General features: G+C 51.0%; 4 protein-coding genes and 1 long non-coding RNA gene across 13 annotated transcripts; 3 read left to right on the plus strand and 2 right to left on the minus strand.

The window, feature by feature from the left end:
• Window positions 1-57,367: 57,367 nt before the first annotated feature.
• Window positions 57,368-66,322, minus strand: RPUSD4 (RNA pseudouridine synthase D4). Of its 2 annotated transcripts, XM_059675795.1 has the most exons (8): window positions 66,100-66,322; window positions 65,587-65,752; window positions 63,900-64,101; window positions 61,093-61,186; window positions 60,872-61,016; window positions 59,129-59,226; window positions 58,152-58,366; window positions 57,368-58,062 (listed from the first exon to the last, which is right to left on the minus strand). In XM_059675795.1, exons 1-8 carry the CDS (start codon window positions 66,289-66,291, stop codon window positions 57,672-57,674), a joined length of 1,503 nt encoding a protein of 500 aa, XP_059531778.1. In that variant the 5' UTR covers window positions 66,292-66,322; the 3' UTR covers window positions 57,368-57,671. The 2 variants fall into 2 exon arrangements, with proteins under 2 accessions (XP_059531778.1, XP_059531779.1); XM_059675796.1 differs by having other exon boundaries at window positions 57,919-58,366; window positions 66,100-66,320.
• A 42-nt stretch (window positions 66,323-66,364) lies between these two features.
• Window positions 66,365-105,242, plus strand: FAM118B (family with sequence similarity 118 member B). Of its 7 annotated transcripts, none has more exons than XM_059675806.1 (8): window positions 66,365-66,475; window positions 83,885-83,977; window positions 86,805-87,057; window positions 93,895-94,122; window positions 97,241-97,369; window positions 99,000-99,285; window positions 104,330-104,389; window positions 104,714-105,242. In XM_059675806.1, exons 2-8 carry the CDS (start codon window positions 83,892-83,894, stop codon window positions 104,725-104,727), a joined length of 1,056 nt encoding a protein of 351 aa, XP_059531789.1. In that variant the 5' UTR covers window positions 66,365-66,475; window positions 83,885-83,891; the 3' UTR covers window positions 104,728-105,242. The 7 variants fall into 7 exon arrangements, with proteins under 7 accessions (XP_059531789.1, XP_059531783.1, XP_059531785.1 ...); XM_059675800.1 differs by lacking the exon at window positions 66,365-66,475 and adding an exon at window positions 83,672-83,695 and having other exon boundaries at window positions 99,000-99,276; XM_059675802.1 differs by lacking the exon at window positions 66,365-66,475 and adding an exon at window positions 83,672-83,695 and having other exon boundaries at window positions 99,000-99,276; window positions 104,333-104,389.
• On the plus strand, window positions 99,292-101,575 carry LOC132221608 (uncharacterized). The gene is made up of 2 exons (XR_009450045.1): window positions 99,292-100,566; window positions 100,855-101,575. It is a non-coding gene; the product is annotated as an uncharacterized LOC132221608 (long non-coding RNA).
• Window positions 105,243-105,494: 252 nt separating the features above from the next.
• Window positions 105,495-111,644, minus strand: SRPRA (SRP receptor subunit alpha). Its single transcript, XM_059675794.1, has 14 exons — window positions 111,409-111,644; window positions 110,705-110,788; window positions 110,261-110,424; window positions 109,918-110,078; window positions 109,522-109,672; window positions 109,243-109,396; window positions 108,714-108,805; window positions 108,491-108,609; window positions 108,271-108,357; window positions 107,797-107,969; window positions 107,502-107,715; window positions 106,933-107,096; window positions 106,753-106,851; window positions 105,495-106,597 (listed from the first exon to the last, which is right to left on the minus strand). Exons 1-14 carry the CDS (start codon window positions 111,523-111,525, stop codon window positions 106,469-106,471), a joined length of 1,908 nt encoding a protein of 635 aa, XP_059531777.1. The 5' UTR covers window positions 111,526-111,644; the 3' UTR covers window positions 105,495-106,468.
• Window positions 111,645-111,850: 206 nt separating this feature from the next.
• FOXRED1 (FAD dependent oxidoreductase domain containing 1) lies at window positions 111,851-120,266 on the plus strand. 2 transcript variants are annotated; one of them, XM_059675798.1, is made up of 12 exons: window positions 111,851-111,997; window positions 114,298-114,518; window positions 115,401-115,511; window positions 115,761-115,879; window positions 117,127-117,221; window positions 117,494-117,595; window positions 118,182-118,258; window positions 118,422-118,582; window positions 118,937-119,066; window positions 119,274-119,378; window positions 119,571-119,829; window positions 119,947-120,266. In XM_059675798.1, the coding sequence occupies exons 1-11, from the start codon at window positions 111,913-111,915 to the stop codon at window positions 119,823-119,825; spliced, it is 1,461 nt and encodes a 486-aa protein (XP_059531781.1). In that variant the 5' UTR covers window positions 111,851-111,912; the 3' UTR covers window positions 119,826-119,829; window positions 119,947-120,266. The 2 variants fall into 2 exon arrangements, with proteins under 2 accessions (XP_059531781.1, XP_059531780.1); XM_059675797.1 differs by having other exon boundaries at window positions 119,571-120,266.
• Window positions 120,267-121,896: the final 1,630 nt, after the last annotated feature.

Consider the following 121,896-nt stretch of genomic DNA (forward strand, 5'->3'; position numbering starts at 1 on the left):
GGGTGCGGGGGGGGGCGGACAGGGGGGGGAGTGCGGCTGAGACTGGAGGCACAGGCTCTGTGCTGACAGGTCCAGCGGGATAGGAAGGAGCTGGTGTGTGTCTCCAAGTCTGTTGTGTTTGTTTGTTTTGTTAATCCTCACCGGGGGGTATTTTTTCCATTGATTATAGAGAGAGTGGAAGGGAGAAAGGAAGGGGGAGAGAGAGAAACATCGATGTGAGAGAGCCACATCAATTGGTGGCCTCCCACACGAGCCCTGACCGGGGTGGGGGTACCTGCAACCCAACCCTTGACTGGGAATTGAACCGGAGACCCTGAGGTGTGTGGGCTGATGCCCAAACCACTGAGCCACACGGGCCAGGGCTCTCCACGTCTTCTTGGGAGAGATGTCTGTACAGCTGCGGGGGACTCTGGGTCCCCTCATTCTAGAGATGCAGAATCAGGTGAGACCCAGGGAGGCTCAGTGACCTGCCAAAGGCCTTGCAGTTACTGGTCAGTGGAGCCCAGACTCAAGTCCGTTGTTCTTTCATTTGACCACTGTCCCTTCTTTTTCTCCTCGACCTTCTCTCAAGGCCCCGCAGCCAGGAGACCCCCAGCATGACGGGAAGAAGGTCAGCAGCCCCGTGGGGAACAGCAATTCTATCGTGGCCGGGAGGGGAGGCAGAAATAGAGTCCCTGGTGAGGCAGGCAAACAGAGCCTGTGTTCCCGCGGGGCTCTCTAGATCCAGCAGAACCCGTAGAATGGGGCCATTCAAAGGGGCCCCGTGACTAACCAACGCTATGTAGTCTGCACTTGTCTAGCCCTTGTCCCTCCCTGCACTCTGCTAAGTAAACAAACACAGCACTCAGGCAGCTCTCTGCTGGCAAACACCCCCGACTTAGCAACTGCCCCTAGGATAAATAAACACTCACACACTGCACGCTTACACACACTCACTCACATGGGCGCCCGGTGCTCCCTGACGTCCACAGAGCCCCCGCCGGGCCCCAGCCGCAAACATTCAGGCTACAGTTAACAGTTAACACTGGGACTCAGACTGCCCCCTTCTGCCAGGGTGCCGGGGCGATCGGGGACCTCAGAAGCACATAGACCAGACCCCCGGGCTCCGGGCTTGTTCCTGCAAGGCCACAAGTCTGGGAGGTCTCTTCTAAGAACCGTGAGGTTGGCCCTGAGGCAACACGGGAACGTTCAGGAAATAAGGGGACCTTCAGGATGATCCAGTAACTAGTTCAGCAAACACAAGCCCTGGGAGAGGAGGTGACTTGCTTGAGATCTTGAGAGTGGGCCTTGTAGAGGCAGCATCAGAACTTTTTATATATAAATTTTATTGATTGCAGAGAGGAAGGAAGGGAGGAGATAGAAACATCGATGATGAGAGAGAATCATTGATCAGCTGCTTCCTGCATGCCCCACACTGGGGATCGAGCCTGGGTGTGTGTCCTGACCGGGAATGGAACTGTGACCTTCTGGTTCATAGGTCGACACTCAACCACTGAGACACACCGGCCCGGCAGCATTAGGACTCTTGGCATGAACTCTCTCCACTTCCCCACCAAAGGCCTTCCCCTGCCAGTCTTTGGGTTCTGGTCACTAGCTGTGGCCCTTATGGACAGGATAGTATAAAGGGGACGTGCACCGTCCAGATGGCAGAATCTCAAGAAATGACAGTTAGGTGGTCAATTCTCCTGCCGAGTCCTGGATGGCGTTCTGAACAAGGTCTAGGTGACAAGGAGGAGGAGACCTCTCACTTGGAGTTTCCCAGGAGTCACCTTTCTTCTTGGAAAGGATGTCTCCCTGTGACACCCAGCTCACCATGAAGGAAGGAAGGAATGGCCCACTTCTTGACCCCACAGCAAGGATGGAGAGGGGATAGAGACAGGCAGAGGCGATGAGGCTTTGTGTCGAATGGCAGTAGCTGGCAGGCCTCTGCTCCTTGATCTCCAAGGAATGTTGGTGGGAAGGGAGCTAGCAAGAGGACCTTGAGTCCAGTTTAACTGCCACGCATCCAGAACGGAAACCATCCCCATTTCTTCCACATGCACTGGAATATTTGTGAATTTAAGTTCCCATTAATTTTCTTTCCAAACCCAGAGATGTCACTAACAAATGTGATTTTAAAATTGGGCGACCAGCGTTGATGTTCGAGGTTTGTGGCTGTAGGCGCGCGTGGCATGTGGGAAAGGTCTGCCGCTTGTGTCTATAGACCAGTGGTTCTCAACCTTCCTAATGCCGCGACCCTTTAGTACAGTTCCTCATGTTGTGGTGACCCCCAATTTCATTGTTACAAATTGAACATAATTAAAGCATAGTGATGAATCACAAAAACAAGATGTAAGTATATATGTGTTTTCCGATGGTCTTAGGCAACCCCTGTGAAAGGGTCGTTCGGCCCCCAAAGGGGTCGTGACCCACAGGTTGAGAACCGTTGCTATAGACGCTTATGGCGTACAAAGGTTGGGATGAAATGCTGGGGCTTTGGGAATGAAGAAGGCATCACAACAGCTGTCCTACAAATGAAGATGGAAAGAGCATTTGAACCTTGAGTTTATATTTCTAGAAAACTCTCTTGTCTTCCCTTTTTTCTTTGTTCACTCCTTTGCTATTGTTGTGAGGTTTAGAACATGAGAATCTAACTATAACTGTCCAAATGTGCTAAATTACCAAGAAAGACATAACAGCTTAACAGTGCAAACTAAGCCCTGTTGGGAGATGGCCACACTCCAGGTACATGAGAGAGGTACTAGTTTACTGACAGATTTAGGGTAGAACCTGGATTTGAATTAGAGTTCTACAGCTCACCAGAGAGGGGACCATAAGCAGATGATCTAACCTTTCTGAGCTCAGCCTCCTCTGAACTGAAGGTGGTGAAATCCACATTCGAAGACTGTTATGCAAATCAAATCAGTACATTTGCTAGCTGCATGCCCGGCCCACAGGGAACCCAGTGAATGCTAGTTGCCTCCCTTTCTCCTGAGTTCTGGTCTTGTGTGACCATGTGTCACCCACAGCCCGCTGCCCACTGAACGGTTCAATGCTTGGTTGTTGAGAAATTGTTCCCCTGTTGATTCCCTTTGCACAAGAAGGGGGTTGACACCCCCACCTTCTCCCTTCTAACTGTGACTTCCCACCTCAGGTCTACCTAACTCAACCTTGGCTCCATGCCCCTCCCTTTGAGCTCTCCACTGCACAAGGATCTGGCCTGATCTGAGCTGCAACTCTGTTTTGAAGAAGAAAAATGGAGGAATGGGGGGAGATAGGTATTTCCAAAAGATAAAACTCTCCTCCTTGATGCTACATGAAAAATAGCAGGCCTTGAGGTTAGAAGACACCGGTTGGACGCCCAACTCTTCACTGGTCTTTGTGACCCTAGCCCTGTTGAGCCTCGGTCTCCTCATCTGTAGAAAGGGAATACAAAAGCTATTTTAATTAGTTGTTGTGAAGATGAGTCCTGAAGACACACACACACACACACACACACACACACACAAACTTTCATAGCAAAGAGGACAGCACTACATGAATATTACTAGTATTTTTCCCTCCTCCTGTTCCCCCAACACATCTCAAGTAAGGCCAGACCTGGGGAAAGGCAGTGTTATCCTGGCTGAGCAGAGAGGGCCACCTCACCCTCTGCAAGCAGACAGCACGAGTCCTCCTCTCTCCACCTGAGCTGGGGGAGGCAAGAGGTGAAGGGTGGATCCAAGAGCGCGGAGCCCCGGGCTGTCTCCTTGCCGATCTGTCTTTGGCGGGGAGTGCTCTTGGCATGGAGCAACCACTCCAAATGCCGAAGGTGAAATCCATCACCAGGGCCTGGGCCGAGATAAGACAGAGGAACGTAAATCACAGCTCCCCGAGATAAAAAGGCAGCCTGGGGCCTCAAAAATGCGGCGCTCCTGCCAGCTGCCCACTTCTGCAACGATGCAAAGGAGAGGGCTGTGCTCGCCTGGGAAGGATCCCAGACCCGGGGCCCTTCCTGGAAAAGGAGGAGGAACCTCAGCCTTGAGCTCCTCTCTCCCTCTTAGCACAAGTCCCAGCTGGAGAGGAGGAGCTGGTGTTTCTATTGAGTCCCTCTCAACAACAAGCTGTGATGTGAGGCCATCCACTGGCCGCCAAGGTCAAGAGCAATGGTTTTGGGGGTCGGGCAGCCTGGGCTCAGATCCTGGCCCTGGTACTTGCTGTGTAATCTTCAACGACCTACCTAATCTCTATGAGCCACGATTTCCAACAGGGAGAATCCTAATGCCTCTTCGTAGAACTGTTTTGAAGATTAACGATGATCGTTTTTGTAACGAGTCTGGCACATAAAGGGGTTTAAGTGAATAGCAGCTATAGTTGTATCTAAGATTGGTAGAGAATGGAATGCCAACACCTCTCTCACTTCCTGTTTATCTCATTTGCATAGTCATCTTTTTGTAATTCTCCAAATGATAATCCCCCAAATCGAATCTCAAGTCAGTCCCATTCATTGAGCACTTTGAAGTGTGGATCTTGTCCCTGCCAAGTGTTTGTTGTGAGCATGACGGTATATACAGAACGCCTGCACCCCTGACTCCTCCACCCCCAAATGTAAGGGACTGTTAGATTAAGGGACCATTATGTCAAATGCATGTCTGACTGGCAGAGCTTGCAACCATTACCAGGAGGAAATCTGACCACACTTAGGTCACAAAGGAAAGAAAATCGTTAACAGACACCTAGAGGCCTTAGGTAGGGCTCTGGGGAAGGAAGTGGCCAGGAGGGGACACAGGCAAGAGCCCCCCAGTCAGGTGGCTGGTTCTGCAATTGAGAGAGGACCTTCCTGTCCTTCGACGTCCTCTCAGCCTTAATCTGTGTCGTTCCCTCACTCATTCTCAATCAAGACATACATATCTGCTTTGTACCTGGGTTAGGAGCCTGGCAGGAGAAGTTGGTATCTCGGTGCCTGATCTCAAGGTGCCTACAGTCTGATTTGAGAGGGAACCAACAAACTTGGGGTGCTCCAGGGAGTTGGGGAACTTGGTGGCGTCACTGCCTGAACCTCTCCTGGAGTTGAGATGGGTTTGTGAGGGGCACGCAAGAACTGAAGGGCATAGATGGATGGAGTCAGCAAAGGGGAGCCTTTCCGAGAATGTGCTTTGTGAGTGGGTCAGACCGACGGACAGTGCAAGACAGTGCTGGACCTATGAGGCGACATGTGTAAGGCCAATTCCTGCAAATGTATGGGTTCCAACGACTGGAATGTGTGTGGAAGTAAGATGGGCACTTCTCCTGGAGGGTGGTTGAGGGACGTGATGGCAAGGAAGATGGGAAGTGATGAGGCTGGGGATGGGGTGGGCACTGTTGGAATCATTTTCCTCCTGGTTGCTCTCCTCCTGCTGTCCCCCCGGGCTGGGGGCCACATAGAAAGAGTCCCGTCCACTTAAACCCTGTCTGGGCCTGAAACCAACAGTAAGAGGCAGACAGCTGAAAAGATCCGGGAATGACAGAACATGAGTGGATACACAAATAGACAAGATTAATTATTCCCATTGTATACACAGCGGCTTTGCTAACACTCAGCCAATTAGAAAACTAATCTAAACAGCCACTGGCCTCCACATCTCTGCGGAGCGCTTTCAAACAGCTGTTCAGGGTGCACTTGCTGCCGTGTGAGCAAGTGCCCGGAGCCTGCTCCTGGGCCCGTTCCCGCTTGAGCCCTGAGGGCTCCTTAAGAGCAAAGGATTGTGTGTCTCTTTTGTTCCCCGGACTCCCTCTAGGGTCCTGCTGCTCTTGTGTGCAATGCTCCTTCCGGTCACCACCGCCGAGAAGCCCTCCCAGTGCCCCCAGAGGGACCATTATGTTCTAGCATGTTCCGTGGTATATGACCATTTATCTGGGAGGCGTTTATAACCAAGGGAGTAAGAGCAAAGCCTCTGCAGTCTGGCGAATTCGAATTCCAAACCTCATAGGTCGCCCAGCCAGAGTGTCAACCTATGAACCAGGAGGTCACGGTTCGATTCCCGGTCAGGGCACATGCCCGGGTTTCGGGCTCTATCCCCAGTGAGGGGAGCGAAGAAGGCAGCAAATCAATGGTTCTCTCTCATCATTGATGTTTCTCTCTCTCTCTCCCTCTCCCTTCCTCTCTGAAATCAATAAAAATACATTTTAAGGAACATTCATAGATCACTCACTACTATGATCTCTCTCCTCACACCTGAAAAAGAAGACAGCAATGGTACCTACTTAATAGAGATAAGCAAGTGTGTGGATTAAAAAAACCCTAGCACCATTCTTGCCGCACTGTAAGCCTTCGCTTTCTATCTATCGTTGCCCTTCTTTTCTACAGTTGTTGCTGCTGAGTCCCCTGAGGGCGGGAGACGATCTGACCCTGCCTCAGGCCTGCTCCTAGAGGGTCGCTGACCGTCCCTGTGTCCTGCTATTCACAGCCCCATGGGACGCCCTCCCCGTGGGCGGGACCTGTGCCTTGCTTCTACTCAATAGAACATGGCGAAGTGATGAGATGTCGCTCCTGCCACTACATTACATGGTGGTGACTTCCGGCCTGCCAGCTGACCTCTCTGTGGCCTCTCCGCTTGCACACTTGCATGAGAAAGCTGCCACGGAGGAGAGGCCAACGTGGCGGGGAGCTGAGAGCAGCCTCCGGCTCCCAGCCAGCAGGGAAGGGAGGCCTCGGTCCAGCGGCCCGAGAGGGCCTGCGTTCTGCTCAGTACCATGTGGGCTTGGAAGGAGATTGTTCCCAATGGAGCTTTAGATAAGGCCCAGCCTTGGTCAGACCCGGATTACAGCCTGGGAGACCGTGAGCAGGGGCCCTGGGAACAAGCTGCACCCAGACTCCTGGCCCCCAGAAACCATGAGATAATAAGCATGTGTTGTTTTAAGCCACTAAGTCTTATGGTAATTTGTTACCCAGAAATAGACGACTAATACAACTGCTTTGTCTTCCTAGCACAGCGCCTGGCCCAGAGCAGAGGTCAGCTGGGAGTCGAGGGGATGGATGGATGACAAGGTCTGAGAATGGCTGGGCTGGGCTGGACCCCCAGCTCAGCCCCCACTGCCTGTATCTTTTGTCCTTTTCTCTCCCTCGCTTAGAACCCCAAGCCCCTCCTCCCTTCTCCAGCCCTCAGGACCTTGCTCTGCTTCTGGTTCCTGCACTGAGTCGTTCTCACTGAATTTTATTTTCCTCCTTGACAAAAAGAAATCCAGCTCGCTCAGAGAGCTGACCCTGGTGCGTTGGAATAAATTCTGATGGAAAGCAGTCTTGTCCAGAAAGTCTCGTCCCCACCCCGCTCAGGAATGTGGTTGCTGCAGATATTAAAACAGACCTGCAGGCGTCTGCAGCGAGTGGGAGCCTGTGCCAGCAATGACCTCAGCCTGCACAGCAGGGCTTTTACCTATGAAAAGCCACGGCTCTGGGCTCCATCACAGCAGAGGCCTCCCTCCTCCAAACCCTTCCTTTTCTGTGCACCCTGTGCTGCTCCCCTAGTTTAATGCCTGGGCCCGAACCTCCCACCCAAGGCTGGTACCAAAAGTCAGGAGGGCAGTGCCATCGAGCCTCCTAGAGAGAAGGCGGTGGGTCCCTTTGTCCAAGTGGCCTTGGCCAAAGCACATGGGCCTTGTAGCTGGTAACCCCCTTTTTCTCGCCTCTTCTCCCGAGTCCACCCCTCACCCCCAGACAGCCGAGAGGAATCCATTCAGATTGAGCGGTACCAGCCTTCACCCCCTCTACAGGGGGCGCCCCCTCAGGGAAGGCCAGGACTCTGGGGGCAGAAACTGAGGCTGGGAAGGCTCCTCACCGCTTGGCCCAACTTCCAGCCTGGCCTTGGGTCTTGCCCCACGTGATTCAGCTCCTGTTGCTGACGCTGAATGTGTCTAAGAAGAAGCTGGTACTCTTGCCAATTATGGATTTCCCTCTTCTACAGAGAAGCTCCGAGACCTAGGAGAATCCCAGCCATCACCACTCCAGCCTCCACACCAACCGCCTAGGCCTGGATCAACCCCAGAAACATAGTCACACCTCGCAGGGGTCCGGCCCACTCCTGTGTGCAAAGGACTTTTTCTCCACGTGCGACTTCTCACAGGAATCCTCCAGGACTTGGAGCCCCATTGAACAGATAAATACCTTGTGGCTGAGAGAGCCACGTGTTTTCCCAGGGACTTGGTGAACAAGTGGTAGAATAGGAACCTAAACCAAGGTCTGCGACTCATGGCCCCATACTCTTCCCACCACTGCTCAACGCCCCCCCCGCCCCCCAAGACAGCAAAACTCATTCGCCTCTCACTTTACGTCTCAAGTGTATGGTGATCACTTGGTGCTGGAATGTGCACACCATACTGTCCTATTCCTGCCCCTTTCACCTTGGTCTTCACCCAGACCAGCCTCCGGAGAGCGAGATTGAGTGGCTCCATCCAGAGAAGCAAAAGACTGGCCACTGGCCCTCAAGACAAGAGATCCCGGGGTTTAGGTTCTGGTTCTGCCACCAATGAGTAGGTCACCTCACTTTTCTAGGCATTATAACGCGAACGTGATAAATTGGATGATATTTGAGCTCACGCCTACCGCTCCCTCTTGGTGGGTGGGAGGGGGGGGGAGCAGTTTCCATAACTATTGGGAAAATGACTTGACCTGTTGCACGTTAATGCCATCAGGAGCGTGGGCTGGGAGTGGGGAGCACTTAGCTAGCTCCTCCAAAGATGAGAACAGGACGTTGTACCCCAATTCCACCCCAACAGTTCCCCCATTCCTGGCTCCTTCCACACCAGGTTCCTTGTGATCTCTTTTGGGTAAGAATATAAGCTCCCACAGGCCTCTGTCCTTGATTCTCATTGACCAGCGATTACTGCCCAACCCTGATACCACACCAGACAGGCCGGCACTTCCCTGATCTCACCGGATGTCTGTGAGCCCGAGCTGGGGGGACCAGGGGCGCTGCAGCTGCTCCCAGCTGTCCACCGAACAATGCCGATCCTGTCAGGTTCTGGCGGAGCCTGCTTTCAGAGGGTATTCGGGTTGCAGCATTAGCTGGAGGCATCTCAGCTGCTTCCTGCTCCTTGGGTATCAGCACAGATTCCTAAGCAAAGACCATCCTTCCAGTTCTGCATCTGATCGCACCCCCAGATGCCGGGGACGGGGCGTGAAAGCATTTCACCACCGCCTCAGACTTCCTAGGCTGGAAGGCACCCTCAGATCGAGTGTGCCTGGGTCTCGAGGCAGGACTACAGCTCAGTCTCAGAAACCTTTGTGGCCTGAAAGTCACCTCTCTCGGTATGTAATGGCGCCAACAGGAGTCTCCTAACGGTCCTCCCCCGGTCAAGCCATTTGCATAGACGGCTTGTGCCACTTGCACTAATCTGAACCCTCCACTTCAGCAAGACACGTCCTACTGCCTGTGTCCTGAGCCCAGCTGTCCCCCAAGCTCAAATCCACCCCCCTGCCCCCCGCCAGCTCCATTTCCACAGCAACCCTAGGCCTTCTCTTGGCTTCTCTTCTCCCCTGAGCTGCTGGGAGTGATACCATGAGACTCTCCCCAGTCTACTCATTCCCATGTGTGCTTCTCTCCAGCTTCCTGAACATGAGGTGCTTACTTGCTCATTTTTGCCAACGCACTTACCTTTGCAAGTCGGGTCTGTCGGGTTGGTTCTCCTGCTCATGCCAGTACCTCTCCCACCTCCTCCTTAAACCCGAGTTCCTCCAGGCCACAGACCAGCTCTCCACCTTCCTTCTACACCGCTGTTGGCACATGCATTTCTGATTATTGATTCTCAGGAAGTTCCACCTGAGAGCTAACCATTCAAGCCCATTTCCTGTTTGTTTGGAGCCTGGGAATACGATAAGGCTTTGGCCAGCTGCCAACAGACTGGCTGGGCCCCGAGGCCAGTTTGGGGATCTGAAGGAGAAAATGACTTCTGTTGCATAAATATTGTTTTAGAACACACCAGATGGAAACAGTGGTCCTTGCTGCAGCAGGCCTACTCTGACCCCTGCCCTTGCACCAAGTATCCTGGCCTGTCAAGATTGCAGTACTAGCCTGGCCGGCGTGGCTCAGTGGTTGAGCGTTGACCTATGAACCAGGAGATCACGGTTCGATTCCCGTTCAGGGCACATGCCTAGGTTTGCGACCTTGATCCCGAGTGGGGGGCGTGCAGGAGGCAGCTGATCAATGATTCTCTCTCATCACTGATGTTTCTATCTCTCTCTTCCTCTCTGAAATCAATAAAAATATATTTTAAAAAAAGAAAGAAAGATTGAAGTACTTGTAAGACATTCCTGGGTGGAGCATCATTATTCAGGGCCAGTCGGGCCCAGAGGCACATGGGAGAGAAGTGGATGGGCAGGGCCACCCAGAGCACCGGCAAAGGAGAGACCTGAGCCAGGTGTTCGGCTCCACCCTCTGCTGCCGCCACAAACAGCCCGATTTCTTGAAGGCTTTTTCTGAGTTTAATGAAGGACGAGTTGGAGCCGTGACGGGGCGGCAGGGCAGCATTTGCTGAGCTGAGTTTATGGGGCACTTCCATTTTCTTAACGGCTCCCTCTTCACACATTCCTCTGCATTTTCCCGTTTTATTAATGTGGCATCTTTCCCAGGCCACTTTATGGAACCATGTGTGTTTCTACTTATGCCCCGATTGGGTCTGAGCGTGTCTCTCCTAACGCAGAACCTTCAGATCTCTCCAAGGCCGCCCACACCCCTGCGTGTTGGTCGCTGTGGGGCTGGCTCATCTCTCAGCCGAACCCCAAGGGCTCCACTGTGTTGTCCACAACACTGGGCACTTTTCTGCATGAGGGTCCCACCTTGCCTGGACCCCAAAGAATACAGCCCGGTTTGACTTCTCACCCAAATCTGAGATGACTTCTGGCTCTTGTCCCCCCCGAACTGAAATGCCCCAGGGGACGAAGAGGGAGACTTGCCACCACTGAAGACTGTCGGAGGAATGTGCCACCGCCCCAAGGCCTTGGCTGGGGAGGCGTCGACTATTGAGCAACAGTGGCCCCGAAAGCACACAGCTCCCCGGGGCTGCCCTCAGAGGCCTGGCGCGTGGTTTGGCTAGCCACTCCTTGGCGTGTTTATTAGAAAAGACACGTGTGCTACTCTCAGGAACTCTGCTTGTAGCCTTTTGTGTCAGTTCCAAGAGCCACGCCTGAGGTTTGGAGCTGACTTACTCTCTTTGAGCTCAGTATTTTTGTGCGTGTGTGTTTTTTTCTCTTTCTTTTTTTCTTTTATTGATTTCAGAGAGGAAGGGAGAGGGAGAGAGAGATAGAAACATCAATGATGAGAGGGAATCACTGATCGGCTGCCTCCTGCACACCCCACACTGGGGATCAAGCCTACAACTCGGGCATGTGCCCTGACCAGGAATCGAACCGTGACGTCCTGGTTCATGGGTCGATGCTCAACCACTGAGCCACACCGGCCGGGCTGAACTCAGTGTTGACATTGCTGCCCCAGAGTGGCCTCCCAGTATCTGGAAAGTGGCCCCGTTTCACGTGGACACGAAGCAGCAGGCAGGGTGGCGGGCCTGTGATCTTTGAAAACCTCCTCACCCTCTCCTCTTTCAGAGCTGCGGGTCCTCCTCTGTGCAAAGAGGGAAAGTACATACTCTACAGGGTGGTGAGATTAAGTGAAGTAATGTCTGGAAGGGGCCTGGAATGCTGAAGGCACCCGGGGAACGGGAGGGGTTTTTATTACAAGAGAGCGAGGGACCTCTTGTTGCGAATCTGCCTTTGTTCCCTCACCCTCGTCCGCCCTGGCCACCTCGGCAGCAACCAGCCCCTCCTGGGATGCCTACAGACATCAGACTCCCGCTCTCTTCTCCAGGGCAAGCATCTCGAAGTCCTTTGGGAAACAGAGTTCTGGGATCGTTTTTCCTGCTGTCAGCAGGCTCTGGAAGAGGCATTAGCCCCACGAGGCTTGATGGGGGGCGTTTTACAGGTACCGCTCATCTGGCTGGCAGATGGAGCTTCGCTGCGAGACACAGCTCTGTCTTCCAGATGGGCGGTGCCTGGGCGCCCTGAGGCGGACCGGCCTCTCGGCCTGGAGCCCGTGTGAGGTGAACTCAGGGGTCTGTTGCCTCCTTCCAAAACCCTGAGCCAAATTAGGTGGAGCCGATTGTATCTGTGTCCCCTCAAACCTACATTCCAGCAATTGGCTGACCATCCCTCCATCCTCCCATCCTCTCCCCTACTCCTCATCCCCTAGCGGACGCGCACACGCGCGCGTGCACACACACACATGCATACATGCACATGTATGTGCATACAGACGGACATGCATGCACACACACACTGATATTTCTAGGGGCGAGAGGAGAGGAACACTGCATAACAGCAGAGGACACACTGGGTGTTTCCCCACCAGGTAAGAGCTTCATTCATTCTATGACATACATTCTTGAGAAGGTGAAACAGGATAAAGAGGGCGTCTTGCCCAGCCAGTGTGGTTCAGTGGTTGAGCGTCGACCCATGAACCAAGAGGTTGCCGGTCAGGGCACATGCCTGGGTTGTGGGTTCAATCCCCAGTAGGGGGCGTGCAGGAGGCAGTCGACCAATGTTTCTCTCCCATGGAAGATTCTATCTCTCTAATCCTCTTCCTTCCTCTCTAAAATCAATGAAAGCATATTTTTTAAAAAGAGGGTGTCTTAACTTAGGACACCCCCTCAACATTTGGGCATTTCCCCCTAAAGGAGGGTGGAGGGAGGTAGTTTGGCCAGTGGCTGAGTTTTCCTCCCGGCTGACATCACGCTGGGGAGCAGCAGCCACAGTTCTGCACCCCAAAGCCCGTCTCCGCCTCCGTGGAATGGGATGTGCCTGGCCCACTAGCGGCTGCTGCCCAACCCTATTTGAGTTGGGCTTACTTGGGACTTTTATGCTAAAATGCTCCCTCCCTCATCGTTTCTGATCAAAATGCTTTCGGTTGGTTGCAAGAGGCAGAAATCCTCACATATAAAAAGTGAGTATAGAGACAGCTATGGAGGGACAAAGAGATCTATAATAATAAAAGCGTAATATGCTAATTAGACCGGACATCCTTCCGGCCGACCTTCCAGACAAAGCCTGGGCTGTGAGGGAAGCCCGGGTCCCCAGTGCCTGCCAGCTGCCAGAGGGAAGCCGGTGGCGGCAGCTGGTGGAAGCAAGGCCTACTCTTGCATGAATTTCTTGCATCGGGCCTCTAGTTTAATAAATGAAGTGCCAGGCCTCGTAGTTGTCTCTCTGAGGTGGAGCGAGTCGCTGCCTTGGCTTTGGTCTGTACCTCATTTGGGGTTGCCTATGGTTTCATCGTACGGCCCTAACTCAAGTTCTCCTCGAATATGAAGTTGGAGGCTAGCTCCCTGCAACTAAATGAGTAAAGAGTCTGTGCTTTTTCAAACTCTTAAGGGAGGAAAACGGAAAGGCTGTTGTCTAGCTGAGACACTGGCTGGCCTTGAACACCTACTCCGGGTTGAATTAGCTGTGGCCGAGGAGTGGAACACGTGGTAGGAAACACATTTAAGGCAGCAGGGGCTGCACGTGAAAAAACAGGTTCTCTGAGAAGCACACACATCCCTCCCGAGGGGTAGCCAATCCCCACACGTGGTTACAGGTTCATTGACAGGTAGGCAACGTTCACCCCAGGGACCCCCTCTATCTCCGCAGAAGCTGGGGTGGCAGGAGCTCCCCTGAGGCATTGCCACCCGCACAGCACTCTGGGACGCGGTGAGATTTCTTCAAAGAGCCCAGGTGATGTTGCCCTTGGGAATGGCGCTGACCTGTGAGTCAGGAGTTCGGTTTCTGATTCCAGCTCTGCTGCTACCCCACCGAAGGGCCTCGGGAAAATGGCTTTCACCCTGTGGGTCTCAGATTGTCCCTAAGTTACAAAAATTAATAAATAATCACAATCGATAAAGTGTTGAGTTAAAACATCTCTAAGGGCTTTTCCAACCTCTTAGAGTTCCCTAAGCTCATCCCCTTGCCCACCTGCCCAGAGAAGTTTCCCAGAAACGCATAGAACACAGCTCTTTGGCCCATGACTTTTGTGGGTTCTCTGCCAGCCACCTCGCTCCCAGGACAAACCACCCATCCCTGCAGATTCGGCCCTGCCCTGCCGGGCCCTGCGGCCATCAAGGAGTCCAGGCGGCACCTTCCTAGGGGAGGCAGCCAGGAATCCCACTTCAAGGAGCACATTTGTTTCTGAGCTTCATGGAGGCTGAGGACGGGGCCTGAGCAGGCAGCCTGAGCAACTGGGGGGTTTTCCTGCTGGGCCATCAGGGCCTGTGAGGCCGGGCGAAGCTAAAGAGAGGGGTCGGCGAGAGCCTCAGAGGGTCAAGAATAATCTGCCGAATGGAGCTGGAGAGGGAGAGCAGAGGATGTGGGTCCTCAGGGGAAGATGCAGGACCAGGGGACATTGCTCGGGTCTTTTGGCAGGAAATGAACGACATTCAGAGACGATGCAAAAGGCCACAGTAAGCAGCACCTGTTTGCTTTGGAGCCAGTGGCCCGGGCCCATGGCATCTGAGGCTGAGCCCAGCCCTGGGGCTCCCCAGGGGAGGAAAGCCAGTACATGGAGATCCACTCGAGTGTTGAAAGAAGCACTGGTCCTAAGTGGGGGGAGAGAAGGAAGGTGCCCTCAGCTTCCTTTGCTCTTTCTCAGTCCCCAATGGTCTGTTACACCTCCTCCTCCTCCCATCCTCCCCCAACCCGCCCCCCCCCCACCCCCATCAACTCAACCCCGGGCAGATGGCTGCAAATTCTGCAGGGGCCTCTGAGCATTCCCTTGGCGGAGAGCCACATTCCAGAGCAGCATATGTTTCATCTCAAGCCCCGCAAGGTTTGCCCTTCCAAGTGGAGCCAAAGAGAAAAGCTTGGCTCAGGCTGCACATTTCTTAGGAGAGGTGGGGGTGGGGAGGGGCCCCTGGGGAGGTCGAAGCTGTTTGTGCTGAGGATCCTCGAAGGGAAGGCAAAGCTGGGTCCGAGATCTGGGACACACCTTCATGCCCAACTCAAAACTCCTCCAGGCACCCACCCGGGAGGAGAGGGAGCAAGCAGAGCCGCTGCTTGCCGCCCTCCTCCCGCGGCCTCTCATGCCGCCCACCTGGTCCTCCAACCCCCAGGTCTCACGTCTACACCTTTGCCTGAACCCGCGCCCTCCTGAACTGATGCTGCACAGCCCAGGGCGGCGCAGAGTCGGGAGGAAACCAGGGCGACTCCTGATCTCTCTCTGCCCCTTAACAAAAGCCTGGACCTCATCTCCCCTTGCGTCCATCTCTCCTCCTTCCAAGCCTGGGAGAGGGAAAGAGACGGGAGGAGGCCAACAGGGAAGAATGAGGAGCAAGAGGTAGAGGTCAGGTGGGGCAGGAGCATAGGAAGGGGTTTCTGCCCCGACGGTGTGGCTCAGTGGTTGAGCGTTGACCTATGAACCAGAAGGTCACGGTTCAATTCCCGGTCAGGGCACGTGCCTGGGTTGTGGGCTCGATCCCCAGTGCGGGGCATGCAGGAGGCAGCCGATCAATGCTTCTCTCTCATCATTGATGTTTCTCTCTCTCTCTCTCCCCCTCTCCCGTCCTCTCTGAAATCAATAAAAATATTTTTTAATAAAAGGGGGACTTCAGAAGGGTCTAGGGCTGGAGATAGAGGGGCAGGTCTCCCCTCTGGTGGGCAGACCGGGGAGGGGAGGGATGGGGGTACATGGTCCTCTGGGTTCTGCGCTCTGGTAAGCTGGGGGGTTTCTGACAGCAACGTAAACTGTGGTGAGCTGAGTTTACCCAGCTCCAGTACGCAGAGCCTGCAGTGTTTAATGTTTCCTTCCCTCTGAATTAGCTGACAGGCACTGGACGCAGCCAGCCCCTGGCCGTCTTCTGGGGAGGCGGGGGTGGGGGGAGGTAAGAAGAGGGCCGTGGGCAGAGCTGGGTCCCTGACCGCAACCCGGAGACTTGGGTGGGCGCTGGGGAGTCCGGCCGACACAGACACAGAGTCCCCTGTCCAGGAGAAGGACCCTGAGCTACACGTCACCCTCCTCCCGCCTCCTCCGCGTGGGGCCCCGCCTGTCACGCACCCGCAGCATCCAGGCCTCCACGCAGCCCGTTAGGTTGCCCTGGGGGCCCTCTTTATGAAACGCCTGCCTGGGGCCCACGGTCTCTCACAGCCGTGCTCGTGCGAGTAGATGCCGAAGACGCACAAACCACAAAATAAATCAAGAAGACACCCGAGCTCAGCACCCAAGAACAAAATAAACTGGGCCTGGCCCGGTGCCCAGCACCACGTGCGGACGGACGGGCTTTGTGCTAAGTAAGGATGAATGGGTTGAAATATTGGGGGGAAATAGCTTTATTTCCCTTCAATCCAGGGAGGTTCCTGGGAAGAAATTGAATTCTGAAAGGCTGTTGAAATGACATGGAGGAGGGAAGTCTGGACGGAAGGCCAATTCGGGGAGAGGAATGGACAGAAACACAGAGTAGGGGTAAGAACCCCACACAGGGGGCGCATCCAGAAATGAGGACCCGGAAAATGGGTCCCGAGCCCGAGGAGGTGTGGAAGGACAGAGAGCCAGAAGCTTATCCCAGAATGCAGCCGGGCCTGGCTGGTGTGGCTCAGTGGATTGGGCGTCATCCCATGGGCCTAGAGGTCCCAGGTTTGATTCCTGGTCAGGGCACATGCCCAAGTTGCAGCTTGATTCCCAGTTTGGGGGTGTGCAGGAGGCAGCCGATCAATGATTCTCTCATCAGTGGTGTTTCTCTCTCTCCCTTCCTCTCTATCTAAAAACCAATAAACCAAATTTTAAAAAAAAGAATGCAGCTGGGTTTGGAGTCCTGGGCTGGCACTGCCCCTCCCCATCTCACATGCAGAGGATTTGAGGTCACCCTGGACCACGAGGGCAAGGGGAGGTGGACATATAGTGGGGAGGAGAAGGAGCCAACGATACCAAGAACCAGGCGCTCCAGCCAGGGAGAGGGAGGGGTGTTGTGGCCGCGTTGTAAGGATGTACCAGTACATGGCAAGGTGTGCGAGCAGCCACGGTGAGTAAGGTTAAAGGGAAGAAAGCAGGAGGCGTTCACTGCTTGGGAGCAAGGGAGGGGACGGGAGGAGTTTGCAGGTGCAGGTGAGGGCAATGGCGGTGGGTGGGGAGGCGTGTCAACATGACCACTGCCGGAGAGTCATGCGATAGTCTCATTTAGCTCAGACTCCTGGGTCTCAAGTCCTCCTAAAAGCAAGGAGAGGCCCGGCCAGCGTGGCTCAGTGGTTGAGTGTCAAACTATGAACCAGGAGGTCATGGTTCCATTCCAGGTCAGGGCATATGCCCGGGTTGTGGGCTCCATCCCCACTAGGAGGCATGCGGGAGGCAGCCAATCAGTGACTCTCTCATCATTGATGTTCCTCTCTCCCTCTCCCTTCCTCCCTGAAATCAATAAAAAAAAATATTTAAAAAATAAAATAAAAGCAAGGAGAGTATACTAGTAGCTTCAGATGGGCTTCAAGGAGCTCCTAGGAAGCCAGCCACGGGCAGGGAGAGGAGGGGGCTGGGGGGTAGGAGAAAGCTCGAAGCAGCAGGGCTCTCCCTTGTCAACCCGCGCAGCTCAGCATTATCTGTCGAATTTGTTTATGCTTTTGTGTAAAATTTCCTTGAAAGAAAGTCTCACCACTGTAAACCCGTGAAACAAGGGTTTGAAAACCACCAAGGCAGTGGTTCTCAACCTTCCTAATGCCGCAACCTTTTAATACAGTTCCTCATGTTGTGGTGACCCCCAACCATAAAATTATTTTCGTTGCTACCTCATCACTGTAATGTTGCTACTGTTGTGAATCGTCATGTAAATATCTGATATGCAGGATGTATTTAGGCGACCCCTGTGAAAGGGTTGTTCAACCCCCAAAGGGGTTGCGACCCACAGGTTGAGAACCGCTGCACTAAGGTATAATTTCTCTCGGCGGGAGTCCCCACCGGCGTTAAGGACTGTGATTCCGTGAAGGAACAGGCGAGGAAACACGTGGACCAACTCTCGGGCACCGTTCCCAAACCCCGATATTCTGGCCCACGGTCAGAGCATTTGTTCTCATGTTGTTGTTGTTCAGAAAAACCATGACCAGCATGAGTATTTGCAACTCTCCCCTCTTCTCGGGAATGTGAGAAACGGCCCCGATTCCCCCCATCCCTCCAGCCTGTGCCGTGGCAGGCGTCGCAAGTCAATAATAACGCGCAGGAGAGCGATAAGAGCAGCAGTAACAGCTCCGTCCCGGGAGCCGTCTGCACAGAGAGCACCAGGCAGCCAGCACCTAACAGCTGCACAGCTGGAGCCTCCCCGCTAGCCCAGATGTGTAGGTTGTCTGACTCCAGGAGCACGAGGCGAAAGGACCGAGGCCACCGCTGCCCATCCCCAAGTCCTTCCTGGCTCCGGGCTCTGTGGGACAAGGGGCTGGCCCATATTTCCAACAGGAGACCAGCGCTGGCCTTCACTGGAGAGTTTGAGAGCTTCAGACTCGCCTGCTAGCTGCCTGGGCCCCGGGGAGGTATGGCCATTTCTCACACCTGGCACTCCATGGTCAAGGTTCAGGGACAGTTACCATATATGACTTTGAACTCGAGCTTCACATCGTCAGGCTACCCCCATCTGTTTATTCTCTACAGTTACGGAGAATGAGGCTCGGGGAAAACGTGAAAAGGCTTTGAACTTGCTTAAAGGGGCAGCATAAAAAGGGGCAGAGGCAGAACCGGATCCCAAACCCATAGTGGCTTGCTGGGGTGGGGTGGGGGGGGGGGCAGACGGCTCTCCTCCTGCGGGAGGCGTCGGGCGTGGGGTGCAGGGAGGCGGAGGCGGGTAAGGAGTCTTGGAGCGATTTGGGAAGGGGACACAGTAAATGGAACGAGACAAAAAGGATTTCAATGGGAAGGTAGGTTGATGGTTTCCAACTTTTCAAATAAGCAGAACTGTCTTTTCAGAAGAAATCTGACTCGGATGCCCAAGGTATAAACCAGTCAAAGGAAGCGGCTCTGGCTGGACGTGGAGAACAGGCCTTGCTCGTGCCTGCCTGCCTTCCTCCCCAGACTCAGAGAAGCACAGTGACTGCTGGGCCACCTGGCTGGGGAGTGCTCGGCCAGGCTGAGCCGGCACAGGTGTGGCAGGAACGGCTGCTCCTGCCCTTCCCACCTGCACTGACCATGCCCGTCCACCGCTTTGCTCCCCGCGCGTGTCCAGCACCTAGAATGGCGTCGGGCTCGCAGAGGGCCCTGGGTGAGCGCCTGCAGAGTGAGCGAGTCCTCCATAACCATCCCGTGCCTCACCTCGGAGCATCGCGGTTTGCAAAGCGCTTTCGAGGGCGTTTTCTGTGTGAGTCCACTTTGGGGGACTGCCCTTGTGCCTCGTCTCACACACCTGTCCCTCGGGGGTGGGGGCTGGGAAGGGGTGGCCAGCTGAGCATGGGCAGGTGTGGTCTCTCCCCTCTCCACCTCTGAGCGGCTCCAGATTCCGGAACCCAGGCTTCCTCTCAGAAGCCTCACCCCTGCCCTTCCTTGGGCTCTGGGTACCATCCACCCTAGAGACCCTGCTTCCGGCGTCCCCCGCACAAGCATTCTGGAGAGGTCGAGAGCGGAGTTCCAGCCGGAAGTAGAGGGTCCTGCAGGGCCCAGGGGTGGGGGAAGGCCTGTGTCATTTGTGAGGGTGAAGGGGCTCCACCCTGGCCCAGGCCCCACCCGCACATGCCCCCCATTCTCTGGGAAAAGATGGGTGCATTCACTGCTGCTCCTCTAGGACCTGCTCCCCGCACCCACCTTCTGCTCCCCGGTCTTCCCGCCTCCCCACCTCCCCACCTCAGCTGCACAGGCCGGCCAAGTCTGGGACCTGAGACCAGGCCAGATTTCCTATGGGGAGCCCAGGGGGGCGGAGCCAGGCCTGGCTGGGCCTCCAGGTTGGCCTGCCCTGGCCCCGGGTTTAATAAACTCCGAGAGAGGTTTTCAAAGGCCACTTGATCTTCCCCATCAGGCAGCCCCTGTCTCCCTTTCAGAGCCGCGGGACTGGAAAAAAAAACCGCTCAGGGAACAAGGCGGCCAGAGAAAGCTGAGCTGCGGGGCACCTTCTATGAATTTCTGATGAGCACAGGCCCTGCCGCCTGGGTCCCAGCCTGGTGCAGTCAGGGATGTTAGTTTAAGTCATTTCGCACGGTTCACTGGCTCTCTGAGAGCAGCTTGTCTCCAGCCTGGCCCTCTCTAACAAGCTCTTTTTACTCGGCTCCTCTGAGCAGGGACCTCAAACAATAGCAGCTTTCAAGGGCTTGGCCTCTTCTGCCAGCTTCCCTCTCCCACCCCCCAGCCCCAGCTCCATCCTTCCCTCTGCCTCTCTCCAAATGTCCCCGCCTGGAGCCTGGCTGGCAGTGGCCTGCAGGGAGACTTCACTTCCTCCTCCCCTCCCCCCTCTCCCTCTTCCTTCCTTCCTCTCTCCATTCTTTCCTTCCTTCCTTCCTTCCATTCATTCTCCCTCCCTCTTTCCCTTCCTTCCTTCCTTCCTTCCTTCCATTCATTCTCCCTCCCTCTTTCCCTTCCTTCCTTCCTTCCTTCCTTCCTTCCTTCCTTCCTTCCTTCCTTCTTTCCTTCCTTCCTTCCTGCCATTCATCCTCCTTCCCTCCCTTCCTTCCTCTCTCCCTCCCTTCCTTCCATTCATTCTCCCTCCCTCTTTTCCCTCCTTCCTTCCTTCCTTCCTTCCTTCCTTCCTTCCTTCCTTCCTTCCTTCCTTCCTTCCATCCTCCCTTCCTCTCTCCCTTCCTTCCTTCCATTCATTCTCCCTCCCTCTTTCCCTTCCTTCCTTCCTTCCTTCCTTCCTCCCTCCTTCCCTCCCTTCCTCCCTCCCTCCTTTCCTTTTTCCCTCCCTCCCTCCCTCTCTTCCTTCCTTCCTTCCTTCCTTCCTTCCTTCCTTCCTTCCTTCCTTCCTTCCTTCTCCACTGTCCTTGCCGTTTTTCCCCATGAGCAAGCTGAGTGAGTAACCAGGCTCTCGAGGGCAAGGCCCCCTGTTGCTGGGCTCCTGAACACTGCCTACTGGTACCCCCCCTCCCCCCCTCCGGGGCTGTGCAGTGAAGAGGTCCCAGGGCAAGAGCAGCTGGTGTTGACACTCCAGGCCAGGGGTCCTCAAACTTTTTAAACAGGGGGCCAGTTCACTGTCCCTCAGACCATTGGAGGGCCAGACTACAGTTTTAAAAAAAACTATGAACAAATTCCTATGCACACAGCGGCGGGCAAAAACACCTGGCGGGCCGGATAAATGTTTTCGAGGGCCGCATGTGGCCTGCGGGCCGTCGTTTGAGGACCCCTGCTCCAGGCCCTCCTTAACCCTAGAGCCATTCCCTCCTCCCTTTAACCTGAGGAGGGCCCTGGCTTCCTCCACACGGAGCAGGCGGGGAGGAGAGATGGGGTTTGGAGTTGGGGGGGGGGGCCCTGTGGGCCTGCCCCAGGGGCCCAGGCCTGGCAGGGTTGATGGTGGGGCCTCAGGAGAGGGGAGTGCTCCACAGCCATAGACTGAAAGGGGGCAGATGAGGAGCAGGACCCCCTGAGGGCAACTCTGCCCACACACGGGAGGGGGGCCTTGCTTCCCACCAGTCGAAGGTGCTCTCTGTCCTCCACACCCCACTTCTGCTGTCCTCACCAGGATGGCAGTCTTCGGAAGCCACTCCTGGGGGCAGGAGAGCCATCAACAGCAGAGAGGCACTTTCATGTTTAGACTGAACTCCTGCCAGAACAAACTAACAAACAAGTTCCTATCCGGGCCAGTGTTTGGCTTAATGAGAGCTTCACCTTGACCGTTGGTCCTTTGGTGGGGACCTTTGACCTGGGACACCCCAAAGGCTTTGAGCCACCACTCCATTGACATTCCACACTGCGAGGGGAGCTGCCCACTCCCAGGGCACCTGTCAGCAATTAAAGGTCCCCTCCCCGGTGACCTGGGGCCCAGGGTCCCTCACCTCTTAAATCCCAAGTAGTTCAGCTCTGTGTGTCCCCACAACCTCCCGCCCTTCCCTTCCCTTCCCTTCCCTTCCCTTCCCTTCCCTTCCCTTCCCTTCCCTTCCCTTCCCTTCCCTTCCCTGCCTCTCTCTGCTTCCTCAGTCACATCCGTACCCCCTTGTTAATAACCCACTTCTTCAGGAAGTGGAGTTTGATCAGGAGCAGCAAGGCGAGCGGACAGAGTGTGCCTGGGAACGCAGGACCCAGGCGCCAGCTCGGCCTCGGCCCTGATTTCTCTATGACCCAGGCAGGCTCTCCCTTCCTCACCTCCTCGTGGCAGTGTGGACGGACCAGCGTTCCTCAGAGTTTGATCCCCAGGCGCCAGCACTAGAACCCCCTGGATCTCCCGTTAAAAATGCAGGCTCAGGTGCCCAGCCCGAATCCACTGTCGCAGAGTTTCAGGGGGTAAGGGCCATCCTGCACTTCAGCAGGTGCCCAGGGGGGAATAAGACCCAGCCTGCATGTCAGCAGGTGCCCAGGGGAGAGTAAGGCCCAGCCTGCATGTCAGCAGGTGCCCAGGGGCATCGGGCCCACTAGGGGCGAGGACCACTGACCTGGCCTGTCCCAAGCCTTTCTCTGAGCATCTGCCTATGTGCTGAGGTTGGACTTGCTCGAGCTCTGTTTTAGGTGGATTTTCCAGGAAGCAGTTGATCTTTGCACAGGCTCCTTGGGAAGCACGGGGAGCAGCCCTGGTGACTGTGTGTTGAGCTGTGAGAATTCTTTTACTTAAACAGAGCCTGGTCCCAGGTGAACCAGCTGACGGGTGACTTTTTGTAGCTCTTAAGCCTGGCTATTACTCATCAAGCCTCTGCCTCCAATGAAGTCCATTTTCTCCTCATTCCCCATCAACCGAGGGTCCGCGAGAGCTGACCTCACCTGCAGTGACCGCTCTGGGAACCCCAGAGGGCGAATTCCAATGACCCTTTGAGACCAGAGGTGGAAGGGATTCCAGAAGCAGAGAGGTGTGTCCCAGGCTGGCTGGTGTCTCCTAACTCAGACCCTATTTGCTGGAAGTTTCCTTCCCAGGTGTTGGAAGTGGGTCAGAGGGGCCCAGGTGGAGAGCCCAGACTTGGGCTCGAATCTGTGCCTGACCTTCACAAGCTGAGTGTTGCTGGACCCCGAGACCTCTCTATCCTTATTTGTTGATAACCCTGCATCCCACAGCTGCAGAGAGAGTGGCGAAGAGAGTGGACATAAAGGCCTTTTATGGCCATAGGGACTAACCAGTTGTCAGATATGGACAGTCGGGCAGTGTTTAGGCAGAGAGGCCTTGATACAACCCAGAGGAAAGAGCATTATGCTGAGCGAAATAAGCCAGTCAGATAAAGACAAGAATCACACGATCTCACGCATATGTGGAATCTAATGAACAAAATAAACTGATGAACCAAATAGATCCAGAGACATAGAAGCATGGAACAGATTGCGGAATCTCAGAGGGAAGATGGGGAGGGTGGGTGGATGGGAAGAGACCAACCAAACTCAGATGCATGTATGCATAACCCATGACACAGACAATAGGGTGGTGGAGGCCTGGGGTGGGGGACGGGGCCAGGCTAGAAGGGGTCAATGGGTGAAAAAAGGGGACATATGTCATACTTTCAACAATAAAGATTTAATTTTAGAAAAAAGAGTTTGGGGACACTGAATGTCATAGATTAGACCCAAACCTTCCCAGGGCAGCTCTGCGGCAGAGGGGACCAAGGTTCCTGCCCAGCATCACCCGCCACCCTCAGGGCTGGTACCAGGCAGCGTGCTGTGGTGCACTGCTCTCCTGCCCTTCTTTGGCAAGGGCCACAGAGCTGGGCAGGGAAGCAGAGTAGGGAGAGCAGGATTAGGTCTGCAGAGCCTCTCCGCCCAGCCTAACCCTGCAGCCCTTGGCAATTCAGGGGAAAGAGGAGGAAGAGGAGGAGGAGGAAGCCACATCTGGTCCGAGTGAGGTTCCCAGCAGGGGCAGCAGGGCCCTGGGATACCAGAGGCGAGGGCGCAGAGCTGGGGAGGGAGGGGAGCAGCAAGGGTTGGCATGGGCCCCGGCCAACCTGGGGGAAGAAAGGGAACGTGGTTGGGGCCAGGGAAGAGCAAATAAACAGAGTGGTCGAGACAATAACAATAAAGAGAAGACTCATCAAAGCGAAGAATGAAGATTGTGTTATGCCCAAGACAAACAGAAAATAAGCGTCCAGTAGATCCACTCTACAGATGTTTGGCACCGAGGGACGACAGACTAAAGATGCTGGAAGATGCTGCAGTGGCCAGGCAACAGCTGGAGAGCAGGTGGACAGGAGCCCAGCCAGAGAGGCCTTCGAGGCGGAGGGGAGCCAACCCCAGCGACCATCACCCGCCTCCAGCCTCAGGCAAGCCTGCCCGTGTCCTGATCCCGGCTCAGCGCCCGTGCGCAAAGGGGGGAAGTAGAGGAAGAATGCTGTCCTCCCCTGGGCCAGGCTGGGTCCCTCCTGCAGGCGGTCTCCCTCCCAGCCAGTATCCCCCCTGCAAGAGGGACCCTTCAGTGCCCCAGTGTTCACACGGGGTGGGTCCTTCAAGGGACCTCAAGGAAATTCTGTGTTTTCACGGGCTGGTCAACAGCTCACCACCACACTCATTTAAGTGGCTTTTTGTGGACTCAGTCTTTTCTTCCTGGCACCTGGGGCTTCTGAGCTGACCTTTGACCCATGCTAGTATGAGTGTTGTGGGAGTCAAGGTGTAGGGCATTCATGCCTCGTTGACTCAACAGTCCACTTGTGTGCCTGGCACTGCATTAGGCCCCTCAGGGGTTACAAAGATGAATAAGACCCCATCCTTCCCCAAAAGGTATTGATACTCCAGACACGAAGGAAATCAGTATATATTTTTGTTGTTGTTAATCCTCACTCAAGGATATTTTTTCCCATTGATTTTTAGAGCGAGAGGAACGGAGGATTAGAGCCAGAGAGAAACATCGATGTGAGAGAGACACATGTGCCCCGACCATGGCCTGCCACCAAGTTAAATGCCCTTGACCGGAATTGAACCCACGACCCTCCAGTCGGCAGGCTGACTCTCTAACCACTGACCCAAACCGGCCAGGGCGAGTCCATTCTGAGACAAGCACTGCGCTAGGCACTTCCTCTGTGGTTGCAAAGCCGGGAGAGGGACCGTCTGGTCTTCAGGCCCAGGTTCAACTGGTCCCACGGCCCCGTGCCCTTTCCCCGACACCGTAAACAGCCATCAGGTGAAGCCAAATTTGACAACTGCCAAAGAAAGCCGCCTGCTCTCCAAGGACACAAGAAAGGGGGCTCCCGCTTCACACCCGCCCCTGCTGCCCGCCCCCTTAATTGGAACCAAACTTCACCTTCCGGTTGGTTCCCTGTACCAGCAGGGAGGAGGCAGCACACCCCATCCCAGCCAGGGCCAAGCGCCTGCAGGTGTCTGAGGAATGCTGATGGCCGGGAGCTGGGGGAGGGTCCGCACCAGGCTCCTCCGTGGCATTTGCTTCCCATTAGGCCTCCTTCCCGTCCTTGCCAGGCCCCTTCCCCCTTCAGCAACGTGCAGCTTTCATGAGCCAATTACCACGGCCAGGTCGCTCGGCCTCTCTGAAGCCACCGGCACCGCTAACAAGACGCAGATGAGCTGGGCAGCCCCTGCTGTCCACCGCAGGGCAGGGCCTCTCTCTGCCCAAAGGACCCCAAGTAGATAGAAGGCCACTGGATTGTCCAGTTTCAATATGTCCCCCCAGGAGGGGAGGGCCTGGGAGGGCAAGGTGGTTCTGAGTGCTCCTGGGAAGATGGGCGGGTGGCCTGCTCCTTCCCACGGCTGCGGGGTCAGTGGGTCTCAGGGATGGAGCAGGGGACCGAAAAGGAAGAACAAAGACTGGGTTTGAGTGAAGGCACAAAACAGAGAGGGTCCCTGACAACTTCAGTTCACAGATAGGTATCCAGAGCCCAGGTAACTTAATTCAAAACAAACTGACTTAAAACCTGCTTACAAACTAGTAAGGCAGGCTGGGATAGCATATTTTTCGTCTATTTCTTACATCTCCCCACCAGCCTCACCAAATTCTTCGCCTCTTAAAATTCTACTCAGCCTGCAAGCCTCCAAGATACCTAAAATTTCCCGGAAATTCCTGGGCAAAAGTAACCCCTCCTTTCTTGTTAGTCCCTCATCACACTGCTTGTATTTCCTTTGAACCCAGTTTCGCTAACACAGCTGAGTGTGGGTTTATTTTTGTGTGTCCTCAAACTCCCAATATTTCTTCAATCTGAGGATGAATGTCTTCTGTCAGTTCTAGAAGATGGAACATTGCCGTTCTCCCATTCTCTCTGTTCTTCTCCTGCCACACCTTGTAAGAGTGGGTTTGGACCCTCTCATCCTACCTTCTATGCCTCTTAGCGTCTCTTTCGTATTTTCTCTCTCATCCTGTTTCTGTGCTGCATTAGGGGTAATTTCCTCTGATCCGTGTTTCAGTTCACTAGTTCTCTGTTCAGCTTTGTCTAATCCACTGCTTGGCACACCCAGGGAGCTTTTATTTCAACAGCGATCTTTTTAATTTCTACAAAGCTCTATTTGGTTCTTTTCCTAAATGTGCCTGCTCCCTTTCTAAACATCCTATTCTTTCTTTACGGGTTTTTCTTTTTCTTTTTCATATTTTTAATCACTTTAATAAGCATAGCTGTTTTGAAGTCTCTTTCAAAACAGGTGGTTACGTTACGTTATTAGGATGCTAAACTAGTTTGATATGTTTGCTGACTTTCCCCAACGGCATATCATTCCCTCATATGGTCTGTAATTTTTTTTTTATTGTTGGTACAACTTCAAAGAGGGGGTTCTATTGTGCTGCGAGAAGCTGTTGCTCTGGGGAACATGCCCCCAGAATAGCTTTGCACTTCCTTCTCTTGATACCCCAGGAGTTTAACTGGCCGGGGGTCTATTTTTACATTAATTTCTCAGCGCGGGAATTCCGAACAGTGGAAATTCAGACACTCTAGTCACATGCGACTTAGACCCGGAGCTTCTATTTCTCACGGGAGACCTTTTTCTGGGCCGAGCCACAGTGAGGACAAGCGTACTTGTCAGGACCCTAAGGCTGAGGGTGATGTTTTTTAGTCCTGGTTTCTCCGAGGACGCATTCCTCACAGAGTTCCAGATGTGGCAGAGGTCGCGGTTTCGGCTGTCTGCCTCTTACAGAATAGAGCTCGTGTCCCCCGTCCCCATGGCGGCGGCAGGACCACCATCCCCGGCACCAAGCGCTGTCTCCCATCTGACAGCCCCGCGGGGCCATCGGCATGGCTTCCGCTTGTGGGATTTACCACTGAGACTTTAAGAGCTGGGTGACCTCCTGGTAACCTTTTCACAGGGCTTTGCAGTCTGGTTCCTGAGTTTCTGCAACTAGACCAAGGACTTCTTGGAAAGCAGGTCCGATCGTCTTTGTTTCCCCTGACGTGCCTAGCGCAGTGCTCTGTCCCAAGGCCCCTCCTGACGTATCCACTCAAACCTACAAAAACCTTCGACACCCACCCATGACCCTTTCAACTGTGCAGAATCCCACCAACCAGGGGCATGCAGGGCGACCGAAGGCAGAGGATGGCAGAGGTCAGCCATGGCCCTGGAGGAGGACACGTCCTGCTTCTTCTCAGTCACTGCTTCTGTCTTAGGAGGTAGTGAGGGTCAGACCTAAGTAGACATTGGGACCAGAGTTAGGCCTGGCTCTCACCTGATCTCAGGCACTTAGGAGCTGGGGGAACTTGTAAAAGGCACTTCATCTATCTGGGCTGTCAGATTGTGCACATGTAACATGGAGTGGGGAGTGGGGGGTTGGCCTGGGTGATCTCCAAGATTTTTTCCAGGCCCAACAGCCTTTGGCCGTGCAAAGTAAAACAGCCAGGCTTTGACTCAGGTGTCCCTAGGTCTTCCCCACCCCAAATCACCCCTGGAGTTTCTATTCCCTCCGGCCCCGCCTCTCCCTTCTTCAGCACCGAAGCCTCGTCTTTCCACTCAGCCCCCTTTCACCATGACCTGCTGCTCCTCCAAGTCCCCTCCCTGCTGAGGACTTCGCCTTATGTCATGTCTTAGGCTGTGGTGGCGTGAGCGTCCCCTCCCGTGGTAGGCGATGAGCCTGCGGGGGATCACCGGGAAAAGCAGGTGACAGTGACCCGGCGCCCCATCTGCCCCCAGCTTGAGGGGTTTCCTGAGCCTTAGACTGGGGGCCCTGCAGCTTAATGAGCCTCATGCGCCGGTTCAGAAACAATGAATCAAAACCAGCTGGAAGCTGCCCTCCGACCCAGCTAATGACTTGTTTATTGTCAGAGCAGCAGTGCGTCATATAAGGGAATTTCAAAGTGTCACTAATTGGCAGCGGGCCAGTAAATAGCACCATATAAATCTGAAGGCTCTTCCACGCGGGCTGAGGGCTGTGGACCAGACACAGCAGAGGGGAAGGGGGGAAGGTGCCTCCAGCACAGGGCAGGGGTGCAGCTGAGCATCTACCTTCTCATTCAGCAGAGGCAGAGGGGGAGGGTCTGCTAGCAGCCCCTCCTCAGCTGTTGCTGCTGCTGCCCTGGTCTCCACTACCCTGTGGAGATTGGGGTGTTTGTTCTGTGATTGGGGGAAGGAAGGAAGGAGTCCTATGAGGTCCTAGTCCCACCCCTGGTGACATAGTACTGCATGTCCCAAACCCCAAGATGCCCGACTTCTGACTGTGCTAGGGGAGAAAGTGCCCTCCTTCAGAGGAAAAACCTAAGGGTCTCATCTGAGGCAGGATCATTGGATTCCACACACAGAATTGAAAGCCTTGTTCTCCGTTACACAGACACGTTCTGCTTCCAGGATCTTGGCGAGACCCTAGCTCCGTGGGCCTCCTAGGGACCAAGCTAGGAGGGCCAGGAGGGAATAACGTAGGATCAAAAGGAGTCTCTTCTCGTTCCGCATAACCCATGAGCCCCTACTGGGAACAGAACCAGAAGATGGGCCAGAGACGGGTGATCAATGCTAGGAGGGGATGGTCCTTCCGTGCCCGCCCCAACTCCTCTCACGCACACATCCCTGCTGCCTGACCCTCACCCACCTGCAGATTCAACCCGGTGGTTTATTTGGAGAACGGAGAGCAAGAATGAAGGAGAAAGGAGGAAGCATAAAGCGGGAAGTGAAAGGTGGGTAGGAAGAGAAGACGTGAGGTCGGTGCGACAGTCACCTGCTCACAAGTGGGTGCTCCAGGCGGCGTCCTCTTGCCAGACCTCCAAGCCCTGCCCCTGGTGCCCTCAGCAGGCGGGGAAGCGCCAGGAAGCCTTGCCTCCGAGAGAGCGAAGGGGGAGAAGGGCCAAGGGCTGATTCTTGGGGTAACCACTCCATGTCTGGGTCTAGGTGCTAAGCTCAGGCCCCTGTGACATCAAGCAGCCAGCGGGGAGCCCAGCCAATGTGGCTCAGTGGTGGAGCGCCGACCTATGAACCAGGAGGTCAGGGTTCCATTCCCGGTCAGGGCACACGCCCAAGTTGCAGGCTCGATCCCCAGTGGGGGGTGTGCAGGAGGCAGCCGATGAATGATTCTATCTCAGCATTGATGTTTCTAGCTCTCTCTCCCTCTCCCTTCCTCGCTGAAATCAATAAAAATATATATTTTTTTAAATTTTTATTAAAATAAAAAGAAGCCAGTGGGGAATAGTAGGAAGGCAAAATGTCTACACAGTAGAGCTGACAGGAAGTGCCAGGACACCTGTGGTCTAAATGAGAGCTGGCACTGCCCAAATTAATTGGGCATCCACCATGGCCAACGGAGTACCTGAGTCTCTTAGCACACCCAGCTGATCTCCCACTCTGGGCTCCACTATTGCAATCCCCATTTTACAGATGGGAAACTGAGGCTCAAAGGATCAGAGCCCATCTAGGAGGTCCTAAGGCCTTAAAGCAGCTCTCTCTCTCTCTCTCTCTCTCTCTCTCTCTCTCTCTCATGCATTCACGAACGTGGATGGAGAGCTTACCATGGGCACCGGGCTAGAGAGTGAGCTGTCCTCCAGGGGCTTTAAAAGACTGGCCTGCAAATGCCTGAGGATGACGTCAACACGTGGAGGACAGATGTAGAGAGAGTAAACACGGTGCGAGAGGACGGTGGGGGGAATTCTGATTTGTAGAAACAAGGCTCGATGCGCGCAGACAGGCTCTGGGGAGGAGCCGGGCCATCACGCCAGACAGAAATGACTGTGCTAATAAGGAGAGAGGTGGCCTGCCAGAGCCTCGCCTCGGCCCCAAGCCTCCAGTTAATGAGGCTTCGCAGGGAGGGGCCCGGCTGGGGAGTGGGAGTGGGCCGGAGGGGCCAGAGCAGCTGGACGCCAGCAACCCCAGGCTGTTTATTAGGAGACAAAGAAAGGACTTTGCTCCCGGCACCACCGAGGTCACACTCAAGGTATCCCAGGGAAGGGGCAGGGGAATTTATGATGTGAGGAGGCGGCCGTTTGACAGCTGTCTGCTGGCCCTGCTCCAACACAGGGTGGCCTCCACCCCAGCCGTCCTGAGAGCATCCACCTGGAGAAGCAAGATGCTGTCCAGCAAGTGAGGCCGGACTCAACTCCAGATTCCAGCTCTCTCCTCTATGTCTGTCCGTGACCATGACGTTTAGGTGTAAGTCCCCCAGGGCTTCTGGGAGAGGGTGCTCATGCAACAGCTCAGGTCACAGGGTGGGTTGGAAAGAGAGATGACCGTGACCTACTTCCTGGGTCTCCACAAAAGTCTCAAAGCACCTGCCTCGCTTCCCAACTCCCTCAACTCAGGTACAAGCAGATTTTGCTCAGACCTAGACGCGCAACCCCTCCCCCCCACCCCCCACCCCCCCCAGTCCCTGAGGAAACAGTGGAGTGGTAGATATCTCCGGCCTCTGAGGACAGGCAGCTGGGCCCCAGTTTTGTGACCACGAGGCAGGAACAGGCAGGACTGCCCCCCCCCCATTCCATCCTGCAACTCTCAGACATATAAGGAAGCGGGGAGCCTCTGTGGAGAGGGTGGGCTCCCCGGGATCGAGCAGGAGGGAGTGCGAGCATTGCATCTTAGGATCAAGGAGAATCAGGAGGGAGGAGAGACCTTACACACCCAAGAATGTAAATTTGGACACTTTGGTTATATAAGTGGCCAGGTTTCCATGGAAATCGGATTCCTTTTTTTTTTTTTTTTTTTAAGAAGGGGCGGTATTTGCGTGTGCATGTATGTCTGGGGTGGGGCGAGGATGCTGACAAGATGGACGGCTGCCTTCCGGGCACACTGCGCTTGGACCCCATTCCTCCCAACACAGCACCCACGCAACTCCAGCCACTTTGCAAGGCTAAAACCCAGCTCCAGGCTGTCCTCTCCGGCCGTGGTCCCCCAAGGGTGACTTAGTCCCCTCCCCGCATGGGACCTGCTCTTTCTCCCTCCGTCCCAGATTCTCAGCTGGGAAAACCTGGAACACCGGCCTCCCACCGCCAGCCTCTTATAACCGCCTCCCCCCCACCCCCACCTTTCAGCTACCAGAAGCCCCCTTCGCCCTCAGCCTGACCTGGCCTTGCAGAGCCAGGGCCCCAAACCCCCAGCAGGGCGGCTAGAGCGGCTGCCAAGACCCATCCATCAGCCCCCCACCCCCGCCCCAGCCTGTAAATGACAGCGCCGCCGTCCGCGGGCCGCGGGAAGCGACTCCCGGGGTCTATCTGCCGCCAGTGCCCCCGGCAGCCCCTGCCGCTTGACAGCTACTGGGCAGGGGAGAGTGAGGAGCCCTCCCCTCTCACCCCATCCCAGCGCTTCTGAGGCCGACAGCCCCCCTCCCACCTGGTGACCTGCTGGGACCTACGGAGACCAAAGTCTCCAGTTGGAGATAAAAAATGCCCGGCTATTGACGAAAACACAATAAAGGGCCAATTTGCATGCTATTTGCATAACCAGTTCATGCCAAAATGGTCTGGGTGCGCCCATCCCCGCCGCCCTCTTCCTCAGGGGCCTGGTCCCCAGCCTTTCCTCCCCAGGGCTGCCCCCACCTTCCCCGCCTGCAGCGTGGGCTCCGGCCCCCGCCCGGGGCAGGGCTCTGTGTTCGGCGTCCCGCCGGCCGCAGGCCGCCATCCCGGGCCTGCCCGCGACCATGCCCTTCCTTCCTCCCGGGCGTTTTCACAGCGCCCCAGGAAAAGCCAAATTCGCGCCTCCAACCTCTCACCCCTGCAGACCCGCAGTTTGTGCAGGAGCCCAGAGAACCGGGAGAGGCTGATGTCCTGCCGCTGGGCTGGGCTTGGCTGCAGCTGGGCTGGGGGTGCGGGGAGCGGGGCAGCAGGGCAGGCCCAGAGAGTGGAGGGGGCGAGGAGGACAGCAGTCACAGCTCACAGATGATTTTTCTCCCCACAGGGCTCTCTGCTCCAAGCCTGCGGCCCCGGAGTCAGAAGCCAGGACTGTAACAAGCCTTAGTTTACACACAAACAGCTGCGTTTTCCTACTACTGTTTACTGCAAAGGGAGCGGTCCAGCCTCCTCCCACTCCACGTGGCCTCAGTCGTGGGTTTAAGCTCGCTTTGCTGGCCTGGGAGAGCAAGAGCAGCAGAGCCCATGGATGGGGAGCATCCAGGGGGCGCCCCAAACCCCTGGGTCTGTATTCAGTTTCCTCCTCCATCTCCCCATCCTTCCAGACCTCTGGGCTCTCTCCAATGTCCCTCCGTCTCATGCACTTCCAAACGCACAAATGAGGGATAAAGAGAAAGAGCTTAGGGGTGGGGACCGGTCATTTCAGACCCGGTGATGTCATCTGTCAGGCGAAGAGACCACATGGATGGACTCTATGCCTCAGTGTGTTGTCACCTCCACTCTGTACCCCTCCACACCCGCTATCACCAGGGCCTCACAAATGCCTGAGCCCTGGGGCAGCTGGAATGCCCTGGGGCAGCTGTAAGCCGGTGGGAGTCAGTGCCTGTAGCGATGAGCTAAGGAGGCTCATGGCCCAGGAATCCTGGCCACTCAGTCCCCCTGCTGCCATGAGGCCCAGAGGGCCGCCAGGAGGGAGGCGCCTCCCTGACCAAAGCTGGGCTCACCTTGCCTCTGATCTCAGTGATGCTGCCCCCGGGGAAGAGAGAATGATGACCCTCTCACTCCCTCCCCCTCCATCCATAGCATAGATGCCTTTGGAGAGAGACAGCGAGGCGACCAGGGAGGTGGCAGGAAGCGTGCCCCTCTGGGTTGTGTTGCTCAGTGGTTAGTGCGAGGCCCCTAGAGGCAGAGTGAGTGAACAAGTTTCGCAGTGGTGCCAGCTCCAGCCTCCCTCTTAAAATCGGGTGAAGACCCCCCCTCCTGTGGTTGTGGGCAGACTGAATGCGTTACCCATGTGAGGCCCTGAGAATGGGCCTGGCACGTAGTAGGTGCTCAGCGATGGTAGCTGCTGATACCCGCACACAGGCCAGGCATCGGGGGTGCCCGGGAGGAGGGGACTCGGAGGTTCAGGATGGCACTGCTGCTTCTGGCTTCACACTGCTGGTGACCAAGCGTCACTTTCAGGAACTTCTTGTCTCTCTTTACAACCTCATTCAGAAAAAAGGTGGAAGGGCCGCATGGCCTCATCTCTCACCTGGTCCCAAAGCCCCCCCCCCCCTTAATCCAGTGATCCTTCCGCCTGCGGCGTAAGGGGAAGTGCGGCCTAGGAGCAGACCACCTGGGCTGAAGCCCCAGTTCAGCCTGGCTGTGTGGCCCTAAGGAAAGGGACTTTCGTGACCTCACTGTCCTTGGCAATGACGTCATGGCCCGTGGTACCTGTCTCACCGGGTGAGACCCGGCACCTGAGGGGGGCACCTGAAGTCAGCAGGCTCTGTGATGGCCCTTGGCCTCTTGGACCTGGAACCCCACTCAGGTAATAAGCACTAATGTTCTCAGGACCTCACACGGGAACAGGGACCACACCGGGCCTCAGATTCACACAGCTTTCACCCTGGAGAAGTTCAGAGCCATCCATCCATCCCCGGCTCCAGGCCCACTCTTCCAAGGGTGACCTGGGCCGAAACGGCAGGTGCCCATGGCGCACAGGAATGGCATCTGTGCCTCCCAGGGAGAGCGAGATCAGCCGCATTTCTCAGGCCTCAGTAAATCACACTCCCACCTGCCCGCTCAGCCACCTGGCAGTGGGGTCCCACATCCCAACGTCCTGACCATAGCATCTCTCACTTGCCCAGAGGCGTTTGCGACCAAGCACGGGGGCTGCACACTCCAAACCAGCTCCTAAGGCCCAGGCTGGGGCCCCAGAGCGCAGCGCGCCCAGCGGACTGCCACTGGGACACTCCCCGAGCCAGTCCCCCTCCCGCCTCCCCACAGGCAGGGTGGAAAGAGGGAGGGGCAGCTCGGGGAGAAAACAAACTTCAGACTCATTATCCCACGGGCCCCTCTCTGCTCTCGGCACAATTAAAGATCTCTAATGCAGAATGAAAAGCAAAGCCAGCTCCCGCTTCCTCTAATCAGGGCCCTGGGCCCTGGCTCCTGTTTTCAATACAAATATTCCATTAAACTTTCCTGGAGGTTCAAGTAATTGGGTCGCAAAGGGGGAGGTTCCCACAGAGAGAGCGAGACCCAGAGCCAGCGAGAGGCAGGAGGTGCAGACAGCCTGAGGCAGCGGAGATGGGGTGGGAAAGGGGCCTCCCGGGGCCTCAGGTCTGCCCTAATGGGCAAATCCCACTTTTCTAGAATTCCGTGCCCACAGACTCCAGTTTCCTCCAAATTGACCTGACAGGGGAACTGATCTTCAAGAGCTGGCTGAAGGCCTGCCTGGACCCGCCTTGGACCTGCCTGGACCCTCCTTGGACCTGCCATAGACTCCTGACTTCCTGCTGGTCCCTGTCTGTCACAGCACCTTCTCCAGTCAGCAGCTCTTGCCCCCAAGGACCAACATCCTCCCGTGTTTAAATAAAAACACGATGGTCCAGCTCCACCACTAAGACCCCCTCACCTTTGACACAAATTGCTGCAAGTGACAATCACTCCTTTTTCCCGTAGGCACTTGTTGGAGACCCTCCAAAAGCTGAGTGTTCTCCTATTCCTGTGAAGAAAATGAGACCCAGCCCGGCCAGCTGGCCAGCATGGCTCAGTGATTTAGCATCGACCTATGAACCAGGAGGTCACGGTTCGATTCCCAGTCAGGGCACATGCCTGCGTTGTGGGCTTGATCCCCAGTAGGGGGCGGGCAGGAGGGAGCCGATCAATGATTCTCTGTCATCATTAATGTTTCTAGCTCTCTCTCCCTCCCACCTCCTCTCTGAAATCAATCAATATATATATAAATCAATATATATAAATCAATATATATATATATATACTTTTTTTTTTTTTAAATGAGATCCAGAGAGGAGAACAGTCTGGTCCAAGGTCACCCTGCAAAATTGAGCCTAAGCCTGACCGGCACCCAGTGTGGGGATGCGTGGGCTCCAGCCCCAGCCCCACAGCCGACCCGCTGTAACACCAAGGGAAGTAACGTCCACCTCTGACGACTCCCAGGACTCAGTCTCCCCCTTGGAAACTTTCTCCGCAAATCCTAAGGATACCTAAAGGGCCAAGAAGCCAGGATCCAAGAAGTAAGAAGTAAGGCCTGGCTCCTGGCGATTTTGAGAACACGGGGGAGGAGGTGGGGTTAGTAGCTCTGCTCCCTTTTCATTTCTGGTTCCATCTAAGAAGTCAAGTTACCAGACAGGCTGGGGGTGGGGAGGGGAGACTAAAGGAGCCCAGCTGGTTCTCCTAATTATAAACCCCAAAGCTCTCTTGACAGATCTGCCTGACGGTGTGGGACTGACTCCTCTTATCCCACACAGGCTGCACCTGGAGGTCTCTGCGCGTGACCTCCAGACGAAGGACAAGGTTGACTGGAAAAGGAAGAGGCAAGGGCGGGGGGCCGAGGCCCCCACATCAGAATGGGAGACAGACAGACTCCAATACAGCTGGTGGGAGAGGGGGTTGGGGGAGTGGTTAGCACCCTGAGATGGGCCGCAGGAAGAATGGACGAACCTGGGTGCTGGGGCCTCCACTTATGGAAAGGTAACTGTAGGTAGGTTTCACCTTCACTTTTCCTGGTTTTCCTTCTTTCTTATACCCCATTGGTTGGGCCGATGCCTGGCTGGCTCCTCTCCAAAACCCAGTCTGTCGGACTTGAGGCCTACAGGTCAGCCCAGAGGTGTTCTGCCATCACACCCGGAGCAGGCCGGAGGCTTCGGCCAGGCGGCCAGGCGGCCAGGCGGCCAGGCGGGTGGAGGCTGCCCGGCCAGAGCCAGAAGTCAGTGTGTGAAGTCCCTGGGGAGCGAGGGGGAGCAGCCTGGGAGGTGTTCCCCGTGGCAGGGAGCCCAGGAGGCGAGCGCCGCGCCAGGACCTTCCGAGGGCGTCTGGCTTGGGATTTATGAGCCTCTTGTTCCTATTTAAAATGACTCTAGGCCTCAAGTGCTCTGGAGAGGATCGTCCCAAGGAGCCAAGACGCGGGCGGAGGAAAGCTGGCTTTCTTGAGTCCCCACGAAGGCCACAGCTAGGGCTCCCTGATTCGCTTGTCCCGGGCTGGGGCTAGGAACTTCTCTGTCTACGACTTAGGACTAAGGACACGCTGGAGAGTGGGACAGGGTCTTGGACCCAGGGAGGAGCTTCAAGTTCTGGAAGAGGAAGAGGTAAGGAGAGGGTTGGCACCTCCCCATCAGAGTGGGAGAGGTCAGATTCGCGAGATTCTCAGGCTCAAGCTTGGAAAAAGTCACCATTTGTCACCTCGCTGTCTGTCCAGGGTCACTGTTCTCAGGCGTTCCAGAAGTATCTCCTCTGTGACCCAACTGTGCTGGCCAGTCCCCTCCCTCCACAACTCCTTCTGTCACTTGCACACTGAGATTCTGGTGCCATGGAAGTGCTTTGGCTCAGACTCCCCATGAATCCTAATTGGGGGATCTCATTGTCAGAAGGCACTGGCCTCTCTGGTGTCCAGCACGGGCCATGCGCAGATGGACGCTGATTGGTTCATCTTGTATTTGTGGGAGTCTTTTGGCTATTGATCCTGCTTAGAGACCATCTCAGGACGACTGGGACTGGAGAGAAGAGACGACTGAGGCCCTAATGACCGGTTCCATCAGGAAATAAGCAATGTCAGTGGAGGAAAAAGAGCAATCCTAGGAGGCTATCCGCCAAAAGTGAGAAGAACACTTCTGGGTCCCGTTCATGGGAGTAAGGGGAGGAGCAAAAACGAGGGAAATGAAGACAGTGGGGGCTCCCAGCCATGGCCTGTTGGGTAAAGTGAAAATCCAAGCGAGAGACCACAGCTATGGCAGGAGGTGGTTTCCCATGAGATAAAAATGCCTGGAGGTGCTTGAAATTCGTCTTATAATCAACAGGTATTACTGACTCCAAGATAGTTGCAGGAATCTTTTTGTCTGTGACAGAGAAAAAGAACTGCAGGTTTGGCTCAGTGAATAAAGCATCAGCCTGCAGACCGAGGGGTTCCGCGTTCAGTTCAGGTCCGGGGCACGTACCTCGGTTATGGGCTCCTCCCCGGCCCAGGCCTTGGTCAGGGCTCGAGCAGGAGGCAACCAATCGATGTGTTTCTCTCACACCGATGTTTCTCTCTGTCTTTCCCTCTCTTGCACTGTCTCTAAAATAATCAATGGCCGAAACCGGTTTGGCTCAGTGGATAGAGCGTCGGCCTGCGGACTGAAGGGTCCCGGGTTCGATTCCGGTCAAGGGCATGTACCTTGGTTGCGGGCACATCCCCAGTGGGGAGTGTGCAGGGGGCAGCTGGTCGATGTTTCTCTCTCATCGATGTTTCTAACTATCTCTCTCCTTTCCTCTCTGTGAAAACTCAATAAAATATATATAAAAAAAAATAAAAAAAAAATAAAATAATCAATGGAAGAATATCCTCGGATGAGGAGTAACGACAAAAATAATAAATAAGAATAATAATGAAAGAACTGCAGGAAGAGGTATATAGATGTCCAAAACTCAACTTGGGCGCTGTGCTTCCTCACCTTTGCACATGCCATTCCACCTGCCTGGAGTGCCCTCACTTCCCTTATGTACCTGTTCCTCCTTCCCACTCCCACTAAGTTAGGTGGTCTTTCTCTATGCGCATGAGCTGATGGTGAGAATTAAGTGAGTTGATTGATATAAAGTCCTTAGACGGAATCTGCAACATAACACTCAAAGATTCATTGTTATTGTTACTATTATTCTATCTCAGTGCCCTTGAGAGACCCCTGCATGGACCACGTGGGTGGATGGTCATGTGCTTGTCTGAGCGCCCACCTGTCTGAGCTCTCGGCCAGCGGGAACCATTCATTAAATGCTTTCGTGGTCTGAGAACCTGGGATATGGGAGAGTGTAGAGCCTGGTATATGCTAAGTGATCATTAAATGTGGAATGAATATGTAAATGAGAAAATGCTTATGCACTTTGCAACGTATGATGAGCCAAACATGTGTCTGCCTCCAGAAGTGGTCAGATTCCCCCAACCGTGCGCTCCTTCACCCCTCACCCACTGGTTCAGGCCCTCGGCCAACAGCCTGCCTTCCATTCTCTCAGGAGAGAGTTCGCTTTGGCCTTTTCCAAGGCACCCGACATCAACAACAACGAGGAGATGGGAAACAGACCAGGGCCAATGAAAGCCGTGCCTTCTCCAGCCGAGGTTCCGACTGTTTTGATTCTGCTGATGAGACTCGGCTAGGAGTAATCGGGAAGCGTCTAAAATTAGCTGTTTTAATTTGAGCAAAAGGGAAAGGGACTAACTTACAGCCTCTAGTGGAGAGAGTGGAACCCAGAAGACTCCATGAAAACCAGAGCAACATCTGGCACCAAGACGATGCCCAGGAGGGACTCAGGGCCCCTGTGACTGCACACTTGGTCACAGATTAGAACAATCCAGTTGTCCCTTGTCCCAGAATCCACTGCGTTTCCAGTGGGAGGCCGTGGCTACCACCTGGAAAATGTTAGCTGGAGTTGGTTGATGGGAGACCTTTCTCCTAACCCAACTTACCACTCTCTCACTTCATTATGTGGGTTCTCGTTTCTCACCACTGAGTTGAGCATATGGTAAGTACTTCGCCGCCTTTGTCAAATTTTTCCTGACCATTCTGGCCCACAGGGACCCCTACACCCTCTGAACTAAGAGAAACTTACAGTCTTTCCCATTCGTTTATGAATCCATCCAAGTATCCAAGCTAGATACTGAGGTAGGGAGGAGGGATTCACATGAAGAGGAAAGAGACACAGTTCTTGCCTCGAGGAGTTCAGTTGGCTGAGGAGACAGAATGGAAACAAATCTCGAGATAATTGCGGTGTGGAGTGACAGTGTGCCGGGAGCAATGGGGGCTCAGGCAGAGGACAATATGGGTACGCCTAAGGGGATCAAAGATTCTATTGGCACTGGGCATATATTGCCTTCTGTTACTAGTTTCCTTTTTTTATTTCCTTACTCCCCAGATATGAGCAACTTGCCGCCAAAGAATGTGTTCTAATTTTTTTGTCTCCTGATCTGCACAGAACTTTTCACATAGTAGGAGTCCAATCAATGTTTTCCATTGGTGATTGCCCAACTATGTGGAAATCTTTCACTGCAGTAAGTGGAGACTGTTTTCATTCCTAGGAGAAGCTACAAAAAAATAAGTTGAAACTGTGGAGGAAGAGAACTGGGAGGAGGGCCCCTGGACCAACCAATGGCTCAGGATCTCCTGTAAATGTTTCAAAAAACAGGGAGGTAACCTCCTGTGTCCAGGGTAATTAGGTGGGGTGCCCCCGAAGGACATGGGGGTGGATTAGATGAACTTCCACGGGCCTATTGGCTCCAAGGATTCTCTTGGGTACAGGGACCCACCCCAACAAAAGGCAAAAGACCAAGTCCTGTGAGGAGAATTTACGAGTTAGGGGGTGATTCCAAGAATCAGATTCAAGTCCTCCACTCGGCTTCCACAGCCCTTCCCTGCTGGTCCCTCCCGTCCCTCAAGCCTCACCCTCGTCATGGCTGCCACGCTGAACTTCCCACTGGTTCCTGTACTCAGTGGCCCTTCACATCCTGTGCCCGCTCATGCCCAGGGCACCCTCTTCCTTCACCTCCGAACACCTACTGGTCCTTTCAGCGTTCCCCGATGCTCCCCGGCATAATTAGTCACTCAGTTCTCTCAGCAACTCTAGCGTTTTCTTTACATCCCTGTTGAATAGGCCAACAAGCTGGACAATGTGGATGAAATGGACAAATTCCAAAAAAATGCAATCTCCCAAAACTGAATCAGGACGAATCGGAAAACCTGAATAGGCCAATAGCAACTGAGGAAATAGAAGCAGGAATCAAAAAACTCCCAGCAAACAAAAGCCCAGGTCCAAATGGCTTCCTAGGGGAGTTTTATCAAACATTCAGAGAACTAACACCAATACTCCTCAAACTATCCCCACCCCCACCCCCCAAAAATAAATCCAAGAGGAAGAAACACCTTCAAACTCTTTTTATGAGGCCAGCATTATCCCAATTCCAAAACCAGATACAGACACGGCAAAGAAAGAGAATTACAGGCCAATATCCCTGATGAGCATAGATGCTAAAATCTTCGACAAAATATTAGCAATATATTAGAAAGATCACACACCATGACCAAGTGGGATTTATTTATATCCCTGTTGTGACACTGGCCACATTGTGCTGTGAATGAACCTATTACTTGGGCTGCTTGGGTCATGGCAACAAAAGTGATCTGGACTTCGAAGCCTGGACAGTCTTCAGGGCGCAGCTGAGCTCACATGGTCAGACAGAAACTCTGACGCCCGCATCACAGTTTCTCCTAAAACTCACAAGTCCCTGGACCCCTTATCTGCGGACTCACCCGTAACATCACTGGCTACTCCCTCTTGATTCTCAGTGCCTCCCCTTTCCCTCCAGACCAGCTGGCTGTGTAGGGAACTTTGAGCACAGCAACCTCTCTGAGCCACAGTTTCTTCTCAGAAGGTGACTGAGCAGAGGGGCCCACTACTGGAGAGTGGCAAGGGCATTCACTTAGACTTCTGTCTTCCCACCTTTCACTAACGCTTACAGAAGAGGATCGTGACTTGTTTACCTGGTACCGACCACTATGCCTGACACTAAGTACTCCATGCACTTTTTTTAAAAAAAAAAAAGTTTCTTTTAATATGTCTTTGTTGATTTCAGAGACAGGAAGGAAGAGGGGTAGAGAGATAGAAACATCGTAGAGAGAAACTTTGATCGGCCGCCTTCTGCATGCCACCGACCGGGGATCGAGCCTGCAACCCAGGCAGGTGTCCTGAATGGGAATCGAACCAGTGACCTCTTGGTTCATGGGTTGACACTCAACCACTGAGCCGCACCAGCTGGGCTGAACTTTTTTTTAAAAAATGGGATTGGATGTCCTTTTCGGATTCCTACACAAACTCCCTGCCTGGAGCTCCATTCTTCCGGTATTTGGGGGACTGGATCACCTCCAGCTTTCCCCCAAACTGAGCAATTTACAGCTGAAGAATTGTGACTTTCTCTCTCTTCCCCTCATAAAAAAAAAAAAAAAAAAGGCAGAAAGCGAGTTGGACATCAAAAGCCTCTTTAAAACCAACATTTTGATGACTTAAGAGTAAATGAATGAGAAACAGACGGCTTAGATTTCCTTTATGATACACAAGGGCTCCTTCTGGACTCGCTTCCCGTGGCTGCCAAGCTAATGATGAGAGAAGTTGCCCAATTCTCACATCAACAGATGGCTCCCCAGATTTGGACATTTTTCACGAGGCCGAGGAAGAAAAATGCCAGCTCCTCGCACCAATGATATGCCTCGTGGTGCTTCTGCCTGCTTTACGTCCCATCCCAGTTAGAAAGAAACGCCTCGCCGGGCAGGCCCCGCCTGGCACATACTAGCAGGGAAACGCCCTCCTGCAGCGGCAGCGGGCGGGGCAGGCGGGGCCCTGGGCCCAGCACCGACTGGAGGCCTGGATGCTGGGACTGATGGCCGCTGGCAAAGCCGCATGTCTTCCTGAGCGTCGGTTTTCTCATTGGCAGGATGGAGATCGCGATCCCTGTTCTCTCTACGACAGAGCTGTGAGGGTCAGGGAGATGGCGTCATATAATGTCTGTCGTGCAGCAGGGTCAGCACGAATGGGCTCAGAAGGGATCCAGATGTCAGTCCCAGGAGTCCTAACACTCTGTGAGTGTGTAAACGGCTGGCGGGCCCAGGCCCATTTGGCTCAGTGGGTAGAACATTGGCCTGTGGACTGAAGGACCCCAGGTTCCATTCCGGTCAAGGGCGGGTACCTCGGTTGCAGGCTTGATCCCGGGCCCTGGTTGGGGCATGTGCAGGAGGCAACCCATCAATGTCTCTCTCTCACATCGATGTTTCTCTCTATGTCTCTCCCCCTCCCTTCCACTTTCTCTAAAAATCAATGGAAGAGGATTAACAAATAAATAAACCGCTTGTGGCCCGCACTCCCTCCCTTCTGCTGGAGGATTGAGACGGCCTCCGGGGGAGGGAAGGGGAACCAGGACACATGGCCCGGGTTTCCGTGTCAGGGCAGAACCGCTGTGCGGAGTTGGAGTTGGGGCAGTGACTCCCAGGACACCTAGTCTCAATGCAGTGACATCCCTCATGGCCCCGAGGCCCATCCCCACAATGTCACTTCACCTCACGTGCTCGTTGGTGTGTTAGAATTCTCACACTGAAACAGGGAGAGCCCTACTTATGCAAGCTTTTCCACGTTTGCTTTTCAACAATCTGTACTTCCCATCATGTCAGTGAGTCATTTGAATGAAAACATGGATATTATGTCACTGTCGCAGTTAAGAGCCTATGCGGGAATCAGGAAGACAGGTTCACATCTCTGCTCCACAATTCATTAACTCTTGTAACCTTGGGGGAATCCGTCTCTCTAATCCTCAGTTTCGTTATCTGTAAAATGGGGATGATAGAAGTGCCTGCCTCATAGGTTGCTGTGAGGGTTAAAGGAGGAAAACGTCCACGAGAAGGGGTTAATTCCGTCCTGGCACATGCTGAGTACACGGTACCCGGCGGCTGTGCTGGAGAAGGGGTCAGAGACAGGCATGAGGCTGGCAGCAGCTGAACACGCCTTGGACAGGAGAATCCGGGTCTCAGAGGGGTTCTATCATTGATGTTTCTCTCTCTCTTTCCCTCTCCCTTTCTCTCTGAAATCAATAAAAAAATGTTAAAAAAAATAAAAATAAATAGAAAGTCTTGTTTTCAGAGGAAAACTGTGGCGCTGGCCCAGGCTCCATCTTCAAGGCTGACAGACCCACCGCCCAGCTGCTGGGAACACGGGGGGTGGGAGGTGGGGGGGCTCTCACCCTGTCCCTCACTAGGGCCGCCTCACCCAAGGCCGCTCCTCTCGCCGGGATGACCTGATGTGGGGAAGAAAGGCCTGGCCTCCTGGCCACGTCTGGGATGACTCTGAGGAGTCTTATGGGATCAGATGAGGCCTCGGGTGCAGCCACAGCGGGCTCAGCGTCTCCCCACCGGGCCCATCGCTCTCATCTTCTCACAGGATGTCTCCCCATCGGAGTCTGGCCAGCGGGTGGATGCAGACCAGCACGTGGGCAGCTACTACAGTGGTTGTCAGGCTACGAATGGGGGCAGCACAGGTGCTGTGGGTGTACCTGGGACGGACACCTAATCCGGAGTTGGGGGGTCCAGGAGGCTTCCCAGACGAGCTGATCTGAAATGACATCGACACGGGACGTGCCTGGGGCGGGGAGAATGGTTTTTAACCTCCAACTTGTCCTCATCAAGGTCAGACAGATGGTTGCAGGGGGGCAGGGGGGAGGGGGCAGGGGACAGAGGGCAAGGGGCAGGGGGGTAGGGGGGGCCCTGCACAGCCTCTGCTCCTCCGGCCTCATGGATCTCCACCCACAGCCCATGTGAACAGGGCCCCTGGTTTCTAACTTCCGGACGCCACCCGCCCATCAGCGTGCCCCAGGGCAGGGAGAAGGGATCTACTCTCGGGATTCGGTTTTCCTGCTCTAAACCCTCACCCCACCCTACATGAGGGTGAGCTCAGAGATTAGAAACTCATTTCCTTATAGGAAATGAGGAGCTATTGCCAGGACCGCCCAGCCGGGAAAATACAAACAAGATGCCTGGTGCCGCGGCTGCTCTCCCAGCTCAGGGCCTCCGGGGAGGCAGAGAGATGGGCCGTGTCCCAGGCACTCCCATCATGGTTTCCAACTGGGCTTCCTCCGAGAGTGGGAAGTCCCTGGCCGTGGCCACATCCACAGCCATGAAATGGCCGGCTCCCGCGGCTGTAGTTGCCCCATTGGAAGGGGCAGAAGGACATGGCATCGACGTGGAGAGGGCACTGGTTTCCAGACCAGCCTTGCCACCACCCTCGGGTGAGTCTGTTGACCTCTTTGGGCCCCGGTTTCCTTCTCTGTGTAATGGTGGACACATAGCTGGGCTTCGGGACCTCTAAGAGTTCTCCCACCGAGTCCTGATCTCTGAGGAAGGAAACGGAAATGGGTACCAATGTGGCTGCATCTCACGGCCCAGAGGCTGAGCGCTCTCACCGTCCAGTCCCATTTCTACTCCTCTTTCTCTGAGGAGAGGGAGGACCCAAGGAAATCAGTGCGATGTCTCTTCAAAACCACGCGGAACTGAATAACAGCCCGCCAGGAACCGAATCCCGACAACAATCTTTCCTGGGAGCACATCCTTCCCCAGTCGAGTTTCAGATGAGACCCCGACCCTGGCCAACACTTTGATTGCATCTTTGTGAGAGCCCCTGAACCAGAGGACCCAACTAAGCTGTGCCTAAATTCCTGACCCACAGAAACCATGAGATAATAAATGTGTGTTGCTTTAAGCCACTAAGTTTATAGTAACTTGCTGTATAGCAAAGGTTAACCAATACACCTGTTGCGTTAGTCCTTCCGGGTGCTGTCTTGCTCTTTTGAACTGGACATTCTTCCTTGACAATGGAGCATGTCCCCAGTTGTTCATGGCGATAATGGCTGTCAGTTACCATCTGCAGAAGTATGTATCCTGGCTTGGGAGCACCTGTCTGAGGGACGCTTGTCCTGGCTGAGCTACCCAGCCATCCTGGAAAAGGCGGCCACCTGGATGGCCCCAGCAGAGGGAGGAACACCGAGGGATGGATAGCTGGCAGTGGGCATACAGTGAAGGGCAAGGGAAAACTCACCCTCAGAGTTCCCTGGGCCCCTACTCAGCGTAGGGACTGTTTCCTACTCTTTGCTAGTCCCACAGTCTCTGGTTCCTTGCCATGTGGATCCCACCAGCGTGGCCACTTGCTCCTGTGCGAGCCAAGAAGGCAACAGGGAGGCTGCCAGCAAGAGGAAAGCTACCATCCCGTGTAATATAAGCCAGGCAGTGACGTCCCATCGCCTCTGCTGTATTCTATATGTTAGAAGTTAGGTCGCAGGTCCTGACCACACTCAAGGGGAAGGGACTATACAAGGGTGTGGACACCAGGAGGTGGCAGTGATGGGGAGTCATCTTCAAGCCTGTCTCCCACAAGAAAGGAGGCAGAAAAAAAAAACCCCACCAGCACTGAGCTTTCGTCAGAAGCCACCCTGCAGACAGCCTTGGTTTAAGCCTGTTGTCCTGGGTGATTAGTGAGTGCCACCTTTTGTTCTCAAAAGTGTCCTGGTTTGGCAGTAAAAGAAAAATGCCACATGATCTCACTCATTTATGGACAATAAAGAGCATTATAACCTAATGAACAAAAAGATAGATACAGAGGCAGAGAAGCATCGAACAGACTGTCAAAGTACAGTGGGAAGACTGGGGAGTGTTGGGGCGGGGGTAAGAGATCAATCGAAGGACGTATATGCATGCATATAAGCATGACCAATGGACACAGGACACTGGGGGGGGGGGTAGGGTGAGGGCATGTGCGGGGGGGTGGGGGAGGCCGGGGGAAGATCAATGGGGAAGAAAGGGAGACATGTGTACTACTATTTGTAATACTTTAAACAAGAAAATAAAAATTTTTTTTAAAAAGTGTCCAGGTTTATAGGAGACATTTAGTCATCCCCGTACCTGAAGGGGGGATGGCCATGGTCCCTGGGGGTGAGGAGCACTTCAGTGGTCCCCAGGCCACCGTCTGCCTGAAGGAGGGATTCCCGGCAACCTTGCTCAGCAGTTAAACATGGATATTCGACTGTTCGGGGACCAGTACCCTAACCCCCGCATTGTGCAAGGCTCAATTGGCTGCCTATTTGAAAAGTGTTTTATTAAGCCCTTCCTGTGAACAGGCCTGTGCAAGGTGCCGGGGATGCAGTCATGAGCAGCACAGGTGTCTCTGCCTGTGGGGCCGTCTTGAATCGTAAGTCTACAGCCGGCCCGGACTACACATCACAGTGAGGCAATGATTTCTTGGCTCCTATGTATGGATGCTCGATGCTGATGGTGACCTTTACACGGTCAGTAAGGCGATGGACAGCATCTGCTTAACCACAGGCTTTTCCACAGCCAGGTCTGTGTCTCCCCGGGCAAATTATTCCATTTCCGCCCCACCTGTGAAATGTAGGCCATGCCCTCTGCCGGCAGGACCACGTGGAGGGCCCCGAAGGGACAATGGCTGTAAGCATTCAGTATGGGGGCTGACGCATGGGGACACATGGTCAGCGGGATCAATGACCGTCCCAAGGGTTGGAGTTTTCCTGTGCCCAGTGAGCTGATGATTCACTGCCAGTTGGCGTTGCCATATGTTGGCAGACAGTGGTTGTTAAATTTCTAAGTTTAAGAATCACTATGGAGCCCAGCCAGTGTGGCTCAGTGGTTGGGTGTCAACCTATGAACCAGGAGGTCACGGTTCAATTCCCAGTCAGGGCACATGCCCAGGTTGCAGGCTTGATCCCCAGTGTGGGGCGTGCAGGAGGCGGCCAATCGATGATTCTCTCTCATCATTGATGTTTCTCTCTCCCTCTCCCTCTCTCCCTCTCCCTTCCTCTCTGAAATCAATAAAAACATATTTTTAAAAAAAGAGTCACCATGGTCCTAACCGGTTTGCTCAGCGGATAGAACGTCATCCCACGGACTGAAGGGTCCCGGGTTCGATTCCAGTCAAGGGCATATACCTTGGTTGCAGGCTCGATCCCCAGTAGTGGGGGCGGGGGGGGGGAGTGCAGGAGGCAGCTGATTGATGTTTCTGTCTCATCCATGTTTCTATCTCTCTATCCCTCTCCCTTCCTCTCTCTAAAAAAGTCAATAAAAATATTTATTAAAAAAAAGAATCACCATCGAAACTTTTTAAAAACACAGATATCTGTGTCCCCCAAACCTACCTCCGCAGAAACCCCCAGGACCGAATGGGGCTGGGGAATTTGCATTTTTAGGTTTCAGGTTTGTAATCAATGCCTCTTAAATCCAACCTCCTGCTTCCGTTTTCCAAAGCTCGTGCTCGGGAGAGTGGAGGTGCAGGGCTCCGAGGAACCCCAGGACCAGCCATCCCTCTCCCCTCTCCGGGGCTGAGCGCGACCCGCCCCCCAACTCTGCCAGCCAGGCTGTGGGGGGTCTCTTCTGAGCCAGGCAGCTGCTGGAGCGCTCCCGATGAAAGGCCAGACAGACAGGAGGTCAGAGTTCACACAAGATGCTCCGCCTTCTGTTTCATCTACAAGTGGCAGTCACCTCATTGAACCAGTCCCCCACCTGCACCCCTCACCCACAGCCCACCCCACACAAGCCCACGCCGGCCCCTCCTCCCTGCAGCCTGGCCAGGCGTCCACCCAGACACTCGGCTGGAGAGCAAGGCAGATGGGCGACGTCCTGGAGATGCCCACCCGCACCCCCTTTGGCAAGTCCAGACCCCAAGCTAGCCCAGCGCCTGGTGGGACGGTGTGCTCCCCAGAGATGGTTAAGCGCAGGCATCATACATGCATCCACCTGCCGCTGCAGCCGCCAGAGCACAGCTGGGCGGGGAGATGGTGCTGATGCCTCCAGGCCGAGTCCTGAGAAGAGGGTGCGTGCAGAAGGCAATGCAGAGAGAGAGCTGCTGTGTGCCCTTGGCAGACCTGTTCCCTCTCTGATCTCCTCCATAAAAGGCAGGCTGCTGAGATGACCCAACGAGGTCGGCCATCTGAAAGATCCAAGCTTCAGGACCACACACGGTAGATTTTCAGCGAATGGTCCTTCCCTGAACCCACAGAGGGCAGAGTCTAATGGGGACATACACACCACACAGTTAACTTTTTTTAAAAAAAATTGATTTCAGAGAGAGGAAGGGAGAGGGAGAGAGAGAAACATCAATGATGAGAGAGAAGCATTGATCGGCTGCCTCCTGCATGCTCCCTACTGGGGATCCAGCCCATAACCCGGGCCTGTGCCCTGACCGGGAATCAAACCCTGACCTCCTGGTTCATAGGTCGATGCTCAACCCTGAGCCGCACCGGCCTGGCAGTCAACTTCATTTCTAATGACTGCATGACGGCGAGCCCAGGCCCCCAGACTATGTAGAAGGACCCAGAGTCATGCAAGGATGGGTGGGGTGTGGGGGGGGGCTCCCCGAGATAGGATGTTCAAACTGAGACCTGAAGGAGGGGTTTTAGCCAAGCGATGGGGGTGCAGAGGAACGCCAAACAGAGGGAAGGTGAGTGAGGCCTTGAGTAGGAACAGGGTCAGGCCACGGTCTGGGGAGAAAGAAAGTGGAGTGAGGAGTGAGTGAAGGGAGACGGTGCGGGCCTGAAGGAGGTGAGCTGGAGACCCCTCCGGGGGTAGAGCGAGGGGAAGGGTCTGGAGACATTTGCAGAGCTGGCCTTTGTACTTAGATTGTTTACTTGGTGGGGAGCGGGTGGGGATTATCACTAAAGGTCCTGCTCCCCGCCCCCCCGCCCCACCATCACAGAGCCCCAGGTTCGGTACCAGCGAAGAGAGCAGCATTCCCGCTGCCCCTCTGGGAAGGTGTCGGGCTGGGACCCCTGAGCCACCACGGGGCCTCTCCCAGGGAAAGGGGCCGCATGGAGGATGGGCAGAAGCTGCCACCCAGAGGAGAGCAGGGGCATGGACACAAGGGAAGGCAGGCTCAGGACTGAGAGGTTCCGGAGGGGAAAGGAGAGAGAGAGAGAGAGAGAGAGACAGACAGACAGACAGACAGACACGGGGTTCAGTGGGGGGTGGAGTTACAGTCTAAGCAGAAAGGAAAAGGCACCAGAAAACAGCAGAGGGCTGGACATATGAACCCAGAGAAAGGCGACAGACACACTGAGACAGGGACAGGGTGAGAGAGTGAGACAGAGAGGCCACGGCAGAAATGGCCGCAGAACACAGATGACCGGCCGCGGTCGCATTTGGGAGCTTGACTCAGGAGAACGCCTGACCCGGGTCCTGGGGGTCAGGTCAGGAGCGTGCCTGTAGCAAACGCCTCCCACTCCCATTTCCCACCGGAGCCCGAGGCAGCTCCGTGCCTCCCGTCCTCCCCGTGAGGCTCCAGCTGCCAGCCCACCCGCTGGGACAGGCTGGCTGCGCCCCTGGGTCTGTGAGCGGCCCGCCCCAGCCACCTTGGGGCACCAGAGAGTTCCTCCCGGGCCTCCTGGCCCTCCGGGGACACAGCAGGGCCGAGGGGGAACTTTGGCTCAAGAGAAGCCCACGATGGGAATTTCTGGATGTTGGACCCTGAGCGGTTGGGGGGGTTGCAGCCTTGCCTGCTGCTGCTGCTGCTGCTGCGACTGTGGCTATAAAACTCCCCGTTCAGGAAACACGCCCTTTCGTCTCCAGCCGACAGGCCGGTCCAGGGGCCTCGGGCTCCGGGTCCCCACCGTTCTGACCGCAGCAGCCTCAGCTCTAGGGCAGCGCTGGGCTGCGTGGCTTCCTCTCCCGCTCCCTGGCCTGCAGGTTGGAGCAAGCTCTCGCTCCCGCTTCAGGCTGCCCCTCCCGTCCCAAGCTCTGAGCTCCAGGTACACCAGGCCGCCTGCGGACCCACGGGTGGACCTGCCCCTCTTTCCTCGGGCAGGAGGTCCCTCCCTTCCTTCCACCTGGCGACACCCAGCTCAGCTCCTCGTGGCCTCACATCGCCTGTTCACGCTGAGACGTGGGCTCGAGGTGGGGTTGCAGCCTCGCCTGCAGCCACCACGCCCCGCGCGGAGCCTGGTTCTGGAGGCGTCGGTGCGTGGACGGTGGGCGAACGAGGAGACACAGCCCTTTAGACGCCGCAGCTCAGCAGCTGCTCGTGTCCTTCTCCCGAGATTGCACGCCCCTCGGTGCAGGGACTGTATCTCGGCTCCTGAGGCCTCTGTCGTGCCTCACACCCTGGTTGACATGATGACTGTGTCCCCGGGGACTTGCCTGAATTCTCGAGGCGCCCCCAGGGCCCCGGGCTCCTGGGGGCCAGGCAGGCGCCCGGTCCACCAGGGGCCTCATCCCTTTGCAGGATGGCAAGGTCAGAGATGCCCCCTCCTGGGCCTCAGGCCCTGGCCTGGCGCCCCCCCCTGGGTGATTTCAGGACGGGCCGGAGGAGGGTGGGATCGGAAACTGGTGATGGGGGCACTTCTCTTTGAAAATTCCTGCGGTGATTAGGGGAGGCAGAGAGCCATGCACATGCGTGTTTACCGCTGAGATGAACCCCACATGCCATCCAGTGAGGGGCTGTCGGCAGCTGTGGCCTGTCACCCACCCTGTCGCCTACCCACCCGCAGTGGCAGTGACCAGTCCTTATGGTTTAGAAATGAGCTGGCTGGGCCCCGGGCCTCGAACCTAGGTCCCCAGCGCTTCTCACTAGACTAGACAGAAACCCGAGCCCCGTGAGGCCGCTGCTTGGTGCGGTCGGCAGGCCAGGCCCCCCGAGGACTTGGCTGGGGACCCCGAGGTGTTTGCTGTCCTCTCTGGTTGGGCTCAGCTCCCACCGCTGCCAGGATCCCTCCCCAGACGGGCCGGGCAGGGCCCTGGGTGCCGCCTGGGCATCCTACCCATGAAAACTCCTCCCATCCGTTCACACCTGCCTGCCTCAGCCTTGGCACCTGGCAGATGGTTGGCACCTGCCCCACAGAGGCTGGGAGGGCGGGTAGGGCGGGACCAGTACTAAGACAGCTGGTGTCTCCTTGAAGCTCACCCCTGTCCCGTAACCCAGGGCAGCTCTCTGGAGAAGCTGTGCCTGGCCCTGAGGGAGGGAGACGGGGGAGGGGAGGGGTAGTGGTTGGGGGGGGGGTGTCATAATGTTCAAAGTCCAAGTGTGGGGGGACAGAACAGGGACAGAGCCCCTGCCAGGAAGCAGCTCGGGCCAGTGCGGGTCAGGGGCACACAAAGGCTGCTGTGTCCCACCTGTCCTCCCCCTCCCCCGGCAGGCCCTGCACCCCCCTGTTCAGTGCTGTCTTTCCCAGGTGTCCTGGCAGCCAGCGTGCCCGCGATGCTGGGACAGGACGCCAGCACTGACAGCTCTCGTCACAGCCCCCCCGGGCCTCGTTCCTGCGGGAGGCGAAGACAGCTTAATTCCCTGGCCCAGACACGGGGCGCTTGCCAGATCGGGTGGGGGCCACCGCCGACCCCTCCCTCCCTGAACGGTGGGCGAGGGGAACAAAGCTGCTGGTGTCCCCCAGGCCCAGGGCTCTCCCTCCGCTCTCCTTCCTGCTCGCCCCCCGCCCTCCCCCCCGCATTGAATAGCAGCCACACCGAGGCCGCTAAATTGCCCCGATGAGTGACGCGGGTGCTGAGTGAACTTGCTGGGGTTGACAGAGCCACCTCAGCCCTCCAATGTGGGGCCAGGGACAGGAATTGATGCCAGATCTTGGGGTGCCCTCAGCCCCGGTGTCCTGGGATTTTCAAACCAGGAACCAAAGAATCCCGGCTTCCTGGCCGCACCTTCAAACCGGCCCACGCCCCCAGGGAAGCAGGTCCCTCGGGGCTGCTCAATGCGGTCTCCATGGCTGCTCGCCTCCAGGCCGGGCCACGGCTGGGCTGGCCACGTCTCTCCCTCCCACGTCCTGGGCTCCAGCGCCATCCCCGGTGCACAAGCCAGTCTGGGGAATACCTGCCTTCCCACCCTGTTCTCAGGGCCATCTCCTGGGCGACCTTGGAGCTCCTCAAGGTCACTCCTGGGCCTCTAGCCACTCAGGCCTTGCCTGCAACTCCCCGTACGATGGCTGCCACACATCCAGCTGGGAGCTCCAGGCTGACACGCAGTGGGGAGGACCCGACCCTTCCCTTTCCCAATTCACCCTCAAATCCAGCGAGGATACCAGAGTCAGGGCCGTTCTTCATCCCTGGGGACTCTGGGAAAACGGCCTCACGGCCCAAAGAGCCCAACCTGAGACCCACCTCCTCTCTAGAGAAATCCGTGGGAATGTGAGACGGCACCTGACGTCGCAGCTCCCTAGCGTGAGGGATGAGGATGTGTGCTCAGACCTCAGCCCTGCCCGTCCGAGCTGCAGGCCACCGGGCACATTGCTTACCCTCCTTCCCTGGACTCCGAACACCTGCCCCGCGGAGCTGCCGTGAGGGCTGGACAGTACCACAGCGTGTGCCCAGCGTGTGAGTGCTCAGCACGCGGCATGGCTGTGCCCAGGGTCCTCCTCACCAGTGGCTGCTGTGGCCACTCACCCCACGGTGGGGCCCGGTCCAGTGCTGGGCAGACAGCAAGGCCCGATACTCAGGGCTCTTCGGGGAGGCTCTGCCTCCAACCACAGGCAAGACGCCTGCACTGGGTCCGAATATTGAGCCCCTACACCACCTTCTCTGAGAGGCCGATGGGGCTCTACGTAACGGCCCAGGGTGTCAGCCCTTCACCTCGGCACAGTCAGACTCAGGGCCTGCAGTGAGCGGGGGTCTCGGACACGGCCTTGGCATGTTGCCTCATCTCAACCTTGATTAGTTTTTAAAAATATACTGTTATTGACTTCAGAGAGGAAGGGAGAGGGAGAGAGAGAAACATCAATGATGAGAGAGAATCATTGATCGGCTGCCTCCTGCATGTCCCCAGTGGGGACCGAGCCCAAAACCCTGGCATGTGCCCTGACCAGGAATCAAGCCATGACCTCCTGGTTCATAGGTCAAGGCTCAACCACTGGGCCACGCCAGCCGGGCTCATCCCAAACAGTTACAGGTGAGGACTCCGAGGCCCAGAGACTGGGCACGGCCGGCTAGCCAGCAGCAGAATGGGCATGAAACCTTCCCTCTGTGAGAGGCTCCCCTCTGTGAGATGCTTCCCTCTGTGAGGTGGTCCCCTCTGTGAGAGGCTCCCCTCTGTGAGGTGCTCCCCTGTGTGAGAGGCTCCCCTGTGTGAGAGGCTCCCTCTGTGAGATGCTCCCCTCTGTGAGAGGCGCCCCTCTGTGAGATGCTCCCCTCTGTGAGGTGCTCCCCTCTGAGATGCTCCCCTGTGTGAGGTGCTCCCCTCTGTGAGATGCTCCCCTGTGTGAGATGCTCCCCTCTGTGAGAGGCGCCCCTCTGTGAGAGGCTCCCCTCTGTGAGAGGCGCCCCTCTGTGAGAGACTCCCCTGTGTGAGATCCTCCCCTGTGTGAGGTGCTCCCCTCTGTGAGAGGCTCCCCTGTGTGAGGTGCTCCCCTCTGTGAGAGGCTCCCCTGTGTGAGAGGCTCCCCTGTGTGAGAGGCTCCCCTCTGTGAGGTGCTCCCCTCTGTGAGAGACTCCCCTGTGTGAGGTGCTCCCCTCTGTGAGATCCTCCCCTGTGTGAGGTGCTCCCCTCTGTGAGAGGCTCCCCTCTGTGAGGTGCTCCCCTCTGTGAGAGACTCCCCTGTGTGAGGTGCTCCCCTCTGTGAGAGGCTCCCCTCTGAGATGCTCCCCTCTGTGAGATGCTCCCCTGTGTGAGATGCTCCCCTCTGTGCGAGGCTCCCTCTGTGAGAGGCTCCCGTTCCAGGCACACACCTCACTCTCCTTTCAGGACCACAGTGTGATCTAGGACGGCTGCACGAGGTCACCTGGGCCACTCGGGGGGCAGTGGAGGTAACAGGAAGGCTGCAAAGAGAGCCAGGCTTGGGTCACAACCTAGTTCTGCCGCGTCACCCGATGAAAGCTCGGGCTTCCTGGCCCCCGTCTGTAACTCAGAAATGACAATTAGGAAGAATGGTCGTCACAGGCTGGGATTGGGAGCTTAATGAGCTCATGCACCTAAGAGGCTCGGCATGGGCGACACATGTTGACTATTGAAGCTACTGTTACCATGAAGTTCCTGGAACCCCAGTGCAGGAGGGGGGAAGGGAAGGGTTAGCCTTGGGTGTGCTCAGAGGCCCTCTGTCTTTCCCTCTTTGGCTTTTCTTCCCTAGGTCAGAAAAGGGGGTGGGGGAGAAAGGGGAAATCTGGTTTATAACTCCAGAAAAAGAAAACCAAACAGGGAAACTTCTGGAAAATTCTGTAACTTTAGACAGGAAAGAGGCCAGACTCGCGGCTGGGCCAGGATGTGCTGGCAGCCTCTCAGGCCTGGCTCAAGGAGGCCCTGGTGTGTGTGTGTGTGTGTGTGTGTGTGTGTGTGTGTGTGTGTGTGTGTGTCCATCTGTCCTCGTCCTCCATCTCCTCTCCCTCCAGCAGCGAGGCTGGAACCCAGGAGATGCTGGGTTCCTTGCTGTGAGTCCTTGGCAGCTGCCTGTTAGCAACAAAGGCAGAGAGCGGCCCCTCCCCACACTGAGATTCCTGATTGCACAGGGCAATTCTCCTGGCTCTCAGATCTGGGAGTTCCCTGAATGAAGTAATTACCGTACACCCCTTAGAATGAAGTCAATGGTTTGGCCCCGCCCCAGGGGCTCTCTTGCCAGCACCCCTGGTCCCCAGCCACCCCTCCAACCATGTCCCTCTTTCCCCCTCCAAAGAGGTGTGTGAGCGGGTGATGGGGCCACAGTCAGCACACAGGCTGGAGTTTTGGGACAAGGGGCCCGGAGCAGCCTGGTTGGGTGGGGAGATCAGAGGGCTCAGGAAGGGGCAGTGACAGAGGGGAGAGGACAGGCTGGCGTCTTCGCTCCTGGAAGCCTGTGATGGGAGAGGAGATTATCTGGGCAACCCTCCCCCTGGCCCTCACCTCCTGCTCCCTCGCTGCCGATCTCACGGCTCACATCAAAGTGGGGGCCCGCTCCCCGTGCTCTGCTCCCTGAATGGGTCCAGGTCATCACTCCTGGCTCCTGGAGGCTGCTGATGGACGGATGGGAACAGCTCCCAAGTGCTGAAAGACAGGCTAGCAGAGCCCCCTCGCTCAGCGCTGGCCTCGCCTGGATCTCTGCCCCCCTGCTGCCCACCCCTTCCCTGCCCCCACTCTCACAGCTCCCCAGGGCAGGCTGGGTAGTTGTGTCAGGAGAGGGGGTGTGCAGTTAGCTCTGTCACTGGGGTCAGAGGCCCACACATGCAGTGGGGGGGCGGGGGGGCGGTGAGAGGTGCGGGCCGAGGACGCCTAAATCCTCATCAGAAAGGCTGTGGGAGCAGCGGGGTCGGGCGGGAGGCAGGACGAGCCTGCCCTGGGTGAGCACCATCCAGGAAGGACGGAGAAGGGCAGGGCGCCAGCAGGCACACGTTTACTGCAACTCTAATACATTGTGGCTTCCAAACTCGTCATCCTTATCTTCCCTCCATTATTTATTCTATAATATTTCGGCCTGTAAATTAGTCAAGACCACAACTATCGATCAGTGCTTCTGACCAACAGATGGAATGGAAATCATTACTACACTGAGCCCAAATAAAACCAGCCCAGCGCTAAGAACTCCTGGCATTTTAGCGAAGTTGTGGTAGTAAGTGCATCTGTCCATGAGGCTTTTTGATAGTTGAGAGCAGCTTGATTATGGTCCACATTCCTATCATGAACGTGTAGTACTTTTACAGCTGAGTGTTTGTGAGTCACATTCTATTTCAAATCCACTCGGGTGGCGAGTCCAAACCACCATGGGGAAGCCCTACTACCTCATTCCACCAGAGAACAGAAAGCTACAAGTTTTCTACTAAAAAAGTAGGGACCGAAATTGACTTCGTTGGGGTAGCCGAAGTCAGGGTCATGAGGTTAGAGAAAGACAGCCCAATCCTTTTGTGTAGGATACCCTATACTTGCTAAAACGTAGTCCCACTTAGAGTAGCTCCCCAAGAAAAGGGATCAAACCTAGGAGGCTGCTGCCATCTCGTGGCCAGACCAGGAACTACCGTTATTTCTTGTTTCGCTTCATTCACATTAATACTGTAATAAAACTAAAATGTGCCCTGTGAAATTATTTATATTCGACCCAGCACAACCCTAAAAATGTCAGCTTGCCCTAGCTGGTTTTGCTCAGTGGATAGAGCATCAGTCTGTGGACTGAAGGGTCCCAGGTTCGATTCCGATCAAGGGCACACGCCTGGGTTGTGGACTCGGTCCCTAGTGTGGGGCATGCAGGAGGCAGCTGATCAATTCTCTCTCATCATCGAGGTTTCTATCTTTCTCCCTTCCTCTCTGAAATCAAAAAGAATTAATTTTTAAAAAGTGTCAGCTTACCAAAAAATCTCATGGGGGGAAGAAATAACCTTTTCAACAACTGGTGCTGGAACAGCTAGACCCACATGCAAACTTGGACCCTTACATCATACACTGAAATGAACTTAAACTGGATGGTAGACCTAAATGTAAAGCGAAAACTACTAGAAAAAACATAGGAGGAAATCTCCAAGACTTTGGATTATGCAATGTTTTCTTAGGTCTGACACCAGAAGCACAACCCACAAAAAGGAAAAAATAAATTAAACTACATCAAAATTTAAAACCTTCATGTTGCAGATAATATAATCAGGAAAGTGAAAAGGCAGCCCACAGAAGAAGATATTCGCAAGTAATATATCTGGTTAAGGGACTGGTGCTCAGAATATATAAAGAAATCCTACTACTTAATAATAGGCAAATAATTTTAAAAATGGGCAAAAGACTTGGATCCATTTCTTCAAACAAAATAGGGCATTATGCTACGTGAAATAAGTCAGAGAGAGAAAGACAAATATATCTTAGGAACTCACTTATTATATGGAATCTAAAAACAAAACAAAAAGCCTGGCCTGCTGGCATGGCTCAGTGGTTGAGCGTCAACCCATGAACTAGGAGGTCACAGTTCAATTCCCGGTCAGGGCACATGCCCGGGTTGTGGGCTCAATCCCCAGGGTGGGACATGCAGGAGGCAGCTCATTAATGTTTCTCTCTCCCTCTGTGAAATCAATAAAAATATATTTTTTAATTGCTTTAGTTAGCAACATACGGGGAGATTTCACATAAACATCTGGATTTCCTGACTCTGAACTAATTATAACAGCTGTTGCCACACAGCCACACCCGGATGGAGCCATCAAATGCCCTCTTCAGACAGCGTGTGTGCCCTGGCCACGTGTACACCTGCCCACGCCCCTCCTTCCTGTTATCTGCCTGCGTTTCTATCCGCTTTCCTGCTGTCATGCACCCGTCCCGGGCCCCACGACCACTGGTGAAGCATGGCTCACAGGCTGGAGCTGGAGGGAATCTCTGAATTCTGTCTACAAAACCTGAGACGGAAAACGAGGCAGGACTTGCTCATGGTCCCGCAGCTCCGCGAAGAGTGACGGGCTGCTTCTGCATTTCTCCGTCCGTCAGTACCAGCCACGCGCTTTCCAACCACAGGAGCCTTCCTGGTGGACCAAGAGCTTTATTGTTGGGTGAAAAGTGCCTGCTCACAGGTTCTGTGCTGCAGGTCTCCGTTTCCAATCACTGACCCCACCTGCCTGGTCCTGGGCTCTCTTCCATTTTGGCAAGATGACCCTGAGGCAGGGAGACTTCCCACAGGCTTTCCCAGAAGGTGGCCCAGTATCAGAAAATACACTTCAGTTTCCAGTAAAAGCCCTGAGCAGCTGGGGTCCTTCAACTCCTCACTTGGCTCTTCTGGAGTCTGTCCCATGGGAGAAGTTAGCCACGTCCATTCAACAAAGGGAAGAAGTCAGGGCCAGTGCTCACTGTCCAGCCGTCTCCCCGGAGCTCCCAGGGGCCCAGGTGTCTCCCCGGAGCTCCCAGGGGCCCAGGTGTCTCCTCTGAGCTCCCAGGGGCCCGGGCATCTCCCAGGGGCCCAGGTGTCTCCCCGGAGCTCCCAGGGGCCCAGGTGTCTCCCCTGAGCTCCCAGGGGCCCAGGTGTCTCCCCTGAGCTCCCAGGGGCCCAGGTGTCTCCCCTGAGCTCCCAGGGGCCCAGGTGTCTCCCCGGAGCTCCCAGGGGCCCAGGTGTCTCCCCTGAGCTCCCAGGGGCCCAGGTGTCTCCCCGGAGCTCCCAGGGGCCCAGGTGTCTCCCCTGAGCTCCCAGGGGCCCAGGTGTCTCCCCTGAGCTCCCAGGGGCCCAGGTGTCTCCCCGGAGCTCCCAGGGGCCCAGGTGTCTCCCCGGGCATCTCCCAGGGGCCCAGGTGTCTCCCTGGAGCTCCCAGAAGCTCAGCTTTGTTGCTCGTCTGGATCCTGACTCGGCAGCTCCAAGCCCAGGCGGCTCAGAGAGCGTACGAAGTAGCGGGGGAGCCTGCAGACCAGGCTGAGCTCCTCGGTCCTGGACCCCAGGGCAGGCAGGACGAGCTGGCGGGCGTGCAGGTGCAGAGGGAGGTGGCGGGCCTTCGACTGTGGCAGCCCCAGCTTCCGCAGAGTGCCGGCAGACAGCTTCTGCACAGAGAACAGAGGCCTCGTGAGAGCGGCGCCAGCAACAGTGCACCCTTGACCCAACGCAGGTCAGCAGCCTAGCACTGGAGGCCGGGACAGGAGCACCCCCGGGAGAGGCAGCATGGCAGCCTGCCGCAGAAGCACCAACAGGAAGGGCTGGGGACCCAGTTAGGAGCACCCGCCACAGCAGGGAGACCCGAATGGCCAGTTCTCTGCCCTCCACGGAGTGGGCTGGGCACCAGGACAAGAAGCAGCATGGAAGGTGACTATGAGCCTTCAGAGAGCCTCCTCTCCCCACGGCCTCCTAACAAAACCGGAGACCTGCCCGGCCGGCGTGGCTCAGTGGTTGAGCGTCGACCTATGAACCAAGAGGTCACGGTTCGATTCCTGGTCGGGGCATATGACGGGGTTGCAAGCTTGATCTCCGGTGTGGGGCGTGGGGGAGACAGCCAATCAATGATTCTCTCTCATCGTTGATGTTTCTATCTCTCTCTCCCTCTTCCTTCCTCTCTGAAACCATTAAAAATATATATTGTTTTTAAAAAACCCCAAATCTGAGACAAATCACGCAGCAGCAAGGTTTGCTGAGGCCGTGAGGGGCATGAGGGCAGCAGCAGGCTGCTCCTGTTCTCCCTACGCCGGTAACTGGTGCTGCCGCGTCTGGCGCCCCTCGGTACGTCCTGCTGTGACTCACTAAGGGTTTCGCATGGGGAGGCCCAAGTTCTGCCCCACAGTCGGCGACATTTTGGGTCAAACCCATGTTACCTGGGGGGCCAACTTATTCCAGTCCGAGTACTTGTGATCGCCAAGGATGGGGCAATCCAATCCAAAAGACAGGTGAACGCGAAGCTGATGTTTTACTCCTTTAAGAAAAAGAGAGAGAAGACTCGTGAGTGGCGACAGAGACAGGGCCACTGGCAGCATCTGCTTCTAATCCATTAACTCAAAGCCCAGTAAGCTGGCCAAGCCCTAACTACATTCACGTATAAAGAACAATATAACAACCTATAAGCTATTAGGAGGTAAACATTATAAATACTGTTACACCCCCAATTTCCCCTCCCCGTCACAGTCCCCTTTCCGCCACAGACAGCCATTAGCATCAACCTGGTGCCTATCTCTGCCTTGCTGGGTTTTCGAAAAATAATTCTATTATATAACACAATAGTATTGTCTTACTTTTTTTTTATTGTGGCAAAATATATATAACATACAAGTTACCATTTGAACACTTTTAAGTGTACAGGGTAGTGGCCGTAAGTATATTCACACTGTTGTACAACCAGCACTACCATCCATCTCAGAAATTTTGCATCGTCCTGAACTGCAACTGTACCCATTAAACACTAGCTCCCCATCTCCTCCTCCCTCCAGCCCCTGGAACACCATGCCTCTATTAGGTTGACTACTCTAGGTATCTCATATCACTGGAATCTATATATATAAGAGCCTAAGCAATTGTTACGACTGGTCAACCGACTGCTATGACGCTCACTGACCACCACACCAGGGGACAGACACTCAATGCAGGAGCTGTCCCTGGTGATCAGTGCGCTCCGATAGCCAACTTCCTGCAGCCAGACAACCTCCCACGCCCCCACCCCCACCCCACCCTCCACCCCCGCCGGCTGCCCCAATCAGGACTGGGAGAGACAGCCTCAATCAGCCCCAATTGCCAGCCAGGCTGAGGGACCCCACCCGTGCACGAATTCATGCACCAGACCTCTAGTCATGCAATATTTGTCCTTTTGTGCCTGGCTTATTTCACTCAGCACATTGCCTTCAAAGTCCCTCCTTGTTGCAGCACCTATCAGCATTTCCTTCCTTTTTAGGGCTGTATAATATTCCACTGTGTGGATATACCACACTGTGCATCCATTCATCTGTCAGTGGACATCTGGGATGCTTTCATTTTGGCTACTGTGAATAGTGCTGCTAGGAACATTGGTGTTCAAGCATCTTTTTGAATCCCTGCTTTCAATTCTTTTGGCTGTATACCCAGGGGTAGAATTGCTGAATCACATGGTAATTCTATGCTTAATTTTTTTGAGGAACCACTTGGCACTATTTTAAATAAGTGTAAACAAACTTTTTATATCTCATTGCTACCTACTGTTGGTGCTTTTTGTTGTCTGTTTTTTAATATATATTTTTATTGATTTCTGAGAGGACGGGAGAGGGAGAGATAGAAACACCATTGATGAGAGAAAATCACTGATCGGCTGCCTCCTGCACTGGGGATCGAGCCCACAACCCAGGTATGTGCCCTGACTGGGAATCAAACCCTGATCTCCTGGTTCATAGGTCGATGCTCAACCACTGAGCCACGCCGGCTGGACAGCTACCTACTGTTTTTAACTATTATCTCTCCTGGAGCTCCCAGCCTCTCCAACAAGTCAGCTGCAATTCCACCCCCACAATACCAGCTGCTCAGAAGGGCAGAGCCCAGCAGCACTGGGAACCCTGCAGACAGCGGCGCCTCCCACCGTGGAGTGGCAGCACCCTCACCAGTGACAGGATGGAGCTCCAGCAGGGCGGAGGAGACGGAGCTGCTCAGCACCTGGTACTGCGTCACAGCCACGTGCGCGCTCCGGCTGGTCCGCAGTCTCACCATCTTCCCATTGTCCATGCGGTAGCTTGGGGACAGCGTCATCTGAAGCCACAGAAATCCAGATGTGATTTCAACGGACAAGCAGAAAACCTGTCCTCCCGGGAGGCGGCTCACCCACCTTGTGGTGCTGCTGCTGCCCTTGCACCTCCTTCTCCACGATGGGGATATCCACGACGCCTGCTGCGGGCACGGGGACGCGCACGGTGATGGCCCTGGGGGGACACAAGAGTGGGCGAGGCATTCCTTGGATTTGGCTGCTTGGAGGTCTGCACAGCGGGCCTGCTGTGGTCCGTGCCTAAGATCAGAGGGGCCCAAACCATCTCTTGGTAGAGGGCTTGGCCTGAGAGCTTGGTACTCTTCTTACAGCATAGCTCTTTTCCTCCTCAAGGGACGTATGTTCATCGTAGAATATATGGGGAGGGGAAACAGAAAAATATGATACCGATAACATGGTCTTTCATGCCAGCCTTTCAAAACGAGTATGTACAGTTTCAAGTAAAATTAGTGTGGTTTTCGTATCCTCTTTTTTGTAAATAAGAAAAGGTGGTAAGTTCTGATCGCATATGAAACAAATAAATGAGCTGAATGAAAAATTCGCAGGCCCATTCCTGCCCTCTTTGCCAGGCAGATAAGACCGGGAGGAACTGTGCGCAAAGAAGTCCCGGAAACCACAGCCACAACTCAGTAAGTCCTCCCGATCAGTCTGTCGGAGGCCTCTCCCTGCCACGTCACGGTCACGGTCACAGTCCGACAGAGGGCTATTTAATCTGTCCTGACGCTCAAGCCTCTTCCAGGGCAATCACAGGAGCCCCCTGGTTCTAGGTGGCCTACCCCAGAGTCACTGACCAAGGGGGCAAAGCCCACTCAGACACAACATTTCACATCCTGGACGCCCACTTCAGGCTGACAGCCGTCGGGGCGGCTGTGACACCTGGCATCCTACTTAAGCCTGAGTTGTAACTACCAGAGCATCCTTCCTGATGACCTAACATCACTGCTCAAAAACGCCATCGGTGAGTATTCCCCGAATGCGAACGGGCCCTGATTCAGGCAGGTACTAACTCTACGCAGAGGAACAAGACAGAAGTCCCCGCTCCCAAGGAATTCACAGTCTAGTAAGAAGAGTCAAACAAGTAGCTATAATATAACAAGCTGCTATCGGCAAAAGCTAGCCAATGGTTCCTCCTATGTTCTACTTGCGACTTCTACTTCCTGCACCTTCTGGCCTACCTTCCCAGCTCTATCTGCCACCACTCACCACCCGACTGGACTGTATGCCTCACTCCTTTGTGCCTGCCATTCCCACAATCTACAACACCTTTCTTCACCTTGTTGATCAAATCCTATTCATTCATCAAGGCCCAATTAATTGATTTTAACTCTTCTGTGAAGCCTATTACTGAGAATGGTTACCCATTCTGAAATTTCATGGACGATTTTCACAAATAATATAGCAATTTTTTATAGACTTTTATTTTGATTATTTGCATACATAATAATAGTCTTGGTTTTCCATCTTTCAGCTTTTCCTATGAGCTCGGTCGGCACTGTGTTAAACACTTCACATGCATTACCTCACCCAAAAGAATATTTACAAATCAAGTAGAAAATAATAAACAACCCAACAGAAAGTGAGCAAAAGAAATAAAGTCTGTTTACAGAAAGGGAAACTCAAAATAGACAATAAACACGAAAGAGAGTCAACAGACAATAGGGTGGTGAAGGCCTGGGGTGGGGTGGGGGCTGGGTGGACCGGGCCCAAGTAGGGGAAAATGGGGGGTTTCTATAATACTGCCAACAATAAAAAAAAGTACACAGGCAAACTGAAAATAAAACACCTTTTTAAAAAAAATATTTGTTTTTTACCCATCTGAGTGGTAATCCTTTTAAAAACGCTTTGGTCAGACATGAGAAGAAGTGAACACTCACCCCTGGGGGAGAGAGTGAAAGCTGACAAACCCATTTTGGAGAGCAATTTGGATAGTTAAGCATTCAAATTTAAACTGTATGTACCTCCCACTCAGCAATTCCATTTCTAGGAATTTGTCCTGAAGATATACTCACATATTCTCCGCAAAAGGTCTGAAAAGTGGGATATTACCTGAACATCTGCAATGAGGAAATGATGGTATGTCCACACCACGGAATACGAAAGAGCCATAGAGGAGCCAGGTCTAAAAGCACAAAACGCTCTCCGAGATACACTGTCCCCGTGAGAAGGGCGGGATGCGAGCAATGCGAAATGCGCTGCCGCGCAGTCACACGCTTCTCCATGCCCCGTGAACTCGGGAAGTCCGTTCAGGACTCTAGCGACAGAGACTGCCTCTGGAAAAGGAAACCGAGTAGATGGGGGATGGGAGTAGCTTTCATTTTTGCTCCTGTTGTATTTCTTCTATTAAAAACGAGGTAACCCTGTATGCACTAGCATGGAAGGATCCCCAAGACACAGAGTTAAGTGGGAAAAGAAAGTACAATGTACGTCGTACAATGTGATATACACATGCGCACATATGTGTGTGTGTGTGTGTGTGTGTGTGTGTGTAGATATACATACATACTGTATATACTACACACACATACATAAATATGTTGACACAGGACAGGAGGAGTAAAAAGCAAACTGCCCCAAGAGAAGGGACAGAAATGACAGAGTGGATGGATTCTCCAGGAGGTTTTTGCTTTATTTTTGTCATTTGACCGCAGAAATCGTGTATTACTTGTATAAATTAATTTTCAATGGTCTTCACGTATAGCCATTATTAGGAGCGACTACTCTATCAGAGCACTAAGTCTGCTTCCTACACCTTTCCAATGCCTACAGGTCCTAGCACACTGCCTCCCATTAGAGTGGCCGCTGTACGAATGCATGACTGGAAGGGATGCCTTCACATCCACCGCCTCTACCGCTATCAGCGGGCTCCATACCAGTACTTCTTCACCACCTGACGGGTTCTAAACAGCTCTTGGACCTGGTGTGCCACCTCCTTGTCCCGAGCCAACACCATGACGCCTGTAGTTTCCTTGTCCAGCCGGTGGCACAGATGCAGGGGCTCTGCCTTGTGGCCATGAAGCACCTTGGCCAGGATAGGGAGGACATCACTGATGCAGAGCTTGACCCCAGGGCCACCTACGATGGGAAAAGACAGAGGTCTGAGTGGCCAGGAAAAGACCCCACCGAAGAACTCTGCTTGGGAAAGAAAGCCCTTACTGGATTCACTGTCAACGCTTCCCAGGGCCTTATCCAGGGACTCCCAACATCCTTATGCCAAGCAGCTTGCTAGAAAGGAACCTCAGGCCCCCAGCCCAGTCTATCCATCAAAATCTGCATTTTAACAAGATGTCCAGCCCTGGCTGGTTTGGCTCAGTGGACAGCCTGTCGGCCTGCAGACTGAAGGGTCCCAGGTTTGATTCCGGTCAAGGGCACATGCCTGGGTTGCGACTTGGTCCCCAGTGGGAGGCCTGCAGGAGGCAGCCAATCGATGACTCTCTCATCATTGATGTTTCTATGTCTCTCTCTCTCTCCCTTCCTCTCTGAAATCAATACAAAATATATTCTTTTTTAAAAAATAAAAGATGTCCAAGTAACTCATATGGATATTAAACTTTGAGAAGTACTACCCTAGAGCATGGATAGGGCTTTCTCCGCAGATACAAATATTCTTTAATCCCCTTATGTACTATACATGCACTCACACTAAAATCAGCAACTAAAACGAGGAGGCCTGATTGTTTACTATATAAACAAAGGCTGCAGAATTTGCTAAGCTGAGTGAGAAATGTAAGACCCTGAGGAGAGCTGAGAGTTGCTGGGGTGGGACATGCTTAGGTTGCACTCTCTGTTCTCTCCTAACTACCATGAGCTTGGACAGGCTGCTTCATCTTTCTAACTTTCAGTCTTCTCACCTACAAAATGTAAATGTCCGTATTATAATTATCTCATGGGAGTTGAGAAGACAAGAAACTACCGTGAAAGTCAACAGAGAAAAATTTCCACACGAAGCACTTGGCAAGGTTTAATTCCCTCCCTTCGTGTACAACCTTCTCCATACCTTCCAGAAAGCATTCTTCTTCCAACTAAAAGATGCCGCCCCCCCTCCCCCGCAAGCGCATTCTTTTTCCATCTTTCCTGACTCACTCCAGCTGTCTGACACATTCGACATTTACTCAAAAGCATTTGCGTGTCCATGAAGTTCTAGGTCCCCTGGGGTTTTGTTTTGTTGGGTATTCTCTCTCTCTCTCTCTCTCTCTCTCTCTCTCTCTCTCTCTCTCTCTCTCTCCTAATAATTTTTTCTTATATGTTATTTCCTCTCACCCAATTTTGGTGGAAAATAACCTGAAGACAAGAATCATGCAGCCTTTATATTCTTCTACACAATCCCAGGCCTGCACAGGGATTCCACAAATCACTGCTGACTGCCAGATGTTTGGAAGCTGTCTTATTGATCTGTTTCCTCAATAGGGCCTTATATATGGTAGGACAGTACTCCACGAACATTTAAATTATTTTGAATGCAAGGGTGTTTCGAGCCCCCCGGAAGTGATGTCTGAGTGTTGCCCCTAATTGTAGCAGAGAGCAGCAGCGGCCTCCCTCCCTTTGCCACGCGGTCCTTACCATGCACAGGGAGACCATAGGGCTTATTGATGACCACGAGGTCCTTGTCCTGGTGGACAATCCCTCGGCTCAGGGCCTTAGCGAGCACGTTGGGGTGGACTCCTTGCAGCTGCTGCGTGAACCGCACTAGTTCGTGCACCCTCCGCTGGACAGGGTTTTTGAGCTCCTACGGGGAGAGAGAAAGCGACGGGAAATGCCTGATGGGGAAGACCTTCAAGAGGCCTGGGTGGGCATCTGGGCAGGGAGGGCATCCCTGAACCTTTGCAGTAAGACTCGCGCCTTCCGCCTTCCCCCAGTAAATTGAGAGCGGGGCTGCTTAGCGGCGAGCGCGCGGGAGCCAAAGACCAGCGCATAGGAAGGCACCGCACGCTGCAGACCGCTCCCTCCGCTTTCTCCCCATTCTCCCCCACCGACCAGGTCCTATCCTTGCATTCTCTCAGAGGACCCTCGCCCGCCGGGGGAAACCAGAGCGCACTGCCTCTTGGGAATTGTAGTCTTTCCCGCCGGACTCACCGGCTCCTTCTTCGCCTTTTGTTCCTGTTTCTGGGCTCGGAGCTTCTCCGCTAACCCTTGGGCGTCCAGGGGCTTAGAGGCAGCAGCAGCGGCGGTACAAAATGGCTTTGGGACGAGACAGAGGAGACTGCCCCCACCCCGCCCGGAACCCCGAACCCGGAGGCGCAGCACGCCCCAGCTGGGCGCCGCCATCTTGCCGAGGAGGGCGGGGCGAGTCGAGACCCCCGGACTAGGGAGGCGGGCTGCGCGGGTCACGTGGGGCGGAGGGGACGGGGAAACCTGGGCCGAGTCACGTGAGCGTGCACGCCGAGCGCTCCTGCGCCGCCCCGGCCGTTAACTGCAGTTAGAGCAGCCGGCGCCGAGAGAGGAGGACGCGGTGAGTACGCGGGGCAGCCCGGCCGGGTGTCTGGGCAATGCCGGCTCCCCGAGCGTTCACTTCGCGTCGCAGGATCTTTGTCTCGGAGAGCACTGCCCCGGGAGGCCGTTTCTCCCCGCGGGAGGCGATACCACGCCAAACCGTGTCCGCCTCCGCGGAGCGATGCTCCCAGACGCTCTCCCCGGAGCCTCCTGAGGCGCCGGCTCGTCCGTCCTGGCAACCGCGTCCGCGGGGCTTGGCGGGGCTTGGCGGGGCTCCGGGGGCGCGTCCTGGCCCCGACCGTCCATCTTCCTTAACCGCTCGACCCGCGGAGATGCCCGGCCGTGCCTGTCACCTCCCGGCTCGCAGCCTCTTTGTCATACGTAGTAGCCGGTTCTCTCCCTGGGATGATGGGGGGCTGTGGGGAGCCCTCGCGTTACCCCTGGGGCCCCAGACGGCTGAACCCCTGGCGTTTCTTCTGTCCTCCCTCCGGAATGCATTTCTCGCAGCCTCCTCTCCCCCTGCCCTTTCGCTGCTCCTTCCGAAGGAGAGGCTGAGACTGGCCCCTTTCCGTTCCCTTCCTTTTTTCTTTCTTCTTCCATATTTCGCAACCCCCCCAAACCCTCTTCTCTCCCCGTCTTCCCGAGATGTAATGTTGGGGTTCTCGTGCCCAAACTGGAAGCGACTCCCTCGGACTTGGCTGCGGGGGTGGCCGGGAAGATGGACGGAGGGCGGGGGCGGGGAGGGCGAAGTGAGAAATCACCCGGTGGGACCCACCTGCCGCTGGGGGGGGGGGGGTGAGGGGGGCGAAGGCCGGGGGGATGCGCCCCGGCGACCGAGGGAGGAGGGAGCGGTGTGTGGAGGTTGCTCAGGGTGGGTCGTGGAATGGGGTTCGCGCCCTACCTACCTCCCCCCCCCAAAAAAAGGGGGGATTGGCATAAACCTGAGCAGGTGAGTGGGGCCAGGCTGTGGGCGGCGTGAAGTTAGGGGTTTGAGCGGGATGTGGTGAGTGGGGAGGGGTCGGAGCTTCTGGAGCCGGCGAGGGGCTCGTGCACGGGGAATCCCAGGAACGAGGCTGGCCCGCGCCCCGGGACGGACGGGAAGGGAAAGGGAGATCGGGAAGGGAAAGGGAGATCGGCGGGGAGACCCTCGTGCTGCTCCTCTCGGCGGCCTTTTCTCCCTGCGCCGTCCTGTCCTCTGCGTTTGAGTGGGTGTTGAGCTGTCCAAGCCATCAGATGGCCCGTTGGGAGAGCCCTAGCCGGTTTGGCTCAGTGGATGGAGCGCCGGCCTGCGGACCGAAGGGTCCCAGGTTCGATTCCGGTCAGGGGCATGTGCCTTAGTTGCGGACACATCCCCAGGAGGGAGTGTGCAGGAGGCAGCTGATTGATGTTTCTCTCAACTCTATCCCTCTCCCTCCCTCTCTGTAAAAAAAAAAAAAAATCAATAAAATATATTAAAAAAAAAAAGATGTACCATTGGCCGCTGCTGCAGAACTGTGAGCCCCTTAAGGACTCTCGTTTTTTATTCCCACATCTGGCACAGGGCAACCTGGAAGGTTCATTAGATGAAGTGCATCAGAGACATGTGTGGGGTGTTTTCTGAGCATTTTGATTTGTCTTCGTTCTGTCATTTTTTTTTTTTTTACCTAAAGAATGGAGGTAGGAGTAATTATCTGTAAAGAGTAGGAAAGAAGATTGTGTGTGTGTGTTTCTGTAATAAATAAGACAGGGGTTTGGGATAGAAATGCAAAGAATTACCAGGGACTTTGGGAAGCAACTTCCCTCTTTCCTTCTGCCCACCCCATCCCCTCTGCAAATTCACAGGGAAGACATGACCTGTGAAAGTGGAGACGTTCCACCCTACAAGAATGATTATGTTTTACTGATACGCTCCAGACCCAAGTTCTAATTTCACTGAAAGGTTGCACATCACATGTTACTTAGGTACATGAAGACTACCCCCCCACCACACCCCCCAGGACTCTGAAATTTGAACATCAGGACTTTAATTCACATCACTATGTTAACTACAATGACCGTTTGGGATATAGGACTTTTATGGTTTTGTGGGGGCTGGGAAAAACTATTTCTACCGTAATTTGTCCTTGATGGCATTAAAGAAATGATACCTGTTGTTGCAGAATTGGCCTTCTGTGGCAGGAAACGAACCAACAACTCAGATGTCATTGCTGGTGACACAGAGCTTGTGTTCTTGGGTTTCAGTTTAACCCAAGACAGCACTGTAGCACCCAAGAATAAAACACTGGTCACTTTTTTCTGGAGAAGGAACTTCTAGATTTTTGTTGTTGAAACGTCATAAGAAAACTTTGAAGAATTCAAAGTCCTTGTTTTGCTTGTTATCAGTCTTAGCCAATACGGGTACAGAAGTTACAACTTACCTAATGTTTCTCCTATGAGTCTAGGCATTTGGTGATTTAAAGTAGAGTTGCTAAGTGCATAAGAATTTATGCAAATATGATGTCTATCTTTTGTTTTTTAAAGCTATTTTGCCTCCTTCCTCAATCAGCTGATCCTGCCTTAGGCAGTTTATTTGTTCCACTTCTGCAGCAATCTCACATTCTGTTTTTGGTTGACTCATCTGGACTGTTTTCTCAGTACAAGGAAGAAAATTCTATTTGTGGCGTTTTCATTCTTATAGAGTTCAAAGGTGGCATATTTACATTTTTAAATTTTATTTATTGGGGTAACATTGGTTAACAAGTTTCAGATGTACAACTTTTTTTTAAAAAAAAACAATGGCATTTATTGATTTTTCTTTTAAAAAAAATATATTTCTTTATTGATTTCAGAGAGGAAGGGAGGAGAGAGATAGAAACATCAATGAGGAGAGAGAATCATTGATTGGCTGCCTCCTGCACACCCCACACTGGGGATGGAGCCCGCAACCCAGGCATGTGCCCTTGGCTGGAATCGAACCTGGGACCCTTCAGTCCGCAGGCCGATGCTCCATCCACTGAGCCAAGCCAGCTAGGGCGATTTTTCTTTTTTTAAGAGAGAGGAAGGGGGAGAGAGAAAGACATTGATTTGTTGTTTCACTTATTGCTACATTCATTGGTTGCTTCTTGTATGTGCCCTGATCAGAAATCAAACCTGAAACCTGGGCGCATCCGGATGATGCTCCATCCAATTGAGCTACCTGGCTGTGGCAGGTGTACCACTTTTTAATATGACATCTGTGGACTCGTTTATGTGCTCATCACTCGAAGTCTAGTCTCCTTGCATCACCATATATTTGTCCTCCTTTATCCTCTTTCTCTCTGACAACCACTACTTACAGATTTTACTATATCATAATATATCAAGTGCCCCCAAAATAACAATATAAAGAACTTAATACATTTTTAAGGATGTTTCCTGATCTGCAAAAACAAAGCTACCTTTTTATTTCACAGCTATAAGGACTACTAATAAAGGAAGTTGTGTTTAAATATCACAAATTTAAGTTTAATTAGTGGCATAAGGTTAAATGCTGGCTTCTCAAACATAGATTTGCTAGTTGCATATTAACCAGCAATTCAGTTTCCCCTAAGGAGCAGGAAGTACTTGGACATTGTTTTATGGTTTTAGAGAGAGTCAAAGAAGCAATTAGCGGGAGCTCTGGAGGTGTCCTAGAAAGTGCATTTGTTGGGCCCAGCTGGTGTGGCTCAGTGTTGAGCGTTCACCTTTGAACCAGGAGGTCACCATCTGATTCCCAGTCAGGGCACATGCCCGGGTTGTGGGCTCAATCCCCAGGACTGGGAGTGCAGGAGGCAGCAGATCAGTGATTCTCTCTCATCATTGATTTTTCTATCTCCCTTTCTCTCTGAAATCAATAAAAATTCTATATAATAAAAGCATAGCATGCAGATTGTCCCCTCAACCGGAGTTCTCCCAGGAGTTCGACGAGGGGGCAGGCTGGCCGGAAGAAGGGAGGGAGGCCCCAGCCAGCAGCTGCTAGAGACCCTACCAGTGCACAGATTTCGTGCACTGGGCCTCTAGTATATCACTAAAAAAATAAAAATAAAAAGTACTGTTGGGAGCCAGAGATCTAGGAATTAGCACCAGTTCAGCTGCTTGTGAGCTTAAATAATTGGGGCTTCAGTTTTTTGTCTTTTAAAAGGAGATCCTTATAGCTCTAAGCTTCATTCTATAAAGTTTTTCCACTAACATTTAAGTAATTCTCTTTCTTAACAAGTGGAATTTATTTCAGACTTACCTTGAGTACATTTAGCATTGGCATAGAGAACCATGATTGCTCTTTACCCCAGAATTTAAACTTATGCCAGTGAGCTAACATTTATATTTGGAGGTTACTTTATTGAGGGTTGTTGGAATACACCTTAAGATTTCCTAAGTGGGGCATGACAGAGGGAGTGCAGACAGAAAAAAAAAAAATATGTTAGAGCCCTGGCCTGGTAACTGTTGGTTACAGCATCGTTCTGATATGCCAAGGTTGTGGGTTCGATCCCTAGTCAGGGCACATACAATGAATGCATAAATCAGTGGAACAACAAATCAATGTCTCTCTATCTTTCTCTCCCCCAAAATAATTAATTAAAAGAATATTAGAAATCAATAGTATAGACCTATACCATGGCTGTTAGTGCTTTTTTCTATACCAGCATTTTAAAGAAATTCTGTTGTACTGATTCTGTTACCCCTACATATTTTTAATCTTTTGAGTGATGATCAAAGCAGGTCTGGCTTAAACCAGTACTTCCTAAACTTTTTCATATCATGACACATGTGGAAATAATTGTTGCTTCAAAGAGGAAAACTGGAGGCAGCCCACAGAAGACAGCTGGCCTGGAAGCGGTGGCTGTGCCCAGTCCCCACATGACCAACCTCAGCCTGTTTCTTCATAGGAGCAATGGCATTAATAATCCGTATCTAGTAAGATTGCTTTGACGAGCCACGAGATAAATATACATGGTGTCCAGATACTCAAAGTATTAATAGCATTTCATGATTATAAGTTAAAATAAGATCATTACATTAGAGAATTTTCAAGACTGTAAAGAGCCGTGTATTTTATGGCATTTATATAAATGAAGATGACCAAAGTATCTTATGGAAAAAGGAATCTACACTGGAAGGGTGAATGTGGAGACCATGTTTCCAGAACATGAACAGTGGCTACTCACCAAGTATACAGTCAAAAGCCAGAGGATATCAGGATCCCTAGAGAAATTCAAGAAGGTATTGCAACATATAGTTGCCTAAGTTGAATAAACCTATTCTTTGATTACTTGAAAATTTAAACAGGAAATTATAGATGTGGATTGTTGTGTTTTCCTTGCTTATGATTGGAACATGCTCTGTTGGCTCTAAGGATCCTGTTAATTTAATGAAGATAATTTCCAGTAGCTGGTACAAGGAGAGCTGAGCTGTAAGCTGATTTAAAAAACCAGATCCAAAAAAAAAAAAAAAACCAGATCCACACTGAGTTTACTGGTCCCAGTGTTAGCTAAGACTGTGCTGTGGTACCAAGCAAACAGAAGCTCCTTCTCCAGAAAAATGTGACCAGGTTTTTTTTTAGGCACTGTAGTGTGTATTTTGGGTTAACCTTCTTGTCAGCATTTTCCCAGCTTGCTTGATGGTAAGACTCACCTGAGGTACTTTTACTAGTAAATGTACAGAGCATTCCTCTAGAAATGTTGAATCTGTAGATTCCGAGTTGGCCCAGGGATCAGTTTCCCCTGGTCTTTCCTGCCTAGCAAGCACTCTAGGGGCCTGGGCTAAAAGTTCTCTTGTTGGTGAATACACCACACAAAAGGTAAGGTTACTTGAAAACGTAGAGCGAAACATGGCAGATTTTAAATGTTGCTGTTTTTCCCCTTTTTTTTGGTTAGTCCTCACTCGAGGATATTTTTCCATTGACTCTTAGAGAGAGTGGAAGGGAGAGGGAAGGATACAGAGAGAAATGTCGATCTGAGAGACACCTTGATTGATTGAGTGCTTCCTGTACGCGCCAGGGATCAAGCCTGCAACCTAGGCATGTGCCCTTGACGGGAATCAAACCCAGGACCCTTCAGTCCCCAGGCCGATGTTCTGTCCACTGAGCCAAATTGGCTAGGGCTTTCCCTTTTTTAAAATTTTTTATCAAAGTAATTCAGTATATGGTTTAGAGTCAGATAGTATTAAAAGACTTACAGTGGGGGAAAAACAAAAACCATGCCCTCCATTTTCCTCACCTCATAGTCTCATTTCTTAGGAACAACCACTCAATTATTTCCTTCTTTCTGCAGGTGTTATCCTCATATTTCACAATCATCTGCTATGTTATTATTTCTCGTCTTTCCCTCCAATGTTTGGCTTTTTGATTTCTGGCTGTGGTAGATTAGGACTTCCTTCTTCCACTCGCCCATTTCCCTACCTTTCCACATCCTCCACCCCTGTCACAACTATGTTGTAATATTTGATTAAAACAAGCAGTTTTTCTGTGTTCACACAACTCTGCCAAATATCATTCAACCATTGAAGCAGGTGACCTATCTCAGCTCTGCTCTTCCTTGTGTTTAGGTTTACCTTTGCCTGCTTTTCTGCATCTCGACTGTTGCTGTTTTCCCAACACTGCACCTATTTGTCAACTTCTTATCAGTAACATTTCCTGTGAGCTGAGATGTATCACTTCCACTTTTATTTTATTGGAACAACAAATCAATGTCTCTGTATCTCCTCCTCCTCCTCCTCTACTCTTTTCTATCAGGAACTACTCTCCAGATACAGTTCGGGAACTGCCCTTCGCTCTCCTGGGCTGGCACCAGGCTGTTCCATTTCTTGGCATACACCCTTATTTACTAAGAAGTACGAGTATTTGAGTAACTTTATCTTGCCCACAGACTTGCTTGATTGTTTGGAAGTGTTATAGAATTCTAGGTGGGAAACGATTTTCCCTCCTAATTTTAAAGGCATTATGTACCGCCTGGTATCTGTAATTGCTCGAGAGGCTTAGGGATTCAGATCCTTTTTATGTGACCTTATTTTGTTGTTGTTTTCTCCCTCGCTGGAATTTGGGCGTATTCTCTCTATCCCTGGTGCTAGGGACTATCATGATGATGTACCAAGGGGTAGTCTTGCCTCATTTACTGTTCTGGGTACTCAGTGGATCCTGTCATTCTTAGAAATGTGTGTGCTTCAGTTCATTTTCTTCTCTTATTTCTCTGCTTTTTCATCCCACATTTTCATTTTCTTTGATTCTTTTTCATAATATCTATTTTTATTATATGGATATGATAGCTTCAAAGAAAGCCCATTACAGTGTTTTAGTTTTCTGCTCTGCATTGGAGCAGGTTTGAGTGTCAACCCTAAAGTAAAGGCAGAGCCTTATATGTGGTGAGAACTTAGTGCTTTGTCACAGTGTTATAGGCCACATTAAGTTACGTCTATGGGGACTGGGGAGGGCCTGGCCCTCTGCTCACTCCAGGTGCTCTTGCTCCTTCCCTGTCCTGGGTGTATTTCCTGCACTGCCTGCATTTCTTTTCCATTCTGGGAGGATAGGTCTGGTCCCTTGGGCCCAGGCTGCCAGCTCCTGTTGCTGCTCCTTGTGGTCTCACTCTTGGTCTTGCACTTGCCTCCTTCGTTCTTTTTTAAGAAAGTGTGTTAGTAGGTCTCCCTAACCTGTTTTGCTCTCACCTATTTTTTCCCCTCAATTATTTTTAAATGGTCACTTTTTAAGACTGGTGCTACCTTTTCAGCAAAGTAAGATTTATTTATTTATTTATTGAGCTTTCAGAGTCCTATGTCAGCTCTAAACAGTGCTTTCATCTCTCAGTTCATTTACCAATCAAAGAATATTTTTCAGTTTTTATTTTTTAAAATATCCTGAAAAGAATGTCAAACTTAAGTAAAGGTTTCCAACTTAAATTAACCACTTTCCTAAATTTCCTTTGGTCCAGCATTCTCCTGCTCTTCAAGGGACTGTTGGAATTGATACAGGGAATGTGCTTACAAGTACAAGTGCATTGCTAAAGTACCCGACAGTCTTTCAAAGTCAGGAAGTACTTGTGTTGGTGCTTGAAACAGAAAGAGGGAAATAACCACCTGTAATCCTCTCACCCAGAGATTATTTCTGCCCTGTGGAGGCCTATGAAATACCTGATAAGGAGCTGGTTGCTGAGCTGTTTTTTGACCTTTAAGTCTGAAGTGCTATCTTGAAGTCCCTTTGCATGTGAGGCGCTGTGTAACTGAAACGTTTGAGCAGGTGTCTCCTGGGTCTGAAACACAGCAGAGATCTGAGCTGAAGATACAGATTTGGGAGTCATTAACATTTAGTTGGTATTTGAATCATTTGGAGTAGATGGGGTGGGCAGGGGAGGGAATGTGTAAAGTGAAGAGATTGGAGCACCTAAAGTAGACTGGACTCTCAGCATGTAAGGGATGGGCAGAGGAAGAAGAGTTGTCACTAGAGGGATGGGAGGAAGACAGAATCCAGATGAGATGAGGATGAATTGAATGTCAGATGCTTCCAACAGGTAAAGGAAGATAAGTACTAAGGATTTCCATAAAGAAATTTTGCCATAAAGGTGTCTGTCTCCCATAATGCTTTCCTTGATCTTCCTCAAGCAAAACTATTATTCTCCTCTGTACCTCATACATACATGTTAAACTTAGCACAAATATGCAATAAGTATTTGGTTATAAATTCTATTTCCCCTAAAAGGTAGAGACTTTTTAAGAGTATGGGCCTTATGGGTATGGTCTTACAGTCTTAGTCATCTTTGGTGAGACAGTATTGCATTATGTCTTCACAACATGGACTCAAGTGAGCATCCTATGTCTACTGTGTAGTAGCTGTGTGATCTTTAGCAAGGCATTTAACATCTCCGTGCTTGGATTCTAATATCTGTGATATGAGATGGTAATAGTATCTACTTCAGAGAAGAATGAACATTTGTAAAGTACAGGAAACAGTGCCTGCCTCGTTAGAAATGTTAAATGGTGTTTGGTGGGTATGGTAATAGGAGTATTCTTAACATAGTGTCTGACATTTAACAGATACTTGAGCATGAAACTCAACAACTTGTTGGGACTAATACACTTCCCGTCATTTTACTCTACAAGCATATATGGAATATAATGGCCAGGCCATAGAGAAATTACAGAATAGAAATGGACTGAGTTAAATGCATGCAGCTGTTTTATAAAACAAATCTGTGGACTTTCCACAAAGTACTTTATGAAATTAGTTTCTTTTCATGTAGTTGGGAAGGAGAAAGCAAAAAGTTAAGACTGCTCCAAAGCAGATGAGAATTTTTATGTGTAGAGATAAAAAGCCTTAAGTAGGTTAAGTGGTGACTGGAAGTCACAGCATGTATTTGTTTGACTTAAAAAGAAACAATACTACAGCGTCATCCATTTATCCTGGTTCTTTTCATTGCTTAAAAAAATTTCTAGTACAGCCCTAGCTGGTTTGGTTCAGTGGATAGAGCATCAGCCTGCAGACTGAAGGGTCCCAGGTTCAATTCCGGTCAAGGGCATATGCCTGGGTTTCGGGCTCCATCCCCATTAGGGGGCGTGCAGGAGGCAGCCGATCAGTGATTCTCTCTCATCATTGATGTTTCTAGTTTCTATCTCTCTCTCCCTCTCCCTTCCTCTTTGAGGTCAATAAAAATATATTAACAAAAAATAAATAATATTTAAAAAAATTTTTCTAGTACAGTTAACAGACAATATTATATTAGTTTCAGGTGTACAACATAATGATGAAACATTTATGTAGTTTACAAAGTGATCACCCTGATCGGTCTAATACCCATTAGACACCACACACAGTTATCACAACAGTATCAGCTATATTCCCTATGCTGTACTTTGCATCTGTAGTGATTTTTGTAGCTGGCAATTTGTACTTTAATCCCTTCACCTTTTTCACCCGTCCCTCCAACCTTGCTCTCACCTGGCAACCATCAATTTATTCTCTGTATCAGTTTGTTCCTGTTTTGTTTATTATTTAGCCTCCACGTTTGTGTGTTTTTCAGTTTTTTTCCTTGTAATTTGTAGTTTATACTATTGTGCTTGGAGAAGATGTTTCATGTGACTTTAATCTTTTTAAATTTATTGAGACTTGTTTTGTGGTCTAATTTGTGGCCTATCCTGGAAAATGTTCTATGTGCACTTGACAAGGATGTATATTCTGCTGCTTTGAAAAATGTCAATTAGATCTGTCTTATGTGTCCTTCAAGCCCTCTGTTTCCTTATTGATTTTCTATCAGTTGATCCAGCCATCCATTGATTTTTGTTCAGCTGGGTAAGGGCTCCCAGGGTGTTTCTTGTGTGGGATGTGTGTGCCCTCCTGTTGTAGTTGATCCTTGATTGCTGTTGCCACATAAGAGGGAAAGTTGACCCTCAAGCTGACCGGCTGTCCGGTGGCCATGGCTATAGTGAAGCTGTTGTGTAGGGGCTGAACCTATAAAGAGGAGTCACGTTAGTGGGGCTCTGGTGCCAGTCATGTCTGCTCGGGTGTGGCAGTTGTGGAGCTGGTTGGGTGGTGGTCTGGTGTGGTCTGAAGCTGGCCACCATCTGTATTGGGTCTGGGGCCTCTTGGGAGAGGCTCTGGTGCAAGCCAAGGTTAGCCGCCACTTGTATCTGGCTTGGGGCTGCCTAGTAGGATCTGGAAAGTGATCTGCAGTTGGTTGCCCTTAGTCTGAGCTTGGAGAAGCTTGGCAGGGCCGTGCTGTGAAATGAGGCCAGCTGCCACAAGGTGCAGGCTTGGGACCATTTGGTGGGCCCCACGATATGAGCTAGGCCAACTGCCACTTGTATTAGGGTTGTGACTGCTTAGTTACTAGTAAAGCTACATTCCAAGCCAAGACTGGTCACTGTTTATGCCAGGATTGTGGCCACCTGATGTTAGTGCAAGTAGAGACCTATCACCGTTTGTGTTACTGAACTCAAGTTCCCCCGTTGGGGTGTTCTATTCAGGAACCAGCCGTGGTTGTCCTTAGGTAGTTTTATTTAGTAGCAGCAAGTAAAGAAGAAGGGATTCACACCCAAAGCTCTGTCTGCTGAAGGAAGGCTTAGCCATTGCTGGTATACACTAGCTGGTTAATTTCTTCTTTGCAGTTGGCTGTACCCAGCTTATAGTAGTTGAGTTCCACGTGGGATCCACATTGGACTAATGGACTTTAATGAACTGAATGCTGAACTGAACCAGCTACAGCATGGAAGGGAAGCTCTGGGCACTGGCCTTGCTTTTGGCTCTACTAGAACCCCAGCTGCCCCTCTTTCAGGACTGGCTTAAGGGAAATGGTACTTTACAACCCGAGGAATGTAATTCCATGCAAATGAAGCCGTTTTCCACATCTCGTTTTCCCATGGGAATCTTAGAAAATTCATTTTCTCAAAATATCTTTAAGAGCCAACTCACACCCACAAGTGATAGAGAAGTCTGGCCCACTAATTCTTCCGGCAACAATACTACTGGATACATAAAAAATATTTCTTTTCTTTTTTTTTAGTATTTTAAAAATCTCCTTTCTTAGCAACATGTGTTATTGTTTTGGGGATATGCCTTCTCAGAGGTTTCACGAGAGGGAAAGCAGTGGCAAGGAAGTTCTCATTCTTTACATGGTAAAATTGTCACCAAGTTCTAATTCAGATCAGATTTTAATTCAGTGTCCCATTATTTCTTCTTGAAACAGTTTTGTTTTCCTAAACACGATGTGTTACTTTGGTTTTATGATTAAAATCACTAATATAAGTACATCTGAGCCCTTGAGCCTGGAATAATGGGAAGTTTGTTTTATACACGGTTAGGAAGGCTGCAGTCTACATGATAGAACAGAATTGATGAGCTTCCTGAGTAAAGTAGCTTATTTGTTACTTGTCCATGCGCTTGTTGGATGCTCTTTTATAGACATTACTAGGGGCCCGGTGCACGAAATTCGTGCACTGGGTGTGTGTGGGGGGGGGGTGTCCCTCAGCCCAGCCTGCACCCTCTCACATACTGGGAGCCCTCAGGCGTTGACCCCCATCACCCTCCAAACGCAGGATCGGCCCCTTGCCCAGGCCTGACGCCTCTGGCCTAGGCGTCCCCGGGCAGCGGGGACCTGCAGTGGCAGTAGGAGGGGCCGCGATCATGCAGGCTCCGCCCCTGCGGGACGCCTCTGGCTGAGGAGTCTGTCCCGGGCAGCGGGGACCCGCAGCTGCAGCGGCCCCGCGATCGTGGGCTTCACTTTAGGCCCAGGCAAGGGACCCCTAGCTCCTGGGACTGCCAGCTTCGACCGTGCCCAGCTCCCATCGCTGGCTTCACCCCTACTTCCTGCTATCACTGGCCAGGGCGGAAAAGGAGCCTGATTCTCTGATCATGGCTGCCCCCCAGCTCTTAGTTCCCCCCTGGGTTTCCGATCACTGTCAGTGGCAGGGGGCTTCTTCCTGCTTTCCCTTTCGCCTCCCTGCATTGTGCCTACATATGCAAATTAACCGCCATCTTGTTGGCAGTTAACTGCCAATCTTAGTTGGCAGTTAACTGCCAATCTTAGTTGGCAGTTAATTTGCATATAGCCCTGATTAGCCAATGAAAAGGGTAGCTCGTACGCCAATTACCATTTTTCTCTTTTATTAGTGTAGATACTTTTCCTTCCTCCCTTCCTGTAAAAACCACATGTATTGGAATTAGTCCAAATGCCCCCATTTGATTTCTTCCAAGTCAGAGGATGACTATCTTTCCCCCTTAGAAAATGAAGTTAACCCTTTTCTATGTTTAGGCTAGAGAAATAGCCAGTCTTTTTCCTGTCACTGTTCTGTTTGTTAAAATAGATGTGGGGGGAGGAGGCTTCTAAAACAAGAAATGTACCGCCTTCTTAAGCTAATCATTTTTGTTCATTTGTTTGTTTTTAATCCTCACCTGAGGATATTTTTTCCATTGATTTCTAGAGAGAGAATGGAAGGAAGGGAAGAAGGGGAGAAAGAGAGAGAAACACCAAAATGAGAGCGAGACATCAGTTGGTCGCCTCCCACATTCATCCCCATTGGGGCTGGGGAACATGCAGCTGAGGTGCGTGCCCTTGACCAGGAATTGAATCCACAATTCTTCGGTCCACTGGTTGACATTCTAACCACTGAACAAACTGGCCAGGGCTAAGTAGTCATTTTTTGCCTTTTACTTCCAGGCAAAAATGCCATTATTAGCACTTTTTTCTCCCTGTCTATTTATTGCATCCACCCATATGCCAACGTGAATTTTTCTGAGTTCCTTCTGGCCTCCTGGTTGAGCTGAAGACTACATACTGGAAACAGCGGGAGAGATACTGTACATAGATCAGCCACAGGGAGAGATACATGGATCAGCACGAGGAACTCAGTCTGGGAGACCTCACTCTGATTCTTAAATGGAAAAAGGCATCAGGTTTTACCATCTTAGCTGGCACCAAGATACCACAAAAGCAAGAGCTACTGGCCACCTTTGATATGTCAAATCCCCAAGTCCTCTAGTTTGTACAACTGGCCTTTCATTCATAGGCCAGTCCCTTTTCTCTTGTCCTTTTTTCTTGTTTATTAATGGATTTTTCCCAGGACACTTGCCTTGATTTTCCCCTTTTCCATCTACCAGATACAAACATTGTATTTCCTGCCAATCTGACAGGTTTTAAAGTATGTGTCCTCTCTTACATGAAAACTTACATCTTAAAAAACATGTCAGTGAGGTTGCTGTCACTTTTCTCAGCATTTACCCAGAATCTGACTGTCATTTTGTTGAAATCTATTGGCCTTGAAGGATTTCTCAGTGATTAGCAGTAATTGGAGTAATGAAGACATTGCCAGAGGTAACTCTAATAGTGATCACATAGAGAAATTAATGTGTGAACTAGTTGATGCATATTAGGAATTCCCAATTAGCTTGGCAGCTCTTTTGCAGTAACTGCATATTTAGGGTAAAATGCTAAAACAGATTTTCCCCCCTGAAGAAGTACTCTAGGAGGAATAAGATATGCTTCATGCTTAGATGCCACTGGGGCGTACATGTGAGATTGTATCATGTGAGACACCCTTTAGGCTGAAGAAATGATGATAACCTGTTAGAAAACAGAATGACTATATGATCAGATACAATGTGGGCATATTACACTACTTCTCATTCAGTCCCTAAATAAGAGGACCCAAAACATTTTAGTAACAGCTTATCAGGAGCTGTTAGCCATATTTATTCCTTTAAATTAATGTGGGTGAAGTGGACCTTCAGAACAGTTGACTCTGTAAAAAGAAAAAAGCTTAGTGTTCAGGTGTAGATACCAAGAATTGACCACCAACAATCCAGCAAAGCCCGGCCGGCATGGCTCAGTGGTTGAGCATCGACCTGTGAACCAGGAGGCCATGGTTCAATTCCCAGTCGGGGCATATGCCCAGGTTGTGGGCTCAATCCCTAGTGTAAAGCGTGTGGGAGGTGGCCGATTAATGATTCTTTCTCATCATTGACATTTCTATCTCTCCCTCTTCCTTTCTCTCTGAAATCAGTAAAAATATATTTAAAAAGAATCCAGCAAAAATGATCTTGCATATTTTCCAGGAGAAAATGGTAGGACGGATCTAGGGTTCTAGTAGGTGAGTGGTGCTGGGAGGTAGTAGCAAATAGTGCTTGTCACCAGAAGAAGGTGTCTGGTCATGTAGCAGCTATTAAGCATTACACAGGATTATTTCAAATAAACCTGCTTCCCAGAATGTCAGAGCTTCCTTATTTGATAGTTTGGGCTGCAAATTAAAAATGAAAAGCTGAGAGGCTAATACTTGAAAGAATGCTTTTAGGTGGTAATAGTGTGGTTAAGAGTATGGCCTTGGGAGGTAGACAGACCACCTTGGTTTGAATTATGACTCCCAGCCTTTCTATGCCTTAGTTTTCTCATCTCTGAAATAGGATAATAAGAGTACTTCATAAGGTTATGGAGATTACATGAGTTAATATTTATAATTACTGCGTGGCATGTGGAAAGTACTATATTAGAAGAGTTTGTAAATAAAACTGGTTTAATAGCTAAATTGAGCATCTAATTCTGAAAATGTATGTCTTCAAAACTGAATAAACGTTAAATTACTTTCCTTTATACTTTATTTTCATCTTTCTCAATTCATGGTATTTTTGACATGGGTGTAATTTGTTCAGACAATGAGTTTACAGAATGATATTTAAGGAAGGAACATAAGCACATACACTTTTCATTGTGTGCTTTTAAAAATCTCTCTAATGGGTTGTCCTGTATCTGGTAGAAATAATCACTTTTCTTCCACTACTTCTCCAATCTAGAACATAGACTTTAGAGTAGGGATGGAAATATTTTAATGGCAGTCAATTCCTGACTGTTGGTGTTAGCAGACTGGGAGGCTGTGTAATAAATGATGTGTACACTTAAAAGGAGGGAAGATGACATAAATGTAGGGTGCTTAGTGTGTGCTCTACATTTAGCAAAAGTTGAATTGCAGAAAATTTGATGTCACTTAGGTGTTTCCTGTTTGCCTTATCATGAGAATCCCCTGAAGGCCCTGGCTGGTGTGGCTTATTTGGTCTGGTGTCCTGTGCACCGAAAGGTTGCTGGTTCCATTCCCAGTCTGGGCACATGCCTGGGTTTCATGCTTAATCCCCAGTAGGAGGTGTGTAGGAGGCAACCAATCTGTGTTTGCTCTCACAGCAATGTTTCTCTTTCTCTCTCCCTCTTCCTTCCTCTCTCTCTAAAAATCAGTAAAAAGAATCCCCCCAGAGATTCTGGTTCAGTAATTTGGGATTGGAGTCTGCGAACACACATAGTCTTTAAAATTAACAGACTATTTTTTAAAATTTTTTTTATTGATTTTGGAGAGAAATAGAAACATCGATGAGAGAGAAACATCAAACATCAATCGGCTGCCTCCTGCACACCCCGCACCAGGGATCGAGCCCAAAACCTGGGCATGTGCCCTGACCCGGAATCAGACCAGCGACCTCTTGGTGCATGGGTCAGTGCTTAACCACTGAGCCACACCGACCGGGATAACAGACTATTTTTAGGACCATGTATGTACTTTTAACAAGCATCTCAGATGATTATTAAGTTAAGGCAAGATTCATTGACTTAAGTAATTCAACTGTCTTCTCTGAGCCCCACCTTTCTCACTAACAGAATCAGAGATTTGACTAAGACAGTTTGCATCCTTAACTCACTTCTGTGATTTTGTATTTCCTATTTTCCTAATGATTTATGATATCAAAGGAGAATTCCATTATGTGTGATGAATATGGTGTGAGGAAATGAGCCTTGTACTTAACACAAAAATTAAATCAGTGAACTTTTAAAAATGTTTTCATGTAAAATCTTTCTAACAAGACATTAAACATAAACTTATTACTAGTAATTCCATTCTTTCTAAATATTGACAATGAAAGATAATAAAGCACCCAAAACTCTGGCAATACATATTGTCTTCTTATTACGTGTTTGTGTGTACACACATACTATTTAAAATATTGCTGTTTTAGAATTAATGGTCTTAGATTTAGCAAGTTTACTAAAACTTGTAGCAATTAAAACATCTCTATCTCGTTCTCACTGTAATCCACGTTAATTCTTTTACTTTGGCTAGTTATCTCATCACCTGAACATAAGTGGTCATTTGTCGTATATTTTTGCTGGCTAATGCCTTTCCCATCTGTCATGGCGTGTTTAGCTAGAGAGACATATCTCTCTGCCTGTGAGGACACAGTCGCCCAGCAACAAGGAATGTCTGACAATCAGCAAATGAGTACTGATTGCTCCGTTCTCAACCCAGTGATTTATTTTTATTTTTATTTTTTGTTAATCTTTATCCAAGGATATTTTTTTCCATTGACTTTTAGAGAGAGTAGAAGGGAGGGGGAGTGACAGAGAGAGAAACATCGATGTAAGAGAGAGACATAGATTGGTTGCCTCCCGCACTCACCCCACAACGGAGCCCTAAACCGGAATCAAACCTGGGACCCTTCAGTCCACAGGCAGACTGTCTATCCACTTAGCCAAACCAGCCAGCGTGACCCAGTGATGTCTTTTTTTCCCCCCCAGCTGTTAGGAAATGGATAATTGGGAGCTATAAGCACACTTATTTGTGGGTTGTTTTATCCCAAGTCTTCCACAAGCCTGTTTCATGGGAAAATAGAGGTATTTCTTAGACTCCACAAAATGATGGCCAGTAATTGACATGAGATGACATTGGTCTTGGGGTTTTTCTGGGCTAGGGTGGAAGGAGCCTTCAACAACAGAAGCCAGATGGCAGCATGGAATACAGAAGTCATAATTTCAAGGTTACTTTCATTTAGATGAATGTAATTCTTTAAGTTTTGGTTGCTCATTAATTAATGAATTTCTGTTAAGCAGGGATTGCCTTTAGAACACTTTTAGGATGTATAGCTTATTAAAACTGTTTAATATATATGCTATTTTGAATGGTATGCTTTCCAGATCTAATTGTGGTCCATGGTGTTTTATTTTAGAAACTCGATGGCTTCTACAGGGAGCCAGTCCTCTGATACAGATAATATTTTTGGATTCCTCAGTGATGGCGCACCCCCAACCAAGAAGCCCAGGTAAACGGGAAGGGAATCTGAGAAGCAAAGTCATTACTAGTAATGGTAGTGAACAAAAAAATAATGAACTTGCTCTATACCTGGTTTCCGCTAATTAATATTAACCTTTATGTAAAACTAGGGGCCCGGTGCACGAATTCGTGCACAGGTGAGGTCCTGCCGGCCTGCCTCAATCGGGCCGGGATGGCCAGGGGGGCAGGGCCGCAGGCAGTTGGCCAGCCAGCTCCATCCCTGTTCAGGGTGGGGATGGGGGGATGATCGGGAGAGGGGCCACAGGCGGTTGGCCAGCCCGCTCCGCCCCCTGGTCGAACTCCTGGTTGAACTCCCAGTTGAATTCCTGGTCAAGGGGACAATTTGCATATTAGCCTTCTATCATATAGGATTACATTTCTTTTTTTGGATCTCATTTTATTTTACACAAGGTCATAAATGTCCATACTTTTATAAGTCAGTACTTCGTGATGCCTCGCTCCTTCCCCCTCAGAGACAGTTGCTTTCAACTTTATGTTTTTCTATTATTTACATCCATATTTTTTAATACTGTGTGTACTGCTATGTTTTAGTGTTTTGGTTTTATCTCTTCTTATTATGGAAGATGAGGATTAGGTTTGCTCTCACGGATCTTCTCCCACATTGTATACTAGTACACACACACACACACCATACACATGCCCCACAACCTCCCAATATGGTTTATATCAAATTCTGGGGGTTAAATTACTTTTTAATATTTACTGTATAAATGGTACTCATAGTTGAGCCTACTAATGTGTTATGATTACATTTCTTTTCTTGTGCATCCATCCTTCAAAGTTATTAAAGATTCTCTCTCTCTTGCTTTGGTTCACTTTGTTTTCTGTGTACCTGTCAGTTTATCTTCAACTCTGTGACAGAAGAGTCAACCTCCTAGGCATACTTAGGTGTACTGACACATCACTACTGCACGAGTTATATTTGCTTCTGGATTCTTCCTCTGGACGGTCGGCTCTGACAGTTGCTCTCCATGCTGCCCCATTGCTGATTGTGCCATTTTCCTCTCCCATCGCCCTGGGAATTCCTCTACGCCTCTCTGTATTGGATCCTGTTTCCTGGATCGCAAGTCTTTTTCTTTGGTGTACTCCTTCATTTTGTTGAAGAATGTCCTCATTCACTTCCTCAGTAAGGGTGCAGAGGAGAAGTTTCTGGATGTTTGAAAATGTTTTTATATACACTTACATTTATTTGATGACTTGGCTGAGTGTAGAGTATTAGGTAGGAAATTGTTTTCCTTGAACTGAAAATCATTTTTCACCATTTGCTTCTAATATCTATTATCATCTTTTCCAGTAGACTAAACTTTTGAAGTTAGGACTATTCATTGGGGATAGGGAAGGTGATTCTAGAGGTTGTTTCTCTAAAGCCAGGTTTTCCAAAGCTTAAAGTATTGTTCTTTCTTGGATTATGCCCAAATGCTGATCCTATTTCTGTTTAGTTTATTATTTGGACAATTTCTTGGGGGGAAAAACATGCCATCAGCAAAAATTAAATTGCAAAATATATATCAAGCAGATTTTATTATAGTCTCCAGAATGAAATGGGGCGGAGAACAAAGGCAAAAACTTGTGCCCACCTTGTATCACATAGAAACTTCAGGACAGAACTCTGTCTCGGCTTATCCTGGTGAAAAAGCATTGGTTTTCACTGTCATACCCATTGAATAGTTATTTCTTTGTTTATTTTCATCCTTGATGCCCCTCCTGTGCTCTCAGAATTCTGTTGGCCACTTTTTCTTTCTTTTTGGCCTGAGGATATCTAGAACAAACTGGTTCCCATGTTTGACCATCTAGCTCCTGCTCCATTTTAGTCATGCTCAGTTTTATCTTAATAACATTCACAAAATTTGGGCCTAAATTTTTTATTGGCCGCCTTTCATCTCCTGGTTTTGTTTGTTTGTTTTAAATATATTTTTATTGATTTCAGAGTGGAAGGGAGAGGGAGAGAGAGAGAAACATCAGTGATGAGAGAGAATAATTGATTGACTGCCTCCTGCATGCCCCCTACTGGAGATCGAGCCCGCAACCCAGGCATGTGCCCTTGACCGGATCAACCCAGGACTCTTGAGTCTGAACTCCGATGTTCTGTCCACTGAGCCAAACCAGCTAAGGCTGTTAGTTTGTTTTAATATATTTTTATTGATTTCAGAGAGGAAGGGGAGAGAGAGAGAGAGAGAGAGAGAGAGAGAGAGAGAGAGAGAGAGAGAGACATCAATGATGAGAGAGAATCATTGATCGGCTGCCTCCTGCATGCCCCTCACCAAGGATTGAGTCCGAAACCCGAGCATGTGCCCTGACTGGGAATCGAACAGGCAACCTCTCAGTTCCTGGATCAGTGCTCAACCACTGAGCCACACCCGCTGGGCATCTCCTTCTCAACAACAGCAGTTTAATTTGTATGGGGTTCTGTCCCCTCAGGAATCTAAATCAAACATGTTCCTTGAAATTGCATGTTGGTTTAAAATATAACTTAGAACTCAGCTGAGCTGTAACATAATCGGAACTTTTCCCACTGTTAGTGGGTTTTCTTAGATTGAGAGGACTATGAAGGAGGATATTGATTTTAAGATTGCTCTTTAGAATTCCTGAAATAGGTCTATGACTTGGTTTTCCAACAAGCACTGGCACAATATTCTGGTCTTTTGCATAAGCTATTTGGAGAGGTGTCAGAAACTGGCACTTGTCATCTTTGCAGCTGTCAAAGTCATAGCTGAAGACCATGGTTTAAGACCGTCTCCAAGTGTCCCATATCTCTCAGATGTTCTCCATCCTCTCCTTTGTTGAACTTTTTTTAGGAAACTGCTTCCAAGCTTAAAAAGTAAGAAGCCTCGGGAACTTGTGCTGGTGATTGGAACGGGCATTAGTGCTGCGGTCGCACCTCAGGTTCCAGCTCTGAAATCCTGGAAGGGGTTAATCCAGGCTCTACTGGATGCTGCCAATGATTTTGATCTTCTAGAAGATGAGGAGAGCAAAAAATTTCAGAAATGTCTCCACGAAGATAAGAATCTTGTTCATGTTGCCCATGACCTTATTCAGAAACTCTCCCCTGTGAGTAACCGGCCATTTGAAATTTCCTAACACCGCCCTTCCATCCTCCCCACTCATGCTGAATGTAATCAGGATGTTCATTTCTAGCTTGTAGATACACATAGCAGTTGCGACTCCTGCAGAATGTCTGTTTATGGACCTTATTCAGGGTACTTATCTCTTGACCCCATTTCAGTGTGTGTGTTTGCTGTTGATGATATGATGACGATGACGACGATGAGGCCTTTATGTGCACAAAAATGAGACAACTGTTCCATTGTTGCTGTACTCACTGCTATAAAAGCTGTGTTCACTGGCATCCATGCCTTTTAGGGAAGCTCAAAGCTTAGAGATGATTTTATCTTTTTATGCATGGAGCAACACAAGTTTTTAAAAAATATATTTTTATTGATTTCAGAGAAGAAGGGAGAGAGAGGTAGAAACATCAGTGATAAGAGAGAATCATTGATTGCTGCCTCCTGCATGCCCCACACTGGGCACAGACCCCACAACCCGGGCATGTGCCCTGACCAGGAATTGAACCATGACCTCCTGGTTCATAGGTTGACACTCAACCACTGAGCAACACTGGCCAGGTTCTTTGCTTCTTTTTCTGATTCTTCCTCTGCACTTCTCAGTCTCTGCCCCCCTCTCCTCCTCGTCTCTCTCCCATGTAGATCTCTGCCTGCCCTCCCCTCTGTGAGCTCTCTGTGTGCCGTTCTGCGTCTGCTCCTGTCTCCCTGTCTCTCTCCCTCTCTCAGTTCCCCGTCTCCTCCACCTCCCCCCACTTTCAGAAACTTAGAGCCTTTTTCACTTCTTTTTATTTCCTAGTCTTTAATTGTGATTAATTACTAATGTAGAACAATGTAAAGAATTAACAGGATTTAAAGAGCTCATGGACCCTAGCTGGTTTGGCTCAGTGGATAGAGCGTCGGCCTGGGGACTGAGGGGTTCTGGGTTCGATTCCAGTCAAGGGCACATGCCCAGGTTATAGGCTCGATCCCTGATAGGGGACATGCAGGAGGCCGCCAATCAGTGATTCTCATCATTGATGTTTCTATCTCTCTTTCCCTCTCCCTTCTTCTCTGAAATCAATAAATATATATATATTATAAATAAATAAATAAATAGCTCATGGGACCTTCACCTTATACCATATATAAAAAATTATCTTAAAATGGATTAAAGACTTAAATATAAGAGATAAAACTCATAGAAGAAAACAGGTTTAACGCTTTGTGAGTTGGATGGATCTGGCAGATCATTGTATATGTGTGTTTTTTTTAAAAAAAATGTTTTTATTCATTTTAGAGAGAGGAAGGGAGAGAGCAAGTAAGAGATAGAAACATCAATGATGAGAGAGAATCATCGATCAGCTGCCTCCTGCACACCTCTTACTGGGGATCAAGCCCTAATCAGGAATTGAACTGGGGACCTCTTGGTGCATGGGTTGATGCTCAACTGCTATGCCACACCGGCTGGGCTGTGTGTGTTACTTTTGATCATTGAGCTTGTCAAGCCTGCCATGTAGTCCCCCTGAGCTTGTCAGGTTTATTGCACAGCCCCATTTCCCTTCTCATTAGCCACCATTGCCTTTGCATCATCAGTGCAAATACAAACAGTTTAGACAAAATATCACCTTAATATTATTATGAAAATATTCTTGACATTGCATACTCTTTAAGAATCTCAGGAATTCAAAAGGTCTGAGGGCTTTGTTTTGAGAAACATTCCAACAGAGGATATGTAAAAAAAAAATCCAGGCAACCAAAGGCTTGTAAGAAAGGGGGGAGCACTGGGGAAATTTGAACGCTGGCTGAGTATTTGGTATTAAGTGTCGATGAAAGAACATCCAGCCTAAGAATAAGTCTTACAAGAGTTTATTTGAGCCAAACTGATGATAGCTACCGGGAAACACAATCTCAACGGATTGAGAAAATGCTTTGGAGAATGATAGTTTTATAGCTTATTTTATATGTTAGAATCAAAGGAGGATATGGAAGGGTGGGTTACGTAAAATCCATTGATGGTAGATTAGGGAAGCAGGAGAAAGCAAAGCAGAGAAATCTCTGTGATTGGATAAAAAATACAACAGACACACTTCTTTTACTTTGATGGGTACAGGATAGTTAACATGTACAGCACAGGGATGGTATGGGGGCAACAAGATAACAATGAGGGGTTCTGTGGTCTCATACTCTGCTGGGAGGTTGTGCCCTGAGGGGAATAAAGGGGGGTTTCTTTGACCTTCCAAAAAGACAATAGACAGGCTCTGTGAAGGCAGTAAAGATGGACTTTTGTCAAGGAAGCTACAGGAATGACTACCCACCATGACTCGCTTTCAATTAGGAATCTTTATGTTCAGAGTTTGTAATGCCCATCATGAGCCTCCCTGAGCTGGTCAGATTTAGGATGTGGCCCCTTTTTTTCCACATAAGGAATTAATAGTAACTTTTTTTTTTTTAGGTATGATAGGGGTGTTGCAGTTGTTTTCTGTTTTATATGCAAAGGGCAGTCCTTATATTTTAGGGAACCTATCGAAGTATCTGAATGAAATGATACGATGTCTAGGAATCACTTCAAAAAGTTCAGTGAAGTGGAGAAGCAGTGTGGTGGGTGGGGAGTTTAGGTTAAACAAGATCAGCTTTGTGTGATCATTGTTCAACATTGTTCAAACTGGGTGATGGGTACATGGGGGTTTTTTAATGCTCTTCTTTTTGCTATTGTGTATGTTTGAAAATGTCCATATTAAAGAAGAATATGCCTGGCCGGTGTGGCTCTGGTTGAGCGTTAAAGTAAAAGGCCCCATCTACTGAGCCAGTTTCTTACACAGCAGGGAAGTGACATTGTCTTCAGTGCAGAGAGCATTCAGAATCAGAACCCAAGAAAAGCCATTGAAATGCACGGAGACCCTGGGCAAATCACTTAACGCCTCTGATCTCTGCACCTATAAAACTGGGATAATGTCCTTAGCTCGGGTTCTCTGAAGAGTAAGTGAGATAATAGAAAGTGTCTGGCACATAGTAGGCACTGCTCAGGCAGGCACCTCAGGGAAAGAGTCAGGGTTGTGTCTGTGTTCACTCTCTCTGGGATCAGAAAGATGAGAGCTGCAGGGTGGAAGGAAACGAAGTAGCCTTGGGATCAGTTCACAGTTTGAAATGAATGAAAAAATGTCCCTGGAAGTTGTGTGGGAGTTCGGCATTTCCTTCTGACCATGGAACTTCCTTTTGTTTGCATTCCTTTGTCCTGATTCAGAGGGACTGGTGGGAAATTTAGTTCCAGATCACCTGCTTCATATTTAAGTCTGAAGAAATCAGTGCAACAACGAAAGCTCCTTTCCTTCCTCTCTATGTTGATACACAAAATGTACTAACTCAGCGGTTCTCAACCTGTGGGTCGCGACCCCTTTGGGGGTCGAATGACCCTTTCACAGGGGTCGCCTAAGACCATCGGAAAACACATATATAATTACATATTGTTTTTGTGGTTAATCACTATGTTTTAATAATGTTCAATTTGTAACAATGAAATTGGGGGTCACCACAACATGAGGAACTGTCTTAAAGGGTCGCGGCATTAGAAAGGTTGAGATTCACTGTACTAACTGAAAGAAATAGGGCTAGCCCTGCTGGCGTGGCTCAGTGGTTGAGCATCGACCTATGAACCAGATGTCATGGTCTGATTCCCGATCAGGGCATATGCCCAGGTTGCGGGCTCAATCCGCAGTAAAGGGGTATGCAGGAGGCAGCTGATCAATGCTTTCTCTCATCATTGAGGTTTCTATCTTTCTCCCTCTCCCTTCCTCTCTGAAATATATATATATATATTTTTTTTTAAGAAATAGGGCTAAAAGATACCTAGCTAATATAAGTGGCTCCTAACATTTATTTACAGGCTTTAACATTTTTGTATTTCTTTTCTTAAAAGCAAGAAAATATATTCCACACCCCTGATTAGCTGATTGTATACCCAGGCATTTTTATCTGTGTGCGTAATGATTAAACTGGTATTTGAAGGTAGTGTTATATAACTGTGTGCATGAATCAGTACAAAATGAAGTTATAAAACACAGGGAAGTTCTTAAAATAACCATATTCTTCGCTTAATTTTAAACTTAATTTTGCTTTTCTGAAGAGGTGCTGTTAACACACATTGCAGAAGTAAATGAAAGTGATGTACAAAGGGTTATGTACATCCCAGCATCTCACTCCCACTCGTGCCTTTGTCTGCCTCCTCTCCCCACCATGGGTTACCACTCTTCCTAGCTTTTTTTTTTTTAAATATATTTTTATTTATTTTTAGAGAGGATGGGAGAGAGAGGTGGAAACATCAGTGTTGAGAGAGACTCACTGATCAGCTGCCTCCTGCACACCCCACACTGGGGATCGAGCCCGCAATCTGGGCATGTACCCTGACCAGGAATCGAACCGTGATTTCCTGGTTCTTAGGTTGACACTCAACCACTGAGCCATGCCCATGGCTGGGCTCTTCCTAGCTTTGTGAGCATCCTCCCAATGTACCTTTTTGCACACAGGACTATATTCTTATCTCACTACCCTCATCCCCCATGTCAACAGGTAGCACACTGTCCGCACCCCCTTTGTTTACCTAGCAGCATATCCTGGAGGCCTTTTCAGGCCCATCTCCTGTATGTGTATACGGGGCTTGTTTCCAGTGCTCCACTGTAACAGATGACAGAGAACTAATAACCTTGTGTATATCATTTGTTTGCAGTTATATCTGTGGGACATATTCCCAGAAATGGAAGTTTAAGATCGTAGGATAAATAATTGTATTTTGATAGATGTCAAAGGGGCACTGCATTTTTCATAACCAATCTAGAAAAGTGCCTGGCGTTCCTTAGTGGTTGACTCTTGTATGCAGTGAAATTCAGTAACTGAGGTTATAAATTCTTCACCGTGTTTCTGAGCAGATTGTTCATTCTTTTTAAGTGTTAGAACCCCCTGTGGGCTGCCTGTGGGTTGCTACAACATGTGATGGAATTATTTATGCCCTTACGCAATGAGAATGGACAAAAAAATACATTCTTAGCCACACAAATATGGGCCATCCCACCTATTTAGCACCAGAAAAGAACCTTGGAGCCCCACTCTCCCCACAGCAGGGGCAGCGAAGAGCCTATCTAATCATAGAGGTAACCTGGAGTAGGGACTGACTGACAAAAGCAGACAAACCTCTGAGCGGGTCACCACCAGGGAGAGGGACTATTCCACCTTCACTCGAATTTTTCTACTGTGAAAATATTTGATAGGAATACATAATTGATAATCTTATAAAATACTTTGAAAAATTAGGGCAAGAATTTGGCAAATTAAGTGTGTTCCATGAATCTGCGTCCTTGGTTCCATGGGAACAGATCTTTATCTGAGCATTGCGCTCTTAGAAAGATGTACAAAGGAAACCAGAAAGGTGGGGGCTTTTTTAAGGGAAAACAGCAGCTGTTATCTATGACCTAGCAGCTAAGTGCAGTTACATAGAGGTTGAATGGGAAATATTGGGGCCTTTAAAAACGAATTCTTGCTCTGACATTATCTACTGGAATAGAATAGCAGGAATGGAATAGGGATCAGATACATGTTACAGCATATTATGGTTACTTTCCCTTTCAAATTTCTTTTATCCCACGGGCCACTTTCCACTTGAGATTAGTATTGTATTTCCTTATTAGTTCTCCGAGATACTTGCATAATTAAAATAAATCTGGGAAAACAGTTATGTAAATAAGCCATATGTTAAAAGATAGGGAGTCTGTTTAGAACTGACTGATGTTTAGTATTTTTAACAGTTGCAAATTGATAGCCTTTATTAAATACTAAGTATTCTTCCTAATAAACACATAAACAAATTGCTGAACTATGCAAGGGAAAAAACAGGCAGGGAGAAGGCAAGCAGTTTTCCCATAGCATCAGCATCCAAATCCAGTGCATCTGTAAAAAGCACCTAGGATTAGAAAAAGAGATGCTAACCCACATTAGATGCCTTTTATTAGTTATTCCCTCGTTAAAGTTTACGAAAGCACTCATTGTCTCCTTGCCTGAGGCCAAATTGGAGGGTAGTTGGCAACGTGCTTTGCCCCCAGCATTCCTTTATCCTGGCAGTAACATCTCCTGGCCATGTCCATACTCTCCATTCTGTCAGAGTGTCGTTCACAGAGCTGTGATGTTTGCATGTGATGCTACTCGCCATCTTCTAAGCCAGTGATTCCAAACGTGAGGCACACACCCCACCGGGGGGTAATTTGATTTTTAAGGGGGGCAATTTGAGAATGAGTTATGAACAGTGAATTTTTTGCATTACTAATGGTTCTAGGAGACTCATATACAGTACATAAATATATAGTGACATATTTATGCATTTCAGTTCTCCATTATATGTTTTAAAACTTCACTTGCTGTTTTTTCATATCACTTCATATTATTTTTTTAACAATTTCTTAGTGATTTCTTCCTTAGTACTTCAACTGTCCTTTGATTCTTTTGTTTTTCTCTTTCAAGGATGCTATGTTCTTTGGAAGTTGTTTAGACCAAGTTAATGGCCTTTTAGACTTCCCCCACGTGAATAGGAGTTTACTTTTTGAATAATAAGAATTATATGTCACAGGGGGGCACCAGGATTTTAGATACTTAGGTGGGGTGTGGCCAAGAAAATGTTGGGAACCACTGTGCTAAGCACTTGGCGTGCATCTTCCTGTTTTCCTTAAAGCCCTGGGAGGTAGACAATGTTACCCTTATTTTAGGTATAAAGTATATTTTAAAAAATTGCTATTATTGTTATTAAGGCAAGTGATCTAAGAAAACACCTAGCATTAATTTTTTTCTCTTTCAAATCCCTCTCCAGCGTACTAGTAATGTTCGATCCACGTTTTTTAAGGACTGTTTATATGAAGTATTTGATGACTTGGAGTCAAAGATTGAAGACTCTGGAAAACAGCTACTTCAGTCAGTTCTCCACCTGATGGAGAACGGGGCCCTGGTATTGACGACAAATTTCGACAACCTCCTGGAACTGTACGCAGCAGACCAGGGCAAACAGCTTGAATCCCTTGACCTCACTGATGAAAAAAAGGTAAAAAGTAAAGCATGAGCCTGCTTCAGGCTAGTGGAGAGAACCTGTTTTCGTTGGGAGGTTGGGTAGTGCTGGTATTTGTGTAGAAAGGAAGCTGCTCCTTCATGCAGAGATTTTTTTTTTAAATATATTTTATTGATTTTTTACAGAGAGGAAGGGAAGAGGGATCGAGAGTTAGAAACATCGATCAGCTGCCTCCTGCACACCCCCTACTGGGAATGTGCCCGCGACCAAGGTACATGCCCTTGACTGGAATCGAACCTGGGACCCTTCAGTCCGCAGGCCAACGCTCTATCCACTGAGCCAAACCAGTCAGGGCCGGAGATTTTTTTTTTGAGATAAAAATCAATATACATAAAATGCACAGACCTTAAAAGTGCTCAGTTCTGTGAGTTTTGACAATTTCACCCAATTTTAAAGCTAGAACATAGGAAGTCATTTGAACTGTAAGATCTCTTTAATATCTGATAATGTCAGATGGTTGTAATATTTATTTAGAATTCTCTCTTTGTCCTAGCTGGTGTTGCTAAGTGGCCTGCATACAAAGCGTCCCGGGTTCGATTCCCAGTAGAGGGGATGTACCTCAGTTGTGGATTCGCTCCCCACTCCTTGTCGGGACACGTGGGAGGCAACCAGTCGATGTGTCTTTCTCACATTGATGTTTCCTTCTCTCTCTCTCTCTCTCTCTCTCTCTCTCTCTCTCTCTCTCCCCCTCCCTCTCCCTCTCCCTCTCCCTCTCCCTCTCCCTCTCCCTCTCCCTCTCCCTCTCCCTCTCCCTCTCCCTCCCGCCCTCACCCCCTTCCTCCCTCTCCCTCTTCCTTTCCCCTCTCTGCCCTCCCTCCCTCCCTTCTATTCACTCTGAAAAACAATGGGAAAAATATTCTCAGGTGAGGATTCACAAAAAAAGAATTCTCTCTTAGAATATATTGTGTGTGCCAACTCCATCTGAAAATGAATGAAAACTACTTTCAGACATCTGGCAGACCATCTTCCAGGCCAAGTGAATGCTGGGTTGAGGTTAATGTTCACTGGAAACTTCAGCAGACTTTTTTATTGTAGCCCATACTATACCTAAGCTATCAACACTAATAAAAGAGAAAAATGGTAATTGGCGTACGCGCTACCCTTTTCATTGGCTAATCAGGGCTATATGCAAATTAACTGCCAACTAAGATTGGCAGTTAACTGCCAACAAGATGGCGGTTAATTTGCATATGTAGGCACAATGCAGGGAGGCAAAAGGGAAAGCAGGAAGAAGCCCCCTGCCACTGACAGTGATCGGAAACCCAGGGGGAGCTAAGAGCTGGGGGGCAGGACAAAGGCGGCCCTGGGGCCGCCTTTGCCCTGCCCCCCAGCCATGATCAGAGAATCAGGTGCCTTTTCCACCCTGGCCAGTGATAGCAGGAAGTAGGGGTGGAGCCAGCGTTGGGAGCTGGGCACGGTCGAAGCTGGCAGTCCCGGGAGCTAGGGGCCCCTTGCCTGGGCCTAAAGCGAAGCCCACGATCGTGGGGCCGCTGCAGCTGCGGGTCCCCGCTGCCCGGGCCGGACGCCTCAGCCAGAGGCGTCAGGCCTGGGCAAGGGGCCGATCCTGCGATTGGAGGGTGATGGGGGTCAACGCCTGAGGGCTCCCAGTATGTGAGAGGGGGCAGGCTGGGCTGAGGGACACTCCCCCCACACACACCCAGTGCACGAATTTTGTGCACCGGGCCCCTAGTCTACTTAATAATAGTCAATTATAGATGTTGATCTGTGCCAACTAACGAGATGAGGCTATTAGAATGGTCACCTGAGTTTGTAATTTGAAATCTAGCATCAATAGGACATTCTATAGCTGTACCAACATGTACTTAATTGGTGAAATTCAATGAAGCCATAAAAGGCAAAAGGTTTTCATTGCCATAAAGATGTCAGAGACAAAATAAGTGAGAGAAAAAAAAAAAAACAAAACAGGTTGCAAACAGCCACCTGGTCTCATTTGTCCTGCTCTGTAATTTTTGTAATTATCTACACTAATAAAAGACAAAGATGCTAATTGACCATACCTTCGCTATGCTCATCAGCCAATCAGAAGAGTATGCAAATTAACCCAATAAAGATGGCCGTTAAATTTGCATACTGCAGGCAGATCCCCAGCTGCCACCCGCCCCAGCGCGGGATCCAGGCCTGCCATGTGTGGGACGGGGCAGGCAGCAGCACAATCCCAAGCCTTTGCGCGCCCTAGCACGGGATCTGGGCCTGCCTTGCGGCCCGGGGCGGGGGGAGGGGGTAGGCGGCAGCAAGATCCCCAGCTGCCGCCCGTCCTAGCGCGGGACCCAGGCCTGCCGTATGTGACCAGGGGAGACGGGGCAGGCACCGCGGGATCGGGTGTGCCATCTGCCACCAGGGGAACGGGCCTAAGCCAGCAGGTGGTTATCTCCCAAGCGTCCCAGACTGTGAGGGGGCACAGGTTGGGCTGAGAGACCCCCCTGCCCCCGCCAGTGCACAAATTTTTGTGCACCGGGCTTCTAGTCCTTCTATACTTTGTTTTCCCAGGAGCCTGCCTCTGTATCCAGCCTAGAACCCTGCTAAGTGGTTTGAATAGATAAGAGATTCACCCACTGGCTTCATTGCCTCAGTACTGCCTCTGTCAGAGGAGCAGCTGTAGTGCTACTCTGTAACTTTGCTGACCTTGAAGCCAGGTTTTAAAAGGAAATCACTTAGGGACATGGTGCCATGAAGACTCATTTCCTCTGGCTGGAGTGTTTCCACCCGCTACTCTTAGACTCTGTGTGGCCAGTTCCTTCTTCACCTATTAAGTCTCAAATAGCACCTCCTCTGAGAGGTCTTCTCTGACCGTCCTATTTAAGAAGGGACACACCCCAGCCCTGCCCAGTTAGCTCAATTGGTTAGAGCATCATCCCCGACACAAGAATCAACCAATGACTGCATAAATAAGCGGCACAACAAATTGATGTTTCTTCTCTCGCTCTCTCTTTCACCCTCCTTCCCTTCTTCGCTCTCTAAAAATCAATTTAAAAATTAACAAAAGAAAGTCAGAAGCCTAGTCGTCTTGCCTGCTGTGACCTTGAAGCGAGTGTTCAGCCTGCCCGCCTGGTTGAGCTTTCTTTGTGTTGTGCAGGTCCTAGAGTGGGCTCAGGAGAAGCGGAAGCTGAGCGTGCTACACATCCACGGGGTCTACACCAACCCTAGTGGCATTGTCCTTCATCCCGCTGGGTATCAGAACGTGCTCAGGAACACTGAAGTTATGGTGAGTGCTGCTGCTCTCGCTGGTCTTGGGAAAGCCTTCCTGAAAACCTCTAAGGGCACCATTGGTCTTCAAGCGCTAACATGTTCTTTTCATTCATTCAAAGTTGGAAGGTCAAACATTCTTTACCGTGCTTCTCAGCTTGTGGGTGTGCGTGCCATCTTGAAAAACGTACTCGAGGTATCGAGCTACAGGCTTCCCCTTTGTTGTTTTTTTTCCATTTTATGTTTTTCTTTTTGTTGATTTCAGAGAGGAAGGGGGAGAGAGAGAAAAATCAATGATGAGAAAGAATCATTGAACAGCTGCCTCCTACACACCCCACACTGGTTATTGAGCCCACAACCTGGCATGTGTCCCAACTGGGAATGGAACAATGACCTCCTGGTTCATAGGTCCATGTTCAACCTCTGAACCACGCTGGCTGGGCTCCCTTTGTTCTTGATGGACAGACAGCTGGTTGCCATCACCTTCACATATGAAGAATACATTATTATCTCTTTTTATTGTTCAGTTTATTATAGTATTAATAACCCTCTCTATGCCAATAATAACTGGTGTAGCTTTTTATTGACCAATCACTACTAGAATATATATCCTAAAGTAATTTTGTGTAAATGATGATGGGCTTGTATTAATTACCACACTTATTCAAACTTACTGCTCAGTGGAAATAATTGAAAAACTTTTGGTGATAAAGTAGAGGTTTTCTTCTTTGTGAAAAAATATCTTTGTTGATCTTTAAAGATGCAAGTGTTAGACTTGCTCACACATGCATGTTCAAATCAAAAAGTCTACCTCACCAATGACATGTGGGAGTGATTCACTGGCCCCCAATTCTGAAAACAGTGTATGATAGGACTGGGTCACTTAGAGTCATCGTATCTACATGATGCAGCAAAAGAAAGACGAAGAAAATGTGATGTTTTCTAAAGCATAAGAGCCTTTCCCCCCACATAGTCTTTCCCTGGCATCTGTTGGAACTCCATTCATTGCTGACATTGCGTGATCACTTAAGCAAAATCATTTCTAATGTTTCTATACTTACGTATGTGTATATAAAGATACATACACACATAGATATATATTGATCTAAGTATTGAGGAAATCTGGTGATGAAATTATCTTTTTGGTGGTCCATGGTTCCCTTTGTAAGGCAGGAAAAGGCAAGTACAGTCCAAAAAATGGAAAGAGTAAGATATATTAAAGATCTACTCATTGGTCTTATGGCTTTTGGGTACATAGATCTCAAAAATAAATTGCAAGGTCTGTAGAGCAGTGGTAACCCCGAGAAACCCTGAATAGAGAACCTATGGACAACACCTATGACAATAATATTGTAGACATAGGTCTGATATAGGTACAGATCAATATTAGACCAATAATCAAGTTATAGTGATAGCCCGGCTGGTGTGGCTCAGTGGTGGAGCATCAACCCATGAACCAAGAGGTCACTGGTTCAATTCCTGGTCCGGGCACAAACAAGAACAGCTTTAGGGGCTTATCCTCCCTCTTAACCCTGGTTCAGTGGCGGCCACAGTCTGTTAAGAGCAGTGATGATGAGCCTGTGGCTTTTGTGTCTCAGACACGCCTTGTGTGTGTCTTCACCGTGTCACTTTGTTTCTTTTCCTGCAAGAGAGAGATTCAGAAACTCTATGAAAACAAGTCATTTCTTTTCCTGGGTTGCGGCCAGACGGTGGATGACACCACTTTCCAAGCCCTTTTTCTGGAGGCTGTCAAGCATAAATCTGACTTAGAACATTTCATGCTGGTTCGGAAAGGAGATATAGACGAGTTCATGAAGCTTCGAGAAAACATGCTGGACAAAGGGATCAAGGTCATCTCCTATGGAAATGAATATGCTGATCTTCCAGAGTACTTCAAGCGGCTGACCTGTGAGATATCCACGCGGGGTAGGTCAGGTAAGATGCAGCTCTTCAGCCTTGTGTGTGTTGGTTATGGGCAAAGTCATTACCAAGATGAGGACTATCACCCTAACCAGATTAGGAGGGAGGGCATGTTTGGTCTTCAGGTTGGATGAAAATGGCATTTGGATAGGAGAAAAATGCACAAAGGCAAATCCATTGCAGAAGTGGGAAGAAGGAAGGAACTTAGCCTCATTAGTTATCAGTGAAGTGCAATTAGAATTTAGATTTCAAAATAGAAAAGAATGGTAACTCAATTTTGGCTAAGCTGTGAGGAAAGAAATATATTCATGTTGGAATATGTTAAAATTTTGAAAACCTTTGACCCAGAAATTTCACCTAAAGAGATAATTGGACAATTGCATAAAGATATACTTGTGGGAATGTTACCAGCTTTGTATAAATGAAAAAATTGGAAGCAACTTAAAATGTTTCACTTAATAGGGAATTATGTAAATACTCCAATATTTATTTCATTGATAAAATACAATGAAGCTATGAAAGGGAAAATGTTTTTATTGTCCAAAAATATGTCAGAGACATAATATTGTGAGTGAAGGGAGGAAAAACCACTGTGGTCAGTCCCATTCATACAGAATTATAGAGATTCTGTTTTTGTGTGTGTGTATGTATAGAGAAATATCTACAATGATAGTTACTAAATTAACTGTGGTTATGTTTATGCTATTGGACTTAAGGGTTTTTTAAAGATATTTTGTTTCTCTGTTAGCATTTTCTACAGTGATTATGCATTATCTTTATAAAAACAAAAAGCACACCTTAAAATGGTCTTTGGAAATTAACATGGTATTAAAGTCAGAGATTGGGGTACCACTCACTCATTTGACATTTTACCTCCAGTTTTAATGAGAAAGCCAAATGGGGATAAAAGGTTGTTTATTAATGGCTCAGGCAAGTTCCTAATAACACTACAAGATACAAAACTTTATGGTGTCAATTAAATGGAAGTTTGCTTTTTAAAACCTTACTTTGAATGAAGCCAAACCCCAGGGTATGGCCACTCTGACTCACTACCTAGTTCCAAACAAACTTTGCTGTTATATGTAGAATATGTTCTTAAAAAGTTTTATGTTAATGTGGATTTTCATTGTCAATCTCAGTGCTTCTGAGGGAACCTATTAAAGTACGGAAAATTTAATATAGAGGGAACTTTTCCTAAATCAAATCATCATTCCCAGCGTTTTCTCCTGAATCAGATTGCTTTGAGTGGAATTCTTTGTAATGAGAAATGATATTTATTGTGGCCTAAATTCTGAGGTCTTCTACCCAGGGAAGAGCTTGTGGGAAGCTCTTATCACCATCACTGAGCACAGAAAGCCATGTCTGCCCTTCTCCTGTAGACAAACCTTTCGGTTTCTCTCATGGGAAAACAGCTGCTGTTCTTTCTTGGGGATATGTTTCCTGCTGTCCTGCTGTGTTTGATTCTTTTGCTGTCCACCCACGCGGAGGCCTATCAGTTGCTTTTACTACTGGACACATTCTGTTTTCATTAGACAAGAGATACATACCCAAACTTTACATATTTATTGTGGCCTACATTCTGAGGTCTTCTACCCAGGGAAGATGCTAAAATTGAAAATAGCAAACCCCTCCTGGACAGCTGTTCCTATTACACTAAAATTTTTTAAATAAAAATCTCTGAAGTGGCATAAAAGTTTTTATTAGCTGCATAGGAGTCCTGTTATCATAGGTAGTTAACCAGTTATTAATAAGGAGGATGCAAAGGGAATTAGACCTTGTGAAGCATGGTCAGCTGGGGAGCATGCGCCTGTTTGTTTCACCAGAAAGCTAGTTTCACCCAATCCAGGGGATCACAGCATCGCCCCGCCAAGGATTAACACCCTCCCTTCCCCCTTCTGGTACCGGTAGGGATTTTGGGGTGTGAGGAGAGCAAGGGGAGATAAGTACATGTGCAACAGAAGTCAAAATGGTTCAGGGGGAGGTGCTTGGCCATAGAGCCATAGAGGCCTGTCAATCTAGCCTGGGAAAGGGATCAGTGGCTAGAGGGTGGACCCATCAGAGGCCTGTGGAAACTGGGAACTTGGTCAGTTATTTTGAAAAAGCACCTGGTCCTTCCCAAACCCCAGATGTTATAATCCCAGGGGAGCAGAGAGAGCGCGCGCTCTCTCTCTCTCTCTCTCTCTCTCTTTCTCTCTCTCTCTCTCTTTCTCTCTCTCTCTCTCTCTCTCTCTCTCTCTCTCTCTCTCTCTCTCTCTCTCTCTCTCTCTCTCTCTCTCTCTCTCTCTCTCTCTCTCTCTCTCTCTCTCTCTCTCTCTCGCCCTCTCGCCCTCTCGCCCACTGACCAGAGCTAGCCCCATTCGTTGGAGCGTTTTCTCTCTGTAGTAACCATGTGGCCTTAGCTCCAAATACTGGCTCCACAGGGAGCCTGGATACTGCAACACAGCAGCAATGGCAACCCTGAACACAAGCTAAGCTGGCGGTGGTGGGAAAGGCTCGGTGGACTAGCTTTGCCGTGGCACAGGATCTCTGGACATTGGCCCTACCTGTGGCCCTGATTTTCTATGGTGGGAGGGACAGAGATGGGAAATTAGGAACCCAGGCCTCTTCTATTTTCACCCAATAAATCTTCCCACCAGACCTCATCCTCTCTTGGGGGTCCCCAAAAATGCTTTCTCTCACGACACTGCAAAAACCGCACTTCCACCAGCAACACCACTAGAGTCGCTTTCCCCAGTTAGCACTGGTTATGTATTTGGAATTTTTAAAAATCAAGGCTTTCCTATATGGTGAGGGGGCTTTATTAGAATGGTCGGCTAAGTTAGTTTATGATTTGAAATCCAGCAGAGCAGTTTTGGGTTGAAAATATTATTTCATTTCGAGACAAGTGAAACTTACCTATCATCCTTGGTTATGTTTTAAGTTTCCGTAGATGAGTACTGATGTTGGTTTGTTTAACACTGAGCATTTGCTACATACCTGGCATTGTGCTGTGTACTCACTTTTACATAGTGAAAATTACTTGGGTTCAAAACAGTGTAAGATCTCGTACATTATTTCAGAAAAATCAAGTAAGGAGAAAAAGGAAAATAATGCTTTCATAATTCATTACCATCATACAAGCAGTTCTTTGGTATATTTCCAATTAACAATTTTTCATAGTTATAAAAAAAGTATACAGACAGTCTTGGTACTTTTTATTCAGTGGTATATCATATAAATTCCTACGAGGCTACAGGTTCAAGGTTTGTGTGCCTGATGCTTCAAAAGCCAATAAGCAAAAACATCATAGAGTTTGGAGTAAGGAAAGGTTTATTGATCAGGAAGGTGCCAGCTTGAGAAGATGGGGGATTAGGGTTAGACATAATCTTATAGCTTCCGCAAATCCATTTTAAGAGAGCCCAGAATTCAGACATTTTTTAGGTCAATGGAAGGGAGGAGGGGCAAGGCAAGAGGTAGCTGAGGAGCCTAGACAGCTAGTTGGTCAGGGATCCAAGGAAGAGCATGAACTCTCCGTATCTCTTTGTTCCTAGTTGGTCCATTGAACACCGCCCACCCCACCACCACTGCCACCCCACTCCTGCCATCTGAGTCCACTCTTTTTTTTTTTTTTAATATATTTTATTGATTTCTTAAAGAGAGGAAGGGAGAGGGACGGAGAGCCAGAAACATTGATGAGAGAGAAACATCGATCAGCTGCCTCCTGTACACCTCCCACTGGGGATGTGCCCGCAACCAAGGTACATGCCCTTGACCAGAATCGAAAGGGAGAGGGAAACATTGATGGTAGAGAAACATCAATTGCTGCCTCCTGCACGCCCCTCCCACTGGGGATCATGTATATGCACAGGATGATTCCCAACCAACAGAGCCACACTGGCCAGGGCCATAACCACTATCTTTAATGACTGTGTTATAACCCAGTGTAGCTGTTAATTTACCTAATTATTTTCCTATTAGGCAGCTTCTAATTTTTTTCTTTATTGTAAGAACTGCCATACAGTTTTTCCTTTTGCAAGTAATTTCCTTAGGATAATTATGTTCTCAGGGTAATTACTAGACCAAAAGGCATGAACATTTTAGAGATTGATAAATATTGCTCAAGTGTTTTCTAAGAGGGAAGTAGCATGTATGTTTTAGTGCTGTCTCTTATTTGTACTCTAATTGCCCATATTCTTTTCTTCCATGTGTTTACTTCTATACTTTTTCCGACACCATTTTCTATCCCAGTGCTGGCCAATAGGATCTTCTGCAATGTTAGAAATATTCTATACTTTTTGCTGTCCTGTACCATAACCACAAGTGACATGTGGCTGTTGAATATTTCAAATGTGGTTAGTGTGACAGAGGAACAGAATTTTTAATGTGAAATTCAGCCACGTGCGGCTAATGGCATCATATTAGACAGCGCAGATCAAACCCAGTTTATACTGTGGGAGTATCTGCTACTTTGCACTCTTCTACTTGGTTGAATTTGCTTATTTGCATGCTGCTCCCCACCCCTGGTCAGACTCCCCCTTCCCCCCCACCCCCAAACTTGGCCTTCTACACTAGTTAGGGACGGCAGGCACACTTTGCCCATGTAAACGTTTTGTTGACAAGCAATGTCAGTGCGCACACTCCGGCCTTACTGTTTCCATTATTTAACACCACCATTTGGAGACTAACCTAGTTTATTCTCCCCGCCTCCTCGTCTCCTGCTGTACTAGGTATGTGTTCATTACTAAATAATGCCATCCTTTAGATACAGCGGTTCTCAACCCTCTGGCCCTTTAAATACAGTTCCTCATGTTGTGACCCAACCATAAAATTATTTTCGTTGCTACTTCATAACTGTCATGTTGCTACTGTTATGAATCGTCATGTAAATATCTGATATGCAGGATGGTCTTAGGCGACCCCTGTGAAAGGGTCGTTCAACCGCCAAAGGGGTCGCGACCCACAGGTTGAGAACCGCTGCTTTAGAACATGCTTTCATCTCCCTCTGAATGGTTGGTTAGTTTTCGAGCCATTGTTTTGGCTTTTTAATCTAACAGCTGACATTGATGTTCACTCTGTTTAGCAGGTGTGATGAGAGAAGGTCACCTAAATGGTTCATCTGCAGCGCACAGTGAAATAAGAGGTATACTGTTTCCTGTTTACTATCTGCCTATTTGTCAACAGAAAATGTCCCTAAGACCTAGTTAAGACCTTGGGGAGTAATGATTTGCTGCTGCTACCTGAGAAAGATTATTTTTCTTTTTTTTTTAATTTTATTTTTTAAATTATTGTTTAAAGTATTACATATAGTATTACATAAGATTATTTTTCTACCAAGTCTGTTACAAGATGCCTGTGTCTTATGTCTTGTCTTCTGCAGGTTAAGCTGGACTTCAGCACCTGTAGCTTTAGATGTGTGAACCTGTTTATGAACCTCCCGTTTATTCTCTCCCTTTTCTCTCCACAGACCTCAGTACATGAGGGCTACAGAAGTCACTGACATTAGACCAAACTGTAAGGCCCTACCATGGACAGTTTAACAGTAAACTTACAAGAACCCAACACAACTCCGGAAAGAACCAAAACCCAGAAGTTGAAGGCTGGGGCTACGTAGAGTGGTGGCGAACTTCCCACCTTAATCCTTCGTGCCGACTGGTCTTTTGTTGTTTTCCAGTTCTTGGTCTTATATGGCCTGTTCCAGTTTGAGAATACCCAAGTGACAATGGGACCCAGTGCAGCTCCCCACCCACCACTGGGCTGGACATGCCTGTGTCTACACAGATCGGGGTGGTGCCCCCTGCGCAGGCTGCTGCCCTGCATGGACTCGGGCTGTGGATGCCGTGGATTCACCGTGGCCGCTGCAATTTTGTACTCTAGACTTGGTTTTTCACTTAAGCTTAATGGCTTTTTCTAAGACTTGAAGCTCTAGTTTTCTAGATCTCTTACAGTGTACAGTATTTTACATACCTGAGCTGTATTAAAAGCTTGTTCATTTACTTCCCAGGGCCCTGGTTCTACTTTCAGTCACTTTTGAAAATTAACCTGCAAAGGTCCTGACAAGCCTACTTTTTGTCACTCAATTTAATTTTCAAGACCTGTTCCTTTCTGGGGGAGGGATCTTCCTCAGGAGAGCCATTTCCCAGATTCCTCAGCGCATCCATTCCCACTGCTTCCCGTACACAAACACTAGTTAGCGTGACGTGGGATTGTAGCTTTGAATCCTATATAAAGTAACTCCGAGACGAAAAGGCGATTTACTTATGAAATTTATTTTCTTATATATAAATTATGCATTTCTCTGGGCAGACAGCCTTCACCTTATTGCACTAAGCACGTCTGTAATACAAGCTACAGGACAAGTCTCAACAAGAGGTTTGTATTTAATGTAGCACTTGTCTACCAGGCACTGTAGAGAGGAGGCGGAGGAGCTAGGGTCCCTCGGGGTGAAGAATGGGGAGGGGCACCGTGATACCTCCTGGCAGGCAGTTTCCTCCCAGGAAGGGGAACATGCAAAGCTTACACCTGGGTTCTGGGCCTGGGGAAGAGCTGGAAGGCTGAGAAGCCCAAAGCAATACTGCAGCTCGCCCCCTTTTCTGAGGGATGAGGGAAGGGGGACTCACCTTTTGCTCATTGTAACAAATCCCTCTGGCCTTAGCCGACACTTTGAGGAAACAACGGGGTGGGATCATCAGAATTAGCAGCAATTAAGGACAGGCTATACAATGCCACAGTGTGGTTGGTGGGTGTCACCCAGGCTCAGGGACCTGAAAGCTGTGTAGCCTAGGGAGAGGTGCCACTCAAGACCCAGAGCTGGTTCTAGAAGTCTCTTAATCTAATGGAGCTTCAAACTGCTTATGATGCTCAGATGTCCCCATGACCACACTAACCAGCCAAGTTCTGGTGTTGGATCTCCTGACCATTGGTCAAAGCTGTAATGAGACCGAGAACATAGGCAGAGTGATGGGCAGGAAGGGTAGAACCACAGTGGTGGTGGGCGGGGGTGGCACGGGCAGTGGGCAGTGACTGGAACATGATTAGGCCCTCCTTGTAGACGGAGGCTAGATTGAACAGGGAGTGGGCTAGAGGAGCTGCACGCCAGGACCTGCCCTCACTCTGCCTCTGCACTACACTGAAGACAAGTTGCTCACACTCTAATGCACATTCTTGATCCAGGAACAGGGACTTTGGGGGAAGCGGTGATTTGGTTTTGGGCAAGAGCATGTTAAGCCTTCATGAGGGCAGCCACCACAGCCTTGGCGTTGAGACTGCGTAGGTCGCAGTAGGTCTGGCCAGTGCCCACAAACACGATGGGTTTGCTTGTGATGTAGGTCATAGAAATAGCAGCTCCCACCTGAAGAGGAAAAAGGGGTACCCAGTCAACTCAAGGACCCTTCTTTGTACCCCGAGTAACGGGAAGCTTTGAGCTAATGCAGCCTCAGCTACCTTGTGAAAGAGCACCACCCCCTGCCCTCCCAGCCCCCTATGTCCTGTGTCATTCATATTCACCTTGTCATCAATGGTATCAAATTTGGTAAGGACAATGCCATCAATGAGCCGAGGGGTTTGAGCCATAGAATGGTCAGCCAAGGCTCTGTTGAACTTGACCTGGAAAGGAGAAATGGCACGTAAGTGTAAAATGCACCTCTCCACCTAAATCTGAGGCTGGAAAGAGAACCACGCCCTCACCAGCTGATCCACGGCCTCGTTGCCTACTAAGGCCTCGCCCACAAACAGCACCAAGTCAGGGGTGTTGACAGTAATGAGCTTGGCCAGGGCAGTCATCAGGGGGGCATTGTCTTGCATGCGACCAGCTGTGTCCACCAGCACGACATCAAAGCCCTGGTTCCGTGCTACAGAGAGAAAAGCGGTCAGCTCAGAACTCCTGGGTTGTCGCACTTATTTCCAGCGTCCTCTCAGGAAGTCCTAGCCTGGCTATGTGAAAGGTCTGTTTCCTTTCTCGGGCTCTGGATCTGGTTACAAGGTAGTGAGAAAAAAATCTATACTTGGCCCTCCACGCATAGTCAGGAAAAGGATGGCAGTGCCACAAAGGTGACCAATTAGAGGTTTCTTGGGTTGGGCCATACCAGCTTCGGTTGCAACTACACCCATTACCCAAAGCGGAGCATGGCAAGTCCCAAGCCCTGACTTGTTACTGAGCATAAGTTGGTAGTCGGGTGACCCTAATCCTCAGGGTATTTTAAAGGAGCCCAAGGAAAGGGGCCCAGACCAGCTCCCACACTTTCTGTGCACCGTACCAAAGGCAATAGCTTCCATGGCGATGCCAGCAGCATCTTTGCCGTAGCCCTTCTCAAACAACTGCACCATGGTGCGGCCACCGTGACTCTCCGGGGGGTGTAGGGCACTCAAGCGGCGTGTGTGTGTGCGCAGCTGCTCCACAGCCCCGGCACGAAATGTGTCACAGGCGGCAATGAGGACACTGAAGCCATTCTCTAGCAGCCAGAAGGAAATCTGCAAGAGGCAAAGCAGACTGTCACCCAGAACCACAGTTGCTGAGATAGTGAAGAAAGGTCAGATGGGAACTGCACTGACCTTGGCAAGATTGGTGGACTTCCCCACTCCATTAACCCCACAGAAAGTGACCACGTAAGGGCGCTGATGACGCTGGGCATCCATGATGTCCCGGAGCATGTCCACACGACGCTGTGGCTGCAGGATCTGTACCAGGGACTCTTGCAGAGCTTGCTTTACTGTGGAAGTCACCGCTGAAAGGGAGGAGGCAGCGCACCCGTGAATCCCGAGAATGAACTCCAAGATCGCCCAACACCTTTCTGCGCTAAGGGAACTAGGATCTGGATGCTACTAGGATCCTGCCCCAGGAATCCACACATCTGCTACTGTCCGAATAAACACTTTCCAAGTATTAACTCATTTAAACCTCTTAGTAACTCTTAAAGTCTAAGTCATGTAACAGAGGTTTAGAGCTTGAGATTTGCCAAAAGTCACAGAGGCCAACGCACTGGTATGCATAATGCCCTGCGCACACTGGTTGAGGCTGATACTTACTGCTGAATGTCCCCATCACCTTCCCTTCCAACTTGTTGGCCACGGATTCACAGAGTTGGACTGCAATGTCTGCTGCGACATTCTTAGCTGAGGAGAGGGGAACGGTGTGTGAGTGTCAAGTCAGGTCACCAACTCTTACGGTATAGCTAGGAAACTAGATGGTTCTACCCTCCACCATCCCTACCCCATAAACACAAGCCCGCCTGTTCCTAGAACTTACCAATGAGATGATCACGCATCTTGTCCAGCACAGACTCCATGTCTTCACGACTCAAGCTCTTGGAACCCACAAGGCCCTTCAGCATCCCAAACATGCCACCCAGAGTCCCCTTGGCAGCACTGCAGGCACAGGAGATTACGGGTACACACAAAGCCAGTGGGCAGGAGTCAAACCTCATCCGCTGTGGAGCCACACACACCCTGCACCCCCTGAAATTCCCTACCTAGGTTTGGTAGGGTTTTGAGCAGCCCCTTCATCATCGGAGCTGCTGCAGTCCAGATCCTGAAGCTGCCCCCCAGGCCCAGTCCCTCGAATCTGCAGGGTTTGGGGAAAGGAAGGAGAGAGGATTAGGAATTCTAAAGGTTCTGAGGGGGAAAAGCCCAGGATTCACCCTGTCTACACTGCTCAGTCTCTCGGATTTGGAGAGAGACTCACCTCCTCACTCAGAGAAATCCAAGGTACTGCCCCCTCCTCTCTACTTCCGGTTTACTTATTTTTCTAAACTTTTATTTTAGAGGAAGAGAGAGGGATAGGAAAATGGAAACATCAATGAGTGAGGAACATCATCGATCGGCTGTCTCCTGCACACCCCCTATGGGGATCGAGCCTACAACCAAGGCACATGCCCTGACTGGGAATCAAACCAGCCACCTCTAGGTACATGGGTCAACGCTCAACCACTGAGCCACACCGGCCGGGCCCTCCCATTCCGTTAAATGGTAACCCTCACTCAGGCCCCCGTTGGCTCTCACCAAGTTGATGTCCTCAGGCGGGGCAACCTCTGGGGCCCCATTGGTGGTAGGAGCGCTATAATCCAGGTCTTCCTTGTTAGCACAGCCACCCAGCGCCCACACCCGCGGCGCCTTTTTGCCCTTCTCCTTCGGAGCATCTGACTTCGTGGACTTGCTGAAAGGGTTATGGCACAGGGTTATGGTGGAGAAGCAGGAGAGGAAACATCCCTCCAAAATCCAGAGACAAAAACGCCCTTGCCCCCAACACGGCTAGATTATGGCAAAGGTTAGAATGCTCACCCGGACTTGTCTGCAGCCTTCCCATGTTTCTGAATGAACTCCTCTCGCTTCCTCCGGATCAGCTCCTCTTTGGAAAGTTCTACCCCATTGTCAGCCCCCACTGACTTTTCTGCAGGGGCCGTTTTGCTGGCAGTCAAGGGGACATCAAAACCTGTTAGGAGAAAACTCACTGGAGAAAAAGGACCAGATTCCAACAAAATAGACAATAGGGGGGAATTTCCTTAAACAAAAAACTGGGAGCAAACATTCTGGGGCTCACAAGGACAGGGAATGACAGCGAGGGCGGGGGGCATTAGAGTGAGGGGGACGAGCAATGACAGAGGACGGGGGACCACTTCAGTGCTTAGGGCCACGGGAACGTTTCATGCCCCGGGTGCCCGAGGAGCTCACACCAACCTTCCTTCTTGGCCCCCTTGTTTTTTTTATTCTTTGCTTTCTCCTTGGGCTTTTCACCCCGGGTCTCAATCATGGATCTCACCGGCTTCTTGGCCTTTTCAGAATCTTCAAACTTCTTCATGGTGGTTGGAGCCCGGACCTTACTGCTCTCCTCCGCCTCGCTGAAGCGAGAGAGAACGGCTCAGGTCCCGAGAAAGGGACCTCACACCGAGAGGCTCATTGAGGACGGGGCAGCACATCCGGAGCATCTTTCAATGAACACTCGGCTGCCCCCGATCGGCCTAGGGAAGGGAGGGAGCTCCGCAAGCCATGGAAATGGGGGGGCGGGGGGGGGGGCTCTCACCGGAGGAGCCGCAGAAAGTCATTCTGGAAATCGAAAGTGCCGTTCAACAGACTTAGAGCGCTTTGCTGTTGGATCTCCGTGCGGTACTTGTCGCGAAAGAGCCGGTGCACGTCATCTATCAACTTGTCGACATATGTCAGCGTTAGGATCTTCTGAAAACCAACCTGTTTCGGGGAAGAAACAGAGCCAGCAGATCCGCTTACAGGCCATCCAGGAGCGGAGGGACGCCAAGTCAGCCCGGGCCTCCAGATTGGCTGCGCCGCCTGGCAGGTGTCCCTGACCCGAGGGGCAGCCAAGCTCCCGGACTGAGCCCCAGAGTCTCTTCCCTTCCCCCCCTCCCTCTCTGTCTTCTCACATAACACCATCTGCTATGAACCGGGGTTCCCTTCTCTCAATAGGACTGTGTTGAGAATGCACCGGTCCCTCCGAGATGCCACCACTCACCACAAACACCAGCTCAAACTGGTTGTCCAGTTTATACTTGAGCGTGAGGGCTTCATGGGTGAAGGAGTTGTTGCCGCCCCTTTCCTGGAAAGAGAGGATGTCTCCGAGTTCAGACTATTCCCCAGAAAACCCAGTCTCGGGCCCCTCAACGACCACCTTTGGGAAAGAACCGAACGTTCCCCCCAGTGTCAGACCTGTCCCAGGACACGAGGATGCTGGGGCACCGCCTGTGACATCCCACCGGGGAGAAAAGGAGGTACCGTGGGGTGGGGGTGGGGGGGAGAGTGAGGCAGTGACACGACACCTGGGAGCCCGAGGGAAGTAGTCGTCATAGAAACACGTCTACTAGCAGGTGTACACTGTCTACAGATTTAAAGGTGTTTCTCCCATCCCTCATCTCACCCATCCTTCGGAACAAGAGAAAACCAAGCTGCCAGGAGCGAACGGAGGGAACGATGGTTAGTCTGAAGAGGCGCCTAATCCAGCTGGGATCCCGAAGCGCAGGGGGAGGGGGCGCCGCAAAGTTGCAGGACCGTCCGCCGCGGGCGGGAGAAAGAAGTGGAGCCCCGGCTACCGGCGAGCGGCCAGTCCCGGGGCGGACAGGGCGGGAGCGAGGCGCGGGGCCGGTCGAGGGAGACTATGGGTCGGATCGGGGGGTGTTGGGGGGGAACGAACCCGGAGTCCTGACCCCGCGGGGGCGGTACCTGCAGCAGCACGGAGCGAATCAACGCGTTGACGGGCCCGGTGCAGGAGTCGCTCACGCCCTGGAAGCACCAGAGCACGAGCCCGCCCTTCGAGAAAATGGTGAAGAAGTCGAGCATGGCGGCAGCGGGAAAGGAGCCCGGCCGGCGCCGGGAGCTGAGGCCACGATCGCCCCGACTTCCTGCTGCGCCAAGCGCGGGACACGTCACACCAGCGGCCCCGGAAACCAGCTCGGCCGCACTTCCGCTCAGAGCTCGGGGATCCCCACCCGCCCGCGCTGGAAGGCGCGTAGCGATGACGTAAGCAGGCTGGCCCGTGGCGGGGCTGGGCGGGGCTCTTGGGAGGTCACGAGGAGACGGAAGGCCTATAGCGCGGGGAGGCGGGGCCCAAGGGGGCCGCTGGCCAATGGGTGAGCTCGTCTGAATGGCCGGCGGCGCGGAGCAATGACGTCTTGGGGGCGGTGCCAGGTTTAAGGGTCGTGTTCAGTGGCCGCGCTCGCCAGGACCATGTTTCGAAGGGCGCTATGGCTCTTGGCAGGTCGAGGCTGTGTGGGCCGGGGGCTAAGCACACGCAGTGGAGGCTCGACTCCGGGTAAAGTTGAGGACACCGGAGGGTGTCGTGGTTCCGGGGTACCCCCAGTCTCCGGCTGTGTGACCTTCAGGACTTTGGACCCCGGCTCAGGCTGGGAAGACAGTGGGTCAGCTGTGAGAAGGGGCTCAGCTTGCCCCCTGGAGCTTGTGAGGCCAGGACAGGTGTACGGGTCCCCGGTGGCCCTTCTCGGGTGACAGATAGTAGACCTCAGCTCAACGCCGGCATAGACCAGGCTGAGCCACGGCTGCAGGACTGTGCACTAAGTCCTGCGCGCGCGCTGCATGCGGTGCTCAGTGCTGCGGCCCGTGCGAGAGGAAGAAGAAGAAGAGAGGATTTACTATGTGTCCTGGGGGTGCCTGAAGTGCAGCCGGAGAGGGGAGACTTTCTAGACCAGCGGTTCTCAACCTGTGGGTCGCGACCCCTTTGGTTGTCGAACGACCCTTTCACAGGGATCGCCTAAGACCATCGGAAAACACATCTATAATTACATATTGTTTTTGTGATTCATCACTATGCTTTAATTATGTTCAATTTGTAACCATGAAAATACATCCTGCCTAACAGATATTTACATGACGATTCATAACAGTAGCAGCATTACAGTTATGAAGTAGCAACGAAAATAATTTTATGGTTGGGGGTCACCACAACAGGAGGAACTGTATGAAAGAGTCGCGGCATTAGGAAGGTTGAGAACCACTGTTCTAGACCAAGACTGGGTCGTCTCCAGCTAGTGTCATGGTAGACCTACATGGAGCAGGTGGCTGCCGAGATCAGCCCTGAAGGATGGTTACTGGTTCTGGGAAGGTGTGTGTTCCAGGTGCTGGAAAACTGGGCACAGGTTAGGAGGAAAAAAATATTGTTCCCGTGCAAGGAACTAGCCAAAGCCATCTAAACAGTTTGAATAGTAATAGGGAATGTGTGGGAAGGGAAGCCCAGATCAAAGAAAGATTCTAATGCCGCTGAACGTTGTATTGGAAACAGTGAGAAGACTTGGAGATTTGTGGGTTAGGTGTTCATGACAAAGGATTCATTTACTCAAGATATTTATTGAGCACTTAGGATGTGCCAGGTACTCTGCTAGGCTGGAGATTGGGTGATGAAGAAGGTACACATAGCACAGTGTGAAGCTATCTCTAATAAACTCAAAGTTGCAAATGTGTTGCGTGCTGCATAAGAGGTTCACAGGGCTGTGAGATAATGTGGCAGGAGAATTCAGCATAGTCTAGGGCAATGGTCGCCAACCTTTCGGACCTCACGGACCATCGGTTGGCGACAGCTCGCTGGTCTAGGGGGTCAGAAAAGGCTTCCCTGAGAATATGTTAACTGAGCTGAGACCTAAGGGGAGCAGAGTTAACTCGGCAAAGTGGACCCAGAGTTTCAAAACAGAGAGAGCACTCGTGTAGGTTCCCTGTGATGGGAGGAAGTAAGGTGTCCTCAAGGAAGCGGGCTGGGAGTGCGGGGAGAGGAGAAGGACAAGGGGAGCAGGAGCCAGGTTGTGCGTTGTCTCCCTGGGGATGTTTCTGGATTCTGGACTTTTATCCTTAGAGCAATGGAAAGCCATTGGAGGGTTTTAAGCAAGAGGGGGTGTGATTCAATTAGTGTTCAGACAAGGTCAGTCAGGCTACGATGTAGAAAAGAACTGGAGGAGGGCGACAAGAGGGGAATTAGTGGGAACTGGAGGCCTTTGCATTAGTCTAGGTGAGAGATGGTGGTGGTTCAGTCTAGGGCAGTGGTGGCAGAGATAGAAAAAAAAGGGGACAGATTGGGGAGATGTTTAGGAGGCAAAGTCATCGGAACTTTGTAACATATAGGACATGAATTTAAGTCTGCTGGTGGTGATGGATATCCAGGGTAAGGTGCCACTCAGAGGTGCCATGCTTCAGTGGTTGCAGCTTGGAGTGTGTGGGGACCTCTGGGTCCGGAGCCTGGGACATCCAAGTGGCGATGATAACGCAGTTGAGTATATGAGCCTCAGGCTCACCAGAAAGATAGGTGTGCACAGGAGACATATACGTGTAAGTCACCTATCCTAGGGAGAGAGTAGACTGTTAATCTTAGGAGGTGGAATCTTGAGCAGGGCATGATGCATGAAAAGGAAGAGAGGCTGATGGCATGCAGAATCTTTAGCAAAGCTGTGGCATACTGCTGGCTGCACGTGGACCTTATGGGAGAGGCTGACAGTGGGGACTGCCAACTCAGTGTCAAGTTAGCCCACCTTTCCCTGTGCCCATCTCCCAACCCCCTACCACCTGCAAAGGAAATGAATGGCTCTCTGTGACCATGACTGCCTCCCACAGACTGGACTGAAAAGGTGTCTGAAATTAAGAAGAAGATCCAGTCAGCTCTTCCTGGAGGGGCCTGGGATCCGCTGTATGACACCAGCCACCTGCCCCCTGAACACTCGGATGTCGTGATTGTGGGGGGTGGGGTGCTTGGCCTGTCCGTGGCCTATTGGCTGAAGAGGTTGGAGAAGCCCCGAGGTGCCATCAAGGTGCTGGTGGTGGATCGGGACCACACGGTGAGGTCTGGGGTAGGGCAGAGTCATGAGTGGGGCTTGGACTCGGATTTTACTAAGGACTCTCGGGAGTCTGCAGGGCGGGGACCGAGCTTTGGACCTTGTGGAGAATTAGTCCCAGGTTCATCCTCCTTCCAACTAGGGGCCTTGGCAATAGGTTTTTGCCTTTGAAAGCACATTTCAGTGTTGCATCCTTTGAGATCTCACAGGTCTGGCCACGAGAGCCTGTGTTCAAGTTATAATTAATACAAACAGCTATCTCGGCCCCTTTTTAGGTTCCATCACGGCTTACACTTAGCTGTTCCTGTTACCACTGCCAGCCAGCCACGAATCTCTTTTTTTTTTTTTTTTTTAATATATTTTTATTGATTTCAGACAGGAAGGGAGAGAGAAACATCAATGAGAGAGAATCATTGATCGGCCTCCTGCTCGCCCCTCCCCCCCCCCCCACCAGGGATTGAGCCCACAACCTAGGCATGTGCCCTTGATTGGAATCAAACCTGGGACCTCTCAGTCTGCAGGCCAGCACTCTATCCACTGAGCCAACCCAGCCAGAACCCAACCACGAATCTTGCTGCTTTGGCCATATCCCTCTATTTTCCAATTAGAAGATCAAAAGTCCTGTCCTTGGACTTCTGGGCCATTAACATTTTGCCTGTCCCTTGGTTGATGACTGACTCTGTTTCCTGTGCACATCTGCTAATGAGGACTTGACCATTGTCCTCTCTGGGCTGCTGGGTTTATCCACGCAGTTCCCCCTAGATCCTAAACCTGCAAGAAGAACTCCCCTTTAACTCAGGGTTCACGGCTCACAGAACCCATGACAGTCTCTGCTCCTGTGTAGCAGGGCGCTGCTCCACCTCAGCCTTCCTTATCTTCCCACAGTATTCCCAGGCCTCTACCGGGCTTTCCGTGGGCGGGATCCGCCAGCAGTTCTCGCTGCCTGAGAACATCCAGCTCTCCCTCTTTTCAGTGGACTTTCTACGGAACATCAATGTACGTGCAGTGAGATTTGGGGGTTGGGGTGGTGTCCCCTCCTTTAGCCCAGAGAGAGGAGGGCAAACAAGAAGCAGGAGCAGTCGGGCAAGTAGGAACCGGAGCCCTGGTTTTCTTCCCAGTGTGGTGCCTACGGGAGGCTTATATCTGGGTGAGGGCCCTGAGCCCCGAGGTTGTAAGTGAGGAGCCAGGAGCGCTCGCCATCCCTTCTCTAAACCAGCTTCTCTGAGGAGCTTTCTTTGCACATAGGAGTACCTGGCGGTAGTCGATGACCCTCCCCTGGACGTCCAGTTCAACCCCTCAGGGTACCTTTTGCTGGCCTCCGAAAAGGGCGCTGCAATCATGGAGAACAACGTGAAAGTGCAGAGGTGGGTGCCGGGCACGGCCTCGGAGTCGCCTCCCAGCCACGTGCAGGCAGTAAGCCCTAAGCCAGTGGTTCTCAACCTTCTGGCCCTTTAAATACAGTTCCTCATATTGTGACCCAACCATAAAATTATTTTCGTTGCTACTTTATAACTGTAATTTTGCTACTGTTATGAATCGTAATGTAAATATCTGATATGCAGGATGGTCTTAGGCGACCCCTGTAAAAGGGTCGTTCGACCGCCAAAGGGGTCGCGACCCACAGGTTGAGAACCACTGCCCTAAGCCAAGTCCGAGCTGGGATGACGGAGCTGATGAGACAGGCCCGCCGCCCCTTGGGAATTCAGTCGGGGAAGGCAGGCACATGCAGAACTTCAAGGCCCTGTGCTAGGGCTGTGATACAGATGCGGACAAAGTGCTGCTGGTGGGCCCTGCATTGCCAGATAAGAACCATCTAGGACACCCCCCAGAACTGATAAATCAGAGCCTCTAGGGAGGGGCCCAGGAATCTACAGGCATTTCCTGTAAGAGCCAGATAGTAAGTATTTTAGGCTTTGCTGGCCATACAGTCTCTATTGCAATCACTCAACTTGCAATCGAAGCACAAAAGCAGCGCTAAAAAAAAAGCATGAGTATGGCTCATGTACAGAAATAGCCTGCAGGCCGGATATGACAGCCCTGCCCTCCGTGATAACCATGGTCAGTCAAGAGCAGGAATCGCCAACAGACAGGTCTCCAAGTCTCACACGTGACATCTGGTAATGTCCTAACTGCTTCACAGATAATACCTCAATTTGATCAGAACATCCCCATTTTACATGTGGGGAAATCGAAGTGGTGGCTGGGAGTGAGACCAGGCACTCTGGCTTAGGGGTGTGTTCTTTGGGCACCGTGTTGCAGCCTTTGGGTGCTCAAGGAACAGAATCCCAGAGGAGGTGGCTGTGCTAGCGGGTGCGATTGTCCCAGGAGGCGGGCAGGAGGCTGTCCCAGGTAGAGCGGAGGGAACAGCAACTCACCCTGTTGTGAAAGGACGGCAAGGGATTCAGGCTGTGCAGCCAACGGACCCTAGGGTGTGGGAAAGGAAGAAGGGGTCAGATGCTGGAGAGCCGAGGAGGCTTGTGCCCCACCCATTCAGCAAGGACAGAGAAGGGGCATGAATGAGGCCGAATCCCCGCTTGTGGAGCTGGGTCCGTCCTGCTCCCTCTGCACGCTCACCCTCACTCACACACACAGGCACACGTGTTTCTCTCAGGCAGGAAGGAGCCAAAGTGTGTCTGATGTCCCCGGAGCAGCTGCAGAACAAGTTTCCCTGGATTAACACGGACGGAGTGGCCTTGGCGTCTTACGGTGAGGCGTGCTCCCAGAGGGCATCGGGCTGCGGGCACCTCGGGTGGGAAGCCTCAGCACCCTGCAGCCACGTCACTGAGCAGCGCCTCCCTCTGGCCAGCAGCCCCCCACCCCAGGCCATGCCAGCTCTGTTCTTCCGCAGGATTTGACTCGGTGCAGTGGGTCAGCTTGACTTTCCCCAGCCTATGAGCCCAAAGAAGAGTTGGGGGTGCAGGAAACAAAAGGAGAGGAGGGCTCTCGTCCCTCTTCATCCTCCTCTTTTTCCCTCACAGGGTTGGAGGGTGAAGGTTGGTTTGACCCCTGGTGTCTGCTCCAGGGGCTTCGGCGAAAGATCCAGTCCCTGGGGGTCCTTTTCTGCCAGGGAGAGGTGACACGTGAGTCTGCCCCCCTTGCCCACTGCTCACATCCTTTGCCATCCAAAGCGCAGGCCTAGACCGTGCCTTATCTTCACTCACAAGGGTTGGTGGGGGAAGGGGCTTCTCCCCTGAGGGCTGGTCCTGGGCATCCTGACTCCAGCTGCTGGCTAGGCTGCTTCCGCCTTGTGATTGGCTAGGACAGTGATGGCGAATCTTTTGAGCTCGGCGTGTCAGCATTTTGAAAAACCCTAACTTAACTCTGGTGCCGTGTCACATATAGAAATTTTTTGATCTTTGCAACCACAGTAAAACAAAGACTTATATTTTTGATATTTATTTTATATATTTAAATGCCATTTAACAAAGAAAAATCAACCAAAAAAATGAGTTCGCGTGTCACCTCTGACACGTGTGTCATAGATTCACCATCACTGGGCTGGAAGGTTTCAGTGCTCTCCTGCCCTGAGTGCAGCCAGGTTCATCCCCGTTACCCTGTTGGCTGCAGGGTCTGGGAAAGCGTCCAGCCTTCCAGTTCCTTTCCCTAGGACACCGGGGGCCCCCCTCTCCTTCCTCTCCAAGGCCTTTCATTTTCTTTCTCTTGCAGGTTTCAGCACATCATCTAGCCGCATGCAGACCAGCAGTGGGAAAGAGGTGACTTTGAAAAGGATCCATGAAGTCCATGTAAGTTCCCAGCCTGCGTAACTTCCTCACCACCGCGGAGGGAGGGAGGAGAACGGTAATGGCTGTCACTTGGAACTTCTACCCACTTCCAGGAAGAAAATTTCCTCTCATGGTGGCCAGCGTATGGGCCAGGCCCTGCCTCCCTCCCCCTCTGTGCCTGCAGGTGAAGATGGACCACAGCCTGGAATACCAGCCTGTGGAATGTGCCCTCGTGATCAATGCCGCTGGGGCCTGGTCTGGGCAAGTAGCAGAGTTGGCTGGTATTGGGAAGGGGCCACCTGGCACCCTGGAGGGCACCAAGCTACCTGTGGAGCCGAGGAAAAGGTGACTTCCCCCAGGGCAGCTGAGGAGGTTGGTGAGAGGAGGAGAGAAACAATATAAAAGGTTATTAAACCCGGCTGGCATGGTTCAGTGGTTGAGTGTCAACCTATGAACCAGGTGGTCATGGTTCGATTCCTGGTCAGGGCACATGCCCGGGTTGCGGGTTCGATCCCCAGGGTGGGGTGTGCAGGAGGCAGCCCGTCAATGATTCTCTCATTGATGTTTCCATCTCTTTCCCTCCCCCTCCCTCTCTGAAGTCAATAAAAATAAATTTTAAAAAAAGAAAAAACGGTTGTTCAGTGGGAGGAGGGAAGAGTTGCTATTCCCGCCCCTTCCTAAGCCACCTGGTTATGGCAGGTACGTGTACTTCTGGCACTGCCCCGAGGGACCAGGCCTAGAAACTCCGTTCATGGCAGACACCAGTGGAGCCTATTTCCGCCGGGAAGGATTAGGCCACAACTACTTGGGTGGCTGCAGCCCCACCGAGGTGAGCTAAATGGGGTCGGTGCTTGGGAGGGGATAGCCCAGTGGTCATTAAAGCGTCAGGCTCTGGGGAGGGCCAGTGCTGTTACTGATGTGGCAGCGCTTTCAGGTTTCGATTGGGATCTTGTCCCCATCCCCCACCCACCTAGGGGGTTGACTAAAGAGGTCAGTGAGCTCTGGCTCTGTCCTTGTGTCCCCACCTCTCCCCCAGGAGGAGGAACCAGACCCGGGGAACCTGGAAGTGGACCATGATTTCTTCCAGGACAAGGTGTGGCCCCATTTGGCCCACAGAGTACCAGCTTTTCAGAGTCTGAAGGTAACTGGGAGACATGACATTGGAGCATCTCGGGCCCATCTATCTACCTCACAACTGCTAAGGGCTCTGCGGGTCTAAGGACCCATGCTGTCAACCCCTTCGGCAGTGGTGGAGGGTGCTGAGGCCTGACCAGGAGGCGGGTGGCTGCCCTGGCGGCCTTCCAGAGAACCCCAACATCCTGTGCACCTGCAGGTTCGGAGCGCTTGGGCCGGCTATTACGACTACAACACCTTTGACCAGAACGGCGTGGTGGGCCCCCACCCCCTGGTCGTCAACATGTACTTTGCCACAGGCTTCAGTGGCCATGGGCTCCAGCAGGCCCCCGCCGTGGGCCGAGCTGTGGCCGAGATGGTGCTGAAGGGCCAGTTCCAGACCATCGACCTGAGCTCCCTCCTCTTCAGCCGCTTTTACTTGGGAGAGAAGGTCGAAGAGCGCAACATCATCTGAGCCTGTCAGCTCTTCGCTGGCCCCACTTCCCCACCTGTCACCCCTGGCCAAATCCTGGCCCATGTTCACGTCCTCCTCCCCAGCATCATGCCAGGAGCTCCTCCACCCTCCTCTCACTCAGGTGATTCTGTCCCCATGTGGCTGGGCAGGTGGGCGGGCTGCAGGCTCTGAGGTTCTGCGCCTGAGGCCCAGGCTGACAGAATGAGGGAGCAGGACCCTGGGACTGATCCCTGGCCCAGGCTGATGCTGCCCACCAAGGCGGTCCAGCTGGACAGCACGCCTCAGTGGTCCTGAGCACCGGGCCCGGGGCTGGCTCCCTCCTGGCACCAACCAGAAAGATCACCGCCGCCCCTCTTCGCAGAGCCCAGGCAGGGAGCATTCCGGTGCAGCTGGCCCCAATTTATTATCAATCAATAAATGTGGCCCTAACCGGTTTGGCTCAGTGGATAGAGCGTCGGCCTGCGGACTGAAAGGTCCCGGGTTCGATTCTGGTCAAGGGCATATACCTTGGTTGTGGGCACATCCCCAGTGGGGGGTGTGCAGGAGGCAGCTGATGGATGTTTCTCTCTCATCGATGTTTCTAACTCTCCCTCTCCCTTTCTCTCTGTAAAAATTCAATAAAATATATTTTAAAAAAGAAATGTGATGAACTCCTTCCTGTCAGTTTTCTGTCCCTTCCTCTCTTCACCCCATGGCGGCTGCCTTTGAAGTGCCCGCTAGCCTTTGACCACAGGTTGGGAGAAGCACAGCCTCCCCGTCTTCCCAGGAGTGTTCTTTTTTTAAAATCCTCACCCGAGGATATATTCCCTTTGCTTTTTAGACATAGTGGAAGAGAGAGAAAGACAGACAGAAATATCAATGTGAGAGAAACACATCAATTGGTTGCCTCCTGCACACACCCGGACCAGGGCCCTGAGGGGGAGGAGCCTGCAATCGAGGCATGTGCCAGTGACCAGAATCAAACTGGAATGTTTCGATTCGCAGGCCGATGCTCTAGCCACTGAGCCAAACCAGCTAGGGCCCCAGGAGCATTCTTAAATCCTCCTTGGCAAGCTAGTGCCTCCTTTTCCCACCTTCCTGCAGGGGTGTGGTTGTAGAGGGAAGGGACGTGTTCATTCCTCTGCAGTATTTATTCAGCTCCAACTGTTGGCTGGGTCTAGGGCAGTGATGGCGAACCTATGACGCGTGAACTCATTTTTTTTTGGTTGATTTTTCTTTGTTAAATGGCATTTAAATATATCAAATAAATATCAAAAATATAAGTCTTTGTTTTACTATGGTTGCAAAGATCAAAAAATTTCTATATGTGACACGGCACCAAAGTTAGGGTTTTTCAAAATGCTGACACGCCGAGCTCAAAAGGTTCGCCATCACTGGTCTAGGGCTACCTATTCAAGATACACCAGCAGGCAAACCTAAAGGTTGAGCAGCTTCACAAAGTGAATGCAGGGGGAAGTGGGAAGGGCGGGGGGGTGGGGTTTCCAGGCTGATGGAAAACCATATACAGAGTCCTGGGCCCAAGAATGAGCAAGATTCCAGGGCTGGCTGGATCATGATTTGTCCTAACAGGATCACGGGGTAAAAGAAGGGGTGCGTCTGGGCCCGGGGCTGAGGGGCCGTGCTGCGGAGCTCTGTCCTCTGGGCAGGGGACACTGCAGGGTTTTCAAGAGGGAAACACATGATCCGATTTTCCTTTTAGAAAAACCATCCTGCCCACCCTGATGTCAAAGCAAGAGGCCAGGTGGAAGGCTGCTATTACAGCCCACACCCCAGGAGCAGCTGTGGTCCATCCACGAAGCTACAGTAGCAACAAGAAAGTGGGTCAAGTAAGGCTCCCTTCTCTGCACTGGACAGCTGGGTGGATGTCATGCCTTTCATGGAGGTAAGGAAGGCCAGGGAGGAGTTGCAAGGGGCAAAAAGTTAGGGGCCCGTAGGACACCTGTAGAGATGTCCGTCAGGGTTGAATGTATTGTGGCCTCAGATGGTCTGGGCTGAGGTAGAGATGTGGACCCCATGGGAGAGGATGGTATCCGCACAGGACGTGAGAAGAGTAGGGGACGAAGGGGTGAAC

This window comes from Myotis daubentonii, chromosome 19 (genome assembly GCF_963259705.1).
Source record: "Myotis daubentonii chromosome 19, mMyoDau2.1, whole genome shotgun sequence".
Classification (NCBI taxonomy): Eukaryota; Metazoa; Chordata; class Mammalia; order Chiroptera; family Vespertilionidae; genus Myotis; species Myotis daubentonii.

Excerpts from the sequence above, each read along its gene's own strand:
- SRPRA (XM_059675794.1), bottom strand. The coding sequence starts at position 111,525 with ATGCTCGACTTCTTCACCATTTTCTCGAAGGGCGGGCTCGTGCTCTGG. Across the intron at positions 106,852-106,932 it reads ACGAGGCCGTGGATCAGCTG|GTCAAGTTCAACAGAGCCTT; the intron begins GTGAGGGCGTGG and ends TCTCCTTTCCAG. Across the intron at positions 106,598-106,752 it reads TTGATACCATTGATGACAAG|GTGGGAGCTGCTATTTCTAT; the intron begins GTGAATATGAAT and ends TTTCCTCTTCAG.
- FOXRED1 (XM_059675797.1), top strand. The coding sequence starts at position 111,913 with ATGTTTCGAAGGGCGCTATGGCTCTTGGCAGGTCGAGGCTGTGTGGGC. Across the intron at positions 118,259-118,421 it reads AAAGGATCCATGAAGTCCAT|GTGAAGATGGACCACAGCCT; the intron begins GTAAGTTCCCAG and ends CTGTGCCTGCAG. Across the intron at positions 118,583-118,936 it reads CCTGTGGAGCCGAGGAAAAG|GTACGTGTACTTCTGGCACT; the intron begins GTGACTTCCCCC and ends TGGTTATGGCAG.
- FAM118B (XM_059675806.1), top strand. The coding sequence starts at position 83,892 with ATGGCTTCTACAGGGAGCCAGTCCTCTGATACAGATAATATTTTTGGA. Across the intron at positions 87,058-93,894 it reads TTATTCAGAAACTCTCCCCT|CGTACTAGTAATGTTCGATC; the intron begins GTGAGTAACCGG and ends ATCCCTCTCCAG. Across the intron at positions 94,123-97,240 it reads ACCTCACTGATGAAAAAAAG|GTCCTAGAGTGGGCTCAGGA; the intron begins GTAAAAAGTAAA and ends TGTGTTGTGCAG.
- RPUSD4 (XM_059675795.1), bottom strand. The coding sequence starts at position 66,291 with ATGGCGGCGCCCAGCTGGGGCGTGCTGCGCCTCCGGGTTCGGGGTTCC. Across the intron at positions 58,367-59,128 it reads GGAATAAGTTGGCCCCCCAG|AAGCTGTCTGCCGGCACTCT; the intron begins GTAACATGGGTT and ends TTCTCTGTGCAG. Across the intron at positions 58,063-58,151 it reads GATCCAGACGAGCAACAAAG|CTGGGCCCCTGGGAGCTCAG; the intron begins CTGAGCTTCTGG and ends CCGGGGAGACAC.